Below are 144,179 nucleotides of genomic sequence, written 5' to 3'. Positions count from 1 at the left end.
TAAAGAAGTACTTAAATCTAGGAAAAGAGAATTGCAACAGTACGCCTTGGATAAGCTCAACCAGGCTATAGATACCCCTGACTCCCAGCTGTTCTGGGCTACTGTAAATTCCCCTAAAGAATGAATCCCAGCCTGAATTATCATCCAATGTAAACTGTGAGGCATGGGTATCTCATTTTTCGAGCATCTTTAAAACTGAGGGTGCTAATAATCTCACTGACCTGGCTAATTGGCCAATCTTACCTCTTGACATTACCCTTGATGAAGTAGCACAAGGCATCAAGAGTAGTAAGGGGGGAAGGGCGCAGGCCCAGATGGGGTGCCTGTAGATGTCTTTGGGTACCGCTTTTAAATATTGCATTTAACATAGCAGTAATGGAAGGCCCCCCGGATTCTTGGGGAGAATCAACTATAATACCGATATATAAAAAGGGGGTGAAATCGGACCCTAAAAATTATCGACCAATTTCACTGTTAGATTCTTCAATTAAAATAATGAGCAGGATCCTACTAGTGAGATTAGAGGAATGGGCTGAGGACAATAGGATTTTAGCAGATTCACAATATGGTTTTAGAAAAGGCAGAGGCACCCTGGAACAATATATCAATTTAGCCTTGATCAATGGGAAATACACTTGTGCTAAGCAAGGTGTAAAGATGAGTCCAAGAAAATATTAAAATTGTAGTCTTTATTGAAGAGTAGGTACAGGAACCTCCAGCTCATCCACAGCCTGCTTCAGAGCTTGTAGTATGTTAGTTTGTAGTTTAATATTTATTTATAGTGTGTAGGATTGTAAGTATCTCTTTAAGACCTGTGTACTCCTTTAAATGCTGTCGTGTTCCACATTCCAGCTATGCTGTCAATGAATGTTCCATATTTTACTGTTGGTCAGTTTCCTGTTGGTTGTGGATCTGACCAGACGTGCTCCTTTACTTAGGAATAAATACCAGAAGATATATTCCTGTTTGATTTATTTCTTCATTCAATACTACATTTTACTGGCGACGATCGGGATCCTAAGAAGTTCCTTCACTTCTTCAGAATTACCACGTCATAGGTCAACCAACGTGACCCGACGTAACGCGTACGTGCCGCCATCTTGAAACTCCGAATTGAGCACGTCTGGCTTCGGTGTTTCCTCGGAGTTTTCTTACAAAGGAGATTTTGACCTCACGAAGTGAACTCCTTCAGAAGTAAGATTTTATTTATTTAATCTTCAATACTGACATTTCCAGTGTGCTTCGTTTTACACCTCTGTCATCCTTTCATTTCAAGACATATTTTTATCAAATTCGTTTTCTCTTTGAGCATGAGTGTTGAACAATCTACTTCTGGCAATGCTACTTCTGGCAATACTACTTCTGGCAATGCTGCTTCAGCATCTTCCTCATGCATTAACATTAACATTAGCACTCCTAAAGAATTTTTAGTTTCTCCTGGTGATCCTATAATTAAGTGGGATGAATGGAAAAATTACTTCTTGAATTACATCGCCACTCTGGAGGATAATGTTGGTGCTTTGTCATCTGATAGAAAATTGCGTATGCTACTTCACAGTCTTGGTCCGGAAGGTCTCAGGGTATATGAGCAAATGCAAAAACCCGATAGATCAGGAGATTATGACAAATTTAAAACAGCATTATCGGATTTAACTGAACACTATTCTCCAACTGTTTGCATTGGTGTGACAAGACGCGCGTTTTTTAAACGCAAACAACTCCAGAACGAAACTGTTGAAGAGTATGTTTCTCAACTGAAAATTTTAGCTGCACAATGCAAGTTCGGTGTTTTACACGATGATTTGATCAGAGATCAAGTTGTGGTCTGTACTAAAAACAAAAGTATACAAGACAGACTGTGGATTGAAGGGGAATCTAGTCTCAAGGATGTCATTACCTTACTAAAAAAAGCTGAATTATCGGATAGGAGTTCTAAAGCTCTATCTAAACAATCGGAATCTGCTTCCACACCTACTGTGAACAATATCTCTGATAACAAGAAGAAAAATGTCTACGCAAAAAAAAGTTCAAGCAGGAAATTTCAAACTAACAAGAATTCTTCTTCATCTAGCAAGAAAACTTTTAATAAGAACAAACCCAATCAGAGTAGTTCGTTTTCTTTTGCATGTTACCGTTGTGGTGATAAAAATCATAACGCAAGCTCTGAAAATTGTCCTGCCAGATCCGCAAAGTGCTCCAATTGTGGTATAGTTGGTCATTATGCTAAAGTATGCAACAAAAAGTCCTACCAACATACCAAAGTAGCTTGTATTACTGATACATCTTCTGATTACGATTCTGACATAAGCTTGTCATCTCCCAATTATTCTACAAATGCACAATGTAATATTGTTTTAGTTGTGGGGGAGGACGAGAGAAGCAAACCTTTGTGCATTGTGAAATTCGGGGGTATTCCTGTACAGGTTGCTGCCGACTCTGGTTCCCCCTACACTATTGTCAACAAAAAAGTTTGGGAGAAAGAATTGTTGAGTGAGTTGGGTCCTCATTTAGAGCCCAGTGATATTCTTACTGAAAGCTTTACTGGTAACACTATAGAAATGTTGGGTTTTCGTTCTTTGATTTTTGAATTCAAACATCGTACAGCATTTTGTAAATTATACATTGCCGTAGATGGTCCTTCTGTTTTAGGCTGGAGAGATCAAAGGTCTTTACACATTGTTCTTGATCCCAACAGCATTGAACAGGTGCTGGTTACTGGTGTGAGTGAAGATACCAAAAATTGGGTTCTTAAAGAATTTCCGAATGTATTTTCAGGTAAGATCGGAAAGTTCAAAGGTTTTTCCCACCGAATAAGATTAAAAAGTAACGCTGTACCAATGGTTCATAAGGTACGAAACATACCACTTATTGTTAGAGATGAGGTAAAAAATGATTTATTAAAATTACAAGAGAGTGGTATCATAGAACCCATCGAATCGTCCGAGTGGATTTCCCCTTTGGTTGTCGCTAGACGAGCCAATGGAAAAATCCGCCTATGCGTTGATCTGAGAAATTTAAATAACAATATAATTGTGGATCAGTATCCTTTACCCAGAATCGATGAGATGTTGTCTTTAACTCGTGGTGCTAAATTTTTCTCTACGCTGGATTTATCTTCAGCGTATCACCAGATCACCTTACATCATTCCAGCCGTGATCTTACTGCTTTCTGTACCCCTTTTGGCTGTTTCCGTTTTCGCCGCATGCCATTTGGTTTGGCCTCTGCGGCTGCAGTTTTTCAGCGCCTTATGTCACAGTTATTTGGTGATATGACTGGCGTCATTTTCTTCCAAGACGATATCCTTGTTCTAGGTAAGGATGCCCCACAGCATGATTCTAGGCTGAGAAAGGTTATGAAAGTTCTTGATGAAAGATGTCTTACTGCTGAAATTTCTAAGTGTACCTTTTCAGAAGATAACGTTGTATATTTAGGCCATGAGATTAGTGCCCAAGGTATAAGACCTAAGACTAAACTTGTAAGAGCTATTTTGGATGCCCCTTCTCCTAAATCCAAGGATGACTTAAGGTCATTCCTGGGTTTAGCAGAATTTTACTCTAAATTTGTTTCTAACTTTAGTGAGAAAACTTTTCCTATGCGTTGCCTTTTGAAAAACAAAGTTCCTTTTGTTTGGTCCCAGGAGTGTCAAGAAGCTTTTGAAATTATAAAAAAAGCTGTTTGTTGTGCTCCCAACCTGCAAGGTTTTGATCCTACTGCTACTACATTCGTTACTACTGATGCTAGTTCTAAAGGGTTAGGGGCAGTCTTAACTCAACTATCTGAGTTTAGTCAAGAAGTGGTAATCGCTTTTGCCTCAAGATCCCTTACACCTACTGAGGAAAAATACTCGGTAATCGAGAGGGAAACCCTTGCTGTTGTGTGGGGGTTAGAACACTTCAGGAAGTTCATTTGGGGAAAATCATTCTGTGTAAGAACTGATCATAAACCTCTTACAAAATTGTTGACTACGCAAGGTTTGTTCAAAGCTACTGCTAGAATTGCAAGACTCTCCATGCGCTTGCAAGATTTTTTATTTGTGATAAACTATGTTCCTGGTGCAAAAAATATTATTGCAGATTTTTTGAGCAGATTTTCCTTACCTATCTTTGTGGCTGACCGTAATTCTTGGAATGATTTTTCTGTTGCTAGTGTTGCTGCTGTCTGCAAAATTTTTGACAGTTTTTCTAAAGACCAATGGCTCAAAGCTGATTCTGATGATAAACTCCTGACTGAGGTCAAGTCTAGAGTTATAATGGGTTGGAAAGATTTTCATAAAAAAGATCTTTGAGAGGTTTTTGGGAAGTTCGTGACGAACTTTCTATTTCTGAGTTATTTTTACTAAGATGTGATAAAATAATTCCACCCATGTCTGTTAGATCTCACATTATGCAGCTATCTCATGAAGGCCATCCTGGCATTTCTCGAACAAAGTCCAGGGTGAGAGACCAGTATTGGTGGCCAGGTATGGATAATGATATTGAAAAACTGGTTAGAGCTTGCATTAATTGTGAAGTTTCAGATAAATCAAAAAAAACTTTCAATCCACCTTTAGGAACTGTTACTGCTCCTAATTTTCCTTGGGAAGAATTAGCCATGGACATCATGGGTCCTGTCAATTGGTTTGATGACAATGTCAAATTTATTATTGTCATTGTTGATTTGTTTTCTAAATGGTTCGAATTGAAAGTTGTGGAGAAGGCTAACTCCGTTATTATTATTGAATTCTTGGAGTGTGTGTTTATCCAAGAAGGTTGTCCTTCATCTGTCCTAACTGACAATGGGCCTCAATTTAAATCCATGGAAATGCAATTGTTTTTTACTTCTAAAGGAATTAAGCATAAGTTGACACCATTGTACCATCCTTCCTGTAATGGTGTTGTAGAAAGACTCAACAGAGTCATTAAAAATACTATTCAGTTGTGTTTTAAATCAAAACTTGTTTGGGAGAGTGAATGCAAGAAGATGTTGTGGGCATATAGAATTACCCCACATCCTTCCTCTGGAAAGTGTCCTTTTTCTTTGATGCGTTGTCGAGTTCCTTTTTCAAAAACTAACCCAGGTTGGATGAAAAGGAATGACATGATATTCTACGATACTGGTGCAATCAATTCTAAGCTATCTTCTTCTCAAGCTAAAAACAAAATATACCATGACTGTAAACATGGTTCAAAACCTGTCAAATTACAAATAGGAGATTTTGTCTGTATTAAAAGTGCTAGAAAGGTACCTAAAGGTCAAAGCAAGTTTAGTTCTCCAAAAAAAATCGTGAAAATTCATGAAAATTCTGTCACATTAGAGAATGGAGAAAAATGGCATTTAAGTCGTTTGGCTTTGGCTCAGCATCAGCATGAACATGCTCCTTTGGATAGCACAAAGAAATCCCATGGGCATTTTTGGTGTTTTGATTGTACTCAATCTGATATTTCAGATTCTGTTCAGAATCCTATTGATCCTAATTCCTATGTTGATAGTAATTGTTTTCATGATGAAGCTTCTCCTTCAAATGTTTATGATAATGAAGTTTCTCCTCCAAATGTTTGTGATAATTGCATTCCTGTTAACCAAGATCAAGAATCTTCCTCTGTCCAGAAATCTTCTTTTGGTAGATCTGTTAAAAGACCTTCGAAGTTCAAAGAATTTGTTGTGTATAAATAATTTTTTTTTTTTTGTTTTTTTTAAAAAAAAAAACAAAGAGGGGAAGATATGTAGTATGTTAGTTTGTAGTTTAATATTTATTTATAGTGTGTAGGATTGTAAGTATCTCTTTAAGACCTGTGTACTCCTTTAAATGCTGTCGTGTTCCACATTCCAGCTATGCTGTCAATGAATGTTCCATATTTTACTGTTGGTCAGTTTCCTGTTGGTTGTGGATCTGACCAGACGTGCTCCTTTACTTAGGAATAAATACCAGAAGATATATTCCTGTTTGATTCATTTCTTCATTCAATACTACACAGCTCAGTTTCATCTCTCAAAAGATAACATTCTAAGCTGCTAGGCAACCATTAACATTCCACATTAGTCATCTCTACACACCTTCCCCCTTATATATCCCACAAAAAAAACTTGAAGGAAACTATTATACAGAACAGAAAGATGAGTGAAAATCAATTTAACTACAAGGAGAAAAACACTCAGATACATTTCCCAAACTCCAAGTAGTCCCATCACACAGAATCACTACATTCTTCTTCACTTCCTTCACCTGAACAGGTTTAGAGAACTTGCTATCACCCTTGACAATAAAACCTCCACGTCTCACTACAACCCAATCACCAGATTTTATGTTAGGAAATTTGACACCTTTTAAGTGATCATAATGTTTGGCAGCAATGATTTGTTTGTTAAGCACTTGATCTCCAACCTCATCACGATTCACCCATACACATTCCCTGTCTTTCAACAACCCTGGTACTTCTTTCAAACCTGGTTCCCTTCCTTTAAGAGAAATGAAAGGTGACACTCCAGTCATGGAATGTGGTGTTACCCTATAAGACCACATCAGCTTCTTCAATTCTTCAGACCAGGACAAACCATTGCACAAAGAAAGTTGTATATTGTCCAAGATCAGGCGATTAATCCTCTCAACTAAGCCATTGGCTTGTGGCCTAAATAAAGCAACTCTCTCATGTTTAATCCCTTTCCCACACAGGAACTCCACCATTTTCCTAGAAATTAATTGCGGACCATTGTCTGACACCAAGACCTTTGGAATCCCCTCATTCAAGAAAACCTTCTCAAGAAACTTAATTACTTTTTCAGTTGTAATACTCTCAGATGTCTCAACTACAAACCACTTGGAGTGATAATCCACCAAAACCATTAAGAATTTGCAATTTGTTCCCAACTTGGAAATAGGACCAATGAAATCTAAAGCCAACCTTTCCCAAGGACGCCCAGGAAACTTCACAGAAGAAATAGGAGGTTGACGTAAAACTTTGGTCTTGTCACTAGCAGCACAAGCATAACAATCTTTGACAACTGCTTCAACCTCATTATCTAAACTAGGCCACCAGAATGACTGACGTACACGTCGCTTAGTCATATTTCTCCCCAAATGACCTACGTGTGCCATGATGAGAATTTTAGATTTAAGATTCTTCGGTGGTACTAATTTGTTTCTCCTCCACAGTTTCCCTTCTCTTACACTTAACTCTTCTGCAACATTAATGTAACCTTTAAACCGTAAATCATTGCACAATTGCGCATCCCATCCATTAGAAATAGAAAACATATCTCTTTCCAATACTTCATTTTCCAACATTGCAGCATCCCATTGCTCCAACCCAAAAGCTTGTTCTTCAGTATATCTCACTTCCTCAACATCAACTTCAGACTCAATATCACTCACAACAACAGGTATTCTCGACAAGCAATCCGCTACTATAGTCTTCAATCCCTTCATGTAATCCACTTCAAAATTATACTCTAAAACTGATAAAATCCACCTTGATATCCTCGGAGTAACACTCCCTTCTAAACCTTTGCCCCCCTTAAACAAATGAACTAAAGGTTTGTGATCAGTACGAAGTCTAAATGGTAAACCCCATACAAAGTATTTGAAATGTTTAATCCCCCAACAACATCCCAAGGCCTTTTTTTCTATCACTGAATATGACCTCTCAGCACCCTGTAGTCTTCTAGATGCAAACCCAATAATTCTTTCTTCTCCATTACATACTTGCGTTAAAACTGCACCAATACCTATAGCGCTCGCATCAGTGGTGATAAAAGATTTGCTCTAACATCAAAGTGTCCAAGGCTGGGTGCAGACAATATTCCATCTTTAACATCTTGGAATGCTTTTCCACAAGCATCACTCCATACAAACTCAACACCACTTTTCATTAATATCCGCAATGGTTCCACAATATTAGTAAAATTTCTCACAAACTTGGAGCAATACTCCGCTAAACCGAGAAAACTCCTCAACTGATCTTTAGTAGAAGGAACAGGAGCATCTCTAATGGCAGAGAAAATACTTTTCTTTGGTCTGATTCCTTCCTTGGAAATTTCGTGGCCAAGGTAATTAACTACATCCTTCCTTAACTGACATTTCTCCTTCTGAATAGTCAACCCATGTTCTCTCATTCTATACAAGACACTTTCCATCACTTGATCATGATGATCAAAATCTTTGCCGACAATTAACACATCATCTTGGAAGCAAAGTACATCATGTATACCATGAAGAACTTTTCCCATGACCCTTTGGAACACCGCTGAGGCCGAAGCTAGTCCAAATGGCATCCTACGGTAACGAAAAGCACCCAGCGGTGTTACAAATGATGTCAAATGTCTAGATTCTTCATCAAGATCAATCTGGTGATATGCTGACGACATATCAATGACGCTAAAAACACACCCCCCGCCCATTGCTGTCAACATCTCTGAAATGTTTGGTAGAGGTTGGCGATCAACCCAAATGTTCCTGTTTAGATCGCAAAGATCAATACATAAACGAATCTTCTTTCCCCCATCCTTGGGCGCGACGACAATGGGCGCAAGCCACTCAGAAGCCTCAATAGGCTCAATTATCCCCAAATTCCGTAACCTATCAAGTTCAACTTGTAAAGGACCTTTCATGAGATGGGGAACAGATCTAACTTTGTGAACTACGGGAGTAGCATTACTTTTGAGAATAATTTTATGAGAAAAATTTCTCAACTTTCCCAATTCATCACAAAAGACATCAGAGTACTTTCCCATAATTAAGGAATCATAACCCTCACTATTTACTAAGCATATAGACTGAACTGGAACAATGGCATTAGGATTTAAAACTATACCTAAATCTCTCTGGTGACGCCATCCCAATAAATTTGAACCTTGTTCAGTTAGGTACACTCTACCATAGAGTTTCTTGTTATCAAATTCAATTACCATCCATTTTAAACCCAAACTGTCAATGTTCTTTCCCCCATAGCCTACAGCTCTGATATCTGATGGATCCCAGTTATTTATATTAGCAGATACTCCCCATGACTTAATGTACATTTCCTTTGACATCAAGGTATATAAACTTCCAGAATCAATTAACATGTTTACCCCCACAGTATCAAACTTGATAACATAATGAGGCTTATCCAGCTTGTCAGTGCTCTCCCTAGGAATACCTGACAAATCAATATTGTTAATTTCAACCTCAGCACCAACATTAAGTTGAAAACCCTTGACATTATCAATAGAGGGGATAAATTCACAAACATCTTCACAAGAATCATCAATTTGATGAACAGAAGGAATTTTAGTTCTACAAACCTTAGCAAGATGGCCTCTCATACCACATGTCCTACATATTGCGTTCCTGGCCATACACTTCACACTGGAAGCAATATGACCGAGTGCACCACAACGGTAACATTTGATAGGTCGCACATTAATAAAACCACTGTTTTGGCGAAATTCCCTATTCTTATCAAAAACTTTAGTACTGGGTTTTTCATGAATTTTAGCCAAAGGTTTGGTTATTTTGGTTTCATCAATATTTGCATGAATTTCAGAATCTTTAGAACTAGAAACTTTCAATGCACCCTCCTTATTTACAATAGAATTTGTACATTTATCCATTTCTTTAATCCAAATGTCACTATGCTCCAAGCCCTTTGCTATTTGAATAGCTTTGTCTAGACCAGAATCTTTAATCAATAACTTTTCACCTACTCTCTTATTATTAGTACATCTAACTATCTGATCACGAATAAGTGAGTCTGTTAAAGTGCCGAATTGACAAGTCAGTGACAACCCTCTCAAAGCACCAACATATGACGCTATATCTTCATCAACTTTTTGCACTCTACAGAAAAACTTGTATCTTTCAATAACTAAATTTACTTTTGTGGTAAACCTTATTTCAAGCATTTGTAAACTCATTTCATAAACATTTGCAGCTTGTCCATCTCCACTACCAAGGGAAACTTCTGGTAGATTTTCATATAATCTACGACCTTCCACCCCCAAATTGTGTAGTAAAATAGCTTGCCTACGCACTGGACCATATTTATCAGCACCTGTGGCAAGAATGTAGGTAAAAAACAACTTTTTCCATTCTTTCCAAGGAATTATTGGTTCTCCAGGAGTTGGCAAAAAGGCAGGTGGAGTGGACAAAGCTTGATCAGACATTTTAAACAAATTGCACCTGTAAAAGAAGGAAAAGTTAGTTTAAAATAAAGAAACTAACATAACAAATTAAAATAAAAACCTTCAATTCTTGACAAAGAAAGTCCAGAGTCACCAGATTGTCAAGATCGAAATCTTCGTTTTCTCTCTTTTCTTTAAAAAAAATGATGACTCCAAGATACGAAGTTTGAACTGCAGATTTCCTCCTTCAAAGCAGTAAGAGAAAGTTTTCCTTTCATGCAGGGTCGCGATTCGAAATCGGATAAAGTACAGCGGGTGAAACACAGAAGTGAAGGGAACTTATCCCAAGTAGAGATGTGCACGAAGAACCATTCTCAGCGCTGTTTACTTGCATCAGCTAGCATTTCACAAGCGCTATTAAACATTTTCATAGCAGAAGGCTTGTAAATATCGGCAGCAATTCACACGAACTTCCAGATATTCAGATATTATTTTAAAAATATCTAAAATAGTCAATCTGAATGCAAATTAGTTCGAAGTTGAGTTCAGAATTCAATCAGTTGAGTGCAGAATTTAATCAATTACTCACAAATCGGTGGATGATGTATTTAAACTGTTCCAAAATCCAAGGGTGGAGGTACCCAGCATCTGCCCCTTCCGCAGAAAGGTTTCCCTCGTCGCCAATGTAAAGATGAGTCCAAGAAAATATTAAAATTGTAGTCTTTATTGAAGAGTAGGTACAGGAACCTCCAGCTCATCCACAGCCTGCTTCACAGCTCAGTTTCATCTCTCAAGAGATAACATTCTAAGCTGCTAGGCAACCATTAACATTCCACATTAGTCATCTCTACACAAGGGTCACTTTATTTATGTTTCGCTGATCTTAGCCGCGCTTTTGATTTAGTGGACCACTCCATTTTATGGTCAACTCTATTGAACCTTGTTGCCCCGGAACCTATAATCTTCTTCCTGGCAAGGCTTTATGATAGGCTTTTCACATCTGTCCGGTATGGCTAGAGAGGAGAATGTACTCCCAAGTTGTTCGATACGGTCAACCATGTGATTCTGCTAAAGAGACTCAGAGAGGCAGGGGTCGACGGCACCGCCTTGCTTTGGTTCCACTCATACCTGCGAGATAGGAAACAGGCTGTGTCCCTCCCCCCTTTTCAATCCGCCTTTTCCCCAGTACCTCACGGGGTGCCCCAGGGCTCGTCCATCAGCCCGATCCTTTTTAACGTTTATCTGAAACCATTAGTTACTCTGATTAAATCCCACAGACTGAAAACTATAAACTACATGGACGACACCCAGCTTATCCTCTCCTGGGAGGGGGAAGACTCAATTTCCATTGAATCGTTCCACGACTGCTTGAGAGACACAGCCGGCTGGCCGCACAAAAATTCCCTGCAATTCAATTCCTCTAAGACCGTGGTATTGTTCTGCGCTGGGAGCCGGATTCCTCGCCTATTTCCCATGGAATTCTGGCCCCCGGAAACCCCAGAAAAACCACAGCCGGTCACTAGTGTCCGCAATCTGGGTGTCATGTTAAACAACAAACTCAGCATGGAAACGCAAGTAACCAAAACAGTCTCCACCTGCTCGGCCCTACTGCGTTCTTTACACAAAATCATGCCACTACTTCCCGCACAGGCACGAGCACTAATAGTCAGGTGCACTATGCTTAGTCGCCTTGACTATTGCAATGCACTTCTGCTCTAGTCCCCAGCTGTTTTATTGGACAGACTCCAAAGAGTCCAGTCGGCCGCAGCCAAACTAGCCCTCGGATGGACCAGGAGATCCTCGGCCACAGCAGCCTTAGCCGAGCTACACTGGCTCCCTCTGAAGCAGCGAATAGCTTTTAAAGCACTGTGCCTTGTCTTCAAAGCACTACACGGAACTGGCCCCAGATCCCTACAAAAAATGTTTTCCTGGTACACCCCCACCAGAACTCTCCGAGCCTGCCTTGTCATGGTACCCAGATTTAACAAGGTAAGGACGGGGGGAAGATCCTTCAGAGTGGCTGCCGCTAAACTCTGGAACAGTTTGCCGGTCGACATCCGCCAAATATCACAACTCCTTCCATTTAGAAGGCGGATTAAAACTTGGCTCTTCCCCTAAATCCCTCACCTATAACCCGTTCCCAGTCTCCCGTTACTTACCATTTTAGGAGTAATCTCTCAGCGCCAGGATACCTGCCAGGTGACAGATGCGCTATACAAATGTTTTAAATAAATAAAATAAATAATAAGATGCAGCATCCGCCAGGGTTGTGTTCTGGCCCCATTATTATTTGCACTCTTTATTAATGGGGCAGACTCAACCCTTAAACGGGTTCTATCGGATGCGCCCAAGGCAAATGGAACAGATGTCCCAGTGCTGCTATACGCGGATGATGCTGTACTTTTATCAAGAACTCCATTAGGGATCAAGCGTCTCCTTGATTCATTTGTTGATTTTATGTCTAGGAGGAAAATGGTGGTCAAAAAAAGTAAAATATATGCTATGGTTTGTGGCCAAAAAAGGAATTTATGTAAACCTTTTTATATAGAAGGACAGAAAATTGAGACAGTCGATAAGTTCTGCTACTTAGGAATAACTTTTGCCGGGAACGGCACTTGGTCAAATGAAAAACTAAATGTACAAGCAAAAATGGCCAAAAGTTGCCATGGCATTTTTAAATTTGCAGCCAATCTGGGGGACCGTCAAATCAAGGACATGCTACATATATATCTTGCTAGAAGCGCATCCATCGCACTATATGGTGCGGGGGTGTGGGGTCACAGCTGTAACACACAATTACAAATAACTGAAAATACGTTATTTTTAAATTTGCTTAGCCTTCCTAGTTCGGCATCAACAGAGCTTATTCATAGGGAACTAGGGGCCACATGTAGGTCGCCAAATACCGGCGGTAACGGCCGATTACGGCCGTTACCGACCGGTATTTGGGATTTGACATGTAGGTGACCTTAATGTTACAGAATCTGTATATTTACCGATTCGGTAAATTTACTGATTCTGTAAAATACAGAATCGGTAAATTTACCGAATCGGTAAATACAGATGTAGGTGGCACTGAAAACAGTGCCACAGGCCAATACCGATTCGTTATTTACCATGTAATAATATTGCATGGTAAATAACGAATTCTAGTGTAAATGCACATCTGTGCATGTACACCTGTGCCATGTGACACACATACATGCCCTTAAGCACATGGCACACAAGCCAGAAACAGGGGTGCAACAGGGTGTCAAAGTGACACCCTGTCCCCCTTGGAAATTCGGTATTTTTACCGATTCGGTGATTACCGAATCTGTATTTGCTATTGATTCCTATGGGCTTCAAGGCCCATAGGAATCAATGGCAAATACTGATTCGGTAATTACCGAATCGGTAATTATCGAATCTTACCGATTCGGTATTTTTACCGATTTTTTTACCTACATAGCAATTACCGATTAGTAAATACCGAATCGGTAAAATTCTGTATTTACCATTCGGTAATTTGCTATTACCTACATCTAGCCCCAGGTATCAGTTATTTGTCAGATAAACGAACACTTAGACCTCTAATGTCCTGGAGTCTAATCTGGAGTAAAGAACAAGCAGCTTTTAATAGAGTAATTATCCAAGATTGCCTCCGGTTGGACAACTGGTATAAGATCCCCTGGCTGAAATATGTTGTACAATGTTTTAATGACGTTTTTAAAGTAAATATTAAAGATGACGCTGAGGCATCATTAGAACTGACAAAATTAGTAAGAACCTGTTTCTATCTAATAGAACTATGTTGAATAATAGTGATAACGAACAGCTAACAACCTGTCAATTCTATTCTAGCTATTCGGACGCTATTGGGTTTCAATCATACTTGGGTTTTGTCACCAGAGCGTCCCATAGATATGTCCTAACCAGGGTGAGGTTTGGGCTTGCGCACCATTTGGTCGCATTTTCTAAGATCAAAGAAAACCCAACTTCTCCTTGCCCATGTGATGGCCACACCAAACAAAGCACCTTGCACTTCCTCCTAGTTTGTGAATTGTATAAAAATCTCCGTATAGCCTTTTTAAAACCGTTATTTTTAAAATATCGCACTTTTACCATTGATGCTGTTATGAGGCTGATTGTCTCAATGAATGAATTAGATGTTTGCTTCTTAACCGCAACATTTCTGCTGAAATCTATTGAAGCTAGGAAAAGTATGATGTTTAAACCCACCCCTTATTAATTGATGATTTTTATGACTTTTTATGACTTTTTTTAAATATGAATGTAATGAGAATTGATATTGATGCCGTATGTATATGCTTTTATGGTTATTTTTAATGACCTGAATAAAGTTTTCTGAATTGAATTAGTGCCTCCAGGGTGCTTTTGATTGGGGAGTAGAGTCTCTTTGCCGCGCGCCGCCTTTGGTACGCTTGATGGCGCAGTGTCTCCGGGACACTCACCTCACATTTACTTCCGGGGTCCTCTCTGTTAGAGCCACCAGCAGACGTGAATTGATTTTTGCGCAGGAAGCTTCCATCCAGGGAGCTGATTAAAAGCCGGCACAACACCGCAGCTGACATGCTCGGCGTCAGGCTATGAGTGATGCCACCAGAGCTGGGCCGCCTCGCCGTGCCCCCCTTTATCCCTGCCATATGAGGCAGGCAGAGGAATCACTTTATGGAATTACCCCCCCTCCCCCCCCCCCCCGTCTGCAGCATGGAGACAAATAACTTAACAAGGACAAATCAAGCGTAATCGATAGCTGTGTGTGTGATCCGGGGATCAGGCGCCCAAGCCTGAGTTTTTGCAACCCGATTGTTTGCAATCCGCACTGTATCTCCACAGTCCGGCCCCATCCCTCATTGAGCCTGCCTCTCGCCTACAAGAAGGGGGGATTACAGGGCAACAGCAGATGGAGGGGCGGGGAGGTGACTTGGAGGAGAGGCCGGGCTGAGAGGAAACCAAAGAAAGGTGAGAAAAGGAAGAGCAGGAAAAGAAAGCGGTGCGAGTGGGAAGTAGGAGAGAGAAGGAGGAAAGTAGGAACAGAAAAGAGGAATGGTTTAGGGTTTAGATGACAGCTAGCATCGAAAGTAATTATGTACAAAATGCTGTTCTGAAAAGCAAGAATCCTTCTAGGTAGGTCTCGAGTCGGGGTACCACGCGGGTGGACGGCGTCCCCCCACTTATTTTACTGGGTGGGCGCCATCCCCCCTGCCAAACTGCTGGACTTCACTCTTTGGCCTCTCTGGGACGAGATCAGAGCTCACAGCACGCTGCTCACCCGCTGACTTCTCAAGTGTACAACGCATCTAATGGGTGAGCGAGGGGAGGCAATGAGCCCGATGGTGCTAGTCACCGTTCATGACGTCACTTCCTGTTGTGACGTCACTTCCAGTGACAGCATCCCCCCCACTTCTTTTTTTAGGACTTGTGCCCTGCATCTAGGGCCAGAACTAGGAGTCTGCGCCAACAGGATTCTGTTTAAATGACACATATACACAGTCTCACAGAACCCAGCAGTGAATCTATGGCCAGTAGATGAGAGCAAACAGCATGTTTTTGCATGTGTCCTTGAAGTGCTATTGGAAAGGGGAAGGGACCATAAATGTATGCTATGCTTTTTTAAATGAACAAAACACAAATACCACATAATCTCCTTAATTGGTGCACTATGTTCGATTTATAAATGAAAACATTGAAGGATATTTTCTTTACCAGAAGGATGTGTTCAGTTCGCACCGAGTCAGAAGGAGGTTAACAAAAGTAATATACATTTTCAGAATAACACAGAAGTGTTTTGCAGCCTTTATTTTTATTAATTTCTTGTGCTGAAAATAAAAGGCATCGACTGCTTTTCGTTTGTCCTGTCAATAGAAGGCAGCATACATACCTGCCAAGGTTTCAGCTTGCTTATGTGTGACATTTTCATTTTTCAGTGTACTTATGAGTGACATTCAACAACTATGAGTGACACTTTCTTGCGAGCAAAATAAAGCAATGAAGACCAGGGAAACATATATATAATAGAAGGTAAGTGTTATTTATTTATTTATTTATTTTGTAATATTTAAAGCAGCCCATCCCCCCCCCCCCTCACAGAGCCATGCCTGCCGCCCCTGCTTGCGATGAGCGGTATCACATATTATGAGGAATTATGGGGCATATTATCAAGGGATTTATCTCCGCTTTTTTGGCTTTAAAAGCCAAGAAAGTGGAGATAAAATTATCTCCCTATTAGCAACAGGGTGCTAACACGCAAATTCGCATGTTAGCACCCTTTTTCTCTACGCTTCCCCTTGCATCTCTAATGAGATGCAAAGGGGACGTTCCAGAGAAAAATAATAGGAGAAATGTTGTTAAGCGACATTTCTCCTATTATCAAGGATTTCGCTAACCCTGTTAGTGATAAAAAAAGCAGTGCTAACCGCGGTTAGTACTGCTTTTTTTACACCTGGTATTTTCCTGACTTAGCCATGATATCCTATGGAAGGTGGATATCATGGCTAAGTTTGTGAGCCCCTATTATCAAGCTAACACCAAACTTTGAGAGATTATCGTTGGTTTTCCAGCGATAATCTCTTAATTAGCAGTTAGAGCGAGGATTTTTATCACTACTGAGATAAACCTTACTAATAGCAAGTTATCTCTGCGATAATTTCCGGCGATGCTTAGCGTTAAAAAATGTGTTGCTAAGCATCGTTAGCGGTAAATATCGCTAAACGTTGGTAATATGCCCCTATATTACAAGTTTATTCCCTGTAATTAAGCGTCTCAGGTAAGGAGTACACATCCAGTCTTCCTCCTGCACAAGACAATCAGAAAGGTCTGAGACAACAAACACCGGAGGCAGCAGGGCCCAGAAAGACAAGTTGAAAGATAATCTAAAAAGCATAATGCGCGAGCTCTACCATGAGCGCTGTTCAATAAAAGAAACACAAATGTTTAATAATTACACAGGTACAACACATGCGGAAGTTAAGCGATTGGCCTAAAAGCCCAGGATGTTGAGCTGACACCAGGACTCAGGAGGCACGTGAGGGGGAAGATAATATTATACTAAATGTACAGAATGAATAATTTATAATAAACAGAATGAGTACCTCCATGGATGCATCATGGGGCTAGACAAAGAGCATAACACAGGCCAAACATGGAAAAAAGCGAACCTTAATGACTTCCAGGAACTAAAGATGGCCTATTATCCCACAAATAGCAAAGGGAAGAACATTCCTTCACTAATATATGAAATGAAAAGGCCCTAACTCCTCAGGCAGCAGAGTTCAGGAAAAAAAAAATTGGGAGAAAAATGTAAGAGCATATTTCTAGAAAAAAAGGAAGTCAGTATGCACAAAATGTGCTGTGGGTGACTGACAGTGATTTAAATGTAGTCATTTAGGCTAATGTCAGCCGGCGAGGAGCCCTCAGTGCAAGAGTCACGTACAAGGTCATGTGTGTTCTCAACTCCTGCAATTCACAAAATGACAGGGTTTGCAACTGCAAACTGGCCTTTAGATATGAATTCGACCCGTTTTGCAAGTCAGAAAAGCCCAGCTCGCAAAATGGATTTAGCGAACATTCTAGTCACTCAAGTGCGGTCGGTATTAAGAATCCGTGGTAGAGACAGACAATGCCAGGCCAGGGACTTGGCTACATTTCCTACCCCGCACCAACAGATGCTCCAGGAGTGTGAGCCGTCCCCCATGGCCTTCCCTCTGCAGGGCGGATGCTGGCCACGAGCCAGGCTTTGCGGAGGATCCGTGCCAGGCTGGGTGCCCTGCCAACATTTCTCTCTGTGCTCCTAGCCACGGCCAACACATCACTGTAAAGATACACTCTTTATATGGAAATGAAATAGACCTTGGGGTTGTAGTTAAAGTATTTATTAACATTTATTAGCACACAGAGCGCCGAGCGTGTTGTAGGCACACTGCTCCGGCGCCCGACTGATCGCGCTCTAGAAAACGCAATTCTAAGATGGCCGCCGTCCACGCTTAAACACTCCGTAGTGTGAACAACTAGAGCGGCGACTCTACATATCTCCCCCTTTTTGTCCAACCAAGCAACTTAGTCTAAGGTGGGTTCAGAGTGTTCATCACCCATGTCATAGTCCCGAAATCTGGAGGGTCTCACCACCAATCGCCCTCCTCTGGTGCACCTTACCGGGGTAGACGTTGCCTCCTTCTCTCTCTGGGTCAGGGCCTCCGCCTCCTTGCCTTTATGGACAACCGGTCTCTCCCTGTCCGCTTGTTCTTTCCCTTCACTTCCTGTCATGCTTGCACGTGGAGCTTCTCCATCTTCTTGTTCCACTCCTAGTTCTGAGCTTTCCCTTTCTCCTTCCTGATGTGCACTGGTCTGACATTTCGGGTCCTTGTGCTTCTGGGGCCCATTTTTCTATCTTGTTGCATCGAGCCATGCGGTCCTGGGACCACACATTACCATCACTCAACCTAGCTGCTCCGTCGAAAACCTCCTTGACTTGGAGCGGTCTGCTGTATTTGCTGTCTCCCTTACGTTGCAATGTGGCTAGTTTAACTCTCACCCATTCTCCTTCTTCCAGTTGTGTGTCCTTAACATTCCTTCTCTTATTGTAGTGCTCCGAATACATTCTCTGGGCCTTTTCTAAATTTGCTTGCACTACCGCTGGGGACCACTTACTGGTCACTGTTTTCTCTTTTCACGCTAAATTGTGCTTTGTGAACAGGTCTCTCCCCCTGAAAATCTGGAAAGGACTGTACCCCGTTCCCGTAGGGGTGATGCGATATGCCCAGATCATGTGTAGCAGTTCCTTCTCCCAATCCTTCCCCATTATGATGGCTGCTTGAATGGAGCCCATCAGGACCCTATTGAAATGTTCAACTTGTCCATTTCCTGCTGTGTGTGTAGAAGAGATCCCATTCCTTTCCATGTATTTTAGCCATTTGTCTGAGGTGAACTGTGGGCCATTGTCACTTAAAACAGATTTGGGGATGCCTTCCCTGAGGAAAATGGTGGTGAGGAACTTTAGTATCGTGTCCGTGTCCATCTCTTCCTTGACATGCACCTCTGGCCACTTCGAATATTTGTCCACCAGGACACATAGGTATTTCGGGGTCCCTTGCTCATCCAGGATTGGCCCCAGTATGTCCATGGATAGTTCTTCCCAAGGATTCCTCGGTGTGTCGAACTTTCCTATGGACGGCCTCAATGGTGTCATGGTCTTATCGGCTTGTTGACATTGGTTACACTCTCTGACATATTGTTCTGTTTGTGTGTCCATGCCTGGCCACCAGTAGCCTTGTTTGGCTCTCAGTTTGGTCTTACCAATTCCTAAATGGCCTTCGTGCAGTATGGTTAACAGTCTGGAGATGAGTCCTTCTGGGGGTACTACCTTGTCCCCTCGGTATATAAAGACTCCCTTGTCGCAGAGCGAGAGCTCCTCTCTCACTACAAAATTCTTCCTCATGTCCCCACTCAGGTGTCTCTTTTCCGGCCATCTGCCAGTGATGTACCCCTTCACTTCTTGAAGGCTCTTGTCTGTCTGATATGCATCCTTCCATTCTTGGTATCTTATCACCTTCTCCTGGTCTTCCATCAGTGCCACCATTTCTTCTCCTTCTTCCTTCTCTTCATCTGCTGACTCCATAGCTGCAGCCCTGCTCAAATAGTCTGCGACTTTATTTCTGCTACCCGGGATGTATTCTACGTCATAGCGATATTCCAGCAATTTTAAAGTCCTTTTCGCTGTCCTCGGGGTGGCACTCGCATGCCCACATGACGTGAGGACTCGCACCAATGGTTTGGGGTCTGTCCTAAGCTGGAATCTTGTGCCCCACAGGAACTGGCGGAATCTTCCCATGGCCCAAACCACTGCCAGCATCTCCTTTTCAATAACACTGAACTTTTTTTCAGTGTCCGTTAGGGTTCTGGACACAAAACTGAGGGTCTCCATCGTTCCTCCACCTCTGTCTTGCATAAGGACCGCACCGAGTCCTTTGTCGCTGGCGTCTGTTGTTACCACCGTCTGCCCCTGCGGGTCATATCCTTGGAGGGGTATTGCCTGGGTCACATCCTTCTTGACGCTTTCAAACTCCCTCTGAGTTTCTTCCGTCCATGCAAACGTCATCTTCTCTCTTGTCAATAGCCGCCTGTGGTGTGTCTTGGAGGCAAAATTCTGTATGAATTTGCTATAATACTCGGCCATGCCTAAGAAGGACCTTACTTCCTCTTTGTTAGCAGGCGGTGGAGCGTCGCATATTGCCTTTACATTCTCCTTCTTCGGTGTGATTCCTAGTTCACCAATTTCGTGCCCCAGGTATGTAACTGATGCCATGCCTAGGCGGCATTTCTCCCACTCGGCTGTCAGTCCCTTGTCTTCCAGCACTCTCAGTACCTTGGTCAACTTGGCGTCGTGGTCCCGTTGATCACCTCCCATGACCAAAATGTCATCCTGGACGTATTGGACCCCTTCCATGTCCTTGAAAAGGCGTTGCATAAGCTTTTGGAAGACAGCTGCCGCTGATGCTAGGCCGAAGGGCATCCTGCAAAATTGGTAACAGCCGAAGGGAGTGATGAACGACGTCAGCCTCCTACTCTCAGGGTGTAACGCTATCTGGTGGTACGCTGACGTCAGGTCGATGGTGGAATACCATTTCTTTCCTTTTGTCTTTGCCAGCATTTCCTCAATGCGGGGCAGCGGGAACTTTTCCACTATGATGTTTTTGTTAAGTTCGCGCAGGTCCACGCATAGCCGAACATTACCTTTGGGTTTCATCACCACCACCAGGGGGGGCAGCCACTCCGCACATGTAATGGGTTCAATAATGCCAATTCTTTCCAGATCGTGCGCTCTTGTTGTACCGCCTCCCTCACTGCTATCGGTACATTCCTCGTGACACTGGTGTGGCGTCCATATTGAGGATGATTTTATGCTCAAACTTCTCCAATTTCCCAACTCTTCCGCTGAATACCCTGGGAAAGTCTCTTTTCCATTTCTCTAGATCTGGCCACGTCTCAGGTTCTGTCAAAAGTACTTGTACTGCTCCACCCGGGTCTAGCTTGATGCCTAGATCTCCTTGATCCATCCAGCCTAAAACTGATGGGCCTTTCTCCGTCACGTAGAGTTTGCAATCTGCACTGCGTCCTCTGAATTCAAATGTTAGTGGTCGATACCCCACTATGGGGATGCAATTTCCCAAGTATGTGACCGGTCTGATGTCTGGTGGTTCCAAGTGAGGGCCTAACTGGGGCATTAATTTCCCTGTCCACACTGCCCTTTGTACTAAGGTGCACGGTGAGCCTGAGTCCGCCACAATGCTTATCATCACGCCACCTATCAACATGTCCAGCACTGGTTTGTTTGTTCTCCTGGTGCCAACACTCAAGACCTGTTCCTCGATGCACAGTACTTCATCCTCTTCCACTTGGCTTCGTCCTTCCCCTTCGTCCTGGTCCATGTCCACGAATTTCGCCGTATTGCGGGCCATTTTCTTCCGACAAACCTTTTCATAATGCCCCATCACTCCTCAAAACATGCACTTGGCCCGAAAGACCGGGCACTTTTTGTCATTCGCCTCGTGGGCCCAGCTGCCGCACCGGTAGCATGAAGCCTTGCTTCCTTTCATCTGTCTTCCCGGCGGTCCCGGCTTTTCTTGCCACCTGTTGGGTCCTTTGTTGGTCGAACCTGTGTACCTGCTCCCGCCCTTTGGCTCTTCATCCTCGATTCTGTTGATCATGGGCCTTGCCACCATTTCTCGTTTTGCTGCGTCCGCACATCATCGTGCCAATTCTGCCTTCTTCACCATCGCTTCTTTCAACGTGATCTCACCGCACGACCATAGCTTGTCTTGTACTGATTTCATTGTCGTGTGCATCACTATTTTATCTCTGATGAAATCATTGAGGAGTCCGCCAAACTGACACGTGGACGGCAGTTTTTTAAATGCCGCTACATACTCGTCGATGGATTCGCCTTGCTCCTGTTTTCGCTGTATCGATCTATCGATACACAAACTGCCGGTCGATAATGTTCGTCGAGCTCTTCTAGGGCGTGCTCATATACATCATCGTCACCCGTTTGTCTCTGCTTGGGAACCAGGGGGCATATTACCAAGCAATAGCGATAATTATCGCTATTGCTTGGTTAGAGACAAAAATTTACCGCTTAGCTGCGGCGATTTTTACCGCAAATAAACCTTGGTATTACCAAGGTTTATCGCAAATGCGATAAAAATCGCCGCAATGCATGAATATCGCTGAAAAGTCAGCGATATTCATGCATTACCGAGCTAATGCTTTTAGCCATGTTATCCACCTCCCATTGGATAACATGGCTAAGAACTGCTCAGGGCAGGTGTTAGCTTTTGGAGATATTCGTGCTTAGTGCGAATATCTCCAAAAGTTGGTAATAGGAGATAGCGATGTTAGTGACTGTTTTCAGTTGCTAACATCTTGGCACGCCCACTTTGCATGTCATTAGTGATAAATATCACTGACATGCAAAGTGGGGCCCAAGATGGTCGCTATCTAGCTGGTGTTAGCGACACCAAAAAAGCGGAGATAAACCCCCTTGATAATATGCCCCCAGGTTCTTGAACACTCTGAGTTCCTCCGGGCCCAAGCTGTGTCGGAAGATTCTTCTTTTCCTGACGCTTGTGAAGGCCTCTTCATTTTCATCCTCCCGGACTTCAATATAATTTGTGATATATTCCTTCCAGTCTTCCCACTTTAGTAGGGGTTCTCCTGGTTTTTGTAGGAACCGAACCGGCGCTGTCGCCGAGGACGATTGGGCGCACATGATTTCCTGCCTTTGCAGCTTGACACTCTGGGTCTTGGGGCTTCCTGGGGCGCCGTTCTCCTCACTGTCGCCTGGTCGGGGCTGGTTGTACCTCTCCTCACCACTGTCTGTGACTCCCGGGTCCGCCAGTGCTAGTGCCCAGCTGGCTACCTGCAGGTGTGGCTCCTGGGCTGCCCAGCTGCCCATCTAGCACATGGCCGGTCCCTTGACACCCTTTGTACCTCAGTTTGTGGTCCGATGTGACATTAGGGGGTACAGCTGCTTCTGCCGCGCTCTGTGTGCTTCCCTGCGTGCTCCCTTCTGTGTCAGTAGTGCAGCTCATCTTGCAGGCCACTCTGCACGTGTAGCACTGTGGGGGATGGTCAGGGTTCAATTTCTGTGTTCCTGGTGGGTCCTCGTCGTGTCACTGGATCACCTCGTCGCCATTGTAAAGATACACTCTTTATATGGAAGTGACAGAGACCTTGGGGTTGTAGTTAAAGTATTTATTAACATTTATTAGCACACAGAGCGCCGAGCGTGTTGTAGGTACACTGCTCCGGCGCCCGACTGATCGCGCTCGATAAAACGCGATCCTAAGATGGCTGCCGTTCACTCTACGTTACTACGTAGCGTGAACAACTAGAGCGGCGACTCTACAATCACCCCCTGATATTAGCCCATGGACTCAGTCCAAGGGGAGGGCAAACCCACAGTAGTATAATCTACACAAGACCACGCTGCTACAGAGAAAAGACACACCCACACACACAAGCAAGCCACCGAGGGCGGAGCCTAAAACGAGAAGATCTACAATGGATATAAAGTCAGTGAACATCTGTGGAACAGTCAGGACAGTAGCCCCATCTTGCCTAAGCCAATATTTCGGTTTTAACATTTTAAAGATCCAGGCCTGTGTTTGGAAATGGCACCAGAGTGATCCCTCAAATCCAAAACACTTTAAGCAAGTGCAGTGAAAGTGAAAGCAACTCAATAATTTTTGCATCTCTCTTTCAAACAATCCCAAGGAGGCATCAGAAGGCAAGGGTTCACGCGAAAACAAGCCTCGGGCAGTGCTGAGACTGGCACTGCACGGGCACACACCTGGAGCAGTGCGCAGTCAGGGGCCCACGCACCGAGCCGTACACCATGCTGTGGTTCGGCAGCCCTTCTGCTTGATGACGGACAGCCGGACACCCCTGTTTCTCCCGGCAATGATCCCAGCCTCGGAGCCCACACAAACAGTCATCCGAGCCTCAGAGCCAACACAAAGTCATCCCAGGCCCGGAGCCCTACAGCCAGCAAGGCCAGCCCGAAGGAGAGACCGACGGAGAGCCGGCTGGAGAGACGGAGGCAGAGCCAGCAGTGAAGGAGTGAAGGAGTGAAGGAGGCCGCACACAAAGACTCGGCAGTGCTGCCTCCTCAAGCTGTGGCGAGGGATCGGTCCCGCCCCCTCCTCAGAACACGCTTGACGTTCGCGGCATTGGAAAGGATTGAATCCCTTCATTGCAGGACGGCTTAACGCGGCAGAGCAACACCCGCCACATCTCCCGGACTCTTCCCGGGGGTAGCCGTCCTCCTGCATTTGTAACCATGCGCAGTTGACAAAAGAATGTGAGCCGCTCCACTACTTGACCACGTACCGCTTCGCGGACGCCCCGACTTATGAGACATCTGCAACCCATTACAGACAACTTCCTTTGATTTACAGTCAACCTCCACTCCTGCAGCCCTTGTGCTCGTTGTGCAGAGAAACTCATACCCAGTCCCTGTCCTGAGGAGAACCTTCAATATCTACGGTTCGAAACGCGTTGACCCCCAGCCTGTGACAAGAAAGAAGGGTGCAGCTAGGGATTAACCAATACCACTGTTGCGGGGCCTTGCTGGCAATCTTATAAAATATTCCACACAGGTTTTGTGAGACAGGCAGGCAGTCTTATTCCACCTTCAGTTCCGCCTGTCCACTGGTATTCTAGTTAAAGGACTGGTTCCTCCCTTTATGTAGTACTAGCAGCCCGTCCCGACGTTGTCCGGGTATGAATTGCTGCTGGCCAGTAGTATATTGTTTCGTAGGATTTCGTTTTGATAGCATTTCTTATCTGTGACAGGCCTGTGAAATGCTCCGATTCACAGTGCACTGCTGATGCACTTAAGAGTGCGCGTTCAGTAGCGTGTGAACTCGAGTTTCCCTACTTTATTTTCCTGGCAATATTATATAGCGCGAACTCGACAACATGGCATGAGCACAATTTACATTACAGAAGAACACATTCATTTGTGGTAGGCACGGGGAGACAAATCAATTTGTCTGGAATCACAGGATGTTGAGCTGATGCCGAGATTCGAACGTAGCTCCCCATCTCTAAAGTTCGTAATTCTAGAACTTGTGGTGGGAGGTGTGTCTAAAAGTGTATGTCGGTGCTGGGCATCAATGAGAGAGACCTGTGCATTTTTCCAATCGGTGGTGAAAAAATATGAGTATGTTGCTGGAGATGTGGGCCGCCGTGCCACCAATGTACTTACGGGGGAGGGTAAACACCCATTATTCCGCAACTTTCTTTCCGCATGCGATCACTCCGCACACTTTCATTACGGAAGTACCATGACTCCGCAATGCCATTATAACGCGTGGCATTACATTTTATATGCTTTTAGGACGCATACATTTACAACGAAATTCGCTGTAAATGCATGAATGATAAAAGCATGTTTTTTTTTAAATGTTTGGATAAGGCAAGTATGGGTATAGGGGTATATGTTTTGGGGTAATGAGGTATATGTTTTGGGTTGTTTGGGTATTTTAAGGGTTCAGATATAGTTTTGGGTTCTGGGGTACAGGGGTATTTTTAGGGTTCAGGGCTAGGTTTGGGTTTTGGGGTATAGGGGTATTTTTAGGGTTCAGGGGTAGGTTTGGGTTTTGGGGTACAGGGGTATTTTAGGGGTTCAGGGCTAGGTTTGGGTTTTGGGGTACAGGGGTATTTTTAGGGTTCAGGGCTAGGTTTGGGTTTTGGGATACATGGGTATTTTAGGGTTCTGGTTTAGGTTTGGGTTTTGGGGTACAGGGGTATTTTTAGGGTTCAGGGGTAGGTTTGGGTTTTGGGGTACAGGGGTATTTTAAGGGTTATGGGCTAGGTTTGGGTTTTGGGGTACAGGGGTATTTTAGGGTTCAGGGGTAGGTTTGGGTTTTGGGGTACAGAGGTATTTTTAGGGTTCAGGGGTATGTTTGGGTTTTGAGGTACAGGGATATTTATAGGGTTCAGGGCTAGGTTTTGGTTTTGGGGTACAGGGGTATTTTTAGGGTTTAGGGATAGGTTTGGGTTTTGGGGTACAGGGTATGTTTATAGGGTTAAGATGGGTTAGTGTTTAAGGGTGTTGGGGTATTTTATAGAGTAATGGTGGGTTATGATTATGGGGTGCAGGGGTATTTAAAGTAGGGGTGGGCAGAATTGGCGCATACTTGGTACAATAAATCCGCAATATTTCGTTCCGTCAGATTTTCAATTATTAAAACAGAAACCTCATATATTCAAGGTAAAATAACCAGTATTTCTACATGCTAAAATGCATATAATATTATACATCAAGCTGCAGTTCACCTCATGGTCCCTAGATGTCCCTGATGAGGCAAATGCAATAGCATTTAAAATATTACACATCAAGCTGCAGTTCACCTCATGTCCCTAGATGTCCCTGATGATGCAAATGCAATAGCATTTAAAATATTATATAATAGCAGCCCGTCCCGACGTTGTCCGGGTATGAATTGCTGTCGGCCAGTAGTATATTGTTTTGTAGGACTTCGTTTTGATAGCATTTATTATCTGTGACAGGCCTGTGAAACGCTCCGATTCACAGTGCACTGCTGATGCACTTAAGAGTGCGCGTTCAGTAGTGTGTGAACTCGAGTTTCCTTACTTTATTTTTCCTTGCAATATTATGTAGCGCGAACTCGACAATGTGGCATGAGCACAATTTACATTACAGAAGAACACAATAATTTGTGGTAGGCACGGGGAGACAAAGCAATTTGCCTGGAATCACAGGATGTTGACCTGATGCCGAGATTCAAACGTAGCTCCCCAGCTCTAAAGTTTGCAATTTTAGAACTTGTGGCGGGAGGTGTATCTAAAAGTGTATGTCGGTGCTGGCCATCAATGAGAGAGACCTGTGCATTTTTCAAATCGGTGTTGAAAAAATATGAGTATGTTGCTGGAGATGTGGGCCGCCGTGCCACCAATGCACTTACCGGGGGAGGGTAAACACCCATTATTCTGCAACTTTCTTTCCGCAGACCATCACTCCGCATACTTTCATTATGAAAGTACCATGACTCCGCAAGGCCATTATAACGCATGGCATTACATGTTATATGCTTTTACTATGCATACATTTACAATGAAATACGTTGTAAATGCATGAATGGTAAAAGCATGTTTTTTTTTAAATGTTCGGATAAGGTAAGTATAGGTATAGGGGTATATGTTTTGGGGTACTGAGGTATATGTTTTGGGGTGTTTGGGTATTTTAAGGGTTCAGATATAGTTTTGGGTTATGGGGTACAGGGGTAGTTTTAGCGTTTAGGGATAGGTATTGGTTTTGGGGTACAGGCGTATTTTTAGGGTTCAGGGCTAGGTTTGGGTTTTGGGGTATAGGGGTATTTTTAAGGTTCAGGGGTAGTTTTGGGCTTTGGGGTACAGGGGTATTTTAAGTGTTCAGGGCTTGGTTTGAGTTTTGGGATACAGGGGTATTTTTAGGGTTCAGGGCTAGGTTTGGGTTTTGGGGTACAGGGGTATTTTAGGGTTCAGGGGTAGGTTTGCGTTTTGGGGTACAGGGTTATTTATGGTTCAGGGCTAGTTTTGGGTTTTGGGGTGCAGGGGTATTTTTAGGGTTCAGGGGTAGGTTTGGGTTTTGGGGTACAGTGGTATTTTAAGGGTTCGGGCTAGGTTTGGGTTTTGGGGTACAGAGGTATTTTTGGGTTCAGGGGTAGGTTTGGTTTTTGGGGTACAGGGGTATTTTTAGGATTTTGGAATAGGTTTGGGTTTTGGGGTACAGGGTATATTTATAGGGTTACGATGGGTTAGTGTGTAAGGGTGTTGGGGTATTTAAAGGAGTAAGGGTGGGTTTTGATTATGGGGTGCAGAGATATTTAAAGGGAGCAGGGTGAACACCCGGAGCTGGAATGTGCAGAACCTGGGGAAAAAAAAACAATGAAATAGTTGACACGACGCGCGCCCCGCAGCCGCCCACACCCCCAGCACGGTATATGAGACATGGCATGAAGTGCAGATTGTATAAACAACAGATGATGGACAGACTGCAGAACAATCTCACACGTTCACCCAAATACATGCTAGGACCAATTTCTGGCTATCAACTGTTTTCAATTCGGATAGCTTGACTCTAGTGGCCTGGAGAGCATGGCACTCACGTCTGAGCATACCCATACCACTCGGGGTGACAAATGCAAAAACAACAGTTGATGGACAGAATGCAGAACAATGTCATACATTCACCCCAGTACAGAGATCTGGCCCTAAATCCATCGTTGTTTTGCACTCCACACCACCCCAGTTCAGACATGGCCATATGCAAATCAGCCTTGACCCTGTGCTTCATGGGAACAGACCAGCCCAAAGGGTGGAACATACCACATGCCCCCAGCATTTGTCACGCCCCCACAGCACAACACAGACACGCCCACAAGGGACTACTTTGCTGTCACGGTTCTTTAACTTTTTAAATGTATATGGTGGGCGTCTGCATAGCCTATGTCCTTCTGCTGCAACTGCCATTTCCAACGCTGTATTGGGTGTTGTGATTGGTGCTGTGGTTCCTGAGATTACCCGCCTCAAAGGTTTGGGCTCTCTCTTTATTATATTAGTATGGATTGTGTTCTGTGTAAATGTTTTTCATGTTGCAATTGGCTTTGAATGTAATTACTTTGTACTAAGTTTCATTTTGGTGTTGTGAAATTTTGAGTATTTACTGTGAATGTCTGTACATCTGTATATATTGCGCACACAATTGTATGTTTTTGACCTGACTGTTTTGACAGGATTTTCCTTTGAAGACATTTTGGATGAACTAATGAAACTTGATTATAAATGAAAATAAACTTTTGGTAATACAAAACGTCTGGGTCACACAGCACACATGGGCTCTGTGGGTCCTAATTTTTCTTAAAACAATCCTGACTAGCCATCTTGTTCTGTTTAGCAATTGTTGAGGTCCAGGCTGGTCAGTTGTAGGATCCAATACCTTCTTTTGTGTACACCCTCCTCAGAACCAGCACTGGCAGAGCTGGCAATCACTAAGACATCACCGCACGGTGCCAGTCTCCATAGGGGGAGGGCGGAGAGCTGTGGATGTCTCGTACATAGGGATAGTTTGGTTAAATACTAACCCCCAGATTCCTCAAAGTCCCGTTTTGCAAGTCCTTATTAGCGATTATTAAGGAATCTCTATTAAAGACTCGCAAAACTGGATCATGTAGAAATCGTAATAATTATAGCGATTTCTACTGCCTCCTTATTTGTGATTCGCTAATTGCTAATCGCAAATAAGGAATGGCTTTCCAATTCATTCCTATGGGCCTAAAGGCCCATAGGAATGAATGGGGAGTCATTCCTTATTTGCGATTCGCAATTAGCGAATCGCAAATAAGGAAGCGATTTCAAGGGTGCCAGGGTGTCCAAAGGACACCCTGTAGCACCCCTGAAATGCTCATGTACACTGGTGTTGCGCACACACATGTCCAAAGGACATGTGTGAATGTAACATACAACTTAGAAAAATGCACTAAAGTGCATTTTTCTAAGTTTTCGCTATTTACCACGAAGTCAGACTTCGCGGTAAATAGCGGCCCCAGGTTGCGAATTCGCAATTTTTAAATGGTTCATGAATTGCATTTAAGGATTCTCTAATTGAGATTCCTTAAATGCAATTATTCGCAAATTTGCGATTTCTACAAATGTGATTTTTGCATTTGGGATGAGAAATCCCAAATGCAAAAATAGCGCTTGCAAAGGGCCAGATTCGCAGAATCTGGCCCTTTGCGAGCCGTTTTCGGCTTGATGAATCTGGCCTAAGGGCCATATGTATCAAGGAACTAATTTGCGATTATGTAATAGCCATTTTAAAGAAATCGCTATTTCAAAATCGCAAAATGGTATGGAGCGACCTCTGACCCTGCCTTCAGGTTAGGTCGCCCCCACGCCGCTGCCGCCTGCTCAACCCGGTCTCTTACTGCCTCCTTTCCGCACTTTTCCTACTGCTGCCTCCCTGTGGCCCCACCCCCCCTGACACCCCTGACTCCCCATTTGCTGCCCCGCTCCAGCCACCCAGCTGGTCCTCCCTCCCGTCAGCACTCTTAAGGAGTTCACGCAGCAGCACAGGGAGCGACCTCTGACCCTGCCTTCAGGTTAGGTCGCCCCCACGCCACTGCCGCGTGCTCACCCCGGTCTCCTGATGCCTCCTTGCCGCACTTTTCCCGCCGTTGCCTCCCTGCGGCCCCGCCCCCGACACTCCTAACTCCCCATTCGCCGCCCCACTCCCGCCACCCAGCTGCTCCTCCCTCCCGTCAGCGCTCTTATGCAGACCACGGAGCGGCCGCGCAGTAGATGCGCCGCTTGCGCGCCAAAGGCAAGCCCGTCTGCACCGATCCGCGCCTGGACCGCGCCCAGCGCCAAGACCCCTGGCCCCCAACGTTGCCAACACACACGACTGACTTACGATGCTGCCACCCTCCACGCACTCAACGCAGGCTGGAACCCCGCCTGCTACCGAGCCACCCCGAAACGCACCCACGGACCCTTCACCTGCCAAGCCTGAAAATTCACCTGCCTCCGGACCTGCACCGCTCCCGCCAAGCCAGGCACAAGCAACACTGACCTCAAGTGCATCCTGCTCAACACCCGCTCCATCCACAGACACGCCGTCGAACTCTGGAACACAGGTACGGTTGGTGAGTCCCTTCCAGAATCTGGTAGAACAGCTGGTATGGAGGCACTGGCGACTGACCCTACCACTCCCACCCCGTAATGGCCCCCAAGCATGTCCTGAGGTGTGAAGATGGTATTTGAAGACCGTTTACAGCCTTCCACATGGTTTTTTGGTGTGAGAGCTGGGGACAAATGTTTTGGGGTGCCATAAACTCGTCCGTGAGGTGTGAACCCCCCTCCCTGTGGCTTTCTTTCATGGAAAGCTAACTCGTAGAATCCCACGCCATGTTCAAAAATATTTTTGTGGTTTGTTTTGGATCTGGCTGGCGGCGCCTTGGCCATAAATGAAAGATAAAGGGAGAGACTGCGGCATGGAGCGCGAGGCAGAGGCGGGCTGTAGAGGGGAGAGAGCCCGCAAGCGGGGGGGCATACTGTCAAAGAGAGAGAGAGAGAGAGAGACCAGCAGCAGACTCAGAGGAGAGAGAGCACACGTGAGGGGTAAAGGAGAGAGAGAGACAGTCAAAGAGATAGAGAAGCTGAGACAGGCAGTCAAAGAGAGGCAGTCACAGAGAGAGGCAAGCCAGGCAGTGGTTAGTGAGAGAGGCAGAGACAGGGAGTGGAGTGAGATAGAAGCAATAAGAGAGAGAGAGAGAGAGAGGAGCGAGGCCAAGTAGAAAATACAGGCAGACAGAAAGTCAATGTAAGAAAAAGAGAGAAAAGCAGTCAGAGAAAGAAAGTGAGAGACATTCAGCAGAAGAAAAAAATGCAACAGACAGAGAGAGCAAGTTTCTATCTAAGAATCTAACAAATACAAAGCATATCGAAAAGCTAACGAAAAAATCTGATTTACATGCAGGAGCACTATCCAGACTATACAACGCCACGGGGAGCAGGCATTTTTTCTCACTAATAAAAATTTATAAAGTTAAAATACCAGCGGTCCTGTCTTATGCCACAGAATATATTCCCATTCAACAATGGGGCTTCATGGACCGTCAGGAGGGAAAAATCTTGAAAAAAATAATGAAGGTCCCAACTGCTACTCCAGTTCAGGTCTTACGACTGGAATTCGGAATCACTAGTGCTTTTGCAACTGCCGTGGCAAACATAATTAGATGGGCCTATCACCTCCTTCATGCTACGGAGGGAACTCTTAGATTTTTGTTACAAAAAGAGACTTTTGGCACAGATGTAGTTAAACAAACTTTCTTAGTGAACATGTCTGCGGCGTTCCAAATGGCTGAAATCTCTACAGAAATCTTGCAGACTTGGTCCGTGTCACAACTAAAACTCTTTCTCAAATGTTTTACACCTAGGTTGAGTTATGATTTGGACTTCGCTCACAGCTATAGGCTAAAACTATTCAAGCCATTCACTACACTTGTAGAGTATAAACATATTCAGCCATATATCTCTTTTTGTCTTTCGCACAGTGCAAGGAGGGTAATTTTCATGTATCGAGCTGGGATTTTACCTGTTCAAGCTTATAAAGCAAAATGGTCAACTGGAGATCTCTCCCACTTATGTTTGTTATGTCAAGGGGGTGAACAGACTGTGGAGCACCTACTGTTCATTTGCCCCAACTCTAAAGTGGTAGCAGCTCGCGCTCACTATATTTCACCGATATACAGATCCTGTAGGCTAACAAAGGAAAAAGAAATATTAACAGTGGTCATAAATCCCCCGAACGAATTTGTATGTTATAATCTGTACAAATTTTTTAAATCCATGTTAGTTTTATATTAATTTGTGATGTACTTATCTTATGTAAAGTTTACTCTTTATTTTATGTTATATTTGTGGTCCTCGGTTGAGTACCTACACAAATAAAATCTTTTTGACTTTGACTTTGAGAGAGCAAGTCAAAACAAGTGCATGCCTAGTGCGATCTCAAAAAAAACAAAAAGGACCGCAAGTGGTGCGTACGCACGTCACCGCAAGTGCTACAGTGCCAGCTTGCTATTATGTGGATTTGCGCGCTCTAGCAAGCTGATGGCAAGGTTGCAGTTTTTTGAAAGCAGCTACTAAATGTCTCAACCAGAACAGCGCATGCGCTGGATCAGGCCGAGACCTAAAAAATGAAGGAAATGAAGGAAGTCCATGTATTTTAAAAATGGGAACAAGCTAGTTTTTGAACTATGATTTTTGAACATATTATTGTGATTCATAAGGTATTTTGCAAAACATGATTTTTCTTGCACACTGGCTTCCATTTGAAAGCCAAAAATGTGAAAAAATGTAATTCATAATAATAAATGTTACACTATTCTATGGTCCCGTACCTCTCCCCAAAAAATGGTTCCTGTGTGTGTGGCTGGGTCAGGAGGCCATGAAACAAAAGGGAAACTTCAGAAATCTTCAAAGATGCACAAACTTCCTACCACCCAGCATTTCAACAATTCTTACGATAAAAACAGTGCCTCACTTGTGTGGCTGAGCCTAGTTCACGTGGCAGTAATAGATCAAACCAGTGACTGTGGGAATCTTGCTTGCTCCCTGGCATTCTGGGTAAGGAACTAGTGGGATTCACACAAGGATCACCACCATGCACTCACCTGAGTGTTTAGTTTTCAGAAATGTCTGGGTCACCCAATCGCTTGACGCCATCCTGCTCAAAACCTACTCTCTGAAACACACCAAGAGAGTTAACCCCTCACCCTGGTATACCCCCGAACTCAACCTTCTGCGTAAGGTTTGTAAAAGGAATGAACGCCTCTGGAGGAAGGAAAAAACAGAGGAAAAAAAAGAAACATTCCGTACCTCCGTAAAATCCTACAAAAAGGAGCTACGCAACACCAAAATCTGTTTCTACGAGAGCAGAATTAGAAACGCTGCCTGCTCGGCTCACGAAACCTACTCCGTTCTCAAAGAACTCCTCCACGCCCCCGACCCCCCACTCAAACCTCTCGATCCTAAAGACGCAGAAAGCAAATGCACCAATCTAGCCACCTTCTTTGACGAGAAGATCCAAAAAATTCTCCTGGCCATACCCCCCCCCTGAACCGGCCCACACGGATCGGGTTCTCTCCATCACTACCACTAACCCCCCCCCCCTTCCGTTTGATAGCCCCCAACCCTCCCTGGACGTCTTTGGCCCAGTGACAACGGAAGAGGTAGGGGCAACTTTGGCCTCAATTAAAAGTGGTTCCCCCCTCGACCCCGCACCCCTCCACTTCCTGAAAAAAGTGTCTAGCACCATCATCCCCCCCCTCACGGCTCTAATTAACTCCTCCCTTTCGGAGGGCACAGTTCCCCCCAGCTGGAAAGCGGCAGCAGTTAAAGGCCTTCTAAAAAAACCCTCCCTAGACCCGCAGGACCTCTCCAATTACAGGCCCATCTCCCTTCTCACAGGAAACAGCAAGATCGCGGAGAAATTGGTAAACAAACAACTGTCACTTTTCCTAGAGAGCAATAACCTATTAGGGGTCTCCCAGACAGGGTTCCGTCCAGGCCAGGGCACTGACATCGCCCTCCTGGCAGCAGTGGAAAAGGCCAGAAGCATTCTGGATACGGGAGGATCAGTGGCAGTGATCCTCCTGGACCTCAGTGCGGCCTTCGACACTGTAGACCATCCCACCCTAGTCCAACGACTGGGAGAAATTGGATTAAAGGGTATGGCCCTGAAGTGGCTAAAATCCTTCTTATCAGGACGTTCCTTCCAGGTTTGGGAGAACGACAGCCACTCACCCATCATCCCCCTTCGATGTGGAGTACCGCAGGCCTCATCCTTGAGCCCTACGTTATTTAACGTGTACATGGCCCCACTGGAGAAGAGGGTCAGTTCGTTCGGCGTGTCAATTATCAACTACGCCGACGACACCCAGTTGGTTGTAACCCTCTCACACCCCCATCATGCCCCCTCTGATCTTCACAGTTGCCTCTCCGAAGTCCATCGATGGATGAATCTTTCATCGTTAAAGCTGAACGGGTCAAAGACCGAGATACTCATGCTGGGTCACAAGGGGCCTTCCCTGCCACTTCACCTCTGGCCCAGCTGCTTGGGTGACCCTCCCGCACCTAAGGAGGAGGTTAAAAGCCTAGGCGTGTGGATTGAGAAGGACATGAGCTTTAAAACTCAGGCAAAAAAGACAGCAGGGACATGCTTCGGTCTCCTCAGAGCCTGTAGGAAGATCTTCCCCCTGCTCCCCGCAAACGCAAGGAAGCTCCTCATTCAGGGCCTAATCCTAGCGAGATTGGACTACTGTAACGCCATCTACCTGGGAGCTCCCGAGGCCACCCTTAACATGTTGCAGAAAGTCCAAAACGCCGCCGCCCGCCTACTTACGGGCTCACCTGCAAGATCCTCTGCCAAGCCAGCTCTCAAGTCTCTGCACTGGCTTCCAGTCAGAGAAAGGGTCGTCTTCAAGGCCCTCTGCTTGGCCCACAAAACCCTCAACAATAACCCCCCCCCCCTTCTCAAGGAGCTCCTAACCCCCTACAAGGCGGAAAGAGATCTCCGGTCCAGCGGAGAAAATCTTATCTCAGTCCCCAGAGTCAAAAAAGCCAAGACCGGTGGCCGTCGCTTCTCGGTCCACAAGGCCAAACACTGGAATCACCTACCACGAAGACTGAGGACAGAATCGAATTACCTCCAGTTCAGGAAATCTTTAAAGACTCTCCTTTTCCCTCAAACATAATTTCGTTAGACGGCTGAAACCCCTGGAGAAGCAGGTCAGCGCTGAGATGCTCATTGAGTTAATACGCGCTTTACAAAACCATTAAATAAATAAATAAATAAATTTGGTAGATTTCCCTAGGTCAAAGGTCAAGCCCACTCCTGAATACTGCAGCCTTTGAGCATAGCAAGTAAGAAGAAAGTTGGGTTTATCCCCTCGATGCAGGTCCATATTTAAAAACTATGCTCAAAAGCAGATGTGGGAATACTTTCTATTGAAGTCCTCCTGAGGTCCACCAAGGTCTTCAACTGTGCCAATGATCCCAAACTGAGCAAAAAAGGCATGCAGAAATGCAACACATGTGACTCAGGGGCTGATTTGCAAAGGAGCATGCAAAGCCGTTGCGTCATTTTTTTCTGACACACTGGCGCCACTTTCTTTACTCGATATTTACAAGGTGGTGCATCTTGGCTGATGTGTCACTTTTTGTCAGCCTGTATCGGTTTTTACCTTCAGAGGAATTGGCTGTGTTGCGTTAAAATTAATATACACAAGGTAGGTGTTCACATGTAAAAACCCCCATAAAACTGACACAGAGGTATTTATGACTTCTTGGAAAAGTCATGTATCAACGGGAAGCAGACCGCTGCACTTGAAATGTGCAAAAATCCTATGCCTCTAAAACGCAGGTGCAGGAGTGACACCTTGACTGTGGCATAGGAATCTGACCAGCTGAAGTCACTTCCAACAATGTAAAATGCAAGGAAATCACATCCCCTCAACAGGTAAGTGAACACATTAGGTGGGTAACATAGTAAATGCCACATTACACAACAATAATGATGTATTCACACGCTTAGTGGTCTCACACAATACATCACACATACTTAGAACTAGTGGTACACAGAAGTACACTATGCCCACTTGTGTGCGAGACATGTAGGGCCAATGTTATAGAGTCCAAGGTGAGTTTTTCACCTTTTTACACTTTATTACGATGGTCCCCATATAGTAGGCTACTACTTGCGTCCTTCAGTACTGACGCATCACCTATGCTTTTTTTACGCAATTCTGTAGTTGCATCAGTCTTATGTGCAACTAAAGCAATGCCACACTTTTGGGCATGAAGCCTTGCAGCATGCTTCCCACATATACATCACTATTTCTGACGCATCTGTGGACCTTGTGCCATGGAGCCCTCTGTTGTAAATACAGCGCATCCATGGCGTCGTAAGAGTTTGTGACTCAGGTGCAAGTCATTTTGAAGCATTGATGCGTTACCGCAGAGATGCGTAATTTCTTGCAAATAAGGTCATCGGAATCTATGGGAGGAATCTCCTTGGGGCATGAGTATACTCATGTGCCCAGTAACTCACGGTTGGTAGCCCTTAGTGTGTGTCCCCACAACATTGCAGGGCTACTACAATGCAGCCATATCTTTGTAATGGCTATTGCTTTGAGAGTTACAACATTGTAAAGTATTATAATACAAAAACAATTGCAAATTGTTAGATTATTAACAGCTAAATTAATATTTTTTTACGAAGCATAATATAATTTGACTAGCAGCCCGTCCCGACGTTGTCCGGGTATGAATTGCTGCCGGCCAGTAGTATATTGTTTCGTAGGATTTCGTTTTGATAGCATTTCTTATCTGTGACAGGCCTGTGAAACGCTCCGATTCACAGTGCACTGCTGATACACTTCAGAGTGCGCGTTCAGTAGTGTGTGAACTCGAGTTTCCCTACTTTATTTTCCTTGCAATATTATATAGCGCGAACTCGACAACATGGCATGAGCACAATTTACATTACAGAAGAACACATTCATTTGTGGTAGGCACGGGGAGACAAATCAATTTGTCTGGAATCACAGGATGTTGAGCTGATGCCGAGATTCGAACGTAGCTCCCCATCTCTAAAGTTCGTAATTCTAGAACTTGTGGTGGGAGGTGTGTCTAAAAGTGTATGTCGGTGCTGGGCATCAATGAGAGAGACCTGTCCATTTTTCCAATCGGTGGTGAAAAAATATGAGTATGTTGCTGGAGATGTGGGCCGCCGTGCCACCAATGTACTTACGGGGGAGGGTAAACACCCATTATTCCGCAACTTTCTTTCCGCATGCGATCACTCCGCACACTTTCATTACGGAAGTACCATGACTCCGCAATGCCATTATAACGCGTGGCATTACATTTTATATGCTTTTAGGACGCATACATTTACAACGAAATTCGCTGTAAATGCATGAATGATAAAAGCATGTTTTTTTTTTAAATGTTTGGATAAGGCAAGTATGGGTATAGGGGTATATGTTTTGGGGTAATGAGGTATATGTTTTGGGTTGTTTGGGTATTTTAAGGGTTCGGATATAGTTTTGGGTTCTGGGGTACAGGGGTATTTTTAGGGTTCAGGGCTAGGTTTGGGTTTTGGGGTATAGGGGTATTTTTAGGGTTCAGGGGTAGGTTTGGGTTTTGGGGTACAGGGGTATTTTAGGGGTTCAGGGCTAGGTTTGGGTTTTGGGGTACAGGGGTATTTTTAGGGTTCAGGGCTAGGTTTGGGTTTTGGGATACATGGGTATTTTAGGGTTCTGGTTTAGGTTTGGGTTTTGGGGTACAGGGGTATTTTTAGGGTTCAGGGGTAGGTTTGGGTTTTGGGGTACAGGGGTATTTTAAGGGTTATGGGCTAGGTTTGGGTTTTGGGGTACAGGGGTATTTTAGGGTTCAGGGGTAGGTTTGGGTTTTGGGGTACAGAGGTATTTTTAGGGTTCAGGGGTATGTTTGGGTTTTGAGGTACAGGGATATTTATAGGGTTCAGGGCTAGGTTTTGGTTTTGGGGTACAGGGGTATTTTTAGGGTTTAGGGATAGGTTTGGGTTTTGGGGTACAGGGTATGTTTATGGGTTAAGATGGGTTAGTGTTTAAGGGTGTTGGGGTATTTTATAGAGTAATGGTGGGTTATGATTATGGGGTGCAGGGGTATTTAAAGTAGGGGTGGGCAGAATTGGCGCGTACTTGGTACAATAAATCCGCAATATTTCGTTCCGTCAGATTTTCAATTATTAAAACAGAAACCTCATATATTCAAGGTAAAATAACCAGTATTTCTACATGCTAAAATGCATATAATATTATACATCAAGCTGCAGTTCACCTCATGGTCCCTAGATGTCCCTGATGAGGCAAATGCAATAGCATTTAAAATATTACACATCAAGCTGCAGTTCACCTCATGTCCCTAGATGTCCCTGATGATGCAAATGCAATAGCATTTAAAATATTATATAATAGCAGCCCGTCCCGACGTTGTCCGGGTATGAATTGCTGTCGGCCAGTATTATATTGTTTTGTAGGACTTCGTTTTGATAGCATTTATTATCTGTGACAGGCCTGTGAAACGCTCCGATTCACAGTGCACTGCTGATGCACTTAAGAGTGCGCGTTCAGTAGTGTGTGAACTCGAGTTTCCTTACTTTATTTTTCCTTGCAATATTATGTAGCGCGAACTCGACAATGTGGCATGAGCACAATTTACATTACAGAAGAACACAATAATTTGTGGTAGGCACGGGGAGACAAAGCAATTTGCCTGGAATCACAGGATGTTGACCTGATGCCGAGATTCAAACGTAGCTCCCCAGCTCGAAAGTTTGCAATTTTAGAACTTGTGGCGGGAGGTGTATCTAAAAGTGTATGTCGGTGCTGGCCATCAATGAGAGAGACCTGTGCATTTTTCAAATCGGTGTTGAAAAAATATGAGTATGTTGCTGGAGATGTGGGCCGCCGTGCCACCAATGCACTTACCGGGGGAGGGTAAACACCCATTATTCTGCAACTTTCTTTCCGCAGACCATCACTCCGCATACTTTCATTATGAAAGTACCATGACTCCGCAAGGCCATTATAACGCATGGCATTACATGTTATATGCTTTTACTATGCATACATTTACAATGAAATACGTTGTAAATGCATGAATGGTAAAAGCATGTTTTTTTTAAATGTTCGGATAAGGTAAGTATAGGTATAGGGGTATATGTTTTGGGGTACTGAGGTATATGTTTTGGGGTGTTTGGGTATTTTAAGGGTTCAGATATAGTTTTGGGTTATGGGGTACAGGGGTAGTTTTAGCGTTTAGGGATAGGTATTGGTTTTGGGGTACAGGCGTATTTTTAGGGTTCAGGGCTAGGTTTGGGTTTTGGGGTATAGGGGTATTTTTAAGGTTCAGGGGTAGTTTTGGGCTTTGGGGTACAGGGGTATTTTAAGGGTTCAGGGCTTGGTTTGAGTTTTGGGATACAAGGGTATTTTTAGGGTTCAGGGCTAGGTTTGGGTTTTGGGGTACAGGGGTATTTTAGGGTTCAGGGGTAGGTTTGCGTTTTGGGGTACAGGGTTATTTTTATGGTTCAGGGCTAGTTTTGGGTTTTGGGGTGCAGGGGTATTTTTAGGGTTCAGGGGTAGGTTTGGGTTTTGGGGTACAGTGGTATTTTAAGGGTTCGGGCTAGGTTTGGGTTTTGGGGTACAGAGGTATTTTTGGGTTCAGGGGTAGGTTTGGTTTTTGGGGTACAGGGGTATTTTTAGGATTTTGGAATAGGTTTGGGTTTTGGGGTACAGGGTATATTTATAGGGTTACGATGGGTTAGTGTGTAAGGGTGTTGGGGTATTTAAAGGAGTAAGGGTGGGTTTTGATTATGGGGTGCAGAGATATTTAAAGGGAGCAGGGTGAACACCGGAGCTGGAATGTGCAGAACCTGGGGAAAAAAAAACAATGAAATAGTTGACACGACGCGCGCCCCGCAGCCGTCCACACCCCCAGCACGGTATATGAGACATGGCATGAAGTGCAGATTGTATAAACAACAGATGATGGACAGACTGCAGAACAATCTCAAACGTTCACCCAAATACATGCTAGGACCAATTTCTGGCTATCAACCATTTTCAATTCGGATAGCTTGACTCTAGTGGCCTGGAGAGCATGGCACTCACGTCTGAGCATACCCATACCACTCGGGGTGACAAATGCAAAAACAACAGTTGATGGACAGAATGCAGAACAATGTCATACATTCACCCCAGTACAGAGATCTGGCCCTAAATCCATCGTTGTTTTGCACTCCACACCACCCCAGTTCAGACATGGCCATATGCAAATCAGCCTTGACCCTGTGCTTCATGGGAACAGACCAGCCCAAAGGGTGGAACATACCACATGCCCCCAGCATTTGTCACGCCCCCACAGCACAACACAGACACGCCCACAAGGGACTACTTTGCTGTCACGGTTCTTTAACTTTTTAAATGTATATGGTGGGCGTCTGCATAGCCTATGTCCTTCTGCTGCAACTGCCATTTCCAACGCTGTATTGGGTGTTGTGATTGGTGCTGTGGTTCCTGAGATTACCCGCCTCAAAGGTTTGGGCTCTCTCTTTATTATATTAGTATGGATTCTACAAAGAGCTGCAGTTCACCTCATCGTCCCCAGTTGTCCGCGATGAGGCAAATGCAATAGCATTTAAAATATTATACATCAAACTGCAGTTCACCTCGTGGTCCCTAGATGTCCCTGATGAGGCAAATGCAACCAGCATTTAAAATATTACACATCAACCTGCAGTTCACCTCGTAGTCCCTAGATGTCCCTGATGAGGCAAATGCAATAGCATTTAAAATATTATACATCAAGCTGCAGTTCACCTCGCCGTCCCTAGATGTCCCTGATGAGGCAAATGCAATGGCATTTAAAATATTATACATCAAGCTGCAGTTTACCTCGTCGTCCCAAGATGTCCCTGATGAGTAAAATTCAAAAATATTGAAACACTTTCATGAATGCTAAACATGGTGCTAATCTTATCCCATAATGTTTTGCAGGGCCTTTTAGTTGTATTTTTGCCCATAACTGTGCTTGGGGTGGTTCTAAGAGAATGGGACCTCCACTGAATTACTATTTAAAGGGAGCAGGAATGTATAGAACCTGGGAAGAAAAAACAACACTCGTGACGGAATGATCCTAGCGATTGGCACGCCCCCAGCACACACCCACAGCACAATGCAGACACGCCCACAAGGGACTACTTTGCTGGCACGGTTCTTTTACCTTTTAAATGTATATGGTGTGCGTCTGCATAGCCTATGTCCTTCTGCTGCAACTGCCCTTTCCAACGCTGTATTGGGTGTTGTGATTGGTGCTGTGGTTCCCGAGTTTACCCGCCTCAAAGGTTCAAAGTTCTTCCTTTATAATAGTAGTATAGATAATTATTAGAAAAACAGTGTTATTAGAACATCATTACAACAATGTAATAATAATAATTTGTAGTTAAAAATATTCATATCGTTTTTTTAAAGTATTGAAAACATTTGTTAGAATATTTATTTTTTGTATGCAGCCACTGAAAACAATTGGCAAGTCTTTTTTAGTTAAGTAAGAGTGGAGATGTTCTTAGATTTACTGAAAGAAAGTCTTCAATTAATTAAAGAAACGTAGGCAAGTATTATGCTTTTTTTCTTGTGTTTATTCCATTAGCTGCCAAGATCAAACATACTACATTACCCATGAAACCTAGATCAAAATAACTACCAAAAGAAGGCAATCACCATCACTGCCTCCATTCAGGAAGGACCTTAAGGTGTGGCTCTTCGACTGAACCACAGAGCCACAATGCTAACTACCACTACTTGGCTCAATAAATCTAGAGTAGGCTGCGCACATCACTGCCTTGCGTTGCTCTGCGGCAGGGAGGCGTTCCATGGATGGAGCGCAGGTGTCCATTTGCATCCACTCAAGAACTGCGGCACATTCCCAGACTTACCATTAGTGGTAGACCTTGGAATGTGTGAAAATGCCCTGCTTCCCCAGCAAAGGAGTAACGAGGGAAAGTAATATTTCTAGTTCTATTTCCATTTCTGGGGCAATCATTTTCTAGTGAGGACAGATCACCGGCCGCTGGTCCAGGTTTTCTCCTTTAACCATAGTGAGAGGGTAACTCCTAGACTTAAACGGCGGAGTGAAGCATTGGACAAATTTAACTCCAGGTTCAATATCTTCCTGGGATGACAAACAAGGCTTCTGACTGCTTGTCACGATTGCCAGTGGAAGACAAACCGGGATATGTACAAGGAAGTGGCGGAGCGTGTCATTATCCTCCTTGGCTTAACGACACGTTCCGCCACTTCTGAAACGCACGGCTGCACCACAGGCGCGCAACACCCATTGGACTCAAAGGGTTTCAACAGCCCCGTCGTGTGTGGCAGCCCGGGATGAGACAGCTTCTCGGGCACACACACAGCCGCACCCGAGCACTTCACAGGTCTTTAAAAGACCATTTGCATGTTAATGAGTCTGTTGTTGTTTCACCCCTTCTAAGAGCCCCTGCAGCTCCACTCTGCCTATTGCTTAAAGTTTCAGCCCCCCCAAAAAATGTTGTTAGGCCCCCCTAAATGTGGCTCTAGTTGCGCCTCTGCTGCACCATATTTACAAGAAGATGGGTTATTCATGTATGACTTGTTGGTGGTACAGGCACTGTCTATATGATAACTTAAAAAGGGTTGGCAACGTCAGCTCACCCCTCGGTGGTGTGGGAAGTGTGGACTAGAGTTAAACCTGCAAGCATGTCTGAGCACTCTCATGGGAACGCGCTTAATGCACCAAGACGCGTTTGACAAATTCTGTAATTGGTCATTATCTAAAGAAGGCTAGGAGTAGCTTAAACATCATTTGCACAATATTGAACATCTAAATGAAGTGCATAAAAACAAGGGAGGGGGACTTCACTACATCAGGCACAGAAACTGCCATCTCCTCAATCGACTCGTTACAAATATTTTTCGCAGGGATGCAAAGGAAGGCTGTTTTTTCTTTGTCCACTAGATGCACCACAGCATGTCTGAAGATATCAAGCCAGCAGTTAGTTGTTGACTATCGATTTCTGACACAGTACCTATAATATCATTATTGGAGTCATTGTGAAGTACACACTTGTAGATTGTTAATGTGCATGATGTGAGGAACAACGTACAAACCTGGATGGGCTTGTACACATTCCTTACACAAGCAAAGACTTATTGGATCATAAACATCCATACTAATATAATAAAGAGAGAGCCAAAAACCTTTGAGGCGGGTAATCTCAGGAACCACAGCACCAATCACAACACCCAATACAGCGTTGGAAAGGGCAGATGCAGCAGAAGGACATAGGCTATGCAGACGCCCACCATATACATTTAAAAAGTAAAAGAACCGTGCCAGCAAAGTAGTCCCTTGTGGGCGTGTCTGCGTTGTGCTGTGGGGGCGTGACAAATGCTAGGGGCGTGTGGTACGTTCCACCCTTCGGGCAGGACTGTTCCCATGAGGCACAGGGTCAAGGCTGATTTGCATATGGCCATGTCTGAACTGGGGTGGTGTGGAGTGCAAAAAAACGATGGATTTAGGCCCAGATCTCTGTACTGGGGTGAATGTATGACATTGTTCTGCATTCTGTCCATCAACTGTTGTTTTTGCATTTGTCACCCCGAGTCGGATGGGTATGCTTAGACGTGAGTCCCATGCTCTCCACACCACTGGAGTCAAACTATTCTGGCTGAAGATGGCTGGTAGCCAAAAATTGGATCTAGGATGTGTGAGTCCGGTACAGGAAAGACATGGCTTGTCAGTTCTGCCTGGAATGTTTCCGTGAGGCACAGGGTCATGGCTGAGGTAGTGTGGAGTGGTGCAAACTAAATGATGGATTTGGGCTCAGATCTCTGTATTGGGATGAATGTATGACATTGTTCTGCATTCTGTCCATCCACTGTTGTGTTTACAATCTGCCCTTGACGCCATGTCTCGCATCGAATGCGGGGCGCGCGTTGTGTCAAATATTTCATTGTTTTTTCTTCCCAGGTTCTGTACATTCCAGATCCGGGTGTTCACCCTGCTCCCTTTAAATACACCTGCACCCCATAATCAAATCCCACCCGTACTCCTTAAAATACCCCAACACCCTCAAACACTAACCCATCTTAACCCTATAAATATACCCTGTATCCCAAAACCCAAACCTATACCTAAATCCTAAAAATACCCCTGTACCCCAAAAACCAAACCTACCCCTGAACCCTAAAATACCCCTGAACCCCAAAACCCAAACCTAGCCCCGAACCCTTAAAATACCCCTGTACCCCAAAACCCAAACCTACCCCTGAATCCTAAAAATACCTCTGCACCCCAAAACCCAAACCTAGCCCTGAACCCTAAAAATACCCCTGTACCCCAAAACCCAAGCCTACCCCTGAACCCTAAAACACCCCTGTACCACAAAACCCAAACCTAGCCCTGAACCCTAAATATACCCCTGTACCCCAAAACCCAAACCTAGCCTTGAACCCTTAAAATACCCCTGTACCCCAAAACCCCAATCTACCCCTGAACCCTAAAAGTACCCCTATACCCCATAACACAAACCTAGCCCTGAATCCTAAAAATACACCTGTAACCCAAACCCCATACCTATCCCTAAACGCTAAAACTACCCCTGTACCCCATAACCCAAAACTATATCTGAACCCTTAAAATACCCAAACACCCCAAAACATATACCTCAGTACCCCAAAACATATCCCCCTATACCTCTACTTACATTATCCGAACATTAAAAAAAACATGCTTTTACCATTCATGCATTTACAATGAATTTCGTTGTAAATGTATGCGTGGTAAAAGCATATAAAATGTAATGCCATGCGTTTTAATGGCATTGCGGAGTCATGGTACTTTCATAATGAAAGTATGCGGAGTGATGGTCTGCGGAAAGAAAGTTGCGGAATAATGGGTGTTTACCCTCCCCCGGTAAGTACATTGGTGGCACGGCGGCCCACATCTCCAGCAACATACTCATATATTTTTTACCACCGATTTATAAAATGCACAGATCTCTCTCATTGATGGCCAGCACCGACATACACTTTTAGACACACCTCCCGCCACAAGTTCTAGAATTGCGAACTTTAGAGCTGGGGAGCTACGTTTGAATCTCGGCATCAGGTAAACATCCTGTGATTCCAGGCAAATTGCTTTGTCTCCCCGTGCCTACCACAAATTAATGTGTTCTTCTGTAATATAAATTGTGCTCATGCCATGTTGTCGAGTTCGCGCTATATAATATTGCAAGGAAAAATAAAGTAAGGAAACTCGAGTTCACACACTACTGAATGCGCACTCTTAAGTGCATCAGCAGTGCACTGTGAATCGGAGCGTTTCACAGGCCTGTCACAGATAAGAAATGCTATCAAAACGAAATCCTACAAAACAATATACTACTGGCCGGCAGCAATTCATACCCGGACAACGTTGGGAAGGGCTGCTAGTTATTTTATAAAGAAGTTACCAGAATGGTTGCTTTATGAAAGGGGGCTGAGCAGCACAGCATCGAAGCATTCTGCGAGGGTGGGACAGGTGCGTCATTTCCTTATTAACATTTCTCGCAAACTACAGCCAATTACTGAATCGAGAAAAGTTGAATTTAGTTAGTAGGTGTGGTTTTGTGTCTGCTTAGTTGAAAAAAATAATCACAAGCCTGTAGCGCAGCACTTTTTGCTTTCTACTTAACGTCTTGTGGCTTTCAAAGGCAACTGGTAAGTGTTGGTATAGATTCATTGTTGTGAGGTACTTTACTTTACTATAGGTTTCTAAAAATAAAATTCGATTTTACTGACAGTGATGGGCAGAAAGCAAAGTGTCTGCAGCTGAACAAATTGCAAAGGTAATTGTAAGTGTCGGTATAGCTTTATTGTCTTGCAATACTTTAGTTTGCAATAGGTTTCTGAAATCCCATTTCACTGAACGTGATTGGTGGAAAGCAAAGGGGCTGCAGCTGCAGTCGTGGCACGCCGGAAACAGCAAAAAGAATACTCCTAAAAAAGAGTTAAACCATGCTCGCGGAAGTTAACTACAGTTGGCCGGTGCTTTTCTTTGAAAAATCAAAAGTGAAGTTTCCCTATTTGAACCACTTAGGAAGCAGCCAAGTAAAGAGACACTGCATTTAACCAATGGGAAGGCAGCAGACTGGAGCTCCTTTTTGACTACATCAGGTCTTCCAGAAAGTGCATGCACACTGCCTAGGCTCGACCTAAAAACTTATGCCCATTTAGTTATATTAATTTTTATTTGAATCTTTTGACAATAACGCCTCTATACTGCTGGATTTTCTAAGCTTCTGGAATGCAATTATTGTTTCTGCTTTAATGTAACTTTTAAGATAAGATCCCAGCTGTGGGTAATGTGTGCCAGAGTCTTATAGATGGATAAGAGCTCACACACTTTTCCAGTGACAAGGAGGTGGAAAACATACGGGCATATTAGCAAGGAATTGCGATATTTATCGCAAAACACGCTCAGCGTGTTATTTTTTATCGCTGCCTATCGCTGGATATATTAGCGGAGAAAACATGCTATTAGCAACTTTTTTTTCCATTTTGCTAAAATATCCAGCTATAGCGGCGAAATGCATGAATATGGCTGGAAATCCAGCGATAATCATGCATTAACGTCAATGGAAGCTTAACTTGACAATCAACCTCCCATTGAATAAACAGGTATTTTAGAGATGCAAAGTTGGGCGTTGAGGGAAAGGGCGCTAAGGCAAGGATTCACACACTATCGTGACCTTGCTGATAATGCGATAAAATTATCGCTGCTTTTTGCCCGAAAACAGACACTAAAGCGGCGATTATTTTATCGCGGCGCCTTGATGATATGCCCCTTAGTTCTTGGGAGGGATCGGCCACGGGATGTAATTGTCCAGTATCATTATCCCTCTGTGGCAGTATGGCTCCAATGGCCTCATCTGAAGCATCTGCTTCAGCTATGAAAGGTGCCCCCATTTGAGGATGTCCAAGCACTGGGGCTGTAGTAAATGTTTTTTTCTAGTAGGCAAAGGCCGTAGAGGCCTCATTTGTCCATAGAACCGGAAACCGGAAACCCCTTACGAAGCAGCCTGGTGATAGAGTCTGCCACCTGGGAGAAATTCAGGATCACCTGAGATAATAATTTGCAAAACCTAGGAAGCATTGGACGTCCTGTGTACACTTTGGGATGGGCCATTCCAGCACCTTGCATTCTGCCATGCTCAACCCTTCTGGACACAGTATCACCCTTAGGAACTCCACTTCACACACCCAAAAATCGCATTTGCTCAACTTACAAAACAGATGGTATTCCCTTTCCAACACCAAAATGACATGTTTTTTATGCACCTCAGCTGACACAGAATAAATGAGAATATCATCAATATATATGACCACAAAATGGTCCACATCGTCAGGACGTCATTAAAAAAAATACTGAAAAGCCGCCCGGGCGTTGCACAGCCCGAAATGCATCACAGTATGTTCGAACAACCCATAGCGTATCTTAAAAGCTGTTTTCCACTCATCCCCCTCTCGGATGCATACCAAATGATATGCCCCTCTAAAGTCTAATCTGGTGTAAATAGTGGCTTCCCGCACCTGATCCACCAAAACCTTAATAAGTGGCAAGGGGTATCTGTTACGAACAGAATTTTTCTTCAACATTCTATATTCACAACACGCTCTCAACTCGCCACTAGCTTTAGCTATAAAGAAAAGAGGGGGGGGAAGCGGGAGACAGAGAGGGCCTAATGAAACCAATTTCCCAAAAACTATCAAGGTATTCTCTGAGGTGTCGGGTTTCAGGATCTGACAAGGCATACACCCTACAAGCTGGAATGTTTGTGCCCTCTATCAGATCAATCTGGCATAAATCCTGTGAGCCAGGAGCTGTTCTGCCTGTGTCTTGCTGATAACATCCCAAAACTAAGAATTCTCTGCTGGTAATCCTACCTCCTTCTCTGCTGCCATAGCTACCCAACAAGGGTAAGTCAGAGCTGCTCCTTGAGACCTAGGTTCTTGCATGCAGTGTCCTCACATTACTTAGACAGAAACCGTACTGTTTTGTTTTTCCTGTCTATGGTAGGGTTGTGGTGCCAGAAGTGAACCATGGCATTCCCAAGATCAACTCATACTGAGGGGCGTCTATAATGTTTGAGGCTATTTCTTCCAGGTGTTGTCTCTTCCCATCTTCTATCTGCATTTCAGGTGGTAGGCCATTTGGACCAAGAGGTCTACCACTTTTGAGATGTTTGATGGTTTCCACCACCTCATACTGTTCAATATTTTGCTCAAGAACTGACCCACCATCAGGGTGAGATACTTGGTATCCATATATCCTCCAGAAATTGTAACATTTGACCTGTGGCCAGTCACCCCTGGCGCAGTGTAGATTTCCCAGGGTATCAGCTAAAGTCGTTGCAATGTCGATGGCATTTCCCTGGGAACACCCACACCCATCTCTGTCCTGCCCCTCCCTGCACCAGCCAATCTAAGAGCTAACCTGCCGTATTACACTCCTCATATAGCTTGTGTTCTTGGGCTCGTAAACGTGCCAATGGCGGCCACCACTTACAAATTCTCAAAACAAAAGCACTCTTAGACAATGCCTACCAGGATGGATGACCTGTGAATCCTACACCAAACACGCATTAGTCACTGTTTCTGTATGTGTGTGATGTAAAGTGCTCGGACACCCTACCGACACTGATATGAGAGGTGCTCTAAAACAAATGAGATACTTGTGGGAGGGTGATAGTGAGGGAATCAGTGAAGAGCCACAATATTCTTGTATCTTGGCACACATTAAAGTCATTTTGTACTATGCTTTAAAAGCTAGTAATGAATATATAATCACCAATGTGTTGTAGAATGTCTCATTTTTTCCCTACTTTTCTCAGGGTAGAGCGCCCCGAAGCCCCCTTTGTAGTGGTCAGGCACGCTCGCAGCACTCGCTATGTACCGTACAGGTGCTGATCTGACAAAATTTGCCAAGGCTGCTTTGGGTTCCCAGTCCGGCCCTAGCAGTAACAGGATCTTCGTACGGCTAAAAATAGCACTACATACCAACAGACCCAATTGAGGGCCATATTATCAAGAACGGCGTTAAAATTAACGCCGCTTTAGCGGCAGGAAACTGCCACTAAAGCGGCGATAATGGGCTTGATAATATGCCCTTGTGAATTCCCGTAGAAGCCCAGGTTCACACCAGAACCTGGGCTTCTATGGGAAAGCGGCAATAATTTTAACGCCGTTCTTGATAATATGCCCCTTGGTCTGTCTCACCACCTCAAAATACATGTGCTTGTATAGACCTGAATTTGAAAAATCCATTCTCCCATATATTTTTATTTAATCTTCCACTTTCCACTTCTTAAATGTTGGCATGTACGTGTATTTATATATGTGAAAAAGCTATTGCAGTTTTTATGTACATACAAAATAAGTGCAGAAATTGCTTGGGAAATGTAGATTCTGGGCTGAGGATTCAACTTTCCGAAATTAAATCAAACATTGAAAAGTTAGTCGGAGCACCAAACTTCCCAATAAAGGTTTTCAAGTTTTGCACATTTTTTCAATATCAAATAATAAAATCTTTAGTAATTCAGGGGCATATTACCAAGCAATAGCGATAATTATCGCTATTGCTTGGTTAGCGAGAAAAAATTATCGCAGATAAACCTTGGTATTACCAAGGTTTATCGCAAATGCGATAAAAATCGGAAATAATGCATGAATATCGCTGAAAAGTCCGCGATATTCAGGCATTACCGAGCTAATGCTCTTAGCCATGTTATCCACCTCCCATTGGATAACATGGCTAAGAACTGCTCAGGGCAGATGTTAGCTTTTGGGGATATTCGCGCTTAGCGCGAATATCTCAAAAAGTTGGTAATAGGAGATAGCGATGTTAGCGACTGTTTTCAGTCGCTAACATCTTGGCACGCCCACTTTGCATGTCATTAGTGATAAATATCACTGACATGCAAAGTGGGGCTCAAAATGGTCGCTATCGCCTACTAGCTGCCGCTAACTGGTGTTAGTGACAGCTAGGTAATAGGGAGATAATTTTATCTCCACTTTCATGGCTTTTAAAGCCAAAAAAGTGGAGATAAACCCCCTTGATAATATGCCTCTCAATTTGGTGGCACCCCAGCGTTTGGTAGTGATTCGGTGGGAGTCCTCAGGAAGTCAAAAGGTTGGGAGCCACTGATGGAAAGCGATCCAATACCTTCAGATCAAGCTCGAGCTATACAATTACAAAGCTGCGGAAAAACATAGTGAAAACGGTGCCATACCACAGGTCATCACTAGAGGTCCCTAATAAGTAAGCCAGGCACCACACTGTATACCCCACAGAGGTGCAGTGCCAGAGAGAAGCTCCCTGGATGGAGCCAGTGGAGTCCTGCACGGGAGCTCTGGTCCCTGCTACCCATAATAAACTGATCCTAATCATCCATAATTGCGGGAGTTGCTTTTAGTTTGCTGTGTAGGAGCCGGAGCTTTAGTTTCAGGAAGAAAACACACATGGTCACCTCTTACGAGGCTCATCGAATCAACTTTCCAAACATTTACACGTCTATCAATATATCAAACATTTAGGCTTGGACTGTATCTTCTCCGTTCTCTATGATCCGTGTTCCACTCCATGTGACCTTTTTATGGACATAATCAATGTTTAGCTCAATTTGACCTTAAATTGGGGTGTTTGCTAAAGCAAACGCCCTCCAATATTTCACGACGTGTTGCATATCAGCCATCCATAATTATGAAAACTTAATAAAGTTATGGTGACTTTAGAATCATTAGAGTACGAGTAAAACTGTAACGTTGTCTTGGAAAAACACGAACACACGTTAACACTTCTGATTCTCAAACCTAAGAAGACTCCTTTTTCCATGAGAATGAAATGGAAGAATTTGTTGCTTTGCAATGGCTTCTGGGTATGCAAATTTCCCCCAAACAGTTGGTTGCTTCAGACAGACTGCCCTCTAGTAACAGCGGTTAGTACTGCACCTGCCGCTTGGTTGAAGCGTTCCATTTCCTCCCTCAGCCACTCCACCCACACACCCTCTCTCTCTCTCTTCTCTCTCACACACCTTCTCTCTCTTTCTCTCACACACGCCCTCTCGCTCTCTCTCACACACCTTCTCTCTCTTTCTCTCACACACGCTCCCTCGCTCTCTCTCACACACCTTCTCTCTCTTTCTCTCACACACGCAGGCCTGGACTGGCCATTGCGGGCACCGGGCAATCCCCCGGTGCGCCGCAAGGGTGGGGGCCGGTTTTGGGCCCTGGGGGCCGTTTTTGTTACCGGTCTGTTTTTGCAGCAAAGCTGCAAAATCGGCCCTGTAACAAAATCGGCCGAAAACCGGACCGGGCAAAGAGCTCGGTCGCACCCCAAGGGGGCCGGCCGAGCACTTTGCCAGGGCCGGTTTTGGTTCTCAGTCCGGCCCTGCACACACGCCCTCTCGCTCTCTCTCTCTCTCCTCTTCTCTCTCTTTCTCAATCACACACACACATCCACACACTCTAAAAAAGAAATTGCGGCTAAGCCAATGGTTTGGAATTTTAGATTAGAGGGCAGATTTAGGGGGGCGTGGCCAGCAGCCGATGCGGATGGTCGCAGCCTAGCGAGGCTCCCGACCCTCTGCCCTGGAATCCGTCCTAAATCCTGTCTAAGACCCGGGATCCCCGCGAAATTCGGGTCGATCCCAAATACAATACTCAGGTCTGCTCCGGCTTGAGTGGCGAGCCAGGGAAACTACCGTAGCAGGCACGCTTTGCGGTGAAGTGCCCGAGTCACCGGAGCACAAGATGGTGACACCCTGAGAACGGCGGCCGAGAACTAGCGGCGGATCCACCCCCGGCGCCCGGCTGTGCAGGGGACCGGGATATTTGGAGGCTGGAGGAGCAGCTGAATCCGCCTGGAGCACTGACGGGACCTGATCTCCGCGAGATCGGAGTGTGCCTCGGGTGCGAGTGCGGCCCAGACGAGGCTCCGCCCCGCACGGAAGAAGAATAATTTACACCCCGGCTTGGGGCCTGCTGTGCTTGGGGGAGCAGTCCTGTCCCGAGGCCCAGCTGGGCGTGAGGAACCGCCCGTCCGGAGGAGGGCCTGGGGGCGAATGCTACCCCACCATCAGCCGAGATCTCTGCGAGTGCCGGCCAGGAGGCTGGGTGAGTCCCCACGTGACCCGTGGGATCCTAACTTTACACCCCGGCTCCGGGGCCTGGTGCTTTGGTGGGTGCGGCTCCGCCTCCAACTAAATTGCTGTACGACGGAGGTGGGCATATGAGGAGTTGAATGAGGGTTGCGGGGCCCATTAATTGGATTTACATCGCCAACCCCCATCCCAATGTGACCGGCGTGGGACCCAGAGCACAGACGAGACCGAGGAGGAGCTGCTCTGCCGGTGGGAGGAATACTGTCACCTCGACCTCGGCGACCATCATCATCCCGGGGCACATCGTGGGGCACCTGGAGGGCTAGCCTGCCAGCCCCAGGGGGTGAGCCTCTGCAGGGGCTCCTGGGGGGCGGGGGGACCGGGGCCCTGCGAGGAGCAACCAGAAGCTGGCTGAATTCTGCCGCGGCCGGATTGGGACCTGAGGGGATAGAGAGTCTGAGGTGGCCCGGTACCATCCACTGTGTTACCTGGAGATTCCCCCCGTGTGCTGTGACCCGGAGGGACTTGAACCCGGATTGAGGAAAGAGTGTCGCTGCACTGGTTGTGCGTTAGGGGCCGTGAACTGACTGCGGACGCCGTCCCTTTGGCGAAGACCACCGGAGGAGTGGGTGGAGAGCACCGAGTGGGGTGCCCAACTTACATATCATCGGGACCTGAGGAAGCGGGGAGGATTGCTTGACCCCGCGGAGTGGAGTGCCCGGGCGGAGTACTCGACCTGACCCTCCCCAAATCTGGGTCGCCGGATAGCTTGCTGCGGGGGGCGCCGGTGACGCCCGTCCTCCCCTGGGAGCCCAGATCTTCGTCGCAGGAGCAGGATGGGAAAGCCAAGGACCGTGAAGGGGGACGGGAGCCCAGCCACGGAGATGCCGGACGATGCCTCGCAGTCCACCACAGACCTGCAACAGATGCAGGACCGGATCCTAGCAGCCATTCCCGCCACGAAAGATGCCCTACACCAAGACATTGTACAGGTGTCGACTGGGCTGGGACTCCTGCGGGCGGACCACGCAAAGTTGGCGGACAGAGTCAAGGATACGGAAGACGCCCTAAAGGACATCGTACCGGCACATAAGTCGATGGATGGGAAGCTCACAGACGCGATGGAGTGAATACAAGCTCTGGAAAGGAGGGCGGAGGATGCTGAAAACCGCAGTCGGCGGAACAACGTGCGCCTGGTGGGTCTTCCCGGAAAAAAAGAGGGCACGGACATGGTGGGCTACCTGCACGAATGGCTCAGGACTGTGGTGGCACCGGAGGGCCTTTCTCCCTTCTTTACTCTAGAGCGGGCACACCGGGTGCCGTCCCGACCTCCGAAACCGGGCCTACCACCTCGCCCAGTGGTCATCAAATTGCTCCACTACAAAGACAGAGATTGGCTTTTGCAGCGGGCCAGGGACACGGGCCCGTTCCAGGTGGACAATTGCAGAGTTACGCTGTTCCCGGATTACACGTTCGAGACACAAAAACTGCGTGCCTCATTCCTCTCTATCAAAAAAGAACTGCGCACAGAAGGCTTACAGTACTCGTTGTTGTTCCCGGCCAAACTCCGTGTGGTGGTCGACGAAAAGACGTTGTTCTTCACAACTTCGGCGGAGGCATGGGCCTGGTGGGACACTTACAAAGCGGGCACAGACGGAGCTCGATACATAGCTGAGGAGGAACGTCTGAGACACACAGTCAGACAATCGCGGAGGCTCCGTGGGCGCAGACAGGGGTCTAAAAAAACAACGACCTCCCAAACAGCGGGTGAACGAAGAGCAGCGCTGCAGGCAGTAAAGGAAGTGTCGGGATCGGCGACGGTCCAATCAGCAAGGGAATCGGGCTCGGAGGGCCAGAGAACGAGTTCGGACACTGAATTATCGGAGCTGGGTGACGCCAGGGGCCCGAAAATCACACCACAGACGTCGGGAGAAATCATCGAAGGCTGAAACCTGCTCACACCGCCCGACAAGAATTGAACACGAATGGTGTAGCCCTCACGAACTGTTGAGCAGACCACCGTAAGACTGGAATATCGTGAGTCATTATGAGTACTGCGGGGCGGGGGTCTGGAGATAGCACTGGAAGGGTTTAGCAGCTAGCACACGCACTCCAGGGCCCATAAGGCCTCCGTGGTATAGGCTACGGACTTGGGTAGTTTGGGAGCGCGTTCGCTCACTAGTTTGGATGGGAGCGACTCTTCTGCAGTTGGGTCCTGTTCTGGGGGTGGGGGGACCTGGAGACGTTGGGGTACCTCGAGGTGCGGGTTGGGGAGGGGGGGTGAGGGGGATGTTGGGGGTGGGTGGGGACGGTGTGGTATCTGATGTCTGGCTGCAACTCATTATTGACTTAAACCGAACAAGTTGGACAATGGCTAATGCGGGCTTGATAAAATGTGTGTCCTGGAATGTGCGGGGTCTGACTACAATGGCGAGGAGACACAAAATCCACTCCTACCTGGTCGGGAGAGGGGTGCACATAGCGTTCCTACAAGAGACCCACCTAACGAGAAAAGAGGGGATAGCGCTACAGCGTAGATGGAGGGGTCACCTGTTTTACACCACATATTCTGCTTTTGCTAGGGGGGTATTAATATGGGTGAGAGCGGGAGTTCCTTTCCAAGTTACTAGACATACGGAGGACCCGGAGGGGAGATTTGTAGCGGTTGAAGGGCTACTTAGAGGTCGACACATTGTGTTTAGTAGCATCTACGCGCCAAATGTAGATCAGGCAGCCTATCTTGCAAAGCTATCCAGAGTACTGGCCACCTACTTCACAGGTAATATGTTGATGGGGGGGATTTCAACTCCATAGAAGATACAACAATAGACAGATCACACCCTCCACTACATACATCCCCAGTGCACAGGTTGGCGAGGTGCAGAATGGAATGGCAGGGGAAGTGGGACCTGACGGACAGCTGGCGCGCAACATCCGACAGAGCGACATTATTCGTTCTACTCTAGCATACACGACCTTCATGTCCGCCTTGATACCTTCCTCTGCTCCCAAACAATACTCCCAGCAGTGGTCCGCACTGAATATTTAACGCGCACAATATCTGACCACAACCCTGTCCTCCTGTCGCTCGACTGGATGAACACACCTTCGAAGATCCCGACGTGGCGGCTTTGCCCGGACACGCTGGATGATCCTCCCTTCCGTGAGGAACTAGAGAATCGGATTACTAATTATTTCATGGAAAACTAGGGTACCGCCTCCTCCAGGGCAGTGGAGTGGGATGCATTTAAAGTTGTGGTACGGGGGCATTGCATAGGGAACTTTGCTGGGCTCGCAGGTCACTGGTGGAGGACCTAGACCCGGCTGAACGTAAATTGAGGGAGGCGGACAAGGAATGCCCTGGTTGTCCTGAGCTGCAGGGGAGAGTCAGTGAGGCGTGTGAGGCAGTGGCTGTGGAGGTAGAGCGCCTTCGTAGCTTTGATCATAAAACGTACCTAACAAAGACCCTAGCTGAGGGGGACAAACTGGGACGCTATTGGCCTGGCTTGCGAACCCTACTAGGAGCACGCAACCGATTCTGTCCCTTAAGAGTAGTGGAGGCGACACACTTCAAACACAACCTGCTATTTTGGACTGCTTTCGAACATACTATGAGCGGTTATATAGCAGCGAATTGGGGGACCGGACTGAGGCAATGGAGGCTTTCCTGTTTGATCTGCAGCTACCACAGCTGGAACAGGAACAGGCTACCTCACTGGGTGGCCCGATAGACTTGGCGGAAATAAGAGGGGCGATAAAGAGTATAGCGCGCAACAAAACGCCGGGGATAGATGGGTTGCCCATTGAATTTTACGGGAAATACCTTGATCAATTGTCCCTGAAGTTACAAGTAATATATAACGAAGCCAAAGATAGGGGCAGACTTCCCCGGTCAATGCGTGAAGCCATTATGATCCCACTGTTAAAGCCGCGGAAGGAAAGCACGGACCCTGCATCCTATAGGCCGCTGTCAATGCTGACAACAGATTACAAGATTTTGAGCACAGTGCTGGCCGCCAGGCTGCTGCCTCATATGCGCGACCTGATTCATAAAGATCAATCAGGGTTTATACCCACTAGGAATACGACGCACAATATCCGTAGGCTGCTCAGACTAATAGATGACCTGCCGCCGGGAGCGAGAGCTCCCCTGGTGTTGGCGGTGGACATAGAAAAGGCCTTCGACACCCTGGAATGGGAATACCTATATAGAGTGATGCAGGGCTTTGGCCTGGGTGAGGGATATATAAGGTGGACGAAGGTTCTTTATGCTTCGGCGAAAGATAGGGTGAAGATTGGACCTTTAGTGTCGGACCAATATGAAGTGCATCGTGGAACAAGGCAGGGATGTGCACTTTCTCCCCTGTTGTTTGTGCTCGCAGTGGAGCCACTGGCTGCGATGGCTAGACGGGGGACGCATTGCAGTGGGTTAGAAGTCAATGGGACCCACCATTTCATTTCCCTGTATGCAGATGACCTTCTCCTCTTCTTAGAGGATGCTGAGGGAGCTGTGGACGGCGCGAAAAGTCTGTTAGAGCGGTTCGGCAACATAGCGGGACTACGGGTTAACTGGTTGAAAACCTGCCTCTTCCCGATGAGGAAGGAGGAGATGCACCCCCTGACCAACCCGGAGCTTAGGTGGGAGCCTAGTTGTTTAAGCTACCTGGGAGTGTACATATATCACGAGCCCGCGGATCTTCTCGACGGTAATATAGGTCACTGTATCCGCGCGTTACAAGGCAGTATGACCTTTTGGGCCACCCTGCCCCTCTCAATGACGGGACGGGTTTCACTCCTAAAAATAATAGCCCTACCGCGTCTACTATAATTCTTCCGGACCCTCCCTGTATGGATACCTGGAGCGATCTTCAGGCGGTTGAGGTCAATGGTTGTTTCCTTTTTATGGGGTTCGGGCAGACGCCGAATAGCATTAGCAACGCTGACCCGCCCGAAGGACGAGGGCGGCCTAGCGGTCCCGGACTTCGAGCTCTACTACCTGGCGGCCCAGTTACAGTTCTTTACGCAGGAGGTTGCGAGGGTCTACCGTGGTCCGGAGCAGGAGAGGGAAAACGGCATCCCCCGTCACATACTGGCATACATTACCATGCAGCAAAAATTGAGGCTTAGTGGGCTGACCCAGGAAGAACGAACACTGCGTCTGTGCTGGAATCGCACGCAAAAGAGAATAGGGCCCGGGCACCCGTATGCACCTGAGATCCCGCTGGGCATGTTGACAGCTCTCCCACATGGTGGAGACTGGTCAAGACTACGCCTATGGGAGGATGCAGGGCTGCAGGTGGTAGGGGATCTTTACGATGACGGGGTATTGGCCCCGTACCAGACATTGCAGGAGAGATACGACCTTCCGAGGGGGGATTACTTAATGCATGCGGCAGTGGTGAGGGCCATACAGGCGCACTGGGGAGAGGGACTGATGGAGCCCGCGACGACGCTGGGGTGCCAATATACAATGATGGCGGCAGGAACGTTTAAAGCAGTCACATGCCTTTATTCCAGGATGCACACAGACACCCTCCTACCACTTATGTCACTGAACCATAAATGGGAAGCAGATCTACAATTGGATATCCCAGACACGACGTGGTCCCAACTAGTGCGGAGAGCTAGGAAGAGCACCAGAAACGCGCGTTTCCAGCTAATACACATTTATATCCTTCACAGGGCCTACCTTACCCCGAGTAAAATAGCAGCGTACTTTGGCGCAGTGGACGCAGCATGTCCCAGATGTAACCACCTGGGAGCGGACCTAGTACATATGCTGAGGGACTGTCCCCGACTACAAGAGTACTGGGGGAAATAGGCGACACTCTGAATGAAGTAGCGGACAGGGAATTGCAGTATGATAGCGTGGTCACTATTCTACACTGGTTCCCGCACACACGTAGGAACAAACTATCTAGCAAATTCATTGACATGGATCTAATTATTGCAAAGAGAGAGCTGACCAAGGGTTGGAAATCGAAGGTTGGTCTGACGCACCGGAGGTGGTTGAATGAATTCTTGAAGTGGGCAACGGCAGAGAGCACGATCAGATATCAACTGGCCTGCCGTAACTCGGACGAGAAAGCGCAGGACGCTGCAATGGCGTGGGAAATGCTAGTACAAGCATTGAGGGATAGCACAGTAGACGAAGACGGAGGAGGGGAGGAGGAGGGGCAGGAGACCCCAGAGGAGGTAGTCACGGCCCGGCACCACCACCAGACACACACGCGTTATGGAAACACGAAGCTCTGTAGCCCCACGGTACACTCACCTATCCTAGCGCCAGACACAGTTCTAGTCACTGGGTAGGGAGGGGGGAGGGAAGGGTTGCATCCCCGGATCCTGTAGCGACATATGCCCGACTTCCGGTGAACATTAGTGGGTGCAGGAAGAAAATACAAAAGCAGAGGGCGGAGGGCCCCATATACCTACTGCAGCAGACACCCAGACACGAGTGTAAACTACAAAAGACTAGCGCCGCCCAGCCTCCGGGATGTGGGCTAAATGGCTGTGTAAGTGGTTAACTGGGGTGGGATGAGAGAACAACTCTGCACTCAGGGCTCCTGTATTCAGTAAATACGCTGTAATTGACTCTGCAATAAAAATTGTTTAACAAAAAAAAAGAAAAATAGAGGGCAGATTTACAAGCCCCTAGTGCCTCTTTTATGCCGGCCAGCGCCATGCTGCGGGGTATTTACAACATGACGCATCTGGGAGATGCGTCACTTTGTAAAGCCCTGCGCCACATGTAAGCGTTCCGGCGCAGGGAAGCGTTCTGGCACAGGAACGCCTCTTAAAAGTGGCTGAGTAAAATCTACAAGATTTCACTCAGTCACTTTTAAGCCCATTCTGCAGCAAAACCGTGCACCTGCTTGAAGTAGGAGTAAGGATTGACACAACATTTTCAGGATAGGGCACCCCCGAGCCTTGCTGGAGCTGCGTCGCGCTTGCGACGTAACTCCAGCAATGCGCCACCTTTACTGCAGCAGATGCGTCACGCATCTGTCCATTTTTGCCCCATGGTGCGCCGCATTGTAAATGAGGAACATCCATGGTGGTGCAGCCGTGACGCACAATATCTGGCGCATCCCTGCTGCTATGCAGGGATGTGAGAGTTATTGTAAATCTGCCCTGCAATTGCTTAATAATTATTTGGTGGTTTTTGTGTCCCAAATAAATCTGTTGCAAAAGAAACAAATGATGGACGGAATGCTGAAAAATGAAAACATTCACCCCCAGTCACAAACATCTGGGTTTTATCCATCCTTTACTTCTTTCTTCTTTGGCTCACCAGCCACCCCAGTTTAGACCCAGCCATATGCAAATCAGTCTTGATCCTGCTCCTCATAGGAACAGTCCAGCCCGAACTGCCAGGCCAGGTCCTCCATGGAAACAAGCACCCTTTTGCTTGTGTCGCCCGAAGTGGGAAGGGTACGCGAAGACGTGGAAGGGGCGGTTCTTTTGTGTGGGCGTTTGGGCATCGCCCCACTGATTATTTTGCCCAGGGCCCAGGCAGTTGTAGACAAAAATGCAGTATTAAATTACATACAAAATCTCAGCCCACAGCAGGCAGCTGTCTTAGCCGCAAGCCAGTAACGTGATATCACAGTTTGCCTGCGGCAGTCTTAAGGCGGCGGTGTAGGGTTAGTAGTCAATAGTGACACCAACTGCACAATACGCATGTTGGCTTGGCCGGTTGCCTTTCCCTGGCCAGCCAGACATGCACAATCTTAAGAGTCTCGCCTCAGTACAATAGAGAGTGGAGTGGGTCAAAGCCGCAGCCCACGGGTCTCATAATGAGCAGCTAGTTGTCCTGCCCAGGCCAATCCAAGCGCTGCTTTAGCAGCGCCTTGATTGGCTGCTTAGGTCTCTAGGCAGAGCCTGGGAGCCTGCCCATGGGAAGCATATTCACTAATCACTGCAATCACACCAATCACAGAATGTTGAGCTGACAACACCAATATGCGAACCTGGTTCCCATCAGGAGAACCAGGATGGAGTCTCGGTATCGATGGTGATGCAGCGAGATTACCAGCCTGGGTTAATCTAAAACATCATACTCACCTGTGCCCATAAAACATTCATACATAAGCTGGCTATCACCGCTGGTGATCAGGACTTATTTTACCTTCGAATAATGTTTACCTATACACCGTTTCTTACTAAAAACCTTAACACCTTAGTTCTCAATTTCCTTTGGTAAATAGATCAGGTTGTTAGCATAATAGATATAAATGACATTTACCATTAATTCTTTGAATGACCACAAACTCGGGAGAGTTTTAAAAACTACCTATGCAATACTTTTGTGAGTCAAATACCAACTTTTCAAGGAGAATATAATGATTAAAGCAAAACATAAAGACTTAATAAAATCTCATGACGTTGGTACCTGGGAGGGGTGGAAAAAGGAAAACGGTACAAGGACCTACCACATACATTTATATTTACCTAGAATGGTGTGAAGACCAACCTCTGGCCAAAAGCTGGAAAAGGAACTCCCGAGTAGTCAGGAGTCAACAGATCAGGACAGGTACAGGACAGGACAGGTAACCTCTTCTAAGTGCAACACCAGCGTTACACCCCTATCTCGTGCTGCTCTTCCTTCCCCTTCTGGATGGACAGATTCTTCTCCCTCAGCAATTTCTCCGACTCTTTCTCTCCATCTCTCCTTTCTCGATTCTTATGTCAGAGTGCTCGAACAGTGTCTCTGACCTCCGTGGCATCCGCCATCTTCTGCTGCAGTGTTGGGTCTGTGACAGGTCGGTGACATGTCTGACAATCTAACTGACTGAGCCTACCTTAGTTATACTCACACCCTCCAATCCATACTAATATAATAAAGAGAGAGCCAAAAACCTTTGAGGCGGGTAATCTCAGGAACCACAGCACCAATCACAACACCCAATACAGCGTTGGAAAGGGCAGTTGCAGCAAAAGGACATAGGCTATGCAGACGCCCACCATATACATTTAAAAGATAAAAGAACCGTGCCAGCAAAGTAGTCCCTTGTGGGCGTGTCTGCGTTGTGCTGTGGGTTTTTGCTGGGGGGGTGTGACAAATGCTGGGGGAGTGTGGTACGTTCTGCCCTTCGGGCTGGACTGTTCCCATGAGGCACAGGGTCAAGGCTGATTTGCATATGGCCATGTCTGAACTGGGGTGGTGTGGCGTGCAAAACAACGATGGATTTAGGCTCAGATCTCTGTACTGGGGTGAATGTATGACATTGTTCTGCATTCTGTACATCAACTGTTGTTTTTGCATTTGTCACCCCGAGTGGAATGGGTATGCTCAGACGTGAGTCCCATGCTCTCCACACCACTGGAGTCAAGCTATTCTGGTTGAAGACGGCTGATAGCCAGTAAATGGTCCTAGGATGCTGACGTCCGGTCCAGGAAAGACATGGCTTGGCAGTTTGGTTTGGAATGTTCCTATGAGGCACAGGGTCAAGGCTGAGGTGGTGTGGAGTGCAAAATTAATGATGGATTTAGGCCCAGATCTTTGTATTGGGGTGAATGTATGACATTGTTCTGCATTCTGTCCATCAACTGTTGTTAATACATTCCTCCCTTCATGCCATGTCTCATATCGTGTGCTGGGGGTGTGGGCGGGTGCGGGGCGCGCGTTGTGTCAAATATTTTATTGTTTTTTCTTCCCAGGTTCTGTACATTCCAGCTCCGGGTGTTCACCCTGCTCCAAAACCCACCCTTACTCCTTAAAATACCCCAACATGCTTAAACACTAACCCATCTTAACCCTATAAATATACCCTATACCCTAAAACCCAAACCTATACCCAAAAACCAAACCTACCCCTGAACCCTAAAAATACCCCTGTACCCCAAAACCCAAACCTAGCCCTGAACCCTTAAAATACCCCTGTACCCCAAAACCCTAAACTACCCCTGAACCCTAAAAATACCCCTATACCCCAAAACCCAAACCTAGCCCTGAACCCTAAAAATACACCTGTACCCCAAAACCCCTACCTATCCCTAAACGCTAAAACGACCCCTGTATCCCATAACCCAAAACTATATCTGAACCCTTAAAATACCCAAACACCCCAAAACATATACCTCAGTACCCCAAAACATATACCCTTATACCTTATCCGAACATTAAAAAAAAACATGCTTTTATCATTCATGCATTTACAACAAATTTCGTTGTAAATGTATGCGTGGTAAAAGCATATAAAATGTAATGCCATGCCTTATAATGGCTAGGCATGGGCGGATTTTGCGGATTGGCAATCCGCGGATTTGCGAATTTGCGGATTGCGAAAATCCGCAAAATCCGCAAAATCCGCAAATCCTCGCGGATTTATTTTTTTGTGTTCGCACGGGTTTCTGCAAGTTCGCGAGGGTTTTGTACAATTTCGCAAATTGCGAAATTGTACAAAACGCTCGCGAACTTGCAGAAACCCGTGCGGACACAATGTGCCTACTCATTTATGTGCCTCTTGTGTGTATAAAAGGTCAGAGAAAGATCAGTTCAGCAGATGAAGAGAAAGAAGCTCCTGGTCACAGGAACAGCACGGGTATTGCACTCGTGAAAGTCAAGGATGCAAAGTCTATCCAGCATCACAGCTGATTTTCCACAGTAGATTTGGGAAGAAGGCACACCTGTCCAGCCTCGACGACACTTACGATTGTTTTTGGGCTACTGAATGAGTCATTGAATTTGAGCATCAACTAGTTCGAGCAACCATGTGTGTGTTACTATGCAATCGCCCCGAAGGGCGCAGGGGTCCCTTGAGTGAGCTGTAACTATTTTACAATGGCCCCAGCAAGCTGCCAGCGCCGTTGTAAAATAGTTACAAAGTTAGCTTGCACAGGAAGCACTTAGATAAAATGAAGCAGCACCTGCTTCGTTTTATCTAGTGGTTCCTGTGCAAGCTAACTTTGTAACTATTTTACAACGGCGATGGCAGCTTGCTGGCGCCATTGTAAAATAGTTACATGAGTGGGGGTTCAACTTTTGAACCCGTTACGTCCGTGGATTTTTTTTTGCGGATTTTGCGGGAAATCCGCAAAATTCGCGGATTGCAGATTTCCCCAAAAATCCGCAAAATCCGCGGGCGTAACGGATTTCACGCTCATGCCTAATAATGGCATTGCGGAGTCATGGTACTTTCATAATTAAAGTATGTGGAGTGATGGTCTGCGGAAAGAAAGTTGCGGAATAATTGGTGTTTTCCACCCCCAGTAAGTACATTGGTGGCACGGCCCACATCTCCAGCAACATACTCATAGTTTTTTCACCACCGATTTGAAAAATGCACAGGTCTCTCTCATTGATGGCCAGCACCGACATACACTTTTAGACACACCTCCTGCCACAAGTTCTAGAATTGCGAACTTTAGAGCTGGGGAGCTACGTTCGAATCTCGGCATCAGGTCAACATCCTGTGATTCCAGGCAAATTGCTTTGTCTCCCCGTGCCTACCACAAATTAATGTGTTCTTCTGTAATGTAAATTGTGCTCATGCCATGTTGTCGAGTTCGCGCTTTATGATATTGCAAGGAAAAATAAAGTAAGGAAACACACTACTGAATGCGCACTCTTAAGTGCATCAGCAGTGCACTGTTAATCGGATAGTTTCACAGGCCTGTCACAGATAAGAAATGCAAAACCCAAACCTATCCCTGAACCCTAAAAATACCCCTGCACCCCAAAACCCAAACCTAGCCCTGAACCCTTAAAATACCCTTGTACCCCAAAACCCACACCTACCCCTGAACCCTAAAAATACCCCTATACCCCAAAACCCAAACCTAGCAGTGAACCCTAAAAATACCCTGTACCCAAAAAACCATACCTATCCCTAAACCCTAAAACTATCCCTGTACCCCATAACTCAAAACTATATCTGAAACCTTAAAATACCCAAACACTCCAAAACATGTACCTCAGTACCCGAAAACATATACCCCTATACCCATACTTAACTTATCCAAACATTTAAAACAAACATGCTTTTACCATTCATGCATTTACAACAAATTTCGTTGTAAATGTATGCGTGGTAAAAGCATATAAAATGTAATGCCATACGTTATAATGGCATTGCGGAGTCATGGTACTTTCGTACTGAAAGTAAGCGGAGTGATGGTATGCGGAAAGAAAGTTGCGGAATAATGGGTGTTTACCCTCCCCTGGTAAGTACATTGGTGGCATGCGGGCCACATCTTCAGCAACATACTCATATTTTTTCGCCACCGATTTGAAAAATGCACAGGTCTCTCTCATTGATGGCCAGCACAAGTTCTAGAATTGCAAACTTTAGAGCTGGGAAGCTACGTTCGAATCTCGGCATCAGCTCAACATCCTGTGATTCCAGGAAAATCGCTTTGTCTCCCCGTGCCTACCACAAATGAATGTGTTCTTCTGTAATGTAAATTGTGCTCATGGCATGTTGTCGAGTTTGTGCTATATAATATTGCAAGGAAAAATAAAGTAGGGAAACTCGAGTTCACACACTACTGAACGCGCACTCTTGAGTGCATCAGTAGTGCACTGTGAATCGGAGCGTTTCACAGGCCTGTCACAGATAAGAAATGCTTTCAAAATGAAATCCTACAAAACAATATACTACTGGCTGCCAGCAATTCATACCCGGACAACGTCGGGACGGGCTGCTAGTCTATACTACTATTATAAAGAGAGAACTTGCACCTTTTGGCCAGGTAAACTCGGGAACCACAGCACCAATCACAACACCCAATACAGCGTTGGAAAGGACAGTTGCAGCAGAAGGACATAGGCTATGCAGACACCCACCATATACATTTAAAATGTAAAAGAACTGTGCCAGCAAAGTTGTCCCTTGTGGGCGTGTCTGCATTGTGCTGTGGTTGTGTGCTGGGGGCGTGACAATCGCTGGGGGCATTCCGTCACAAGTGTTGTTTTTTCTTCCCAGGTTCTATACATTGCTGCTCCCTTTAAATAGTAATTCAGTGGTGGTCCTATTCTCTTAGAACCACCCCAAGCACAGTTATGGGCAAAAATACAACTAAAAGGCCCTGCAAAGCATTATGGGATAAGCTTAGCATAATTTTTAGCATTCATGAAAGGGTTTCAATGTTTTTGAATTTTACTCATCAGGGACATCTTGGGACGACGTGGTGAACTGCAGCTTGATGTATAATATTTTAAATGCGATTACATTTGCCTCATCAGGGACATCTAGGGACGGCGAGGTGAACTGCAGCTTGATATATAATATTTTAAATGCTATTGCATTTGCATCATCAGGGACATCTAGGGACATGAGATGAACTGCAGCTTGATGTGTAATATTGTAAATGCTATTGCATTTGCCTCTTGGGGACAACTGGGGAGAACGAGGTGAACTGCAGCTCTTTGTAGAATTATTTGGATACTATAACATTCACTTCCCACTGCTAATCTCGTCCCATAATGGTTTGCAGGGGCTTGATCTCAAAATCATCACCTCTCTCACTGCTTGCTGGAAGCTAATTTCACTTTTGTGAAATGACTATATGCATTTTAGCATGTAGAAATACTTGTTATTTTACCTTGAATATATGAGGTTTTTGTTTTAATAATTGGAAATCTGACGGAACGAAATATTGCGGATTTATTGTACCAAGTTCGCGCCAATTCTGCCCACCCCTACTTTAAATACCCCTGCACCCCATAATCATAACCCACCCTTACTCTATAAAAAAACCCTAACACCCTTAAACACTAACCCATCTTAACCCTATAAATATACCCTGTACCCCAAAACCCAAACCTATCCCTAAACCCTAAAAATACCCCTGTACCCCAAAACCAAAATCTAGCCCTGAACCCTATAAATACCCCTGTACCTCAAAACCCAAACATACCCCTGAACTCTAAAAATATCCCTGTACCCCAAAACCCAAACCTACCCCTGAACCCTAAAATACCCCTGTACCCCAAAACCCAAACCTAGCCCATAACCCTTGAAATATCCCTGTTCTCCAAAACCCAAACCTATCCCTGAACCCTAAAAATACCCCTGTACCCCAAAACCCAAACCTAGCCCAGAATCTTAAAATACCCCTGTATCCCAAAACCCAAACCTAGCCCTGAACCCTAAAAATACCCCTGTACCCCAAAACCCAAACCTAGCCCTGAACCCTTAAAATATCCCTGTACCCCAAAACCCAAACCTACCCCTGAACCCTAAAAATACCCCTATACCCCAAAACCCAAACCTAGCCCTGAACCCTAAAAATACCCCTGTACCCCATAACCCAAAACTATATCTGAACCATTAAAATACCCAAACACCCCAAAACATATACCTCAGTACCCCAAAACATATACCCCTATACCCATACTTGCCTTATCCAAACATTTTTTTAAAACATGCTTTTACCATTCATGCATTTACAACAAATTTCGTTGTAAATGTATTCGTGGTAAAAGCATATAAAATGTAATGCCATGCGTTATAATGGCATTGCGGAGTCATGGTACTTTCGTAATGAAAGTATGCAGAGTGATGGTATGCGGAAAGAAATTTTCGGAATAATGGGTGTTTACCCTCCTCCGTAAGTACATTGGTGGCACGGGGGCCCACATCTCCAGCAACATACTCATATTTTTTCACCACCAATTGGAAAAATGCACAGGTCTCTCTCATTGATTCCCAGCACCGACATACACTTTTAGACACACCTCCCACCACAAGTTCTAGAATTGCGAACTTTAGAGATGGGGAGCTTCGTTAGAATCTCGGCATCAGCTCAACATCCTGTGATTCCAGTATTGCTTTGTTTCCCCGTGCCTACCACAAAGCAATGTGTTCTTCTGTAATGTAAATTGTGCTCATGCCATGTTGTCGAGTTTGCGTTATATAATATTGCAAGGAAAATAAAGTAGGGAAACTCGAGTTCACACACTGAAATGAAATGAAATGAAAAAGAAATTTCTAAAGCGCACTGCGGCCAAGCGGCTTCCTGGCGCTGAGGAGCACAACAGTATCTACAGAGGGTCCCATGAGAGGTTAGCCGGGAAATGCCTGAAGAAAAAGAAAAGTTTTAAGGGCTTTACGAAAGTGAGAAAAAATGGGGATAGAGCGGATGGAGAGAGGGAGATTGTTCCAAATCTGGGGGGCCAATACAGAAAATCGGGTGCCCCCGGTTCGGGATTTGCGGAAGCGGGGGACATGAAGGAGAGAAAGAGAAGAAGAGCGGAGAGATCGACTGGGAGCGTGGGAGGAGATTAGAGAGTTAATGAAGAGCGGGGCAGAACGAGCGTGCGCCCGGAAAGCCAGACAGGCTAATTTAAACCGGGACCTGAAGAGAACCGGGAGCCAATGGAGGGATTCGAGGGCCGGGGTGATGTGGGAGGATTTGGGAAGACGAAGGATAAGGCGGGCCGCCTGGTTTTGGATGGCCTGGAGACGGCGAGTTTCGTAGGCAGGGATGCCTACGTACAGGCCGTTGCCATAATCCAGGCGGGATGTAATGAGGGCCGTGATAATGGTTTTAAGGGCATCAACAGAAAAGAACCGGGAGATCTTGCGAATAAGGCGAAGGGAGGAAAAACAAGAAGACACAACGGAACTGATGTGGGTGTGGATGGAAAGATCATTGCTGATCTTGATGCCCAAAGTCCGGACTGAGGAGACAGGAGAGGGGGGGAGGACCAAAAGAAAGGGGCCAGTGAGCAGAGGACCAGGGATTAGATGAGCCGCCAGTAAGGACGAGCTCCGTTTTATCGGGATTGAGCTTCAAATGGTTGAAGCTCATCCACTGAGAGATGAAAACAAGGGTAGAACAGAACTTAGGGAGAGAGTCAGCTGGGGAAGAGAGATCGAAGACGAGCTGGAGGTGGTCTGCGTAATTATACACAGAGACCCCCAGCTCGAGAAGAGAGCAGATGAGGGGGTGGATGTAAAGATTGAAGAGAAGAGGGGAAAGGGAAGAACCTTGAGGGACCCCACAGGTGACCGGGAGTGGGGGAGCAGAAAAATCAGAAAGGTGAACTGCCTGTGATCTGCCTTGGAGGAAGGACGCGATCCAGGAGAAGGCAGTGCCTTGGATGTCCGCTGCGCTGACACGGTCGAGAAGGATGGCATGATCGACTGTGTCAAACGCAGCGGACAAGTCCAAAAGGACCAAGGCCTGGGGGAGGTTGCTATCGGCCTTGCCCTTAAGTTCATCCAGGACCGCGAGGACCACTCCCTCAGTGGAGTGGCCAGGACGAAAACCCGCCTGGTGGGAGGCCAGAAGATGATTCTCCTCAATGTAGGCGGAAAGGCAGGATGTCACGTAGCTTTCAAGAATCTTCCCTAGGTAGGGGAGAAGGGAAATCGGCCTGAAGTTAGATGGAAGGGAGGGATCAAGGCCAGCCTTTTTCAAAATAGGAAAAACAATAGCAGATTTAAAGGAGGGGGGAACACAGCCCGAGACCAAAGAAGTGTTAAGAAAAGTGAGGGGGGGGCCGGGCAACTAGTGTAAAGAGTTCTAAGGATCCGTGCGGGGGCACAGTCTGCAGGAGAACCGGACTTGACCTTAACGAGCAGGTCAAGGAAGAGCTCAGAAGAAATAGGTTCAAAATGGTCGAGAACAGAGGAAGATAGATAAGAATGGTCAGACAGAGCAGGTTGGGACACAGTGGGAATATTGGCCTTAATAGTGATAATTTTATTGATGAAATAATCGTTCAAAGAGTGACAGAGGGATTGAGAAGGAGCAGGGGAAAGACAGGCACGATGGGAGGTAGCAAGACTGTGAACTAGTGAGAAGATCTCACGGGACTTGTTGGCCGATAGGGCCACTCGCTCAGTAAAATATTTAGATTTGGCCGCTAGAATGGCTTTTTTATAGTTGTTAAGAAGGGCTTTGTAATTGAGACGGAGGGTAGGGCAGTAATTGCGACGCCAATGACGCTCCGAGCGCCTGAGCTCTAATTTCAGGGATTTAAGGTCACTAGAAAACCACTTGTGAGCGTCATGGGGGCGAGCCGATTTAATCTTTTTGAGTGGAGCGAAGTGGTCGCAAGCAGATGAAAGCCAGGTGTTAATGGCGTTCGCCTGACTTTCCAAAGACAGGTCAGTCAGGGTAGGAGCGGATGAAGACAATAAGGAGGAAAGGTCGTTAAGATCAGTCTTATTCCAGCTTCGGGCCAGGATGTTTTTAGGCAGGGAAGCTTTCTCAACATGACCTAGATGGATAGAAAAGGAGATCATGGAGTGGTCCGACCAGACACAGGGTAAGATGGAAGTGGCCGAGAGTTGACAGCGTAAGGACCAAATTTGGTCTAAGATATGACCGTGAGTGTGGGTAGGGGCCAAAACATGAGGTAGGAAATTAAGACACTGAAGTGTGGCAGAGAAATCTTTGGAAGAGGAATCTTCCCTCGGATCACCCGGCCAAAAGTTGAAGTCGCCGAGCAGGAGCAGCGAGGAATTATTTACCGCCAAAGTGGCCAGAAGATCCTGCAAGGTAGACACAAAAGATGGCATGCTTTGAGGTGGGCGGTACACGAGGACCACCGTAAGGGGTACCGGAAGTTTAAGAGAGCGCGCCACCAAGAAGTCAACACTGGGTATGCGGGGGTGCGGAAGAAGCTGGAATTTCATGGAAGAGCGAATTATCATCGCCACACCCCCTCCAGTTTTTCCGTCAGGGCGGTCAGCACGAAGGGCATAGTAGGTACTAGGGAGAATAGCGAGAAGGTCAGGAAGTGAATCAGAAGAAAACCAGGTTTCGGTGAGGAAAAGAAAATCCGGGGAATCAGTATCCAAGAGATTGAAAAGGGCAGTTTGATTTTTGGTGGCGGAGCGGGTATTAAGAAGGATAGCAGAGGCGGCTGGGGGACCGGGAATGAAACCAGTAGCAGAGGGCATGGAAGAGGTAGAGGGTAAGGAAATAGGGGAAGCAGTGGAAGAGCAGGGAAAGTAGGGGACATAGATGCCATGCGAAGATAAGTGTTGGACTGCAGAAGGAGAAAGAGGAGCAGAGACAGAAAGTGACAGTAGCTGGGCAGAGGTGTACACCAAAGGAAGGGCAGGGTCAGGGGCCCCGGGTCCCGGCCCGTCGCGGACGGGCGCAGACGGGCTTAACTTAGGCACAACTTCGGCGCGCCTTCGTCGCGCCCGCTGCGCTCGTCCGCTGCGCTGCCGGGACTGGCCCGCCAATATGTAGGGACACATGAGAGGGAGTGGCTAGGGGGGAGTGGCCCAAACGCTGCAATGCTGACCCAGAGCCGCCCAAGATGGAAACTCGCCCGTCTCAGGAGGAGACGATCAGCGGGAGGCGCTCTGGGTGGCGTGCAGGAAGGAAAGAATGGAGGCTGCTAAGAGGTGCTGTGCTGCCGTGCGCGGAAGTCCAGAGTGCAGCTGGGGGCACAGCGAGCGATGACCAGGTCGGTAAGAGCTTTAAAAAGTAAACGTTGCTCCCGGCGAAGCCTCGGGAGTTCTGAGAGCTGAAGTGGAAGGCGCGATGTCCAGCGTGCGCCTGAAGTACTTGTCTTGGGGGGAGGGGCCCAAACGCTGCAACGCTGACCCAGAGCCGCCCAAGATGGAAACTCGCCCGTCTCAGGAGGAGACGATCAGCGGGAGGCGCTCTGGGTGGCGTGCAGGAAGGAAAGAATGGAGGCTGCTAAGAGGTGCTGTGCTGCCGTGCGCGGAAGTCCAGAGCGCAGCTGGGGGCACAGCGAGCGATGACCAGGTCGGTAAGAGCTTTAAAAAGTAAACGTTGCTCCCGGCGAAGCCTCGGGAGTTCTGAGAGCTGAAGTGGAAGGCGCGATGTCCAGCGTGCGCCTGAAGTACTTGTCTTGGGGGGAGGGGCCCAAACGCTGCAACGCTGACCCAGAGCCGCCCAAGATGGAAACTCGCCCGTCTCAGGAGGAGACGATTAGCGGGAGGCGCTCTGGGTGGCGTGCAGGAAGGAAAGAATGGAGGCTGCTAAGAGGTGCTGTGCTGCCGTGCGCGGAAGTCCAGAGCGCAGCTGGGGGCACAGCGAGCGATGACCAGGTCGGTAAGAGCTTTAAAAAGTAAACGTTGCTCCCGGCGAAGCCTCGGGAGTTCTGAGAGCTGAAGTGGAAGGCGCGATGTCCAGCGTGCGCCTGAAGTACTTGTCTTGGGGGGAGGGGCCCAAACGCTGCAACGCTGACCCAGAGCCGCCCAAGATGGAAACTCGCCCGTCTCAGGAGGAGACGATCAGCGGGAGGCGCTCTGGGTGGCGTGCAGGAAGGAAAGAATGGAGGCTGCTAAGAGGTGCTGTGCTGCCGTGCGCGGAAGTCCAGAGCGCAGCTGGGGGCACAGCGAGCGATGACCAGGTCGGTAAGAGCTTTAAAAAGTAAACGTTGCTCCCGGCGAAGCCTCTGGAGTTCTGAGAGCTGAAGTGGAAGGCGCGATGTCCAGCGTGCGCCTGAAGTACTTGTCTTGGGGGGAGGGGCCCAAACGCTGCAACGCTGACCCAGAGCCGCCCAAGATGGAAACTCGCCCGTCTCAGGAGGAGACGATCAGCGGGAGGCGCTCTGGGTGGCGTGCAGGAAGGAAAGAATGGAGGCTGCTAAGAGGTGCTGTGCTGCCGTGCGCGGAAGTCCAGAGCGCAGCTGGGGGCACAGCGAGCGATGACCAGGTCGGTAAGAGCTTTAAAAAGTAAACGTTGCTCCCGGCGAAGCCTCGGGAGTTCTGAGAGCTTAAGTGGAAGGCGCGATGTCCAGCGTGCGCCTGAAGTATTTGTCTTGGGGGGAGGGGCCCAAACGCTGCAACGCTGACCCAGAGCCGCCCAAGATGGAAACTCGCCCGTCTCAGGAGGAGACGATCAGCGGGAGGCGCTCTGGGTGGCGTGCAGGAAGGAAAGAATGGAGGCTGCTAAGAGGTGCTGTGCTGCCGTGCGCGGAAGTCCAGAGCGCAGCTGGGGGCACCGCGAGCGATGACCAGGTCGGTAAGAGCTTTAAAAAGTAAACGTTGCTCCCGGCGAAGCCTCGGGAGTTCTGAGAGCTGAAGTGGAAGGCGCGATGTCCAGCGTGCGCCTGAAGTACTTGTCTTGGGGGGAGGGGCCCAAACGCTGCAATGCTGACCCAGAGCCACCCAAGATGGAAACTCGCCCGTCTCAGGAGGAGACGATCAGCGGGAGGCGCTCTGGGTGGCGTGCAGGAAGGAAAGAATGAAGGCTGCTAAGAGGTGCTGTGCTGCCGTGCACGGAAGTCCAGAGCGCAGCTGGGGGCACAGCGAGCGATGACCAGGTCGGTAAGAGCTTTAAAAAGTAAACGTTGCTCCCGGCGAAGCCTCGGGAGTTCTGAGAGCTACTGAACGCGCACTCTTAAGTGCATCAGCAGTGCACTGTGAATCGGAGCGTTTCACAGGCCTGTCACAGATAAGAAATGCTATCAAAACGAAATCCTATGTAACAATATACTACTGGCCGACAGCAATTCATACCCGGACAACGTCGGGACGGGCTGCTAGTACTAATATAATAAAGAGAGAGCCCAAACCTTTGAGGGGGGTAATCTCAGGAACCACAGCACCAATCACAACACCCAATACAGCGTTGGAAAGGGCAGTTGCCGCAGAAGGACATAGGCTATGCAGGCGCCCACCATATTCATTTAAAAAGTAAAAGAACCGTGCCAGCAAAGTAGTCCCTTGTGGGCGTGTCTGCGTTGTGCTGTGGGCTTGTGCCGGGGGGGCATGACAAATGCTGGGGGCGTGTGGTACGTTCCGCCCTTCGGGCTGGACTGTTCCCATGAGGCACAGGGTCAAGGCTGATTTGCATATGGCCATGTTTGAACTGGGGTGGTGTGGAGTGCAAAAAAACGATGGATTTAGGCCCAGATCTCTGTACTGGGGTGAATGTATGACATTGTTCTGTATTCTGTCCATCAACTGTTGTTTTTGCATTTGTCACCCCGAGTGGGATGGGTATGCTCAGACGTGAGTTCCATGCTCTCCACACCACTAGAATGAAGCTATTCTGGTCGAAGACAGCTGATAACCAGAAATTGGATCCAGGATGCTTGAGTCCGGTCCAGGAAAGACAAGGCTTGGCAGTTTGGTCTGGAATGTTCCCATGAGGCACAGGGTCAAGGCTGATTTGCATATGGCCATGTCTGAACTGGGGTGGTGTGGAGTGCAAAAAAACGATGGATGTAGGCCCAGATCTCTGCATTGGAGTGAATGTATGACATTGTTCTGCATTCTGTCCATCAACTGTTGATTATACATTTTTCTCTTCATGCCATGTCTCATATTGAGTGCTAAGGGTCGGGATATGGGCGGGTGCGGGGCGCGCGTTATGTCAAATATTTCATTGTTTTTTCTTACCAGGTTCTGTACATTCCTGCTCTGGGTGTTCACTCTGCTCCCTTTAAATACCCCTGCACCCCATAATCAAAACCCACCCTTACTCCTTAAAATACCCCAACACCCTTGAACACTAACCCATCTTAACCCTATAAATATACCCTGTACCCCAAAGCCCAAACCTATCCCAAAATCCTAAAAATACCCCTGTAGCCCAAAACTTAAACCCCGCCCTGAACCAATAAAATACCCCTGTACCCCAAAACCCAAACCTACCCCTGAACCCTAAAAATACCGCTGCACCCCAAAACCCAAACCTAGCCCTGATTCATAAAATAACCTTGTACCCCAAAACCCAAACCTACCCATGAACGCTAAAATACCCCTGTACCCCAAAACCTAAACCTAGCCCTGAACCCTAAATATACCCCTGTACCCCAAAACCCAAACCTAGCCCTGAACCTTTAAAATACCCCTACACCCCAAACCTAGCCCTGAACCCTTAAAATACCCCTGTACCCCAAAACCCAAAACTACCCCTGAACCCTAAAAATACCCCTACACCCCAAACCTAGCCCTGAACCCTAAAAATACCCCTGTACCCCAAAACCCTTACCTATCCCTAAACCCTAAAACTATCCCTGTACCCCATAACCCAAAACTATATCTGAACCCTTAAAATACCCAAACACCCCAAAACATATACCTCAGTACCCCAAAACATACACCCCAATACCCATACTTACCTTATCCAAACACTAGCAGCCCGTCCCGACGTTGTCCGGGTATGAATTGCTGCCGGCCAGTAGTATATTGTTTTGTAGGGTTTTGTTTTGAAAGCATTTCTTATCTGTGAATGGCCTGTGAAACGCTCCGATTCACAGTGCACTGTGCTAATGCACTTAAGAATGCGCGTTCAGTAGTGTGTGAACTCGAGTTTCCCTACTTTATTTTTCCTTGCAATATTATATAGCGCGAACTCGACAACATGGCATGAGCACAATTTACATTACAGAAGAACACATTAATTTGTGGTAGGCATGGGGAGACAAAGCAATTTGCCTCGAATCACAGGATGTTGACCTGATACCGAGATTCGAACGTAGCTCCCCAGCTCTAAAGTTCGCAATTCTAGAACTTGTGGCGGGAGGTGTGTCTAAAATTGTATGTCGGTGCTGGCCATCAATGAGAGAGACCTGTGCAGTTTTCAAATCGGTGGTGAAAAAATATGAGTATGTTGCTGGAGATGTGGGCCGCCGTGCCACCAATGTACTTACCGGGGGAGGGTAAACACCGATTATTCCGTAACTTTCTTTCCGCAGACGATCACTTTCATTATGAAAGTACCATGACTCCGCAATGCCATTATATTGCATGGCATTACATTTTATATGCTTTTACCACGCATACATTTACAACGAAATTCGTTGTAAATGCATGAATGGTAAAAGCATGTTTTTTTTTAATGTTCGGATAAGGTAAGTATAGGTATAGGGGTATATGTTTTGGGGTACTGAGGTATATGTTTTGGGGTGTTTGGGTATTTTAAGGGTTCAGATATAGTTTTGGGTTATGGGGTACAGGGGTAGTTTTAGCGTTTAGGGATAGGTATGGGTTTTGGGGTACAGGCATATTTTTAGGGTTCAGGGCTAGGTTTGGGTTTTGGGGTATATGGGTATTTTTAGGGTTCAGGGGTAGTTTTGGGTTTTGGGGTACAGGGGTAGTTTAAGGGTTCAGGGCTAGGTTTGGGGTACAGGGGAATTTTTAGGGTTCAGGGCTAGGTTTGGGTTTTGGGGTACAGGGGTATTTTAGGGTTCAGGGGTTGGTTTGGGTTTTGGGGTACAGGGTTATTTTTAGGGTTCAGGGCTAGGTTTGTGTTTTTGGGTGCAGGGGTATTTTTAGGGTTCAGGGGTAGGTTAGGGTTTTGGGGTACAGGGGTATTTTAAGGGTTCAGAGCTAGGTTTGGGTTTTAGGGTACAGGGGTATTTTAGGGTTCAGGGGTAGGTTTGGTTTTTGGGGTACAGGGGTCTTTTTAGGATTTAATTATAGGTTTGGGTTTTGGGGTACAGGGTACATTCATAGGGTTAAGATGGGTTAGTGTTTAAGGGTGTTGGGGTATTTTAAGGAGTACGGTCGGACTTTGATTATGGGGTGCAGGTGTCTTTAAAGGGAGCAGGGTGAACACCCAGAGCTGGAATGTACAGAACCTGGGAAGAAAAAAACAATGAAATATTTGACACAACGCGCACCCCGCGCCCCCCCCCACACCCCCACACCCCCACACCCCCACACCCAGCACACGATATGAGACATGGCATCAAGGGCGGAATGTAAAAACAACAGTTGATGGACAGAATGCAGAACAATGTCATAAATTCAGCCCAATACAGAGATCTGGGCCTCAATCCATCATTTATTTTGCACGCCTCACCACCTCAGCATTATAAGACCCTGTGCCTTATAGGAACATTTCAGGCCGAACTGCGAAGCCATGTCTTTCCTCAACCAGACTCAAGCATTTCTGGCTATCAGCCATCCAGGATAGCTTGACTCCAGTGGTATGGAGAGCATGGGACTCACGTCTGAGCATACCCAATCCCACTCGGGGTGACAAATGCAAAAACAACAGTTGATGGACAGAATGCAGAACAATGTCATACATTCACCCCAGTACAGAGATCTGGGCCTAAATCCATCGTTTTTTTGCACTCCACACCACCCCAGTGCAGACATGGCCATATGCAAATCAGCCTTGACCCTATGCCTCATGGGAACAATCCAGCCCGAGGGGCGGAACGTACCACACGCCCCCAGCATTTGTCACGCCCCCCCAGCACAAGCCCACAGCACAACGCAGACACGCCCACAAGGGACTACTTTGCTGGCACGGTTCTTTTACTTTTTAAATGTATATGGTGGGCGTCTGCATAGCCTATGTCCTTCTGCTGCATCTGCCGTTTCCAACGCTGTATTGGGTGTTGTGATTGGTGCTGTGGTTCCTGAGATTACCCGCCTCAAAGGTTTTTGGCTCTCTCTTTATTATATTAGTATGGATTAAAAAAACATGCTTTTACCATTCATGCATTTACAACTACTTTCGTTGTAAATGTATGCGTGGTAAAAGCATATAAAATGTAATGCCATGCGTTATAATGGCATTGCAGAGTCATGGTAATTTCGTAATGAAAGTATGCGGAGTGATGGTATGCGGAAAGAAAGTTGCAGAATAATGGGTGTTTAAATTGTAAGTACATTGGTGGCACGGCCGCCCACATCTCCAGCAACATACTCATATTTTTTCACCACCCATTTGAAAAATGCACTGGTCTCTCTCATTGATGGCCAGCACCGACATACACTTTTAGACACACCTCCCACCACAAGTTCTAGAATTGCGAACTTTAGAGATGGGGAGCTACATTCGAATGTCGGCATCAGTTCAACATCCTGTGATTCCAGGCAAATTACTTTGTCTACCCGTGCCTACCACAAATGAATGTGTTCTTCTGTAAAGTAAATGCTCATGCCATGTTGTCGAGTTCGCGCTATATAATATCGCAAGAAAAAATAAAGTAGGGAAACTCGAGTTCACACACTACTGAACACGCACTCTTAAGTGCTTCAGCAGTGCACTGTGAATCGGAGCGTTTCACAGGCCTGTCACAGATAAGAAATGCTATCAAAACGAAATGAATGAATGAAAGTAGATTTATAACAGCGCGAATTGCTGCCCTGAGGCGTCCAAGCGCTAGAGGAACCTGCTGGGTAGGATGGGTGAGGTTGCAGACCAAGAAAAAGAAGGAGAACTGAGTATTATTGAACGGAATTGAACAGGTGTGTTTTTAGTTGTTTGCGGAAGGAGGAGATGTTAGGGTTGGATCTCAAGTGAGGAGGGAGGGAGTTCTAGATCTTGGCGGCATTGTAGGCAAACATCCTTCCACCTGACCTTGACCTTTTGATTCTTGGGACTGTTGCCATAAAAGCCTGGCTAGATCACAGGTCTCTACCTGGACGATACTGACTTACTAGACTACGAGTAATTAGAGGTCCAGAGTCCCAAAAGGCCTGGTGAGCAATACACATTGCCTTGAAAGTGACTCTCTTACGCACTGGGAGCCAGTGCAGGCTGGTCAGAGCCGCTTTAACTGACAGTCTGCGTGGGATCTGCAGCAGAGTACGGGCAGCGCAATTTTGTACCAGCTGTAATCTCTTTAGGGTGTACTCTGGTGCTCCCAGGTAGAGGGCGTTATTGGAGTCTAAACGTGACTGTATCAGGCCCTGTATGGCTACTTGCTTTGCCTCCATGGGGAGCAGAAGAAGAACTTTCTTCAGTGTCCTGAGCAGTCCAAAGCAGGTAGCAGAGAGCTTTGTGACCTGGGTGTTGAGTGAGAGACTCCTGTCCAGCCACACCCCCAGGCTTTTGATGTTGTCCTTCGGAGCCGGGGGGGGCCTAGACAGGTGGGCCACAGTGAGTTGAAGAAAGTGGGATCAGCAGGGCCCAGGAGCATAAGCATAAGCTCCGTTTTGTCACCATTGAGTTTTAACGATGACAGAGTCATCCAGGTCTTCACCTCCTCCAAGCATTTTGTTAGTCCACCTGAAAGTGGCTGGTGAGCCTCCTGCGCTAACGAGACCACCAACTGGGTGTCGTCCGCATAGGATATGATCTTAACTCCATACGGACGAACTACCTCAGCCAGTGGCCTCATGTAGATATTAAAAAGCGCAGGGCTTAAAGAGGAGCCCTGGGGGACTCCGCACTTCAGGGGCATGCTGGAAGATACTGTCTGTCCGTCAATTACTTGGAACGACCTGTTGCTCAAAAAAGATTTTAACCAGAGCCAGGCCTTGTCCACTATGCCGACATTCGAGAGACGGTTCAGTAGGGTGTTTTGACTGACCGTGTCGAACGCCGCGCTGAGATCAAGGAGGATCACTGCCACTGATCCTCCCTGATCAAGAATTTTCCTGGACTCCTCGATGGCCATTAAGAGGGCGGACTCTGTTCCGTGCTTAGGTCTAAACCCTGTCTGGGTGGCGTCTAACAGCTGGTTGTCTTCAAAAAAGCTAACCAGCTGGAGATTTACGTACCTCTCCACGATTTTACTCACCCAGGAGAGCAGGGAAATAGGTCGATAATTGCCAAAGTCCAATGGGTCCAAGTTTGGCTTCTTTATCAGTGCTCGGGCCATAGCCCGTTTCCAGGCAGGAGGGACAGTGCTAGAAGCGATGGAAGCGCTCAGGAGGTTTTTGATGATTGGTAAGACAGCCTGAGATGTTAGCAGCATGACATCTGGGGGTGCCGGGTCAGTTGGGGATCCAGATTTTACTTTCCGAACCATGGACTCTAAAACTTCGAGATCAATGCAGGGAAAATGGTCAAGTGTGGGTGGAGAGACAAAAACAGTGTCTATCGCCCTGGTTTTTTTCCTGAGCTACCAGAGGAGTTGTAGTGCAGGGGAAGGAAGCGTATATTTTATTTACTTTGGCTGAGAAAAATTCCGCCAGATCATTACATTGGGAAATGGACTTTTCCTCATATTCACTAGGGGGAGGGGGTTTTGTAAGTTTTTGTAGAGTTATTTTCCCATTCATCTACTGGTATCCGCGCCCAGGATCTGGCATTTCTTATCATAGGTTTTACCGGGATGGGTTTCTGAGTAGACCACGTAAGGGGCACCAGAGAGTGGTCAGTCCATGGGAGGGGGAGCGGAGGTCCAACCACAAAATCCACACAGTTACTGAACACCGGATCTAAAAGGTGTCCTCTCACATGAGTCGATGTTTTTACTCGTTGGATAAGTTGTAACACGGCCAGGTCATCGGCTAGTGTAATAGCCGTGGGATCCAGCAGTGAATCAAAGTGAAAATTGAGATCGCCTAACACAGTATAGTTGGCGGCAGCGCTAATGCGTGACGCCACAATTGCTGGTAGGAGATTATGAAATTGTTTAGGGGGGCCAGGTGAGCGATATATTGAAATCCTACAAAACAATATACTACTGGCCGACAGCAATTCATACCCGGACAACGTCGGGACGGGCTGCTAGTTTCATTATATTTTCTTTTCCTTCTTTTTTCATTTTCTCAATACCATTTTCTTTTTCTGTAGTAATTGCACCAAATCAATTATTGTTAGGACTAAGTGTTCAATTATTGTTAAGACTTAGGGGCATATTTACAATAACTGGCACGTCCCTGCAAATCAGCAGGGATGCTCCAGTTATTGTGCGCCACAACCCGGCCATCATGGATGCGCTGCATTTACAATGCGGCGCACCATGGTGCAAAAACGGCACAGATGCGTGACGCATCTGTGCGGTAAAACTGACACATTGCTGGAGTTGCGTCGCACAGAGCTGAGCGAGGTCAGTGGTGAGAGAGAGCCGAGCTGAACGGGCTAACGGTCAGAGGACGCCAGCCTGCCGCGCCATGCCGTGCTGAGAGAAAGACTAAAAAGGATCAAGTGGTCGAGAGGGCCAAGGCACCAGGGAGCCCGACAAGGAGGTAGGAGACTGCCAGCTTCACCGCTTAGCGGAAAGGCGGAGAAAGGTGGTGAACGGAGGAGGGGCCATGCTTACCCGCTGCTCCTTGCTTGCCTGCCGGCTGCTGCTTGCCGCCCGTCCGACGTCGGTCCGGGCTCGGGTTCGGGACTCGGGCGCGGCGAAGGAGCGGGTGCGGACAAGGGTGTGAGCGCTTGGTTCGGTCCCCCGGTCTCCAAGTCCGTCGGCTCTGTTCAGCAGTCTGGGGGGGCATAGCAGTTTAATCTAGCAGCGCCCTGTCCAGTGGTCAGGCCCGGCCAGTAGCGCCAGTAGAGACTTACGGGGGAGGCGCCGAGGCAGTGCACTATTGGGAGCTTGTATCCCAATTGCTGGCCAGAAGATAAACTAACCATCGATCGAACTCGACCAACTGAAGCACCAACAATAAACAACACTTACAGGGATAATTACATCAATCCCTACCGTGACTCCCGTTGTCACCCAACCGATCGCCGGCAAACTAACCTTGAAACAGAGGGAGAGTGGGCCAGTGTACTAGTGGCTGCAGGAAGTGTGAGCGCTGGGAGCTAATGGAAGCCAAGGGATAGCGCTGTGATAACAACACTCCTGTATACACCCCCAACTGCCGTTCTGTCAGCGGGCCAGCGGCAGCAGGTAGTGTGAGCGCTGGAAGCAACAGGAAAACGCTGAGATAACAACACTCCTGTACACGCCCCTAACGTCGTTTCTGTCATCATAACCACTGCCTCATAAACGACACAAATGAGAGTAGCGACAAGTTTTAAACAGCCACAAAAATAGAAGGGACAAAGCGAACAAAGCGAACAGCAGCAAGGAGGAGGTTCGTACTGCACCTGATCCGCACCCCGTTCGGTACAAGGAAAGTAGGACAGGCACGGTCCCCCTCAAGGGTACTAGCGCCAACTAGCGTGCAGACTGTCATGGCACCTTGCAAGTATCCCAGTCAGTACCCGAACTAGCGGCAAGAAAACACGAAAACACGAAAAACAACACTAATCCACAAAATAATAAAGCAAACCATCTGCAAACCATCTGGGACCATCTGAGGGGAAAGATGAGATCCGGGAGGCCGAGAGTAAACCCACCAAGAAAGATCAGGAAGAAGGCCAAGGCCAAGATCAAATCGCCTGCTCACACCCAGCAAGCCGACCAACCCCCCAGTCTAATATCTCCCATCTACTTGACTTTTGGAACAGTGAAACCCTCCGGGAAGTTCACATTTATGAAGGACCCGATGTCAGCAATCTATTCAACGCCGACAACCCTAAACGGCCTACAGAAGCCAATGACTCTGAAATATCTGTAGCACAAAGACGGAGACAAAGGACACGTCGGCAGCTCAATCAGTCCAACCTGTCACACCCACAATGCCAAACGGAATTGAGACGAATCATAACTGCGCGGAACAAGTCCACGATCCAACGAAACGTACAATGCAATGTCAAGCCCAAGTCCATAGGGACAATAACACGCACGAACCAGCAGCAGGAGCCGACGCAGAGGAAAAACACCAACAACACGAGACTTAAACACAGTTCCAGACATCCCGTTTGAAGGTTGCATAAGTAATGTATTACCAAACAATAGTGAACTGAACTTAATCACGCCTAGCAATCAGCGACCAGACAGTAAAAGGGACAGCCCTCCTAATAACAACCAGTGTGACCCATCAGACAAAGTTTACCTAAATAATCATTCAACTCCTAGACCCGTCTTATGTTCAAACAAAAACCTAAAACTGAGGACAGCGAAAATAAAAGACCTACACCTGGCGTGGAAACTGGAAACATCAACAAAAACTAGCAATGACAAGGCCATAAGGTATAGCGACCGCCCTTACATTAACACAACTCGAAGTGACACGTAGCAATCCAATACAAGCGATAAATTACTGCTTGCCGCGCTGGAGTACCCAGTAATAACAATTCATGACTCACAGTCAGAAATTTTACCCATTTCACCAATCATAGGTCCACTGAGCAATAGTCAGACAAAGACCTTCAGCGGAACGAAACCGGCACAAGGAAACGAACCATTTACATATGCAAGCAACTGTGGTAAGGACAAGGACAACTTAAAGGAAGTGTCTATACTAGAGATCTTAAGTTCCTTGACACCAGACATAGTACCTATCAAAATAAATTCCAATACTAAACGAAAACTAACCCAAGAACAGAAACACATAACACTAGCAAGCGGTCAGACCGTCCCGGAGCCGGCTATTATTCTTAACAAAGAACACAGCACACAACCAGAAGTTGAACCGGACACCAAAATCAACTTAGAATCCATATTCACGTTACACAAGGCACTGGGACGTATATTGGAAACATCGATAAAAACCCTAAATATGCAGTCGGATAAGCTTGACGTACAAATATGCTTAATGGGCTCAATAGCCGAGCACATAGCTGGCATAAATAAAAAACTCGACGTAATGGCTGGCTCATTCAACATCCTAACAGAACAAGTCTGCTCAAGTAAGCCAACTCACTCCTGCACCTGTCATCCAATATTGGAAAAACTTCAGGATCTGCCATTTATACTGAAGGACATTCTGCAGGAATGTAAGCAGACTAACCTAACTGCTACCAGTATTCAATTGAATGATGATTTGATTTCCTTTGATGACAACGTGATCCAAATAAGTAATGCAAACAAGCCCAAGAACTTGCAGGCAGCCAACATAGTTGTCCCCCACCAACAGCTGGCAGAAGGAAACAACAAATATAACAACCCGAGCATTACTGTAACCAACAGACCAGAAAAGTTAAACTTAAAATCTGACATCGTCTCGATCTACCAACAGAGCAGCACTAAACCTGTTATCATGGTCCAACCACCAGAAGCTGACAGTGGAACAAAACTAACTAAACGTCAGAAAAATAAGGCTAGAAAAAATAGAAATCAACGTCCTAGAAGCGAACCTGAGTACAAGCAGACGTCATCAATCTTCCCTATTTTTTAACAAGCCAAAGCAAAAAGCAAGAGTGCTACAACTAACGACCCATCTCAGACGACTACACCAAAAGACAAAAAAACCAAGGGTCAGAGGACGCCCGTAACAACTGAGGCACAAGTCGTGAGAATAGATCCCTCCAATAAGCGACAACAGAAAATTTTGCCAAACAAAACACTGTACCCAGCAGAGGCTACCACTACAAAAGCTTTGGGCATAGGGAACTCTACGGGCACCAAGCTCCGCGACCTAACGGGATCAAATGTTTCCACTGATCAAGAAGACACCATCGGCAGTCAGTCAAATAAGCCATTAGCAAATAATCAATCCACATCGGGAAAATACGAACCTCCCTTTAAACAGATCCCAAGTTCACAGAATAGGAACAAGCAGCTCATAACAATTGAGAAAGAACCAATCCATACTAATATAATAAAGAGAGAGCCAAAAACCTTTGAGGCGGGTAATCTCAGGAACCACAGCACCAATCACAACACCCAATACAGCGTTGCAAAGGGCAGTTGCAGCAGAAGGACATACGACCTGATTCATCATTCTCCCGTTTTGCGAGCCCCTAATAGCGATTCATAACGAATCGCTATTAAGGACTTGCAAAACGGGATTCATGTAGGAATTGCAATAATTATTGCGATTCCTACATGTTCCTTATTTGCGATTAGCTAATTGCTAATCGCAAATAAGGAATAACTCCCCATGCATTCCTATGGGCCTACAGGCCCATAGGAATGCATGGGGAGTTATTCCTTATTTGCGATTAGCAATTAGCTAATCGCAAATAAGGATGCGATTTCAAGGGTGCCAGGGTGTCCAAAGGACACCATGTAGCGCCCCTGAAATATAATCTACATTGGTGTTGCGCACACACATGTCCAAAGGACATGTGTGTGTGTAACATGCAACTTAGAAAAATGCATTTAAATGCATTTTTCTAAGTTTTTGCTATTTACCAAGAGGTCTGACCTCTCGGTAAATAGCGGCCCAAAATTGCCATTTCGCAATTTTAAAATGCTTCATGAATTGCATTTAAGGAATCTCAAATAGAGATTCCTTAAATTCAATTCTTCGCAAATGTGCGAATTCTTAAATAGCAAAATTTGCATTTGGGATGATGAATCCCAAATGCAAAAATTGCACTCGCAAAAGGCAAGATTCTGAGAATCTTGCCCATTGCGAGTGCAATTTAGCTTGATGAATCAGGCGGCAAGGCTATGCAGACGCCCACCATATACATTTAAAAAGTAAAAGAACCGTGCCAGCAAAGTAGTCCCTTGTGGGCGTGTCTGCGTTGTGCTGTGGGGGCGTGACAAATGCTGGCGGCGTGTGGTATGTTCCACCCTTTGGGCTGGACTGTTCCCGTGAGGCACAGGGTCAAGGCTGATTTGCATATGGCCATGTCTGAACTGGGGTGGTGTGGAGTGCAAAAAAACGATGGATTTAGGCCCAGATCTCTGTACTGGGGTGAATGTATGACATTGTTCTGCATTCTGTCCATCAACTGTTGTTTTTACATTTGTCACCCCGAGTGGAATGGGTATGCTCAGACGTGAGTCCCATGCTCTCCATACCACTGGAGTCAAGCTATCCTGGCTGAAAATGGTTGATGGCAAGAAATTGGTACTAGCATGTTTGAATCCAGGAAAGACATTGCTTGGCAGTTTGGCCTGGAATGTTCCCATTAGGCACAGGGTCAAGACAGAGGTGGTGTGGAGTGCAAAAAAAATGATGGATTTAGGCCTAGATCTCTGTACTGGGGTGAATGTATGACATTGTTCTGCATTCTGTCCATCAACTGTTGTTTTTACATTTGTCACCCCGAGTGGAATGGGTATGCTCAGACGTGAGTCCCATGCTCTCCATACCACTGGAGTCAAGCTATCCTGGCTGAAAATGGTTGATGGCAAGAAATTGGTACTAGCATGTTTGAATCCAGGAAAGACATTGCTTGGCAGTTTGGCCTGGAATGTTCCCATTAGGCACAGGGTCAAGACAGAGGTGGTGTGGAGTGCAAAAAAAACGATGGATTTAGGCCCAGATCTCTGTACTGGGGTGAATGTATGACATTGTTCTGCATTCTGTCCATCAACTGTTGTTTTTACATTTGTCACCCCGAGTGGAATGGGTATGCTCAGACGTGAGTCCCATGCTCTCCATACCACTGGAGTCAAGCTATCCTGGCTGAAAATGGTTGATGGCAAGAAATTGGTACTAGCATGTTTGAATCCAGGAAAGACATTGCTTGGCAGTTTGGCCTGGAATGTTCCCATTAGGCACAGGGTCATGGCTGAGGTGGTGTGGAGTGCAAAAAAAATGATGGATTTAGGCCTAGATCTTTGTATTGGGGTGAATGTATGACATTGTTCTGCATTCTGTCCATCATTTGTTGTTTTTACATTTCGCCCTTCATGCCATGTCTCATATCCTGTGCTGAGGGTGTGGGCGGGTGCGGGGCGCGCGTTGTGTCAACTATTTCATTGTTTTTTCTTCCCAGGTTCTGCACATTCCAGCTCCGGGTGTTCACCCTGCTCCCTTTAAATACCTCTGCACCCCATAATCAAAACCCACCCTTACTCCTTAAAATACCCCAACACCCTTAAACACTAACCCATCTTAACCCTATAAATATACCCTGTACCCCAAAACCCAAACCTATATCTAAATCCTAAAAATACCCCTGTACCCCAAAAACCAAACCTACCCCTGAACCCTAAAATACCCCTGTACCCCAGAACCCAAACCTAGCCCCGAACCCTTAAAATACCCCTGTACCCCAAAACCCAAACCTACCCCTGAACCCTAAAAATACCCCTGCACCCCAAAACCCAAACCTAGCCCTGAACCATAAAAATAACCCTGTACCCCAAAACCCAAACCTACCCTGAACCCTAAAATACCCCTGTACCCCAAAACCCAAACCTAGCCCTGAACCCTAAAAATACCCCTATACCCCAAAACTCAAACCTAGCCCTGAACCCTTAAAATACCCCTGTACCCCAAAGCCCAAAATTACCCCTGAACCTTAAAAATACCCCTATACCCCAAAACCCAAACCTAGCCCTGAACCCTAAAAATACGCCTGTACCCCAAAACCCATACCTATCCCTAAACGCTAAAACTAACCCTGTACCCCATAACCAAAAACTATATCCGAACCCTTAAAATACTCAAACACCCCAAAACATATACCTCATTACCCCAAAACATATACCCCTATACCTATACTTACCTTATCCGAACATTAAAAAAAATATGCTTTTACCATTCATGCATTTACAACGAATTTCATTGTAAATGTATGTGTGGTAAAAGCATATAACATGTAATGCCATGCGTTATAATGGCATTGCGGAGTCATGGTACTTTCATAATGAAAGTATGCGGAGTGATGGTCTGCGGAAAGAAAGTTGCAGAATAATGGATGTTTACCCTCCCCCGGTAAGTACATTGGTGGCACGGCGGCCCACATCTCCAGCAACATACTCATATTTTTTCACCACCGATTTGAAAAATGCACAGGTCTCTCTCATTGATGGCCAACACCGACATACACTTTTAGACACACCTCCCGCCACAAGTTCTAAAATTGCGAACTTTAGAGCTGGGGAGCTACGTTCGAATCTCGGCATCAGGTCAACATCCTGTGATTCCAGGCAAATTGCTTTGTCTCCCCGTGCCTACCACAAATTAATGTGTTCTTGTGTAATGTAAATTGTGCTCATGCCATGTTGTCGCGTTCGCGCTATATAATATTGCAAGGAAAAATAAAGTAAGGAAACTAGAGTTCACACACTACTGAATGCGCACTCTTAAGAGCATCAACAGTGCACTGTGAATCGGAGCATTTCACAGGCCTGTCACAGATAAGAAATTATATCAAAAATGAAATCCTACAAAACAACATACTACTGGCCGGCTGCAATTCATACCCGGACAACGTCAGGACGGGCTGCTAGTTAATGATAAGTCTGGAAAAGACAGACCCAACAGTCCGGTTGCTGAAAAGACAGCTATCAATGACACAGTATCTCCAATTCTAACCACTATTTCCAGTGTGGTCAAGAACCTGACAGACGGCTGGCAACAAATGTAACCAGGGAAAATCTTGACCTCATCAAAGTAACCTTCCCAACTGACAGAAAAGGCGTTAACTCTGAAATCAGCAGGAAAGCAGGGGGCAGACGCCGCTCGGAGAACTTGGTTGACGCAAATGAGTGCTCACCAGCAATGAGGCAAGTAACAAGTACAGCACATGAAGAGAAGCCATTAAGCATTCCACACAAGCGACCCCTGAATGGTGTTCATTTCCCTTTTGGAAACTGCCACTCTGATAACATGAAAGTCTCTGGGAGCCACAACCAAATGTACCATCGCCAAATTGTCAAAATCCGTGACAACCCACTAACGGCAAAGGAGGAAGCTCCCAACGTAGGAAAGCTTCTTTTCATTCCCAAATTCGAGCAGCGAGGCTTGCAAGACCACTTAAACCGTGGGAACATACTCCTCTTAACTTCAGCAATCCCCAGTCTTGGTTACCTTACTTCAGCAGACCTCCTGTCGGTTGAGTTTATAACATCGGACGACGAGTCAAAAAAAGAGTGTACAGTCACGACATGGAGGGAGGCTGGAATAGTGACCCACATTCTCTCAGAAACGGCCACATTTAAGGAATGGGGAATCCTTTTGAAGGAAATGGTTAAGGCAGCGTATCCATCCCCGCTCCTAAGAAGGCAGACCAAGAGTGTAAATCTAGCACCGAGGAATCTACCAACGCGCTCGGTCCTCCAAGGAGCAAGGGGAGGCGAAGTAGTAAACCATGAGCACCTTCAGCCGCAATTGTCATTCCCAAATTGAACGCCCGGTAAGTCAACTAACACTGTAAGCCATGCCATAAAAATTCTCTCCTGGAACATTGTGGGCGCTAAAGACATCATGAACAAAAACGGCAAAGCCGCCACTTGGGACCCATACGCAATAATAGCCTTACAGGAAACGTGGCAAACTGATCCAATTGACATACCCGGCCGCTTGGGTTATCACGTAAGCGCGACTCGCCTACAGCGCTTTGGGAAAGCCCGTGGGGGCCTTTCCGTCTACATATTAACATCTTTAAAGATCAGAACAACACAATCGCCTGACTAAACCGCGGACATGCAAATCTTAAAACTTGAGAGCACAACAATGGCCATAACCAGAACCTTAATCTTAATAAACATATACGCAAACCCAAAAAAATCTCTCAAAAAAACATTCCAACGTATCACCTCGGTGGTCACTAACATGCGTTTGGAACACCCAGATTGGGAGATAATTCTCACAGGCGATTTCAACTCAAACCTTCTACAAGAACCGGAGGACGAAGCCAACATTAATGCTGCAAATGAAATCTGGAACGTCATGCCGCAGGTGGTCCCTCAGGCAAGGAAGAAGGACAAGGGGGGTAAACAACTCATGTGGGACCTTGAAAACCTCGGTCTGAGAGCATTAAACAGAAGAACTAATCAAGACAACCCTCCCTCAATGACCTATATAGGCCATAACTCCTGTTCCATACTGGACTACACATTTGTCACACTACCCCTGCTTAGTCAAATACAAGACTTCCACATCATTTGTTCCCTGGACAGTGACCACTCTAAACAACACTTTGAGATCGCGACGGATATACCTAAACTCGCACCAGCCCCCATGCTACCAGGCAATGTCACGACCATCAACCTGAAGCGGCTCAAGTGGACAAGTGAATCCCTCCCACGGATAGCCAACGACGCCAAAAATGTATTAGAAGAGTTCCTGACGGAGAACGCCCTGCGCCCAGTCACTTGGAATAATTACTTGAAGCAACTTCCTAGGACCAATTCAAGTAACAAAACAAGAACCTCTTTCAAATTTAACTTCGTATTTAATAGATCAGTACTACCATTAAAGAGGCACTTGAAAAACGTACACATCAAGCACGTGGACATACCCAAAACGCCAGTGTCTAGGCAGCAGTACGCAAGGTCAGGACTCAATACAAAAACTAATATGGACCGAAAATCCAAATCTCCAAAATGAGTTCTGGTCCAAATTACTGCACAACATAAGGAGAGCGGACTCGCGGGCTTTCTGGCTACAAGTCAACTCCGTAAACCGGACAGCCCAACCAATAAGCATGGCCTGTATAACTGAATCGGAATGGTCTCTACACTTAACGGACACATTCTCAATCAATAATTTGAGCACAGCTACTACCTTGGCGTTCGAAGCAACAGATAACCCAGAGCGGGAAGAAATTGACCCAGTTCACCAAGGGAACAGCGCAAAGGTTCATGGAACAATGGCATCATGCGCCAGACATGACGGCGAACAAACTATTGTAAAAATAATTGGGAAAAGCAGGCAAGACAGCGCCCCAGGTCCAAACGGCGTTCCACAAGCCATCTACAAGGTGGACCCACAGTATTGGGCTAGTAAATTCAACTTACTGTTTTGAATGGTAACCAACACAGGTGGCATTCCCGAGAGCTGGAGGGGAGCGATCATAACTCCAATCTACAAAGGCGGAGAGCGCAAGGATCCGAAAAACTACTGCCTGATCGCCCTCCTTGACGCTGAATCAAAATATTACGCGTCATTGATATTAGCAGACCTGGCTGAATGGTCAGAAACGAACAGTAAAATACCACTGAACCAGACCGGATTTCACTGCGGCATGAGAACAATGACGAATGCCATGGCCCTATGCCTTATTGCCGAGAAAAGTCTACAGAATTCCCGGGAGCTTTACACCTGTTTTGTAGACTTCAAGGCATCATTTGACCGCGTCAACAGGCAAATGCTATGGGCAAAATTAAAACACCTGGGCCTACCGGACTCAATCCTCGTGCCCATTATTAACATCTCCTGTCTTGGTTTATCTCTTCTAGCCTTTTTTTTTGCATCCTCTACTACATTACTGTCTAATAAGACCTTCTCCAATTCCTCCATCTCTTTTATTTCTATCAGGACCGTAGCTTGGGCGGTTTCGATAATGAGTAGCATTAGGTCCCTGCTACACCTATTACAGATGAAAGTCCATGTTTCCAGGAACTTTGGGTTGTCTACAAATAACCCTGGCTCGTTACGTATTTGGAGACCTATTGGTATCTTCCCTGCCCTCACATACTGTGTCATGAAATCGGCATGCAGTTCTGTTCTAATGATCTTCTTTTTTAGGTTGATTAGTTGGTTCCATTTCTCTCCCCCATTGGGGATGACAGTGATGTTATTACTACCTCTGTTGGAGCTCAATATTTTATTAAGTTGTTCTTCACTGAAGCCGAATGTCTTTAGTGTATCCATTGGATGATTGGAAAGGGACTATATTGTTTTATTGGGATAGGAAAAAACTGTGATAGTCTACACAAAAAACCTAGACTCTCCAGCACGCGGCTGTACTTAACTGGTTTCAAAAAGGAGAGGGTACCCCACTTCCCCCAAGGAACAGGGTAGAACGTCAATTAGTCAAAAAGGGAGATCCCTGGAGTCGAATAGTCGACTAGTAACTATTGGCCTTTCCTATTTAAGGAGAAAAGGTCACAAAATACAATAGGTATTAAACTAACACAAGAATAAGTTTTCCACACTGAGATAGAATCGTTTACAGTCTATATTTATTAAAATTACAATCAATTAAACAATAAAAAACAGAGTAAATTCATATATTTTTTGCAACACAATTTAAAATCCAAGTGAAAAGGTACCTTGGAGGGTTAAAAGTAAACATAAATATTCCACAATGTTACACAAACACAATATAACGATACACGATAAATAAGGACACAATCAAAGCATATTCACGGTAAATGGACAACAAAATCACAAAAAACCCTAATTTCTATGTGGCCAACCAAATATCTATGCCACTGTCTTTTACCCGATCCAATGGCCTGAATCCGTTTTGTTGTTATAAAGCTCTAGTGGAAGAATGAAATGCCCATCTAAAGTTTTATACGGCCCTCACTGGATTCTATTAGAAAAAACAAACAGTGCGTCGACGCGTTTCGGTGCTGTACTCTGGATTTGGTTGCACCTTCCTCAGGACTTCTTTTTTTCTGGGGTTTCGGGGAATGGATGGTTACACCATATCTGTGGATATATTAGGAAAGATATGCAAAATCAATTATCGTGCAAAATAGCTATTCTCTCCTTCTCTTTAGAGGGTGGGTGTCTAGTTTATGGCTTCCCCACCCTGCGTTTCAATGCCATTCTTATTTCACACTTTCGATTATCTGGCGCTTATACATTTATTCAATAAATACCCATTTAGTCTTAGTGCTTTCACCGGTACATATATCTCAGTCTTCTACCTGTTGTCCGCTGCTGTTACTCTGGGACGCCTATACACTTGTTCAATAAGTACCCCTTTGGTTTTTGTAGTTTTCACCAGTACATACAACAACTCAGTTTTTCTGTACATTGTCCACTACTTATACTTAAGGATAATCCCATTGGCCTGAAGCTATAAGGCCACACCTTAATCCCTCCGAGTCTTTTTTCAATGTGGAAGACCTTTTGGTTCAGGGGGGGCATGGGTACCTAAGGGGGATAGAAAGATATGGATTCTCACCCTTTGAGTCGTGTGGAAGGCGTTTCAGGATATGGTCAGCTGTGAATTTCAATTAGCTTCTGCGGATAATGAAGTCTTCTGTCAAATAACCACAGACTTATATTAGGGATAAGTTGGAATATCCTGTGCCCTAACTGCTAAACGGGTCTCTGGGTTCATATAATTACCTCTCCCCTACGGTAGGAGCTCCTTGTCTTGGGTTTCCTTGCTTTGAGCTTGTCAGGCGTATGTTCAAGTCTCGTGCATCTATGGTAAGTCTTCTGTCAAATAACCACAGACTTGGATTAGGGTTAAGTTGGAATATCCTATGCCCTAACTGCTAAACGGGTCTTTGGGTTCATATAATTACCTCTCTCCTACGGTAGGAGCTCCTTGTCTTGGGTTTCCTTGCTTTGAGCTTGTCAGGCGTATGTTCAAGTCTCGTGCATCTATGGTATAATACATATTTTCACTTTACTATGTCTTGGGGCCACCTAGGTCTAGTCTAGTAACCTATCGGTAAGGATGTCTTACCTGGTAAAATTTTAAAACGTTCTTAGAACGGGCATGCAATTTCTTTGGTCTTCTCCAGAACTGGATATGTTCTGTAGAATAGAAACAAGTGTGAGACAGTCATATGTTTCTTGTGTTTTAAATACTGAAAGATAGTCTGCTCTTACTTCTGTTCTTACTTTGTAGGTAACCAGTGTAGGAGAGTAGGGTCTGCAATCCTATGATCACCCAGATTTTTTGCTTTTGTTTCACTGGTTTACGACTTTCTCTGGCTGTGGGCCTGCCAATCAGACCCACAGCCTGGCTGTTCTCTTTCTAAATTACGAGATGTACCCTAGGTGCATTTACCAATTGGTACTGGGCCACCTTATCAGACCCTGTAACTCAAGGCATAGGTGTACCCAGGGCCGCCCGGGGCTGCAGCATGTATTATGCCACCCCTGGCTGGCCTCCTAAATTTGACACAACTGGCTGCATGACAGCTGGGGCGAAGTCGTGTAATCACCCTTTGCTTTAGATATAGTAGTCCTATATCTAACCACAATGGACACCCGAGTTCCTATCAGTCACTCCTGTGGCAGGCCTTGACAATCCTGAAGGCAGAGTGCATGGGCTCGTGTGAACTAAGCTCTGGCCCGAGCCGAGCCCGGTTGCAGCTTGCGGAATCAAAACCCAATGGCTGTTCCATGATAACGCGTACCATATCGGTAACTTCGGTGTCGCGTTATCAAGACATGTCGAGTAAGGTGTCATACGAATCGGGATGCTGCCCTCTCACCAACCCTGGCGACGAGGTTAGCATTCCGCCCTTCTAGAGGGACACGACATGTACGTAACTGTGAACCCCGGTTAAAGTTAACGAAAGCCTCAGCTCCACAAAATGGATGCTGCCACCACAGACACGAGTCTGACCTCCTGCTGCTGGGAGTCCTTCCAGCGAGGAGCACTTGGACAAAGGGTTTCCTGTCGAGGGCGGTGTTCGCACCGTCCCAGACAGGGTTTGTGTATTCTGGGTAGGTAGGGCTTTTGCGAGAAGGTGACTGCGGAGTGGCACCCCGGTGCTCACTACGCATCTGCCGGTTAGAACCAGTTCCAGGGGCGACAGCCCTGGCCTGGGGAAAGTCCGGCAGGGGAGAGGGGTGTAACTACCCCCCTTCCTGGTCCCACCCTTAGGGCAGGACCTAGTCATGTACCCACCCCTTTCTTTAGGATAAAGGCCGGAGCGGGGACCCTTCCAAATTAGATCATCTTTGAATCAAGAACTACTTTCTACGAAAGGACCTTCAAGACTCTTCTTAAGATTTCTCCCTTGTGACTAAGGAGTAGTCACCCTGCATCAGCGGGCACCATCTAAGAACTCTGCGGTTTGCTGCAAGTCCTTCCTCAAGGAATCCGACGGCCCAGCTCGACGAGAACCGGCTTCCCTGGCACCTCTGACCTCTACCCACGTCATCAGCTCAGCTGTGATCTGTGGGTGCGACGAGACCTCGAGGGACCGGCCATCATCAGAACCTGCACGCTCTTAAAAACCAGCACGACCATCGAGGTAACTCTCTGGTGAGTGCTCTGGGGTCCGAGAAGCCCCGACCCTGAGCCGCTCCAGCACCGAAGTGCAGTCTCCCAGCATCTCCACGATCTGCGTGGGGCCCTTCTGCTCGCCGCTCAGCACGTTGTCTGGTCACTAGCCGCTGGCTCGTGTCCTTCTGTGACGACATCCGAGAATCAACACTGCTGGTCTGGTTGCTCCAGACTGGCCCTTGCTTCCATCTTTCCGAGAAGCACCCCGGACCCTCCTGGTCCACTCAAGACGCCGACAGCGACATCCGTCGTGGGACAGCTCGCACCTCCACCGTGGTCGCCGACAACGCCTCCTGGTCCGAGAGACTGCAGAGCCTAGCGTCGCCCACTCACCTGGTCGAGGTGACGGCCAACCGGTGCCTTCCTGGTACCCACTGACTACTGGCTAGTAGTACGAACTTGGTCCCCTCTGCTTTCAGGTTTCATCAATCTCTACGAACTATACACCACTGGTCGCCGGCCAGCAACCCCTTTTTCTTCCGGCTCCTGGCTCGTCAGCGAAGACCCCGACGCCTGTAAGACTTGCAGCCGCAGCCCTCGTGGCTAGGTAACTCGGCATTTCGGTGCCTGCATAGCCTCCTTACTCTAGGGTCCCGAGTCCCTCGCTTCCGACTTGCCTTAACCTTTCCGTGTCCTCGGACACTTGTCTTTACACTGTGCACTTGAAGTATTTGCTAAAGAGATTTGGTTTGTGCTTAGTACCCTGTCCTCATAAAGAGTACAGGGCTGTTGTGATTCTTAATAAATATACTGTTTATTTTCATAACACTTGTGTGGTGTCCTTTCACTGGGTGTTCAAGGGGTACATGTGTGGTAAACAGCTGGCTTAACGCGCCCTCTCGAGTCTTTAGCCTTAGACTGCTCGTATCCACGCTACTAGGATAGCTGGTCTATAGGTTGACTTACAACCAAACACCATAAGGGTCGTTGGAACGATACATAGCGGTCGCTAGAATAGCGAACGTTGCATATCGGGCCAACTTCTCACATTGGTGAGCAGCGGTTGGGATTTGAGCTTGCTGTTGTTTTACCACACGTATCCTAAGAATATCTTGTTGAAAGATCGCACAAGTACTGTTAGTACATATAACTAAAGCTTAGAATACTCTGAGTTCTACTGAACCAGCTGTTGTAGCTCCTCAAGGCTTAGCACACCTTGGCTACAGCTCTTAGCGAGGGAAAAGTAGGAAAACACATAGTGTAGGTAGGTGCATCACTTACACCACACTAGAAACAGTATGTCGGGCCAAGGAGGAAACTCTGAGTCTCCCCTTGTGTCAGTTGACCCTCCACAGGTCATCCCTTCAGGATATACTGTGCTGAGCTTCAAGGAGTTAAGACGATTGTGTCACTCCCGGAAGATTCAGCAGGGGTCTAACCCCACAACGTCCTTTCTGATTGGTCTCTTGGAGACTTATGATGCCAGGAGAGCTGAGAAACCTCGTAGCTCTTCTAATCCAGAAGGAGACATGCCTCCCCTCGAGGGAACCCGAGACGATCCTGACCTCATTCATCTCGCGACCGAGAACGAGGATGTGGAGGAGGATGAGGATGAGGATCTCTCTGGGGACGAGGCAGATAAGGGACAGGTAGAAGTCGTCAGACTAAGCAGGTCCAACTTAAGCAAACATGATAGCGGTACTGGGGGACCCCTGGGGCCACTATCAGGTCAGCTTAACATGGGGAATGGACGAGCCAGATCTCTATCAAGAGGCTCTGGCAGATCCCTTCATACCAACGGCTCTCACAACTCTTCTCAAAGAGGGATGACGTCCCCTCAGAGGAGAGTGTACGAAGCGAAGGAAAGAGCGGCTAATCTGCGGATCGAAAGGGAAGAACTTGCCCTGGCCAAGGAAAAGCTTGCTTTCGCTAGAGAGCAACAGTTAAGTGGGGCAGTCCCCACTGGTGGCAGCAATGTACCTAGTAATAGGGAAAAGAGTTTCGATACGAAACACCTTGGGAAGATAGTGCCCCCCTTTAAACAAGGGGACGACATCCACAAATGGATTACTGCTTTGGAGAGGGCCTGCACTGTGCAAGGCGTTCCCCAGAGTCAGTGGGCGGCTATCTTGTGGCTCTCCTTTGAAGGTAAAGGAAGAGACAAGCTCCTCACCACAAGGGTAGAGGACGCTAACAATTACCAAGTCTTGAAGAAGACACTCGTTGAAGGGTTCGGCCTAACCACTGAGCAGTACAGGGTGCTGTTCAGGGATACCCAGAAAACGCAGTCTCAAGATTGGTCTGATTTTGTCGATTGTGCCACTAAGGCTTTTGAGGGCTGGTTGCTGGGCAGTAAGGTTACTGATTACAAAGGATTGTATAATTTGATGATGAGAGAACAAATTTTAAACAATTGTCAGAACCAGTTGTTGCATCAGCATCTTGTCGACTCGGATCTGACCTCTCCTCAAGAATTGGGGCAGAAGGCAGACAAATGGGTTCGTACGAGAGTTAAACAGAACCAGGGCCAGAATCAAGGTGGTCAGAAGAAAGCAGACCAGAAGGGTAAAGATTCTAAGGGGGAACAAAATGACCAGAAGTCTTCGACAGGTCCCCAACAACCCAAAGAGGGTGGGGGTCAGGCTCCCCAAAAGAAGAAAGAAGGCCAATCCAAACGATGGTGCCAGTACTGTAAAAGTAAGTCTCACTGGTTTAGTGAGTGCACCAAGAAAGGAGGAGGGCAGACTCCTGCCACTGCAGCCCCTAAGGCACCTGTGCCCCCTAGTACAGTCAGCAGTGGTAGTGCGCCTCCCAAGGGTTTAGTAGGGTTAACCCTGGGTTCTGAGGGGCGTGACAACTTAGTTGGCACACTCACTCAGGCTGTCCTTGTCAGTACAGGGGACGTAGACGTGTCCCCTGACGTAAGCCCCAATACGTTGGGCAAATACCGACAGACGCCTTTCATAAATGGAAAGATGGCTCAGGCCTATAGGGACACTTGTGCCAGCGTCACCATGGTGACGCCTAACTTCGTGGACCCTGGACAGATCATGCCAGGTACAGAATTCCTGGTGACCAATGCAAGCAATGTCACTACCAATCACAGTATGGCAATTGTAGCTTTCTCCTGGGGAGGGGTAACTGGCCAAAAGAAGGTTGTAGTTAGTCCAGACCTCCCAGTGGATTGTTTGTTGGGCAATGATTTGGAGTCGTCACAATGGTCAGAAGTGGAGCACCGGACTCACATGGAAATGTTAGGTTTGCCAGCACATGTGTTCGCTGTGACTAGGTCACAGGTCAGGAAATGCCCCACTGAACAGGTGCTGGATCCTGGAACAACGGACCAGACACCTCCCAAGAAAAAGAGCAGTAGGGTTAAGGCTGCGCCTTCCCCCTTGCCCCAGGTCGAGGATCAAGTCTCAGAGGAGGCTGACCTACAGGAATTGAGGGAAACTGAGCCGAGAGAGTTCGAACTTGATCAAGTTGAATTCTTGGGCTCAGGGGGACCCTCAAGGGAAGATCTGGGGAAGGACCAATTAGACTGCCCTTCTCTTGAACCCCTCAGACAGCAGGCTGCTGCTGAGGCTGCTGGGAACGCCACAGGTACCCACAAGGTATACTGGGAAGATGGACTCCTGTACACTGAGGCAAGAGACCCCAAGCCTGGCATGACCAGGAGGCTGGTCGTCCCCTTGTCTCAGCGTGGTTTCCTACTTACCTTGGCCCACGAGATTCCCTTAGCAGGTCACTTAGGCCAGACGAAAACGTGGGACAGGCTTGTCTCGCACTTTCACTGGCCTCACATGAACGAAGATACCAAGGAGTTTTGCCGCTCCTGTGTCACTTGCCAAGCCAGTGGTAAGTCAGGTGGCACGACAAAGGCCCCCCTTATACCAATGCCTGTGGTGGGGGTGCCCTTTGAACGGGTGGGGATCGACATCGTCGGTCCCATGGAACCACCGACAGCATCAGGGCACAAGTTTATACTGGTGGTAGTGGATCATGCCACCAGGTATCCTGAAGCTATTCCCCTTAGGACCACTACAGCACCTGTTGTGGCAAGAGCCCTAGTTGGAGTATTCTCCAGAGTGGGCTTCCCTAAGGAGGTCGTCTCCGACAGAGGTGCAAACTTTATGTCGAGCTACTTAACTGCTATGTGGAAGGAATGTGGTGTCAACTCCAAGTTCACTACACCCTATCATCCACAATGCAATGGGCTTGTTGAGAGATTCAACAGGACCCTAAAAGGGATGATTCATGGACTACCGGAAAAGCTTCGGCGTAGATGGGACGTCCTGATCCCCTGCCTCTTGTTCGCCTACAGAGAAGTCCCACAGAAGGGGGTTGGCTACAGCCCTTTTGAACTTTTGTACGGGCATCCTGTAAGAGGACCCCTGTGTTTGGTGAAGGAAGGATGGGAGAGACCTCTCAAAAAGCCTGCAGCCAACATAGTGGACTATGTGCTCGGCCTCCGCTCGCGGATGGCTGAATACATGGAAAAGGCATCCGAAAACCTTAAGGCCAGCCAAGAACTCCAAAAAGCTTGGCATGACCAAAAGGCTGTCTTGACTGTTTATCAGCCCGGACAGAAGGTGTGGGTGTTGGAGCCAGTGGCCCCAGCAGCACTCAAGGACAAATGGTCCGGGCCCCACACCATCCTGGAGAAAAAGGGAGAGGTCACCTACCTGGTCGACCTGGGAACTCCCCGGAGCCCCCACAGGGTGCTTCATGTCAACAGGCTAAAAGCATATGTCGACAGGAAGGACATGAGTTTGCTCATGGCCATAGATGAGGAACAGGAAGAGGAGAGTGACCCTCTCCCCGACCTGCTCTCTCAGAATCCTGACGATGGCTCGGTAGATGGTGTTGTCTTTTGCGGCAGCCTCTCCGAACATCAGCAGAGCGACTGTAAACAGGTTCTTCAGTCGTTCCGACATCTGTTTTCTCTGACACCCAGTCAGACCGATTGGTGCACCCATGAGGTCGACACTGGTGACAGCTTGCCCGTAAAGAGTAAAATCTACAGGCAGCCAGATCACGTTAGAGACTGCATCAAAAGTGAAGTGCAGAAAATGTTGGAGTTGGGAGTCATTGAACCCTCGGATAGCCCTTGGGCTAGTCCCGTAGTTCTAGTGCCGAAACCTCACACCCAGGGTGGTAAGAGAGAGATGAGGTTCTGCGTAGACTACAGGGGTCTCAATGCAGTCACTAAGACTGACGCCCACCCAATACCAAGGGCAGACGAGCTTATTGATAGGCTGGCTTCGGCCAACTACTTAAGTACGTTTGACCTGACAGCTGGGTATTGGCAAATCAGGTTAGCTGAGGACGCCAAGCCTAAAACCGCATTTTCAACCCCTGGTGGGCATTATCAGTTCGTGGTGATGCCCTTTGGTCTGAAAAATGCACCTGCCACCTTCCAACGGTTGGTGAATCACGTCCTTACTGGGCTGGATGACTTCTGTGCGGCGTATCTTGACGATATTGCTGTCTTTAGCTCCACCTGGGAGGATCACCTGGTCCACCTGCGGAAGACATTGGAGGCGCTGCAAGCCGCAGGCCTCACTATCAAGGCCACCAAGTGCCAGATAGGGCAGACACAGGTTATATACCTGGGCCACCTTGTAGGTGGAGGTCAGGTTCAGCCACTGGAGAGCAAGATACAGTCAATCAGGGACTGGGCTCCTCCAACCACCCAGACTCAGGTTCGAGCTTTCTTGGGCCTGACTGGTTACTACAGGAAGTTTGTCAGGAACTATGGTTCCATCGTGACACCATTAAATGAACTGACAAGTAAGAAAATGCCAAAGAAGGTTCAGTGGACAGCGAGCTGTCAAAAAGCATTCGATGACCTAAAGCAGGCCATGTGCACGGCGCCTATCCTCAAGAGTCCGGACTACTCCAAACCATTCATTGTCCAAACAGATGCTTCGGAGTTGGGTGTGGGAGCTGTTCTTTCTCAACTGAATTTTGATGGTCAAGACCAGCCCATTGCTTTTATAAGCAGACGGCTGACCCCTAGAGAGAAAAATTGGTCAGCTATTGAGAGGGAGGCCTTTGCTGTGGTGTGGGCCCTGAAGAAGCTGAGGCCATACTTGTTTGGCACTCACTTCAAGATTCAGACCGACCATAAGCCCCTCTTGTGGCTAAATCAGATGAAGGGTGAAAACCCCAAACTGCTTAGGTGGTCCATTTCCCTACAGGGGATGGACTTCACAGTGGAACATAGACCTGGTACTGATCATGGCAATGCCGATGGGCTCTCCAGATATTTCCACTTAGAACAAGAAGACTTACCTGGTCAAGGTTAGTTAGTTGTTCCGACGTTTGGGGGGGGGTCATGTAGGAGAGTAGGGTCTGCAATCCTATGATCACCCAGATTTTTTGCTTTTGTTTCACTGGTTTACGACTTTCTCTGGCTGTGGGCCTGCCAATCAGACCCACAGCCTGGCTGTTCTCTTTCTAAATTACGAGATGTACACTAGGTGCATTTACCAATTGGTACTGGGCCACCTTATCAGACCCTGTAACTCAAGGCATAGGTGTACCCAGGGCCGCCCGGGGCTGCAGCATGTATTATGCCACCCCTGGCTGGCCTCCTAAATTTGACACAACTGGCTGCATGACAGCTGGGGCGAAGTCGTGTAATCACCCTTTGCTTTAGATATAGTAGTCCTATATCTAACCACAATGGACACCCGAGTTCCTATCAGTCACTCCTGTGGCAGGCCTTGACAATCCTGAAGGCAGAGTGCATGGGCTCGTGTGAACTAAGCTCTGGCCCGAGCCGAGCCCGGTTGCAGCTTGCGGAATCAAAACCCAATGGCTGTTCCATGATAACGCGTACCATATCGGTAACTTCGGTGTCGCGTTATCAAGACATGTCGAGTAAGGTGTCATACGAATCGGGATGCTGCCCTCTCACCAACCCTGGCGACGAGGTTAGCATTCCGCCCTTCTAGAGGGACACGACATGTACGTAACTGTGAACCCCGGTTAAAGTTAACAAAAGCCTCAGCTCCACAAAATGGATGCTGCCACCACAGACACGAGTCTGACCTCCTGCTGCTGGGAGTCCTTCCAGCGAGGAGCACTTGGACAAAGGGTTTCCTGTCGAGGGCGGTGTTCGCACCGTCCCAGACAGGGTTTGTGTATTCTGGGTAGGTAGGGCTTTTGCGAGAAGGTGACTGCGGAGTGGCACCCCGGTGCTCACTACGCATCTGCCGGTTAGAACCAGTTCCAGGGGCGACAGCCCTGGCCTGGGGAAAGTCCGGCAGGGGAGAGGGGTGTAACTACCCCCCTTCCTGGTCCCACCCTTAGGGCAGGACCTAGTCATGTACCCACCCCTTTCTTTAGGATAAAGGCCGGAGCGGGGACCCTTCCAAATTAGATCATCTTTGAATCAAGAACTACTTTCTACGAAAGGACCTTCAAGACTCTTCTTAAGATTTCTCCCTTGTGACTAAGGAGTAGTCACCCTGCATCAGCGGGCACCATCTAAGAACTCTGCGGTTTGCTGCAAGTCCTTCCTCAAGGAATCCGACGGCCCAGCTCGACGAGAACCGGCTTCCCTGGCACCTCTGACCTCTACCCACGTCATCAGCTCAGCTGTGATCTGTGGGTGCGACGAGACCTCGAGGGACCGGCCATCATCAGAACCTGCACGCTCTTAAAAACCAGCACGACCATCGAGGTAACTCTCTGGTGAGTGCTCTGGGGTCCGAGAAGCCCCGACCCTGAGCCGCTCCAGCACCGAAGTGCAGTCTCCCAGCATCTCCACGATCTGCGTGGGGCCCTTCTGCTCGCCGCTCAGCACGTTGTCTGGTCACTAGCCGCTGGCTCGTGTCCTTCTGTGACGACATCCGAGAATCAACACTGCCGGTCTGGTTGCTCCAGACTGGCCCTTGCTTCCATCTTTCCGAGAAGCACCCCGGACCCTCCTGGTCCACTCAAGACGCCGACAGCGACATCCGTCGTGGGACAGCTCGCACCTCCACCGTGGTCGCCGACAACGCCTCCTGGTCCGAGAGACTGCAGAGCCTAGCGTCGCCCACTCACCTGGTCGAGGTGACGGCCAACCGGTGCCTTCCTGGTACCCACTGACTACTGGCTAGTAGTACGAACTTGGTCCCCTCTGCTTTCAGGTTTCATCAATCTCTACGAACTATACACCACTGGTCGCCGGCCAGCAACCCCTTTTTCTTCCGGCTCCTGGCTCGTCAGCGAAGACCCCGACGCCTGTAAGACTTGCAGCCGCATCCCTCGTGGCTAGGTAACTCGGCATTTCGGTGCCTGCATAGCCTCCTTACTCTAGGGTCCCGAGTCCCTCGCTTCCGACTTGCCTTAACCTTTCCGTGTCCTCGGACACTTGTCTTTACACTGTGCACTTGAAGTATTTGCTAAAGAGATTTGGTTTGTGCTTAGTACCCTGTCCTCATAAAGAGTACAGGGCTGTTGTGATTCTTAATAAATATACTGTTTATGTTCATAACACTTGTGTGGTGTCCTTTCACTGGGTGTTCAAGGGGTACATGTGTGGTAAACAGCTGGCTTAACGCGCCCTCTCGAGTCTTTAGCCTTAGACTGCTCGTATCCACGCTACTAGGATAGCTGGTCTATAGGTTGACTTACAACCAAACACCATAAGGGTCGTTGGAACGATACATAGCGGTCGCTAGAATAGCGAACGTTGCATATCGGGCCAACTTCTCACAACCAGGAAATTTAAATGACACCTTTCTTTCTTTATACTCTCTTATGTTTACTGCTATTGTGTGCCCTCTATCTTCATTTACACCCATGATGCACAAATCCCTATTTGTTGCCCCTGTTTTCTAGTGTTAGGAGGAGCCACATTATTATACTAGTAATTGGCTTGCCCCTTACCACTCAGATTAAAGTCTGTGACTCAGGGTACCCACTAAGGATCCAGAATGAATTAAAACAAATTCTTTTTGCCTGCTCTATGCTATAAGATGGTGTGGAGCTAGAGTTGTCCCATATTTAAATTACCTACAAGATATAATTCCCTATTATTTACAAGTAGCATTTAAGTGGGATCCCCTCCTTAAAGGGCATATGGGCTTCGTCTGCACTTACCGGATTAGCGCTACGTCTGTGCTTCTGCCTCGTTCGTCCACTCGATCTAGTGTGTGGTGTTTGGTGTGTGCATTTATACCTCACCATGATTGCTAGAGTGATTGCACCTGGCTGTGGTAGCGCTGGTCTCACGCTTCTGAAACCGCTGTAAGCGTGGGCGCCATCTTTGAACGGGGTTGGATGCCTCACTGTGTGCCATAAGATCAGCCTGTATCATACTTATACGTGTCTCCGCTCGGTCCTAGATGTATCTACACATATCTACTGACTAATCCGAAAATCTAAGCCGCCATCTCGTAGTTACAATGCCCGAGCTCGTCTGATCGGCATATGGTGGCGTTTTTGGGTACAAATGTAGTGCTTCTCACGGAAAGGTCCCGTATTGGTTTCCGTTTCCCAGTGTGTTGTAAAAACGTCTAAAATGGTATTATCGTGACACAACTAGATGGTCCAGGTCTCGCAATGAGTGTTATTGTTTGGACCAATGGGCCACCCTGCTGTGTCCCCTCGCTACGGGCGCCATCTTGGACTAGTGTATCATATGCCTTTTATTTGCGCATTTTCAGTCAGATTTGAGTGCTTGTCAGTTGCACTTTCCCTATGTGTGATACCTTTGTTCCCGGTCACCCATATGTATATATTAAAGGAGATCCTCACTAGTTAGGGTTTTATAAATATCAGAACTTGCCATAGTCTAATGTAAGGCTATTTGTTCATGCTTCAGATAGTGGAAAGGTGGTATCAAGGTGGGATCGGCTACCTAGATGAGAGCCTCCCACTCTTCCCTGGAATTTAATCCTTTCCTGATGGTATTGAATTTCACCATATACCATTGTTCCTGTAGTTTTCGTCTCTTTGTGCTATCTCCTGATCTTGTGAGTTCTCTAACTCTTTCCAAGATGACCCATCTGAGGTCCTTAGTAGTGTGTCCATTTTCTTTCCAATGAGACACAAGTGGGGCATTTTCTATGTTGGTGTTTATCGCAGACTTGTGTTCCCCTATCCTGAGCCTCACTTCTCTGCTAGTTTCACCTATATATGCCTGGTTGCATGGGCATAGAATCATATATACCACATTTTTTGTCTTGCAATTGTTCAGAGTGGTGATTGTGTGAGTGGCACCATTATGTGCCACTGTTTTAGTTACTATACATAACTCGCAGATACAGCAGTTTCCGCACTTATTATTGCCTGTTGCTTTCTGTCCACTCAGGGTGGTTTGGGTCTCTATTCTGTCCTCTCTGTATGTATGCACAAGATTTGACCTCAGGTTCCTGTTCTTCCTGTATGCGTACAGGGGACGTTCCAGAGGGGTAACATCTGGACCATTGTTTAAAATTTTCCAATTGTGGTTAATGATGTTCTTGATTTGGTTGGCTATAACTGAGTGTTGGCTCACCATCACTATTTTGTCCTGCGTCTTCTTATTATCTGCTTTTTTAATGAGGCAGTCCCTATTGTAGCATTGTGCTCTCTTAAGTGAATGATTAATCAAATTTTTGGGATAGCCTCGGTCCTTAAATTTCTTTTTCATTTCTTGGGCATGTTTGTGGAAATCTGCTAAGTCCGTACAATTTCTCCTGAGGCGAAGAAACTCACCAAATGGTATCAAGTCTTTCTGGCTCTTAGGGTGGTAGCTGGAGTAATGTAGGATTGTGTTCCTGTCAGACTCCTTTTTATACAATTCCACCTTCAGTTGTTGATCTTGGCTCTTAATGCATATGTCCAGGAAATTGACCTTGGACCTGCTGTGTGTTGCTGTAAATTTAAGGTTTGGGTCCCCTAAGTTGAGCCAGCTGAGGAATTCTTCTAATAGCTCTACAGGTCCCTGCCATATGAAGAATATGTCATCAATGAAGCGAGCCCAATTTCGAATATTTTCAAAAAATGGACTCACTTCATTGTATACGTGTCTGTTCTCAAACAGGCTCACGTATATACAGGCCAGACTCGGCGCGCAAGTTGCGCCCATGCTGGTCCCCTTCTTCTGGATATAGAGGTCTTTTTTGAAGAGGAAAATGTTGTTAAGTAGAACCATCGATACACATTGGACAATGAACTCTTTATTGCCTCCTCGTATCTCTGTCTCTTCTAGGAGGTTCTTGACTGCCACAATGGTGTCCTTTTGTGGTATGTTGGTGTAGAGTGACTCTACGTCGAGAGTCACCATCAGTTCATTTTCTTCATCAAATGGGATCCCTTCCACTTTGGCTATCATATCTGCCGTATCTCGGATATATGATTTCTGTTCTGCTACTAAGGGCTTGAGGAATCTGTCCGCGTATTGACTTAAGGGTTCCAACAAAGAGTCGATTGATGCTACTATTGGTCTAAGGGGGGGGGTTATTTAGACTCTTGTGGACCTTGGGTAGTCCGTAGAACGCGGGGATTTTTGGATTAGTGTTATTGAGGAATTTCCACTCCTCCTCAGTAATTTTGTTCTCCTCTAGGGCTTTGTGAAGTAGTGTCTCTACATCTTTTTTCAGTTTGTTTAGTCTCACTTGAGAGACTCTTGAATAATGTAATTCGTTGGTAAGGAGGGCGAGTGCTCTTTGATCATAGTCAGATGTATCAAATACAACTACTCCTCCCCCCTTATCAGCGGGTTTTATAGTTATACTGCTGTCCTCGGACAGAGATTTAATAGCCTCTCTCTGAGCTTTACTGATGTTATGCTGTTGAAAGTGCTCTTTCTCTAGTAGGATACCTATTTCTATTTTTACAATTGACTCAAAGGTCTCTAAGTTCTTGTCGACCATTCCTAAACTGGGGGTAAAGGTTGATTTCGTTCTCAAACCCGAATCTAGAGGTTGCTCTCTCACAGGTCTGTTCTCAAAGAACCGGCGTAGGCGTATTTTGCGAAAAAAGGCCCTCAGGTCCTTTTCCAATTGGAATTTATTGATGCCTGTAGTTGGAACAAAATTGAAACCCATCCCTAACACTTGCTTTTCTGTGTGTGTAAGTGTTCTGTTCGAGAGATTTATGATGGGTGTCCTATCTAATGCCAGTAGACTTTGTTTCTGGTTCTCTTGTATTCTTGAGGGGCCGGGGTCTGTTGGTATTCCTGGTCCTGCTCTCTGGGAGCTGTTCTCCTCGGGTATAGGCCGAAAGCTCCCTCTGCTTTTCTGTGGGCGCTGATCTAAAAAAGGGGTTTCGTACTCCCTATTCAGTCCTGTGTACTCTCCGTCTTCTCTGCTCAGTTCCTCCTCCTCTATACTACTTTCAGATGTACCTGAGAAGTGTACATGCCTAGGTTTCCTAGGCTGGAATCTTGTTTGGAATCTGGGTCTGGGTCCCTCATTCCTGTTGTATTCGGCCTTCTCTGTATAATAATCCTTCCTCAAAAATGGATAAACCACCTCCTGGCTGAATTTGTTTATATCTTTTCTAAGTTTTTGAGTTTTCTTGTTAGTCAGGTATTCACAGTATCCCTTCATGTCTTGGTTTATCTCTTCTAGCCTTTTTTTTGCATCCTCTACTACATTACTGTCTAATAAGACCTTCTCCAATTCCTCCATCTCTTTTATTTCTATCAGGACCGTAGCTTGGGCGGTTTCGATAATGAGTAGCATTAGGTCCCTGCTACACCTATTACAGATGAAAGTCCATGTTTCCAGGAACTTTGGGTTGTCTACAAATAACCCTGGCTCGTTACGTATTTGGAGACCTATTGGTATCTTCCCTGCCCTCACATACTGTGTCATGAAATCGGCATGCAGTTCTGTTCTAATGATCTTCTTTTTTAGGTTGATTAGTTGGTTCCATTTCTCTCCCCCATTGGGGATGACTGTGATGTTATTACTACCTCTGTTGGAGCTCAATATTTTATTAAGTTGTTCTTCACTGAAGCCGAATGTCTTTAGTGTATCCATTGGATGATTGGAAAGGGACTATATTGTTTTATTGGGATAGGAAAAAACTGTGATAGTCTACACAAAAAACCTAGACTCTCCAGCACGCGGCTGTACTTAACTGGTTTCAAAAAGGAGAGGGTACCCCACTTCCCCCAAGGAACAGGGTAGAACGTCAATTAGTCAAAAAGGGAGATCCCTGGAGTCGAATAGTCGACTAGTAACTATTGGCCTTTCCTATTTAAGGAGAAAAGGTCACAAAATACAATAGGTATTAAACTAACACAAGAATAAGTTTTCCACACTGAGATAGAATCGTTTACAGTCTATCTATACTACTATTATAAAGGAAGAACTTTGAACCTTTGAGGTGGGTAAACTCGGGAACCACAGCACCAATCACAACAGCCAATACAGCGTTGGAAAGGGCAGTTGCAGCAGAAGGACATAGGCTATGCAGACGCACACCATATACATTTAAAAGGTAAAAGAACCGGTCCAGCAAAGTAGTCCCTTGTGGGCGTGTCTGCATTGTGCTGTGGGTGTGTGCTGGGGGGTGTGCCAATTTCTGGTTATCAACCATTATCAATTAGGATAGCTTGACTCTGGTGGCTTGGAGAGTATGGCACTCACGTCTGAGCATACCCATCCCACTCGGAGTGACAAATGCAAAAACAACAGTTGATGGACAGAATGCAGAACAATGTCATACATTCACCCCAGTACAGAGATCTGGCCCTAAATCCATCGTTGTTTTGCACTCCACACCACCCCAGTTCAGACATGGCCATATGCAAATCAGCCTTGACCCTGTGCCTCATGGGAACAGACCAGCCCAAAGGGTGGAACATACCACATGCCCCCAGCATTTGTCACGCCCCCACAGCACAACGCAGACACGCCCACAAGGGACTACTTTGCTGTCACGGTTCTTTAACATTTTAAATGTATATGGTGGGCGTCTGCATAGCCTATGTCCGTCTGCTGCAACTGCCCTTTCCAACACTGTATTGGGTGTTGTGATTGGTGCTGTGGTTCCTGAGATTACCCGCCTCAAAGGTTTGGGCTCTCTCTTTATTATATTAGTACTAGCAGCCCGTCCCGACGTTGTCCGGGTATGAATTGCTGCAGGCCAGTAGTATATTGTTTCGTAGGATTTCATTTTGATAGCATTTCTTATCTGTGACAGGCCTGTGAAACGCTCCGATTCACAGTGCACTGCTGATGCACTTAAGAGTTCGAGTTAAGTAGTGTGTGAACTCGAGTTTCCTTACTTTATTTTTCCTTGCAATATTATATAGCGCGAACTCGACAACATGGCATGAGCACAATTTACATTACAGAAAAACACATTATTTGTGGTAGGCAAGGGGAGACAAAGCGATTTGCCTGGAATCACAGGATGTTGACCTGATGCCGAGAATCGAACGTAGCTCCCCATCTCTAAAGTTTGCATTTTTAGAACTTGTGGTGGGAGGTGTGTCTAAAAGTGTATGTCGGTGCTGGCCATCAATGAGAGAGACCTGTGCATTTTTCCAATCTGTGGTAAAAAATTATGAGTATGTTGCTGGAGATGTGGGCCGCCGTGCCACCAATGTACTTACAGGGGAGGGTAAACACCCATTATTCCGCAACTTTCTTTCCGCATACCATCACTCTGCATACTTTAATTACGAAAGTACCATGTCTCTGCAATGCCGTTATAACGCATGGTATTACATTTTATATGCTTTTACCACACATACATTTACAACAAAATTCGTTGTAAATGCATGAATGGTAAAAGCATGTTTTTTTTTCAATGTTTGGATAAGGCAAGTATGGGTATAGGGGTATATATTTTGGGGTACTGAGGTATATGTTTTGGGGTGTTTGGGTATTTTAATGGTTCAGATATAGTTTTGGGTTATGGGGTACAGGGGCATTTTTAGGGTTTCAGGGCTAGGTTTGGGTTTTGGGGTATAGGCGTATTTTTAGGGTTCAGGGCTAGGATTGGGTTTTGGGGTATAGGGGTATATGTTTTGGGATACTGAGGTATATGTTTTGGGGTGTTTGGGTATTTTAATGGTTCAGATATAGTTTTGGGTTATGGGGTACAGAGGTATTTTTAGGGTTCAGGGCTAGGTTTGGGTTTTGGGGTATAGGCGTATTTTTAGGGTTCAGGGCTAGGATTGGGTTTTGGGGTATAGGGGTATTTTTAGGGTTAATGGGTAGTTTTGGGTTTTGGGGTACAGGGGTATTTTTAGGGTTCAGGGCTAGGTTTGCTTTTTGGGATACAGGGGTATTTTAGGGTTCAGGGCTAGGTTTGGGTTTTGGGGTACAGGGGTATTTTTAGGGTTATAGGCTAGGTTTGGGTTTTGGGGTACAGGGATATTTTAGGGTTCAGGGGTAGGTTTGGGTTTTGAGGTACAGGGGTATTTATAGGGTTCAGGGCTAGGTTTTGGTTTTGGGGTACAGGGGTATTTTTAGGGTTAGGGATAGGTTTGGGTTTTGGGGTACAGGGTATATTTATAGGGTTAAGATGGGTTAGTGTTTAAGGGTGTTGGGGTATTTTATAGAGTAAGGGTGGGTTATGATTATGGGGTGCAGGGGTATTTAAAGTAGGGGTGGGCAGAATTGGCGCGAACTTAGTACAATAAATCTGCAATATTTCGTTCCGTCAGATTTCCAATTATTAAAGCAGAAACCTCATATATTCAAGGTAAAATAACAAGTATTTCTACATGCTAAAATGCATATAGTCATTTCACAAAAGTGCAATTAGCTTCCAGCAAGCAGTGAGAGAGGTGATGATTTTGAGATCAAGCCTCTGGAAAGCATTATGGGACGAGAATATCAGTGGGAAGTGAATATTATAGTATCCAAATAATTTATTTTTTTTATTTTTTATTTTTATTTTTTTTATATGCTTATATAGCGCCTGAATAGACCCCCAAAGGGGTATCTCCGCGCTTTGCCATACAAAAGAACCGACTACTATGCACGAACAGTACTAGTGGGTGGTGGGAAGGGAATGAATTAAATGCTGGAAAAAAGGTAGGTTTTCAGGGCTTTTCGAAAAGACAGGTGGTCAGTGCTAAGCTTTAGTGCGAGGGGGAGAGTGTTCCAAAGAACAGGCCCTGCGTATGCCAACGCCTTGCCTCCTTGGCGAGTTTTTTTAATTTTTGGAACCTTAAGGAGCTGGAGATTTCTCGATCGTAGTGAGCGGCCAGGAACATAAGGAAGGAAGGCTGTGGAGAGAAATTTCCGGCCTTTCCCCATCAGACACTTGTGAATTGTACACAAGATTTTAAATTTGGTCCGCAGTCACACTGGCAACCAGTGAAGTTCCATCAGTAGTGGCCGGGAGGGAGTCCTGGAAGGAGCCATCATGACTAACCTCGCGGCCGTATTCTGGACCACCTGTAGTTTGTTAAAATGGCCTTCGTTAGCTGATAAAAGAAGGCCATTACAGTAGTCCAATCTACTAACGACCAGAGCCTGGACCAAGGTCTTTCTGTGGTGATCTGGGAGGAAAGGAAAGACCCTTCTTAGCAGAGAGATAACCCCGAAACAGGTACCAGCAACCTGGTTGACGTGATCTTTGAAGGTCAGTGACTGATCAAATAGCACTCCCAGATTTCTTATAGTCTGTTTAGGAATAGGGGCAGGTCCTAGTACAGGTATAGGTCCTTCTACAAAGAGATGCAGTTCACCTCATCGTCCCCAGTTGTCCCCGATGAGACAAATGCAATAGCATTTAAAATATTATACATGAAGCTGCAGTTCACCTCGCCATCCCTAGATGTCCCTGATGAGGCAAATGCAATAGCATTTAAAATATTATACATCAAGCTGCAGTTCACCTCGTCGTCCCAAGATGTCCCTGATGAGTAAAATTCAAAAACATTGAAACCCTTTCATGAATGCTAAAAATGATGCTAATCTTATCCCATAATGCTTTGCAGGGCTTTTTAGTTGTATTTTTGACCATAACTGTGCTTGGGGTGGTTCTAAGAGAATAGGACCTCCACTGAATTACTATTTAAAGGGAGCAGGAATGTATAGAACCTGGGAAGAAAAAACAGCACTCGATACGTTGTCACGCCCCCCCAGCACACATTGGGCTCTCTATTATATTAGTATAGATATCTTCATTATTTCTTTAAAGGTGCAAGGAGATAGGCCGATAGTTTTCAGGTTTATCTGGATCCAGGGACGGCTTCTTTAAGATGGGAGAAACCACCGCCCGCTTCCAGCTGGCGGGTACCGTCCTTGTCTCCAACGAGATGTTAATCAAGGAGTGTACTACGGCTCGTCCCACAAACGACTGATCTCTAAAAAGAGTTGCTGTAAGCGGATCAGCGGGGGACCCTGATTTGACCTGCAAAGCCAAGAGATCAAACCCCTCTGATGTTAACGGGGGCAGCACGTGCAAGGTGGATTCTCGATAGATGTTGATCGGAGACTCAACTGGTGGCCCTGTACAAGGGAACGTCCTATAGATGTTTTGGACCTTTTCCAAGAAGAACAGAGCAAGAGCCTCACATTGAATGGTGGACCCAGTCGTCGTCGTACAGGCACGCTTTGCTAAGAGATCCTTCATCACTTTAAAGATGGTTTTGGAGGGGTTGGAGCTGTTGCCGAATTCAGCAGCATAATAAGCTGCCCGAGCTCGGCAAACAGCCCGATGGTAAATTTTGACGGAGGCGAGATAAATAGCTTTTTTCCCGTTATCGTACGCCTTCCGCCAAGCCTTCTCCGCTCACCTACAACTACCCTTGAGTGTACGTAAGGTGCCATCGTACCACGGACTAGAGTAAATGTAAATGTATGCATGGTAAAAGCATATAAAATGTAATGCCATGCGTTATAATGGCATTGTGGAGTCATGGTACTTTCGCAATGAAAATATGCGGAGTGATGGTCTGCGGAAAGAAAGTTGCGGAATATTGGGTGTTTACCCTGCCCCGGTAAGTACATTGGTGGCACGGCGGCCCACATCTCCAGCAACATACTCATATTTTTTCACCACCTCTTTGAAAAATGCACAGGTCTCTCTCATTGATGGCCAGCACCGACATACACTTTTAGACACACCTCCCGCCACAAGTTCTAGAATTGTGAACTTTTGAGCTGGGGAGCTACGTTCGAATCTCGGCATCAGCTCAACATCCTGTGATTCCAGGCAAATCGCTTTGTCTCCCCGTGCCTACCACAAATGAATGTGTTCTTCTGTAATGTAAATTGTGCTCATGCCATGTTGTCGTGTTCGCGCTATATAATATTGCAAGGAAAAATAAAGTAGGGAAACTTGAGTTCACACACTACTGAACGGGCACTCTTAAGTGCATCAGCAGTGCCCTGTGAATCGGAGCGTTTCACAGGCCTGTCACAGATAAGAAATGCTATCAAAACGAAATCCTACAAAACAATATACTACTGGCCGGCAGCAATTCATACCCGGACAACGCCGGGACAGGCTGCTAGTCTAAGATAAAACCCGAGTCTACATCCCAGGTTTACTGGAAAGCCAGGATATCAAACTGTCTTAAACATTTTAACCAGATGGGATCTGTGCTTTTTGATCTGATTCCCGCTACATTCCAACTTATCATTTTGCATGTGCGAACCTGATTATGTATTGTATCAGTTACGTCAGTGTTCCCACTTCCAGGCTCCATTAGTTCATCTCCCAGTCAATCATTTTGATCCATCTGCGAGAGGAGTGAAAAACGATTATGTAGCTCTACGTCATCCCTATGAGAAAGATGTACTAGGGGATCTGGTTGTATGAGTGTGGCTATTGGTCTTGATGGAGTAGTAGTCTCCCCTCCCAAATGGCGCACTTGTGTGGGACTCCCCTGACCACTCATCATTGTTTGATAAGATACTGGGGGTTGTATGAACGTTGCTATTGGTCTTGGTGGGACAATGGTCTCCCTTCCCCTTGGATGCACGTGTGTAGAGCTCCCCTGCCCACATATCCTTGTCTGATAAGATGTTGAAGGTTTGTGAGTGGAACATGGGTTATATCGTGTATGTTGCTGATTCAATTGTTGACGGCAACTGTGGACACCGACTGGCGGATAGAAAAACCCCAGAGGAAGAGGTCGGCTCCCCTTATTGTCAATGTTAGAACCATCCCAAAATAACTTTTCAGCGATATACCTATTACTAAAATTTACCACTACACAGTCTCCGGGGATACTTTTGGGGCAGTGCCCTACCCAATGAACTCTCCTTGCTGTGGTGAGTGCACAAACAACTTCCTCACCGCCTGAGCTAAACTGATGGCACCACTGTCTAGCTTTAATCATTAGATCAGTGGTGGTTTCAGTAGTGTCGCCCCTAATTGGAGGTACCCCGGTGAACACGGCTACCAATGGGGCTGCCTCTGGAGGCAATTCCAGATTGCGACCCCGCCAGTGCTGTCGACCCTTACTCACAGTCGATGACTGGCTAAGCCCCATGTATGCACTAGACGAGGGGTCCCCCACCACCGTCCCCACCAGGTGTGCTCCTATCTGTCTTTGGGGGCCCCCTAAACTAGAACTTGTTTTCTGTGTATCAACGGTTATCTGGCTAGTAACAGATACTGCTGGCTGAATACCACCCCCCAATGTCCCCCTATATTGCTTAAGTGTATCATCGATATTTTCACATTTTCTCAAAAGCCCAGACACACATGTATTCAAAGTATCAACAATGTCTTTGGCTATGGACACTAGGGCTGGTTCCAAATGAGAGATAATTAAGTCCTCCACCATTTTTCCAATTAAATCGTTAGGGGCAGGTTCTATTCCAAGTGTCTTAGTCCTTGATAACTTTCTTCTACCCATCATGTTTGTGTTCTTGCGCCTATATTTCAGGAGGGGCTTGTATGTTACAGCAGCCGGTATAGTCGCTGATGTCTCAGGGGAAATGTGCTGGGTGGTTGAAGGAATTATAGGGGTGGGAAGCGCTCCCCGGGTGGTAATCACGACGTTAGGCTCCAAAGGAATCTTTACGAAATTTGAGGTAGTATTGTTGAGTGCGTAAGTAATAGGGAAGAGAGTTCCAAAGTGAAGGGGTCAAACAAGAAAAGGAATTTTCACCCATTCTCACTCGTCTAATCCTAGGAATTTTAAATTGGCACTGATTAGACGATCGAAGTAGGCGGGAGGGGCAATAACGATGTACCAAGGCCTTTAGGTAATGAGGAGCTTTGCCAGAATTAATCTTGTGCATATAGCATAATGCTTTGAATTTGGCACGGTTGTTGATCCAAAGCCAGTGAAGATCATGCAATGAGGCTGAGATGAGAGTTCTGGCAGGGAGTTTACAAAGCAGTCCGGCAGCAGCGTTTTGAACAGTCTGTAACCTATGTAATACTTCCTTGCTTGCACCCAGATATAACACATTCCCATAGTCCAATTTTGATGATATAAGAGCGTGGACTACAGTTTTCTGGGTGGGCAGAGGTAGCATCCATAGGATTTTACTCAGCCATTTTAAGATGACAAAGCAGGTGGAAGCTACTTTGACTGCTTGTTGCCTCATTGTCAGCTGGTCATCGATAAAGAAGCCCAGGTTGCGAGCCGATTGCACAGGAACCGGGAGGGATCCCATCTTGGATGGCCAGTGTTGAGGGCCCCAGAGGGATTTGTTGTTACCGAAAAGAAGTAGTTCGGTTTTACCGCCATTTAGTTTAAGTTTATTGGTATGCATCCAATCGGCAATATTTGTTAGCCTCGCGCAGAGCCCCAAAGTATTGTGCTTAGTTTGGGACGAAAGTGAAAAAATAATCTGGGTATCATCGGCATAAGAATTTACCGTGAGCCCAGCTTGCTCTGCTATTCTAGCCAATGGACTTACATAAATATTGAAAAGCAGAGGGCTCAATATGGAGCCCTGAGGGACTCCATGCTGAGAAACATGGACTTTGGAACTAGAAGTAGAAGAGAAAACTTGGAAAGTCCTTTGCAGTAGGAAGCTAGATAGCCACTTGAGTGCAAGGCCAATTATACCATAAGATTGAAGAGTGGTTAGAAGGATGGTATGGGAGACAGTCTAAGTCTAAGTCTAATCTGGTGTAAATAGTGGCTTCCCGCACCTGATCCAACAAAACTGTAATAAGTGAAACGGGTATCTGTTACGAACAGTGTTTTTCTTCAACATTCTATCATCACAACACGCTCTCAACTCGCCACTAGCTTTAGCTATAAAGAAAAGCTGCTGGAGACCAGAGGGCCCAATGAAACAATTTCCCAAAAATGATAAAGGTATTCTCTGAGGTGTCGGGTTTCAGGATCTGACAAGGCATACACCCTACAAGCTGGAATGTTTGTGCCCTCTATCAGATCAATCTGGCATAAATCCTGTGAGGCAGGAGCTGTTCTGCCTGTGTCTTGCTGATAACATCTTAAAACTAAGAATTCTCTGCTGGTAATCCTACTTCCTTCTCTGCTGCCATAGCAACCCAACAAGGGTAAGTCAGAGCTGCTGCTTGAGACCTAGGTTCTCGCATACAGTGTTCCTCACATTCCTTTTCCAGTCTATGGTAGGGTTGTGGTGCCAGAAGTGAACCATGGCATTCCCAACATCACCTCGTACTGAGGGGCGTCTATAATATTTAAGGCTATTCCTTCCAGGTGTTGTCTCTTCCCATCTTCTATCTGCATTTCAGGTGGTAGGCCATTTGGACCAAGAGGTCTACTACTCTTGAGATGTTTTTTTTCAGAACAAATTTTATTAAAGTACCGACAAAACACAAAGGGAGGGACACCGTCCCGCATCACAACGCAGGACTAATGAGCTCAAGCATGAAAAGGATATGCAGTCAGTACAAGCAATATTGGATTAATTACCCAACCCCCCTAACCCCCAACCCCCTACCAACCCCCCCGGTCCTACCCCGTCCCCTACACAGTGTCCGCTACTCTCAAGGCATAAAGCATGATAATACAAAGCAAGTGCGCTCCCTGTCGCCCAGGGTACAGCAGTTAAAGATCTTCTCCAGTGTCCTGGGCCATCGGTGGTTCCAGCCACAGTCCTCTGTAGTCCGCCCATCTTTTCCATATCCTAAAATGTTTCCGAGGGCATCCCCTGGCCTCAAAGATCGGACGCTCCAGCCCCATGCAAAAGTCCAACCCCCGTCTCCAAACTTCCAATAAAGGGGCCCTGGGGTCCTTCCAGGCCTTGGCAATATCCCGCTTAGCCACAGTAAGGCCCAAGACCAGTAGGTGACGCTTGTATATGTTACCTCCCACCTGTTCCATAACATATAGCAAGCCGAGTTGCGGTGATCGGGAAAGGTCCCAGCCCAGAACCTCAGCCAAGCAGTCCCAGACACCCATCCAGCATCTTGCCAGGTTCGCACACGACCACACAGTGTGGACAAACGTCCCAACGTCCCGTCCACACCTCAAGCACTCAGGGGAGGCAATCAGACCTGCTTTCCACAGCCGCTCTCTGGTAAAATAGGCCCTATGTAAGTATTTAAACTGAATAAAGCGAAGACGCATCGCAATGGCAGCCCCCCCTAGGGGCCTCCAGGGCCTCCCTCCAGTCCTCCTCTTCGAGAGCTCCAACATCCCTCTCCCATGCAGCACGCAGACCATCCAGGGAGGAGGAGCAGTGTGTGACCAGGGTCTGGTATATATTGGAAATTTTCTTTTCCTCCAATTCCCCCATAAACACCTTGGCCTCCAGGGGGCTAAACTCGGGCAGAGACTCTAAACCCACCAGCGAGGGAGATAATGCATGACGCAACTGCAGATATTTAAAGAATTGGGTCTTGGGCATGGCATATTCCTCCCTCAACATCTGGAAAGACTTAAGGGTGGTGCCCCTCATGACGTGGCCGAGCGTAGAGATACCAATATCGTCCCAGCCCTTGAAGCCATGTAGGGACGCCAGCGCCGGGAGACGTCTGTTTTGCCACAGCGGGGTCTCCCCCGTCAATTTGTACCACCACCCCATGCGGCGCAAAGCTGCGCCCCACACCCGGAAGACCACCTGAGTGACCATGGGGAGCCGTTTCCTGATAGCCGCCGAGTAAAGAATGGTATGTATTGTGTCTGGGTCCATCAAGTACCGTTCCAGGGGGTAGGTCGGGTCACCCCGATCCCCATACCACCAGTCGTTAAGCACCAGCAGGTGCGCCGCCTGATAGTAAGATAAAATGTCTGAGGTGGCCAGGCCCCCGCAGTACGTAGAAAGGAAGCAAGTGTGGAGAGCCACTCTGGCCACTCCCCCGGCCCAAAGGAACTGACTCAGTGCAGCGTTTACTTGACGAAACCACTGCAGTGCTATAGGGTATGGGTGGTTCTGCAGCTGGTACAGAAGGCGCAGCAGGGCCACCATTTTAAAGATCGCCGAGCGGCCATAAATATTCAGCGGCATTCTGGACCAAGTTCTCATGTCCGAACGCACTCTGTCCCATACGGGCACCACATTGCGCTCCCATGCCACATCCGGAGCATCCGTAATAAAGACGCCCAGGTACTTGAGTCCACCCGCCGCGCTCTGCAGCGTCGAGGCCCAAGCGCCCAGCTCCTCGCCGTCGCCCAGCACCCACAGCTTAGATTTCTGCACATTCAGATGCAATCCTGTGACTTCCCCGAAAATTCTCATTATCTCCAGGACTCTGGGTCCGGACCTATTAAGGGCCGTGAGGAAGAATAGGACATCATCGGCGTACAGCGCAATGCGGTCGGAGGGGCCCATTTCCCATTCCAGCCCCCAAAGTTGTGCGTCCATCCTCACTCACGCAGCCAGAGGTTCCATGGCCAGTGCGAATAGATAGGGTGAGAGAGGGCAACCCTGCCTGGTGCCCCGTCCGATAGGAAAGGGTTTGGACGCCGCTCCCGCCACTCTCACCGACGCGGTCAGGTCCGTATAAAGCAGGCTCAGGTACGAGAGAAAAACTGGCCCGAGATTGAGGCGGAACAACAGCGCCCTAAGGTACACCCAACTGAGAGAGTCAAATGCCCGATCAATATCGGCCAGGAGGAGCGCCGTTGGGATCTTAGCGGCCCGGGCCGTCTCCACCACCACCTGTGCACGGCGAATGTTGTGTCGTGTTGCCCTATGGGGCATGAACCCTGCCTGATCAGGGTGCACCAGATCAGTGATATATGGGAGGAGACGGTTGGCCAAGGCCTTGGCCAATATCTTCGCCTCAAAATTTAGAAGGGAAATCGGCCTGTATGAGGAATGATGTTCCGGGGGCCTCCTGGGCTTACAGAAAACAACAATTTCTGCATGTCGCCAGTCCGCTGGGAGGCGACCACCCTCTCTGGCTGCTTCCAGTGCCAACCTATAGCGTCCCTCCAGCTGGAGGTGAAAAGTTTTCATAAATTCACACGGGAACCCGTTCGGTCCCGGGGCTTTACCAGAGTTCAATTCCCCAAGTGCCGTGCCTAGTTCCTCCAGTGAGAGGGGAAGGTCCCGCTGATCTCTGGCCTCATCTGGGAGCGCGCGCGGCGGGAGGTCCGCCAAGAATTTATCGACTTCCTCCGCAGGGAGGGCCTCTCGGGGAGCATACAGATCCGCATAATACCGTGCAAAACTGGCCGCTATGTCCTCAGGGGCCGCCAACTGGTTTCCCTGCTCATCTCGAATGCCCGGCAGGGTCTGAGGCCGGAATGCGTGTTGGCAGAGCCTGTAAAGCATGGTGCTGGATTTATCCCCCCACTGATAAATTCTGCTCTGTGTGGCCAGCCAAAGCTGGCGTGCCTCATTGAGTAGCAGGGATGAATACGACTGCTGTGCCAGCAGGAGAGGTCCCACAGCCTCATCCATGTCACCCATGGTGCAGTCTCTCTCCAGGTCCTGAACCCGCCTCGCAGCCTCATCCACCTCTCTCAGACGGGTCCTGCGGGCCTCTGCACACCAAGCAATGTCCACCCTCCTGAGCACTGGCTTCATCGCCTCCCACTGGGTGGTGGCATCCACTTCCGGCCCGTCGTTCTCAGCCCAATAATTGGAAATGGATTCGCGCAAATGTGAACGATAGCCATCTTGCTGCAGGTGCCACGCAGACTGGCGCCATCGGAAGGGCTGTCGCCTCTTGTCCAATAGCAGATCCAAGGACACGGGGGAGTGGTCCGAGATGCCGCGAGGGAGAACAGCCGAGGAAGCGACCCTCGCCAGCCAGGAGAGGGGCACGAACAGGTAATCTAGTCTGGAGAAGGACTTGTGCACAGCCGACCCATAAGAATATTCTCGGCTCAAGGCATGCTGGTAGCGCCATGTGTCAATCCAACCCATGCCCTGCGCTAGGCCATGAAGCCTCGTCGGCGCCGTGGTCTGGGGTTCCCTACCGGGCGTATAGCGGTCTATCCGTCCATCCATCACATCATTCCAGTCTCCCCCCACAATCGCCAGTACATCTGGGATATCAGCCCACACCTCGAACAGCTTCTCGATGAGTGCATCTTGCAACGGGGGCGGAGCATACACACTACCAAAGACCATCGGCTCATCTCCAACCATTCCTTTAACAAACACATATCTACCATGAGCATCGACCCAGTGCGTCTCGTGTACATAGGAGATCCTGCGGTGTATCAGGACCGCCATCCCCGGGACCCCCTCGCAAAGCCCGCAAGAAACACTTGTTGATAGCCATATCTTTGCAACCTGAGGGTCTTGGTGCCTTGAAGGTGCGTCTCCTGTAGGAGGAGAATATCCGCCCCTTCCCTCTTCCCCAGCCGCAACACCGCCCCCCGCTTTATTTTATCCAGCATCCCCCGGACATTCCAGCTCACCACTCGTATCGTTGTCCTTGGGAGGCCTGACCGTTGGGCATCAACCATTGTCTATGGGGAGGAAATGAAGAGTCCTGGATTCCTGGAGCCACATACACATACAATATAGTTGCCTAAGTAACGCGGACACTGTTCCACCCCCTCCCGCCCCCCCCACCGTCCTTCCCCCCCACCCCGCCACCAACCCCACCCAGCCATCCCAACCTCCCGCCAACCCCAACCCCTGTCCCAACCTGACCCCCAACCAAGTCCCCCAACTGTCCCCTCCCCCCCCCAATACCTCATAGAACACTGAAGTATCTGTCGCAGTATGGGCGGCCTCGGGCCCAAAACAGAGTGCCCAAAGCCTACCATACCAATGGATCCCGAACACCCACTAAGCTAAAGCTTCCCCCCTTCCCCCTAACCACTCCCAACCATGTAGGAGGCAGGTAGCCCCTGTATCGGAGCACCCCGAACCCTTCCCAAAGTCTTAACATTCGGTGGAACATCCAGCTAAGCGTGACAGTTTACTCAGTGTGTAGTCGTCCGCAAAGCGAAGCACAGGAGGACCAATCTCCCCAGCCGGAGCAGCTGGTATCCGTAGGCGGGCAAGACCACCCATTGCCCCTCAGCCACTTCCACCTGAGAGGTCCGAATCAGCGGGCGCAGCAGTCCTAAGCTCAGTGTTGGAGACATTGCGTCGCCGAGATCTGGACTTCCTACTCCTTTGGCTTCGGGCGTGTTGATCACTCTGGGTTTGCGATGAGTCGCTCGTGTGTCCTGGATCAAGGCCCGGCTGGGCATGCGGCCTGACCCTCACCGTCTCATCAGTCCATCTGAAAATATCTTCTGGCGTCTCGAAAAAGTGAGTCCTGGACTGAAAGACCACTCGTAGTCGGGCCGGATAGAGTAAGGAGTACTGAATCTTCAGGCCCCGAAGTAGTGCCTTGGCGGCCAGGAAAGAGTGTCTCTGTTGTTGCACCATCTTGGTGTAGTCGGGGAAGATCATGATCTTGTGATTTTCAAATAACAGAGAGTCTTTGGCCCTCGCCTCCCGCAGGATAGTGTCTCTGTCATGAAAGTTCAGAATTCTGGCGATCACCGGCCTGGGCCGTCCACCTGCCGGCGGTTTCTGCGCCAGGGCCCGGTGCGCGCGTTCAATCACAAAACATCGGGACAGGGTATCCGGGGGGAGCCAGCTCTCCAACCACTGAGAAAGGAAGCGTTCCATGCCTCCCTTCTCACAGTCCTCCGGAAAACCCACAAAGGGAAGGTTGTTCCTGCGCGCCCGTCCTTCGGCATCCTCCACCCGAAGTGCTAGACCCTTCTGGACACTTTCCATCGCCGCCACTTTCTTTTTCAGGGTCCCGACATCATCTTCCACCACGGAGATCCTGGACTCTGCCTCTGTTATGCGCGCCACTGCGTTGCGCAGGTCTTGCCTCAGAAGGGTCACATCCGCCCCAACAGCCCCAATCTTGGCATCCAGCATATCTCTTGATTGGTTGATAGCTGCCATTAGCGCCGCATTATCCGGCCCCGGCCCCTGGCCGCCCTGCGCTCCGGGGTCGCCATGTGGCTCCGTGAATTTGTCGATGGGCCCCTGCTTCGCGGGTCCACCCCCCCCTCTGGTCATGGCCAAGGCTGAGTCCGGCAAAAATGTCCTCAAAACGTCGGCGGATCCTTTCGGCAGGACAACCCTCACACCAACAGCTGCCAAGGGTAGTTCACTGTCCAGGCACCCTCACAAGCGACTCCTCACGGACACCGCTTCCGTCTACACCAGAGGATAAGGAGGGGGGGCCCCACAGCTCGTCTCCGCAGACCCTCGCAGGCTAAGTCCCAGCACGTGCAAGCGCCGCCCGGGGCACCTCTCCCTATATGTCCACCTCCTCCGCCTGCTCCGGTGCACCCCGCAAGCCCCAACGACAGCCAGGGGATACCTCCTGCCCGGCAGCCTGTTCGGGGCCCCCAATGGTCTCTCTGGTCACAGCGTCTCCCAGCAGTCTCCGCAGTACGATTTGAGGGGAGGGGGCCCCCACCAGGGGGGGGAGACACTCACGGTTCGTTGGACCCCACCGCGGGTCGGCGCCAGATCCACACTGGGTCCACCGGCACCCCTGACTCGGCACAGACACGGGCCGCTCCAGTCCGGTCCACAGGCCCTCCGGCCACTGCCCCGGCGACCACAGGAATGGGGAAGGCAACAGTCCGGGCCAGGCGCATGACTGACCCCTCAGCCCCCGGGGCTCCGCTGCGCCTGCACACCCGGTCCAAAGATCAGTGTTGGTGACTCCGTATGGGGACAGCCAAACTCGAGGCCCCGGCTCCGCCAAGGCCAGGTAGGCCGCAGTCCCTCCGAGGCGCCCGCCAGGCACAAGCCCCCACCGCTGGTATGGTGAGGAAAGGAAGGGGACTCCGCGATGGTTTGCCGGCAGCAGGCAGCCTCCAGATCCGGATCAAAGAGCGGCGCCGTAGGCCCCCGGTCGAGTCCTCCAGTCCGGGTGCGCCAAAATTGAGGCCCCGGCTTGTCCGTCCGGCACTAGGCCGCCCGCTGCTCCGACTCGCCTCACCGCCATGAAAGGTCTCGCCTCGCCGCTCCTGGCGTCAGATGGCTCCCAGTGTCGTCCGCTACAATCACCCCAGACGTGGTATACTTTTCGGGTCCGGGGGCCAGGAGAATTGGAAGGATAATCGTCGGGCCGGCGGGAGCTCTAGAAAGCCACGTCCGCCATGATCGCCCGCTAAGCCACGCCCCCTACTTTTGAGATGTTTGATGGTTTTCACCACCTCATACTGTTCAATATTTTTCTCAAGAACTGCCCCACCCTCAAAGGGTGAGATATTTGGTATTGGTATATCCTCCACAAATTGTAACAGTTGACCTGTGGTCCCGTCACCCCTGATGCAGTATAGATTTTCCAGGGAATCAGCTTAAGTCTCTGCAATGTCCATGGGCACACCCACACTCATCTCTGTCCTGCCCCTCCCTGCACCAGCCAATCTAAGAGCTAACCTGCTGTATTACCCTCCTCACATAGCTTGTAGTCTTGGGCTCGTAAATGTGCAATGGTGGCCGCCACTTACAAATTCTCCAAACAAAAGCACTCTTAGACAATGCCTACCAGGATGGATGACCTGTGAATCCTACACCTTGTAGTCCCCTGTGCCTTAGGTAACATTTTTTATACACTGATTTACAAACACGCATCAGTCATTGTCTCTTTATGTGTGTGATGTAAAGTGCTTAGACACCCTACCGACACTGATATGAGAGGTGCTATAAAGCAAATGAGATACTTGTGGGAGGGTGATAGTGAGGGAATCACTGAAGAGCCACAAGATTCTTGTATCCGGGTGCACATTAAGGTCATTATGTACTATGCTTTAAAAGCTAGTACAATGAATATATAATTACCAATGTGTTGTAGAATGTCTCATTTTTCCCTACTTTTCTCAGGGTAGAGCGCCCCGAAGACACATTTGTAGTGGTCAGGCTCATTCGCAGCACTCGCTATGTACCGTACAGGTGCTGGTCTGACAAAATTTACCAGGGCTGCTTTGGGTTCCCAGTCCAGCCCTGGCAGGAGCAGGATCCTCGTACGGCTAAAAATAGCACTACATACCAACAGACCCAATTGAGGGCCATATTATCAAGAATGGAGTTAAAATTATCGCCGCTTTAGCGGCAGGAAACTGCCACTAAAGCGGCGATCATGTGCTTGATAATATGCCCTTGTGAATTCCCATAGAAGCCCAGGTTCACCCCAGAACCTTGGCTTCTATGGGAAAGCGGCGATAATTTTAACGCCGTTCGTGATAATATGCCCCTTGGTCTGTCTCACCGCCTTAAAATACATGTGCTTGTATAGACCTGAATTTGAAAAATCCATTCTCCCATATATTTTTATTTAATCTTCCACTTTCCACTTCTTAAATGTTGGCATGTACGTTTATTTCTTTATGTGAAAAAGCTATTGCAGTTTTTATGTTCCTAAAAAATTGGGGGAATCTTTACAATAACAGGCACATCCCTGCAAATCAGCAGGGATGCGCCAGTTATTGTGCGCCACAGCTCCACCATCATGAATGCGCCGCATTTACAATGCGGTACAAAAGGGGGGTGGTGATGGACGGCGCATCTGAACCAATCAAACACTCACACCTAGTCAACAGATCTGGGTTTGATCCATCACCGTTCTTTAGCCCACTCTGCCACCTCAGTTCAGACATGGCCATATGCAAATCAGTCTGACCCTGTGCCTCATGGGAGCAGTCCAGTATTTATAATGCGGCGCACCATGGGGCAAAAAAGGCACAGATGCGTGACGCATCTGTGCTGTAAAAGTGACGCATTGCTGGAGTTGCGTTGCAAGCGCGACGCAGCTTCAGCAATGCTCTGGGGGCCCTATCTAGTTAATGCTGCGTCAATCCTCCAGCATGGGCCTAAAAGTGACTGAGTGGAATCTTGTAGATTTCACTCAGCCACTTTTAGGAGGCGTTCCTGCGCCGAAACGGCCCCCCCCTGCACAGGAGCGCCTACATGTGGCGCAGGGCATTACAACGTGACGCATCTCCCAGATGCGTCATGTTGTAAGTATCCCGCACCATGGAGCAGGATTTGCGCTGCCGCTGCGTCACAAATGTGACGCAACAGCAGCGTAAATGAGCGCAAGGGGCTTGTAAATCTGCCCCTAAGTGCAGAAATTGCTTGGGAAATGTAGATTCTGGGCTGAGGATTCAACTTTCCGAAATTAAATCAAACATTGAAAAGTTTGTCGCAGAATTAAACTTCCCATTAAAGGTTTTTAAGTTTTGCATATTTGTTCAATATCAAATAATAAAGAAGCAGATTTACAAGGCACTTGCGTCACGCAACGGCGGCGTAAACGTGGCGCATCCTTGCGACCCATTTACAACGTGACGCATCTAGGCAGATGCGCACGTTGTAAAGCCCTGCGCCAAATGTGGGCGTTCCGGCGCAGGGTGGGCATTCGGGGCAGGTGCGCCTCGCAAAAGTGCCTGCCTGAAATCTACAAGTTTTCACGCAGGCACTTGTGCGACGTTGCTACATCGATTCCTTATGCCTGCTTGAAGCAGGCGTAAGGACTGACGCAGCACTATGGGGCAGATTTATGTCGGACTTACGCCCCGTTTACGCCTCCGTTGCGTCACGCAACGGCTCGGTAACGTGGCGAATCCCTGCGACCTATTTACAACCTGACGCATTTAGGCAGATGTGTCACGTTGTAAAGCCCTGCGCCACATGAAACCCGTGGCAGGTTGCATGTGGGCGTTCTGTCGCAGGGTGGGCGTTCCCTCGTAGGAAAGCCCCGTAAAACTGACGCAGAGAAATCTACAAGATTTCACTGAGTCAGTTTTACGACGCTGCTGGGTCAAATCCTTACGCCTGCTTGAAGCAGGCGTAAGGAGTGACGCACCACGTTATGTATGGGTGGCCTCTGTACATTGCAGGAGTTGCGTCGCACTTGCGACGCTACTCCAGCAATGCGCCGCCCGTACACCACAAGATGTGTCACGCATCTGCCCTTCCTTGCACCATGGTGCACCGCATTGGAAATGCGACGCATCTGTGGTGCCGCAAGGAGGGAATTGCGTGACGCATTAGTTCTGGCGCATCCCTGGTGATTTGCAGATATGCGCCAGAACTCATAAATCTGCCCCGTTAAGTATAGGGCACACCCGAGCATTGCTGGAGTCGCGTCGTGCTTGCGACGCGACTCGAGTGATGCACCGCCCTTGCGTCACGAGATGCGTCATACATCTGCCTATCCTTGCGCCAAGGGGCGCCGCATTGTAAATGCGGCGCATCCGCTGTGACGCAAGGGTAGTTTTGCGTGACGCATTTGTTCTGGCGCATCCCTGCTGATTTGCAGAGATGCACCAGAACTCATAAATATGCCCCAACATCTTTAGTAATTTAATTTGGTGGCACCCCAGCGTTTGGTAGTGATTCAGTTGGGGTCCTCAGGAAGTCAAAAGGTTGGGCGCCACTGATGTAAAGTGCTCCAATACCAATACCTTTAGATCAAGCTCGAGCTATAGAATTACAAAGCTGCGGAAAAACATGGTGAATGGGTGCCATACCACAGGTCATCACTAGAGGTCCCTAATAAGTAAGCCAGGCACCACACTGTATACCCCACAGAGGTGCAGTGCCAGAGCGAGTCTCCCTGCATGGAGCCAGTGGAGTCCTGTACGGGAGCTCTGGTCCCTTCTACCCATAATAAACTGTTCCTAATGATCCATAATTGCGGGAGATGCTTTTAGTTTGCTGTGGAGAAGCCGGAGCTCTAACTTCCAGAAGAATCCACACATCGCCATCTTCCTTGAGAGTATCATCGATTCAGCTTACCACACCTTTTCGCGTCTATCACTGAATCTAGTTTTGAGACTCGGACTGTAGCTTTTCGTTCACACATAATGAATCTATCACACTTTCTTTGAACTTAAGATGGGGAGTTTGCCACAGCTAAACCCCCTCCAAAAATTACCACAACGTTGCATATCATTGCCACTCGTAGTGCAAATGACCAGCAACATATTTTACGGTAATCGACTTGAAGAATGCAACTTTTATCGTTATTTCTTGCCATCCATGAATATAAAAAGCTTAATAAAGTTATGGCGACTTTAAAAACGTTAGACTACGAGTAAAACTAACTTTATCTTAGAAAAACACCTACACACGTGAACATTTCTGATTTTCAAACCTAAAAAGACTCCTTTATTACCCATGAGAATGAAATGGAAGAGTTTGTGGCTTTGCAGTGGCTTCTGGTTATGCAAATTACCCCCAAGCAGACGGTTGTTTGTAGGCAGCCTGCCCTCTAGTAATAGCGGTTGGTACTGCACCTGCCGCTTGGTTGAAGCGTTCTATTTCCTCCCCCAGCCACTCCACCCACACACCCTCTCTCTCTCTCTTCTCTCTCACACCTTCTCTCTCTTACTCTCTCCCTCTCCTCTTCTCTCCCTCTCCTCTTCTCTCTCTTTCTCACTCACACACATTCACACACTCTAAAAAAGAAATTACGGCTAAACCAATGGTTTGGAATTTTAGATTAGAGGGCAGATTTACAAGCCCCTTGCGCCTCTTTTACGCCGCAGTGCAAACCAGGGGCCTTATTTATGAAGGACATGCGCCACTTTTACGTGACTTTTAAAATGGGAAAAAGACACGCACCGGTGGCGCAAGGCCTTCATAAATAAGGCCCCAGCACTTTGTACAGCCCTACGCCACATGTAGGCGTTCCGGCGCAGCGGGGGGCGTTCTGGCACAGGAACGCCTCCTAAAAGTGGCTGAGTGAAATCTACAAGATTTCACTCAGTCACTTTTAAGCCCATGCTGCAGCAAAACCCTGCGCATGCTTGAAGCAGGCGGAAGGATTGACACAACATTTTCAGGACAGGGCACCCCCGAGCCTTGTGGAGCTGCGTCGTGCTTGCGACGCAACTCCAGCAATGCGCCGCCTTTACGGCGGCAGATGCGTCATGCATCTGTCCATTTTTGCCCCATGGTGCGCCATGGTGGCACAGCCGTGACGCACAATATCTGGCGCATCCCTGCTGATATGCAGGGATGTGAGAGTTATTGTAAATCTGACCCCAATTGCTTAATAATTATTTGGTGGTTTTTGTGTCCTAAATAAATCTGTTGCAAAAGAAACAAATGATGGACGGAATGCTGAACAATGAAAACATTCACCCCCAGTCACAAACATCTGGGTTTTATCCATCCTTTACTTCTTTCTTCTTTGGCTCACCAGCCACCCCAGTTTAGACCCAGCCATATTCAAATCAGTCTTGACCCTGATCCTCATAGGAACAGTCCAGCCCAAACTGCAAGGCCAGGTCTTCCATGGAAACAAGCACCCTTTTGCTTGTGTCGCCCGAAGTGGGAACGGTACGGCCAGATGTGGAAGGGGTGGTTCTTTTGTGTTGGCGTTTGGGCGTCGCCCCACTGAATATTTTGCCCAGGGCTCAGGCAGTTGTAGACAAAAATGCAGTATTAAATTACTTACAAAATCTCAGCCCACAGCAGTCAGCTGTCTTAACCGCAGGCCAGTAACATGACATCACAGTTTGCCTGCGGCAGGCTTAAGGCGGCGGGGTAGGGTTAGTAGTCAATAGTGATACCAACTGAACAATACGCATGTTGGGTTGGCCGGGTGCCTTTTCCTGGCCAGCCCGACATGCACAATCTTAAGAGTCTCGCCTCAGTACAGTAGAGAGTGGAGGGGGTCGAAGCCGCAGCCCACGGTCTCATGATGAGCAGCTAGTTGTCCTGCCCAGGGCAATCCAAGCGCTGCTTTAGCAGCGCCTGGATTGGCTGCTTAGGTCTCTAGGCAGAGCCTGGGAGCCTGCCCATGGGAAGCATATTCACCAATCACTGCAATCACACCAATCACAGGATGATGAGCTGACAACGCCAGTAATCGAACATGGTTCCCCTCAGGAGAACGAGGTTCGAGTCTCGGTATCGATGGTGATGCAGCGAGATCACCAGCATGGGTTATTCTAAAACATCACACTCACCTGTGCCCATAAAACATTCATACATAAGCTGGCAATTTTTTCGCCATAAGATGGCAGGGTATGCTCAGACGTGAGTCCCTTGCTCACTTTGCTACTGGATTCAAGCAAGTCGGGCTGAAGATGGCTGAAATGCCAGAAACCGGTCCTCGGAAGCTTGTTTCCAGTCCAGGGAAGGCATGGCTTGGCAGTTCGGGCTGGACTGTTCCCATGAGGCACAGGGTCAGACTGATTTGCATATGGCCATGTCTGAACTGGGGTAGCAGAGTGGGCTAAAGAACGGTGATGGATTAAACCCAGATCTGTTGACTGGGTGTGAGTGTTTGATTGGTTCAGATGCTGCGTCCATCACCACCCCCTTTTTGTACCACTTGGTTCGCCATAAGTTGGCAGGGTATGCTCAGACGTGAGTCCCTTGCTCACTTTGCCACTGGATTTAAGCAAGCCGGGCTGGAGACGGCTGAAATGCCAGAGACCGGTCCTCAGAAGCTTGTTTCCGGTCCAGGGAATGCATGGCTTGGCAGTTCAGGCTGAACTGTTCCCATGAGGCACAGGGTCAGACTGATTTGCATATGGCCATGTCTGAACTGGGGTGGCAGAGTGGGCTAAACAACAGTGATGGATTAAACCCAGATTTGTTGACTGAGTGTGAGTGTTTGATTGGTTCAGATGCTCTGTCCATCACCACCCCCTTTTTGTACCAATCACCGCTGGTGATCAGGACTTATTTTACCTTGTAATAATGTTTACCTATACACCGATTCTTACTAAAAACCTTAACACCTTAGTTCTCAATTTCCTTTGGTAAATAGATCAGGTTGTTAGCATAATAGATATAAATGACATTTACCATTAATTCTTTGAATGACCACAGACTCTGGAGAGTTTTAAAAACTACCTATGCAATACGTTTGTGAGTCAAATACCAATACAAGTCAAACACCAACTTTTCAAGGAGAATATAATGATTAAAGCAAAATAAAGACTTAATAAAATCTCATGACGTTGGTACCTGGGAGGGGTGGAAAAAGGAAAACGGTACAAGGACCTACCACACAGATTTATAATTACCTAGAATGGTGTGAAGACCAACCTCTGGCCAAGAAGCTGGAAAAGGGACTCCCGAGTAGTCAGGAGCTCACAGATCAGGACAGGTTAAGGACAGGACAGGTAACCTCTTCTAAGTGCAACACCAGAGTTACACCCCTCTCTGGTGCTACTCTTCCTTCCCCTTCTGGATGGTGGACAGATTCTTCTCCTCAGCAATTTCTCCGACTCTCCTCTCTCCCTCTCTCCTTTCTCGATTCTTATGTCAGAGTGCTCGAACAGCGTCTCTGACCTCCGTGGCATCCGCCGTCTTCTGCTGTAGTGTTGGGTCTGTGACAGGTCGGTGACAAGTCTGACAATCTAACTGACTGAGCCTACCTTAGTTATACTCACACCCTCCAATGTTTCAATATTTTTGAATCCCCTGCCTTTGATTGGACAATGGAATGGGGAGAGGTCATCACACCATACTAATGTAATGTAATTTTCTTAGGCTTATTGGGGCATATTATCAAGAAACGGCGATACATTATGGCCGCTTTTATCGGCAGGAAACTGCTGATAAAGCGGCGATAATGGGCTTGATAATATGCTCCATGGAATTCCAATTGAAGCCCATGTTAGATGTCTTCACATTCACAGATAAATTGTGCATCTCTACTGCTAACGACGGGGGAAACATCCTTTACAAGGTAACTTTTACCACGCAGTGCCTTTACGACGCAACTATTACAACGCATGTCATTACAACGCATAGCGCTGGGGGGGGCTCTAGGATAGGGAATGGATTTAATTTACTATCCAGCACCTTCCCTAGTTTCCACGGGGACTGGAGTTGGAATAGTAAATTAAACTATTCACTAGCCAGCACCCCTAAGCGCTATGCGTTGTAACAGCATGCGTTGTAAAAACTGCGTTGTAACAGCATGCATGGTAAAAGCATGCGTTGTAATGTCATACATCCTAACAATGGGGTTTATATTTTTACGCAGGGGAACATCAGAAAAAATCACATCTATGTTAGAATAATAATATTGTAATTTTACAGTTCTGTAAAATAAACTAGCTAAAATACTACATGAAATACCATATGTCAATGGTAAATGATGATATGTTACTCCTCCTGCTACAGATGGCAATTTCATACACACATACAAATCACTAACTTCCATGGTCTAACACTTTTGCAAAACCATTTAAATCTGTATAATTTTTATTTACAAGTCAAGTCAAAATATGCTTTATTCGAGAGTTCTCTCATAAAAGCAGAAACAATTTAAAAATACATATCAATTAACAATCAATTACAATAGAAAGAGGTAAAAAAGCATATTATTTACAATTCGTGACTCAATTTACAATACAGGGTTTAAAAATATCATATCAATATTTGACCATTAAATTTTTTTTTAAAGGGTTAGGTCTTACAGTTTCCTTAAAAGAAAAATATCAGGTCTTACAGTTTCCTAAAAAGAAAAATATCATGGATGGATGTAAACAGGTGGTTCACCTAGACAGAGAATAGTCAAATGACTAGCAGTCTCCGTCTGATCGACCATGCCCATCCAAGATATTTGGCAGTTGCAATTAATATCCACATCTCGCTAGTAGTACATAAAATACGCAAGGCAGCTAAACTACTAGTAGTCCCTAGATTCTTGCACATTGGTTTTAACCATACACGTCTTGGGTCCAGATAATCAGCGCAAGAAAACAAGAAGTGACCCTTAGTTTCGTTAGCGTGGCAACAAGCAGGACAGCTAGCATTTACGCCACTTTCCCATTTAGAAGTCAAAGCTCGAAGGGGCAATGAACCTGCTCTCAGTTGGAATAGGAGTTTTCGGTCACTTGGCCTTGTTATACAGTCCCAATAACATTCCAAAGAAGGATACAGTTTAGCCTCTAAAAATCCCTCAGTCATAGAACCTAAGCTAATGCTAGCCCAGCCCCGGGAAGCTACCTTATCCCAATAAATTTCTTTTAAAACTCTTTTAGTAGGGAAGACTGATCCAACAGGGTCTTACCAAAGCAGACACATTCCGAGGTCATTTAGAATTACTTTCAGGGAATTAAGCCACCTGTTTTTATGAAATGTATCCGCTCTAGCAATATCTAAAAACCCCTCAGCATAATGTGAAAGCTCAGGCGTGGTCCAGAGCCTCCTCCAATACAGGATTGGTCGAAGTCTGACCAGGTCAGTAACCGATTTTCTACCCAAGTCATACCTGAGGGGCAATAATGGAGTGCTTTTCGGGACGCCAGTTATCAAACGGAAAAAAAGTATTTTCCGAGGTTTGTAATGCAGCCACCTTCTCAAAGCCCCATAACTCGGCACTATAAAGTGCAGAGCCAAGGGCTTTTGCCTCATATACCTGCAAGGGTATAGACAGGGGGTTACCCAAACATAGTCACTGGGACCTGGGTTCAATATGTACTGAGAGGAAGGAGTCCCAGTGTCTATGTAAATTAATGTTATACAATCAAAGCAAATAATTAGCAACACATTGACTGAGTCCACATTGTTTTAATCACAACGAGACTTGGTATATTAAATTTACACAAGAATAAATCAATAGGTACAATTGGTTGTACGGTGCCCCAAGGAGGATAGGGAAAGGTGGTGGTAGGTGATCAGGTGAGGATGAGGTAGTGAGGAAAAATAAGTGACAGTGAAATCAATGAATCAAACAGACTGTATTTGTAAGTCGTATACAGTATGATGGACCAATAGTTCATAACAATTAAGTTAGGGGATCATACTTCTCATAAATCTCATCTTTTTGCACTATGACTCTCACTGTTCACGCCAGCGCCGGGACACTTCCTACGGAGGTAGCTGTTGCGATCTATAAAACTCAGTATTATTATTATTAGAAAACAATTAATGAAACAATTGATGGCGTGAAGTTGATAGACCAATGGGTGGTTGTCGACGTTTCGACCCTCAAAGTAATGCAGGGGTTAGTTGAGCCCTTGCTGTGGGGTCTTCATCAGGACAGACAAGAGGGGCAGGCAACCTATTCAGGTATATAAAATACAAAATTATACTTCAAAGTAGTGGGATGGACCTCATGATAACTAATTGGCCCACACATATTAAGACAATTTAATTGGAAGTTAATCTCAGAATATCATCAAAATTACATTCAGAGCCCTAGACAAGAGCTTAATAAGTTAAAAACAAATGGTTACAGAGTTATGCTTCAGGGAAGTGGGAAATACCTCATACTAACTGATTAACGAACAATTATTCAGACTATTTAGATCAGAGGATATCATCAAATTGGTATATGAACTTTGTTAATTAAAACGAGTCAAGAATCTGATATGAAGGAGTCAAGATCACATTGGTATACACGAGCGTAAAGAGCCAGAAGACGGCCCAGAAGTTAGCATCGGCTAAATCGCTAATAAGATAAAGCCGACGGAATACCTTGATATGCGGTATAGAATGTCGAGGTCTCAAGCCATCAATCAGTGGGATCCTATCATGCAGGTAGTGTCTAAAATGGAACATGTAGATCGAGGCTTTAGTAGGTCACGGTGAACCATGATTTTCCATTTAGAACAATCACGGTGGAGATGAATTACACAATAACTTACCCTGTGGTAATGATCAAAATCTTCACTGGGTTCCAGCGAGGGGTTAATGAGGTGACTGTGGTTCCTGTGAGTACAAGGGGGGGAAAAAGGACGCAATCACTCTCTATCCATACATTGATGAGTAAGAAGAGGTGCTCGAACCATGATTGGGCATTTAGAACAATCACGGGGGAGATGAATTCCACAATAACTTACCCTGTGGTATTATCAAAATCTTCACTGGGTTACAGCGAGGGGTTAATGAGGTGACCGTGGTTCCTGTGGGTACAAGGGGGGAAACGCAATCACTCTCTATCCATACACTGATGAGTAAGAGGAGGTGCTCGTTAGAAGGATTAACTGCTTACCCAGTACTGGGAAAACGCATCAGGGACCGACCATAAATCAGGGGTCTGGAAGTTCTAAAGAGAAGATTAAGTGGGTATTACTATCTCAGAAATCCAGTGTCAGAAAGTCACCAAAAGGAGCGCAGATGTCCCGCGGTGGTGAACTTACTTGGAAAATGCCGATTCAATCATGCAACGGACGCTGCTCGCTATCGCAATGGCGAACCGTTGTTCCTGTTTCTCATATCACCATGGTAATCGTACCACGTGGTGAGTGCACAGCTTAACGACATGGAAGAAAGACTGCGCATCAACGCGGTCAGACAGGGGAAATTAATGACATTTAGGAGATTTGAGAGATTCAAATATTCTATTTACAAAATCAATTGTCATCCTAGAGATACAACTAATTGTAGAATATAAGGAATTGTTAGGAAATCTTGAATGTTAAACACCCCGCGAAGGAGACATTGGTATTGGTGTACACATGATGTAATGCATATCGTGGTTTACAGAATGGCACAAGTTGGTAAAAAGATGTAGAATGATAACATACACCATTATTGATCATTACTGCCATTACATGCACGGTCAGAATAAGCAATTAAAGCAAACAGTAAATTACTAATTGTGAGGGTGGTGTACCTCCAACAGTGGGGTAAAGACCATTCCTAACCAACTGACAGTCCTGTTAACTGTGGCGCACCTCTCGCATGAGGGTGTAGGCCAGTGCATTTCAAGATGGTGTTTGTAGATAGTTAGATGAAACTTTAAATCAGCGTTGCCAGTTGTGAGAAAGAGCTGTCATGCTCATTCAGACCTGTCTCAATTGAGTCAAAGAAATATATCCATTTCAGTTCACGTGTATTTAGGATGCCTGTGATGTTCCCACCCCTTGGACCCAGAGTAGCCTTCTCTATTACCACCCATTTAAGGTTGTCCGGGGAATGCCCTGCACCCTCAAAATGGTCTACTAAGAGATCCCCTGTACGTGGCACCTAATCCTGCTCATGTGCTGAAGAATCCTCGTTTTCACTTTCTGCTGTGTTTGCCCAATGTAGATTTTGTCACACGGGCAGATTATGGCGTAGATCACATTAGCCGAATTCCAGTTGCTATGTGTCTTAAGCCTAATTTTGTGTCGGGAATGCTGAAATTCCTTGGTCTGGATGGTAGTGTCACAGGCTTTACAGTGTCCACATATGGTATGCCCAACCACAGGGAGTAAATTCCAGAGTGAAGTGATAGTCGGCTCCTCTGGTGTTGGAAGTAGTGACCGTACTACAAAGTTATGGATGCTTTCGGCTTTCTTGAAAGCATGTAGGGGAGTTTGAGATTGGTTACTATCATGTTATGTTATGTTATGTTATGTTAAAATGCGTTTGTATAGCGCTCGGCTACTCTAAAAGAGTGTCCCGGCGCTTTCCACAGGCTGAGGTGTAGAACAACATAACAAGAAAAACAGATTCCAAAGAAGAAGAAACCCGCCTAAACAGAAAGATTAAAAAGCCGAGTCTTCAAATTTTTTCTGAATTGAAGCAGATTGGGGGTACTGCGAAGTGCCAGTGGGAGCGAATTCCACAGCTGGGGGGCCTTGAGGCTAAAAGAGCGCCCCCCAATGCGGGCCTTCCTAACACGCGGGACCACAGCAGTGAAAAGTGATTCAGAACGCAGTGAGCGAGCAGGGCGATAGAAAGCCAATCTCTTCTGCAGATATCCCGCGCCTGAGCCAAACAGAGCTTTGTGCACCAGCATCAGGGATTTGAACATAATCCGTTTCCGGATCGGCAGCCAATGAAGCGTCTGCAGCAGCCCAGAAGCCCGTGTTCGTCTATGCAGACCAAAAATCGCACGGGCTGCAGAGTTCTGTGCCACCTGCAAACGCTGGACCAAGTAATCAGGAAGGCCTAAGAAAAGGGCATTGGCATAGTCCAGCCTAGATCCGATGAGCGCCTGCACCGTAATCCGCCTGTGCTCCGCAGATAATAGAGGAAGAAATTTGCGGAGCATTTTCAGAATGCCGAAACAAGTGCCGGACAGGCCAAGAACGTGCGCTCTCAATGAGAGCTTGTTATCCAGCTTAACACCAAGGTTCTTGGCAACCAAGGAGGATTGTGCTGGGGGACACATGGCAGCCGGCCACCATTGCCGCCACTCAGGAGCGATGGCACAGCCGAAAAATAGAACCTCCGACTTACTGGAGTTGGCCTTCAGACTATTCCGCTGGAACCACCCAAAGACCATGTCTAGGCAGTCCCGAATTCTCTCCCCATCAAATGGCTGATCTTTGCCACATGTGAAGAGGAGTTGCGTGTCGTCGGCGTAGGACACGATCTGGGCTCCGTAAGCCTCCACCGCAGCCGCCAGAGGAGACATAAAGATGTTAAACAACGTCGGGCTCAACACAGAACCCTGTGGAAACCCGACTCCCAATGGCGGCATCTCGGTGGAGCTCTGGGAAACCCAGACCGTCTGGCGGCGGCCCTCCAGAAAGGATGTAAACCATCTGAACACCGTCCCCCTTAGGCCGATGTCATAAAGCCTGGCGAGAAGCGCCTCGTGGGGGACGGTGTCGAAGGCCGCCGACAGGTCCAACATGACTAACATGGCCTTGCCACCCACATCCAAGGTCTCCCTGATGATCTCGGAGACCTCCACCAACGCCGTTTCCGTGCTGAAATTCGGACGGAAACCGGATTGGGATGGATGGAGCAAATTGTTGGATTCTAAGAAGCTCGACAAGACGCCATGAACATGTTTCTCTGTGATCTTGGCCAAGCAGTGAAATTGGCCTATAATTGGCCAGAACCTCGGCATCAAGACCAGGCTTTTTCAGGAGGGGGATCACCATCGCCCTTTTCCAGGTGAGGTGGGACACTCCCTTCCCTCAAGGAGGCATTGAGGATCGGGTTGACCAGAGGGTTCACCACTGCCGCCATCCCGGCCAAAAATTTGGCGGGGCAGGGGTCGAGTGGCAAGCCAGATTTAAGGCTGGCCAGCAGAATCCGGGACGCATCACTGGAGACAGGTGGAAAGTCCACCAGTACTGCCGTTGACACGGACGATGTTTCAAGTCCTGCCCCGAGGCCACAGCAACCCTCCTCCGAGCTCTCCGAGAAGGAGGCCTGAATTTCCTTGATCTTGTCGGTGAAAAAAGTGGCAAGATCACACGCCCACGCATCAGATGATACTGGCGGGGGTGAGTGGGAGCTAGGGGACGTGAACTCCTTCACAATCGTGAAGATCTCCTTACAGGAGTTCGCCGACGCCTCAATCCTCCTGGCAAGGTATTCCCGCTTGGCACCAAGAATGTCGCGGTGATAGGCCTTCACAGCCGACCTATAGGCGAGTTTACCCTCCCCATCATATTGAAGGCGCCAGGCACACTCAGCACCCTTACATTGGCTGCGAGCCACACGCAGCGCCTCCGTAAACCACGGCGCAGATTGCCGTATCGCCGTGGACCGAGGTGATACCCTTGGGGCCAGATCGTCCAACCTATCATCCGATATAAGTTGCCAGTGCTTATTGATTATGCGCTTGATCTTGTTGATTTTCGTGTTGAAGGTGGTAACACAGACAATCCGGTTATCCGATTGATCACGTTTGTCTTTGACTACGAGTAGTTCATCTCTGGGGTAGTACTAGGCACGTTTGCGTGATTTCTTCACCAGACGTCTTGGGTAACCGCGTTGGTGCAATCGGTTTGCGAGGTCATCTGATTGTGTAAAGTAGTTTTCTTTACTGGAACAATTCCTATGAATCCGTAAGAATTGCCCGAAGGGCAAATTGGCATGGAGCGCCCTCGGGTGATGACTATTATATTGCAGCAATGAATTTCTCTCGGCCGGTTTCCGGTACAATGTGGTGAGTAATATCCCTGATTCCTCATAGATGGTAATATCTAGGAAGTTGATGGCGTGGTTGTCCGACTGAATCGTGAATTTCAGGGATGAGGACTGATGATATAGCCATGTGAAGAAGGTGGATAGTTCATCTTGATTGCCATTCCAAATTAACAGAATGTCATCTATGTATCGCATCCAGAGACCCAAATGGTCTCTGAATGGATTCACTTGATTGAGAACAGTGTCTTCCTCAAAGGCAGCCATGTAAAGTATTGCCGCATCCGGTAGAATTTGTTTTTAAACAAGAAGAAATTCTTCGTCATTGCAATTCTTAGTAATGCCACAATAAATTCTGATGGTACTTGTACCAGGGCAGGTCGTCGTTGTAAGCACCGCGATATGACACTAAGGGCTTCTTGTTGAGGGATGCATGTGTATAGTGCGACCACATCACATGTTGCTAGTCTTTGAAGATGGTGGTCAAACGGTAGATTTTCGACGATGTTGATCGTATGCATGGTATCTCTGAGGTAAGATTGGGTAGACTCAGCCAAGGGTTTCAAAAAGAAGTCAATGTATTTTCCAAGTGGCTCAAGAATGGAGCCACAACCCGGCACGATTGGGCGGCCAGGGGGAGTGACCATACTCTTATGTATTTTAGGTATGGTATAGATTGTTGCCAGTCTTAGATGTTTTTGATTGAGGTATTGGAACTCGTTGTCCGATAGGAAGCCCTGGTCGAGACCAGCTTGGGTTAACTCTAAAATCTCTTGGGCAATGGCCTTAGAAGGATCAGAGCGCAGCAGTTGGTAGCTGGTGGCATCGCCCAGTTGTCGTAGGATTTCAGATTCATAGGCCGAGGTGTCTTGAACAACTATCGCCCCACCTTTGTCCGCGGGTTTAATCACGACTTGGGTGTTACGGGCTAGCGATTGTAGTGCAGCCTTCTCACGTTTACTGGTGTTGTACTTCGTAAAGGATTTGGTAAGTAAAAGTTCTTGAACGTCTCTCCACACCACCGCCTCATAGGCTGGAATCTTGTGACTCATTGTACTGGCAAAAGGGACAAAGGTTGAAGGTATTCTCAATCCTGTTGTTAATGGATTGGTTAGAGGGTCAGAGTTCCGGAAGAAATATTTAAGCCTGATCTTTCGGAAAAATTTGAATAGTTCAGTCCGAATAATGAATTTGTCAGGTGTGTGCGTTGGGAAATACGAAAGCCCTTTACTCAATACTTTTAATTCGTCCTCATTGAGTGGTTGTTTGGATATATTGACAACTGGGCTCGCGGCTAAGGCAGTCTCTACCAACGGTAGGTTTTGTTGCAAGTTGTCCTCTCGCCGTGTTGTTCTGATTGAAAATGCACCTGTTTCTGGGGTTGTCCGCGCCCTCCATCCCAGGAGGTCGAATTCTGTTGGGGGGCCCGTTGCTGACCTCTCTGACAGTTGTTCCCTCTGCCTTGAGGTGGACGCCATGATCCTTGGCGTTGTCCTAAAAAAGGATTTTATTGATGTTGTTGGTACCCGTACTCTGGGTAGCTGTAAAGATTGCTTGGGCCCGGTTGTTCTTGATCACCTTTGGAGCTATATGACGAATCTGAAAAGGTTTGGTAATTTCGTCGGCCTCTGTAGGAGCCACGGCCTCTGTTGGAGAAGCGACCTTGGTTGTCTTGACGAAAGTAGTCCTGCAGAAATTAAGGCACTCAAAGCGGAGATAGCGGCGGATGCCAACTTTGCCAGTGCTAAGGATACACTAACTAACCTTGAGGCTTCGCTTAAGGATTTCGACCTGACGACCCAAAATCGGAAATTGGAGAAATTAGCCCGCGACATACGCCTGTATGATAAGAAAAAAACGTATCCATACTTACAGGAGGACTACTTTCGTCCAAACCTCAGGAGTAGCCATGGGGGCCCCTTTTGCCCCGGATGCGGCAATACTTTACATGGCTGCCTTTGAGGAAAAAAAGGGAAATGAGGCGCATGTCGCCTCAACCAAACGCACTGTTGATTATGCCTCCTTGGCAATCGTGTATATATGTTTAATGCAATGTTTATCATTAATTATTCAAGTTTCATGCAATGTCCATGGTCTTATCATTTTTACTCCAATATAAATCCCCATCAGGAAGTGAACACCATTTTTCAAAATCTTCTATTGTTCAAACTGTGCCTCAATGACCTCTTGTAGGAACATGACAGAAGCGTAGTTCATCAGTAGCAGTGTTTATTCGAAAAAACACAATGCATTTCAGGCATCACAGTGCCTTTCGTCAGGGGTCACTACAAATTACAATAAAAAAAAGAATAAATTAAAATTCATCCATATTGTGTGTGCCTTAATTCATCATAATCATCGTATGCTAACATGTCTTCACTTTTTCTGACACCCCATATAGTTACTCTAAAACATAACCATGCTGTTGGAACCTCGCTAATGTCCTTGATAGAACCCTCTCAATAAACACTCGTTTTAAGATGGTATTACGTTCCTCACTTTCATAAAATCTATTTTCTGAAGAGTCCATAAAGTTGGCTCTGTATTATATTTTAAAACCGGTATGTAATTCATTCGAGCGTTCCTACCTGCCACGAGTCTTTAAAAACCTCTTCATTATCACATCAATGCCGAGAGTCCTCATCCCTGAAATTCATGATTCAGTCAGACAACCACGCCATCAACTTCCTAGATATTACCATCTATGAGGAATCAGGGATATTACTCACCACATTGTACCGGAAACCGGCCGAGAGAAATTCATTGCTGCAATATAATAGTCATCACCTGAGGGCGCTCAGTGACAATTTGCCCTTCGGGCAATTCTTACGGATTCGTAGGAATTGTTCCAGTAAAGAAAACTACTTTACACAATCAGCTGTCCTCGCAAACCGATTGCACCAACGCGGTTACCCAAGACGTCTGGTGAAGAAATCACGCAAACGTGTCTGGTACTACCCCAGAGATGAACTACTCGTAGTCAAAGACAAACGTGATCAGTCGGATAACAGGATTGTCTGTGTTACCACCTTCAACACGAAAAGCAACACGATGAAGCGCATAATCAATTAGCACTGGCAACTTATATCGGATGATATTAACCAATCTCAAACTCCCCTACATGCTTTCAAGAAAGCCAAAAGCATCCAGAACTTTGTAGTACGGTCACTACTCCCAACACCAGAGGAGCCGACTATCACTTCACTCTGGGATTTACCCCCTGTGGTTGGGCATACCAGATGTGGACACTGTAAAGCCTGTGACACTACCATCCAGACCAAGGAATTTCAGCATTCCCGACACAAAATTAGGCTTAAGACACATAGCAACTGTAATTCGGCTAATGTGATCTACGCCATAATCTGCCCGTGTGACAAAATCTACATTGGGCAAACACAGCAGAAAGTAAAAACGAGGATTCTTCAGCACATGAGCAGGATTAGGTGCCACGTGCAGGGGATCTCTTAGTAGACCATTTTGAGGGTGCAGGGCATTCCCCGGACAACCTTAAATGGGTGGTAATAGAGAAGGCTACTCTGGGTCCAAGGGGTGGGAACATCACAGGCATCTTAAATACACGTGAACTGAAATGGATATATTTCTTTGACTCAATTGAGACAGGTCTGAATGAGCATGACAGCTCTTTCTCACAACTGGCAACGCTGATTTAAAGTTTCATCTAACTATGTACAAACACCATCTTGAAATGCACTGGCCTACACCCTCATGCGAGAGGTGCGCCACAGTTAACAGGACTGTCAGTTGGTTAGGAATGGTCTTTACCCCACTGTTGGAGGTACACCACCCTCACAATTAGTAATTTACTGTTTGCTTTAATTGCTTATTCTGACCGTGCATGTAATGGCAGTAATGATCAATAATGGTGTATGTTATCATTCTACATCTTTTTACCAACTTGCGCCATTCTGTAAACCACGATATGCATTACATCATGTGTACACCAATACCAATGTCTCCTTCGCGGGGTGTTTAACATTCAAGGTTTCCTAACAATTCCTTATATTCTACAATTAGTTGTATCTCTAGGATGACAATTGATTTTGTAAATAGAATATTTGAATCTCTCAAATCTCCTAAATGTCATTAATTTCCCCTGTCTGACCGCGTTGATGCGCAGTCTTTCTTCCATGTCGTTAAGCTGTGCAATCACCACGTGGTACGATTACCATGGTGATATGAGAAACAGGACAAACGGTTCGCCATTGCGATAGCGAGCAGCGTCCGTTGCATGATTGAATCGGCATTTTCCAAGTAAGTTCACCACCGCGGGACATCTGCGCTCCTTTTGGTGACTTTCTGACACTGGATTTCTGAGATAGTAATACCCACTTAATCTTCTCTTTAGAAATTCCGGACCCCTGATTTATGGCCGGTCCCTGACGCATTTTCCCAGTACTGGGTAAGCAGATAATCCTTCTAACGAGCACCTCCTCTTACTCATCAGTGTATGGATAGAGAGTGATTGCTTTTCCCCCCTTGTACCCACAGGAACCATGGTCACCTCATTAACCCCTCGCTGTAACCCAGTGAAGATTTTGATAATTACCACAGGGTAAGTTATTGTGGAATTCATCTCCCCCGTGATTGTTCTAAATGCCCAATCATGGTTCGAGCACCTCTTCTTACTCATCAATGTATGGATAGAGAGTGATTGCGTCCTTTCCCCCCCCCCCCCTTGTACTCACAGGAACCACAGTCACCTCATTAACCCCTCGCTGCAACCCAGTGAAGATTTTGATAATTACCACAGGGTGAGTTATTGTGTAATTCATCTCCACCATGATTGTTCTAAATGGAAAATCATGGTTCACTGTGACCTACTAAAGCCTCGATCTACATGTTCCATTTTAGACACTATCTGCATGATAGGATCCCACTGATTGATGGCTTGAGACCTTGACATTCTATACTGCATATCAAGGTATTCCGTCGGGCATTATTGTATTAGCAATTTAGCCGATGCTAACTTCCGGGCCGTCTTCTGGCTCTTTACGCTCGTGTATACCAATGTGATCTTGACTCCTTCATATCAGATTCTTGACTCATTTTAATTAATCAAGTTCATATACCAATTTGATGATATCCTCTGATCCAAATAGTCTAAATAATTGTTCGTTAATCAGTTAGTATGAGGTATTTCCCACTTCCCTGAAGCATAACTCTGTAACCATTTATTTTTAACTTATTAAGCTCTTGTCTAGGGCTCTGAATGTATTTTTGATGATATTCTGAGATTAACTTCCAATTAAATTGTCTTAATATGTGTGCGCCAATTAGTTAGCATGAGGCCCATCCCACTCCTTTGAAGTATAATTTTGTATTTTATATACCTGAATAGGTTGCCTGCCCCTCTTTTCTGTCCTGATGAAGACCCCACAGCAAGGGCTCAACTAACCCCTGCATTACTTTGAGGGTCGAAACGTCGACAACCACCCATTGGTCTATCAACTTCACGCCATCAATTGTTTCATTAATTGTTTTATGTGAAGTATGATCCCCTAACTTAATTGTTATGAACTATTGGTCCATCATACTGTATACGACTTACAAATACAGTCTGTTTGATTCATTGATTTCACTGTCACTTATTTTTCCTCACTACCTCATCCTCACCTGATCACCTACCACCACCTTTCCCTATCCTCCTTGGGGCACCGTACAACCAATTGTACCTATTGATTTATTCTTGTGTATATTTAATATACCCAGTCTCGTTGTGATTAAAACAAGGTGGACTCAGTCAATGTGTTGCTAATTATTTGCTTTGATTGTATAACATTAATTTACACAGACACTGAGACTCCTTCCTCTCAGTTCATATACCTGCAAAGCAGGCTTAACAGGTTTCGTTAGAGACTTTCTGTGCTCGGAACTAATAGCACCTGATAGTTGCCTGTGTCTCAATGTAGCTATGTCTATATGATTACTCCAAGAGTTCTTGTTTGAGATATGAATTCCTAAATAAGTAAAAGAGTTAACCACTTCTAAGGGTCATCCATTCATGATAATTTTGGATTTAAAAATGGGATGGGGATTAAATGTCATAAGTTTCGTTTTTGTCACATTGACCTCCAAACCATGCTCGCAACAGAATAAATCAAAAATAGCTAGTGCTCGCTGCAGACCACTTGGGGTTTTTGATAAGATAAGCGTATCGTCAGCGAACATTAGTATTGGTATTTTAATACCAGCTAATGAAGGGGCATCCAATTCTGCTGATACCATGGGAGATACGACTCCATTTATAAACAGTGTAAAAAGAGTAGGGGCCATTGAGCAGCCTTGCCGGACTCCCCGCTCTACCGGGAAATCCGCTGTCTCCATGCCCTGACCCCCCACTGTATTCTCGCAAATGTTGATTCATGGAGCCTCATTATTAGAGTCAGCAAATCGTCAGGGACACCCAGGATCCTGAGAACAGACCACAACTTCAGCCGCGGGACTAGGTCGAAGGCAGCCCGCAGGTCGACAAAAGCCGCGTACAGGCTGCCTCCACCCAGCAGCACAGTTTTCCATTGTAGTAAATTAAAGCGGAAAACCTGGTCCACAGTACTTGTCGACCTGCGGAAACCCGCTTGGAAAGGTGACAAAGCATCATTGTCCTCAACCCAATCCAGGAGCCTGTTCACGATGACACACCCTATTGTTTTTTGTATAGTATCAATAAGGCTGATCGGCCTGTAATTGCCAGGCTTGGAGCGATCGCCCTTCTTAAACACTGGTATAATTACTGCTCCCTGCCAGGATGCCGGTACTTCTGCACCCCTTGCAATACTATTAATAAGGAGACTTATGTACCTACACCTCCTCTCCTTATCATTAATAAAGACGTCAGCAGTAACACCATCCTTGCCTGGTGCGCGGCCGCTGTTTATAGTACTCAAAGCTCCCAGGATTTCTTGTGAACTAAAAAAATTGTCTTTAAAGTGGGCATAATTTATATCCGCAGTGCATGCAAACTGGTTTGAGTCCGCATACTGCATACTAAAAAACCTTATCCATTCTTCTTCGGGAACATTATTATTTGGGGCTTCGGGTTTCCCCTCACCACCCCATTTAACAATGCTCCAGAACAATCTAGAGTCTTTCTTGTCGGACCAGTGATACTCATCCCAGGCTTTCTTTGCACTCACTATACTGACTTTAAACTTGGATAGCCAAAGTATCCCTACTCTTTAGAGCAGCACCTAAGGCATTTCGGGCATCCCTACAGTTGGCATTATACCATTTTGCATTTTTGGGTACTCTCTTGCTATTATCCTTTACCCTCTTCAAAAAGTGGTGTTTGATTAATTTGAAAAGAGTATCATGGATTTCGGTCACA

Source organism: Lissotriton vulgaris, chromosome 1_2 (assembly GCF_964263255.1).
Source record: "Lissotriton vulgaris chromosome 1_2, aLisVul1.2, whole genome shotgun sequence".
Lineage (NCBI taxonomy): Eukaryota > Metazoa > Chordata > Amphibia > Caudata > Salamandridae > Lissotriton > Lissotriton vulgaris.
This window is presented reverse-complemented; position numbering follows the sequence as displayed.